Source organism: Myotis daubentonii, chromosome 8, assembly GCF_963259705.1.
Source record: "Myotis daubentonii chromosome 8, mMyoDau2.1, whole genome shotgun sequence".
Classification (NCBI taxonomy): Eukaryota; Metazoa; Chordata; class Mammalia; order Chiroptera; family Vespertilionidae; genus Myotis; species Myotis daubentonii.
This window is the reverse complement of record NC_081847.1, coordinates 57,949,782-58,093,960: the sequence shown is the minus strand read 5'-3', so window position 1 is coordinate 58,093,960 and position 144,179 is coordinate 57,949,782. Positions and strand designations below refer to the sequence as shown.

Genomic DNA, 144,179 nt, shown 5'->3' with positions numbered 1-144,179 from the left:
TCATAGCATTACTAGCCTACCTCAAGAAACAAGAAAAATCTCAAATAAACAACTTTACACTTAAAACAAGTAGAAAAAGAACAGCAAATCCCAAAATGAGAAGAAAGAAAATAATAAATACTGATCAGAGCAGAAATAAGTAAAATAGAGTCTAAAAACAAAGAAACAAACAAACAAAAAAGCACAACAATTCAATGAAAGCAAGAGCTGGTTCTTTGATAAGATAAACAAGACTGACAAAGCTTTAACTAGACTCATCAAGAAAAAAGAGAGATGACACAATTAAATAAAATGAGAAATTTAAGAGGAGAAGTAACAACTGACACCTCAGAAATACCAACAATTTTAAGTAAATATTACGAACAACTACATGCCAACAGATTGGACAATTTGGAGGATGTGGATAAATTCCTAGAGGCATACTATCTTCCAAAATAAATCAGAAAATCTTAATAGATCCGTTACATCTAATGAAATTAAAGCAGTAATTAAAAAACACACACAATAGTTTCCATAAATCTTGTTAGCCTCCCCATTACATTCCAGATTCATTACCCAGGACAGAAGACTATATTTTCTGACTGGCTAAGGTTGTTCTATATATAGCAAATTTTGTGTGTCTCACAACTGTGGTAGCCATTTTAAGGAAGAGAGAAAATTAGGTGAAGAAAGTAGCTTTTAGGAGTAAACCGGTGGCTGGCAACTTTGATCAAAGTATAATCACTGTATGGGATTTATCTTTTGCTACCATTAGGGAGCTATACCTTTAAGGTGACATATGCTAATGAGAGGGTCAGGGAAAGATCTCACTTAGCAAGAATGTGATTAATTTGCCTTCTGAATTTATGAGACATTGCAGTCAAGAAAATTCTAAAATAGCAATAGGGTGATTATAAGTGACTGAGTAAACAATGTAATAACTGTGGGTGAAATTTAATCTCTGCATAGGCCATGAACCCAAAAATGGTGAATGCCATTGCCATAAAAGCTACATCAAGTAAGGGAGAGAAAAAGAGATCATTTGGGCCAGAAAAACATCATTTCCATTCCCTCAATGTATATGTCTTAAATTTCTAATATGTAGGCAGCTTTTCAGATACTGTGATATGTACAATCAAACTTTGATTTTCTTATTTATGAAATTAAAAATAATTCAGTGAAGATAAAAATGGCTGCTAATGTATCTTATCCTTTATCAAAAACTTCAAGAAAATAATAGCTATTATTTATTGAACATCTATTTCATGTGTAGAACTTTACATACATAATTTTACTTATGTAACTATATCTATAATGGCATTAAAAGATGGCTATTGACTCTGTATTTGAGATATTTGAGAAAATAAAGCTCAGAACATTTAGATAGCTTGTACAAAGTCGTATAATTTGTTCTAGAGCTGGAATTTGAATTTGAGTGCACTTTGTTTTTCTAAACGTTTGTTTTTCTAGGCAAAGTCCAGAATCTGTGTTGTAAATATGGCTCTAGGAGTCTATTTTAAGTATATATTGGCATTGACTGTATGAGACTCAACTTGTGATGAAACATGCCACCCAACATGATGGAATCAGTATGTATACCAGCAGGCCGAGTCTGTTTTATAAGCCATATGACTTAGGCTTAGTGGCTGAATAGACTCAGGAGAGACTGGGCAATGCAGTATATGAATCAAAACAATATCCTTCGAAGTAAGAATACTTATAAATGTCCTTTGTGGTCTGCACTCTACAACGAAATAGTTCTTTCTGATGGAGCTGGTGATGTGGCCAGAGTAGGTTTCTTGTGCAGCCTTGGACCTGTGATTCACCACTAGGTGGCACTGACTCTGTAGAGCTAGGATAAGCCTGAGGTAAGCTCCACTGGATAAACTGATTGGCTCCTTTTCTGGATATGAGTGAGCACCACTTTCCTTATATATGCCCTCAGATATAAAATTATCTCAAGTGTTTGATTCTAAACCATACTTAGGACCATTACTACTTATATTCTGTTCCAAGTCTGCATCACTTCTTTCCCTGACTAGTTGCCTGAGTGACACTCTTTAATTGGGCGTGCCAGAGCTTGGGTAGACTGTGCAGGAAAATGTTAGCATATTGACGTAGTCCCTAGGTTTCCTCTGATACTGTGATGCCCGCAGATACAGTGACTCATTCTCCGTTCGGAATAAAGTACATCTGCAGTAACTAGCTCCTTGGTAGGTCCATGTGAATGAGAATTGATTCTCCCACTGAATATAACTGAATCTCAGAATAAAACTCTATCCCATTATTGCTCACACAAATTCATTTATTAATATTGCATCTAGATGAAACAATGTTTCTAAGCGAATTTTGTTTTAGTGAAACAAAGGGAGCACTTATATGAAGCAAACTTTCTTTTTTGTGTCCAAATATCTTACATAGAGAGAGCTTGAAAGCGAAGAGAATTTTTATCAACATGGGAACATAATATCTCAGACTAGATGTCAAAGCAAAGTTTTAATTTTTCATGGGGAGCCATGTGTTTGTTAAAACCCTTCAAATACAAATCAGATTGATGGAAATTACATTTGCAAGGCAGAAACCAAAGACCAATTATAAACAGAATATAAAATTTACCATTATGAAAGACTAGATTATATTCTCAGTACTCTTCCAGCATAAAATAGGAATATGGTTGAAAATATATTTAATTAGTAAAACATTTAATGAAAACTTACTATTTTTCTAGTAAATACTATACTCATATATGGTGTAGGACTGGTGAATAAATAATCTATACTAATAAAAGGGTAATATGCTAATTAAACCAGATAGACCGGATGTCTTCCGAACATCCTTCCGGACGTCTTTCTGGACAAAGCCACTGTGGTGGGGCTGAGGCAGAGGTAGTTAGGGGCAATAAGGTTGGCAGGGGAGAGCAGTTAGGAGCGATCAGTCAGGCAGGCAGAGGCGGTTAGGGGCAATCATGCCGGCAGGCAAGGCAGTTAGGGGTGATCAGGCAGGAATGCAGAGTGGTTAGGGGCAATCAGGCAGGCAGGCAGGTGAGCAGTGAGGAGCCAGTGGTCCCAGATTGCAAGAGGGATGTCCCCTGAGGGGTCCTGGATTGCATAGGATGCAGGCTGGGCTAAGGGACCCCCCCACCCCCCACCTCCATGCATGAATTTCGTGCACCTGGCCTCTAGTCTCATTATAAAGGTAAGATACTATAGGAAACAAAAGTAATTATGCATCCAAATTTTTCAGACCTTGATCATGGCATTTCATAGAATACTATAGGTAGCAATTCACCTCATGTTAACCTTGCACCCCCTGAGTTTCTCTTCCTTGGCTTCCTTGCTAGAGTCTTCTGACTTCTTGAGAGCTGACCACTGCTACCTTTAATTGTTGCATGAAGACCATTGACATTCAAAGTGATTATTGAAATACTTGGATTAATACTTACCATGTTTGTAACTGTTTTCTATTTGTTCCCTTGTTCTTTGTACCTATTTTTGTTCCTTTTTCTGCTTCTTCTGGTTTCAATTCAGTATTTTACATTATTTAATTGTCTCTCAATTTGATATTTTTAGAATATCAGTTATACTTCTTTTCTTTTACTTTTTTCATTGCTTGCCCTAGAGTTTGCAATAAACATTTACAATAAATCCAAATTCACTGTCTAATAACACCTTCTGCACACTGAGCCCCCACACCTTAATGTACCCTTTTTCAAAGTTTTGCCTTGAACAATGCTGGTGACCCTACAATGACCCTAATTCAGATGTCTTCAAAAAGGGCTTGTAGAGAAACTTTGGGATAAATTTTTTTCCTCCTGATGGAGATCTAAGTTTAGAGTTCTAGAGGGATTATCAAGGCTATTACATTGTAAGTATCTTTTCACAGCATTGCAAAAAAATGGAGACTATTAAGTTTTAGAAAATCTGCAAATCATATTTCCATCTGAGGTTTACAAGACTTTTTAGCATATAAAAGGCTCCCGGAAGTGCTGTAATAATAAAACCTAGTGTTTACCACTTATTTTAACACCACAATGTAAAATACTTACTGAATGACATTTGGGAACTTGACAACCTAGACCAGTGGTCGGCAAACTGCGGCCCCTTGAGTGTGGCTCTTCCACAAAATTCCACGTGCGGGTGCGCATGTACAGTGCGATTGCAACTTCGTGGCCACAATCAAGGGGCCAAAGAGCCGCATGTGGCTCGCGAGCCGCAGTTTGCCGACCACTGACCTAGACAATGAATTAACCGGAGAACTGACCCTGGTGGTCCCAGGTGTCTTTAAATTGCTGGAATATAAGTTTTTGTCCTTGAATTACCATGTACTACCTCACCAGGCTGTGCATGAGCCTGTCTTGCTTCAGAATGGTGGGCAGAGCTCCCTCTCTGCTCCAGAGGTTGCCCCGGTGCCATAAGAGAAGAGGGCTCTGCTCTGTCTGCAAGCAGTCCCAGCCACCGGCTTATCTGGGTGGGAAGTCAGCCAGTCTTTCTTCTCTTTCCTGGAGGAATGCCATGGGAGGTGACCAAATAATGGGCTGCTGACAGTTTTCTCTTTTATGAAAAATTTGTCTTGTTTCTGGCACAAACAAATTAAAATCTAAGGCAATCATCCCCATAGGAAATAATCATACATGTGCAAAGCATGTTTATAATTTACTATCTTTATCTGTCTCTTACTGATTTAATAATGCTTATTGTAGTGCTCTAATTTTTTTAATGCTTTACAATGTTTTAGGAAATACAAAAATTAAATCTCCCATAATTTCACAACTGGGGACAATTACTACTAACAAATGTAGTGCAGTTCCTTACTAAATGCATGTACTGTTAAACATTTGCCTCACACCGTGTAATTTCCCATTTTGCAAATTTCACTTAACATATCATTAATATTTTCCCAGATCATTCAGTGGATTTTGAAATTATTGATTTTAATGGCCACATCATACTTCATTCTAATTTCTTTAAAATTTATTCTGTTTTTAGGCATTTAAGTGATTTCCATTACTATTAAAAACCTGATGTAAACACCCATATAAAGAAATAATTGTTTGATGATTTTTAGGATGGATTCCAACACAGAAAAAAATTGCTGTGTCAAAGGTTATGAATTATTTTTGATATATAAATTTATAGATTTCTAAAATGTCTTAAAAACCACCCCCCCACACACACATACACACTACCTCTATGACTGCTCTACACCCTACAATAGCATTTTCTCAGTCAGTCGGCAAATACTAAGTAGCTAATGCATATCTGTCTGCTGGTACCAGTTTGACATCACATGACCTGGGGCACCCGAATAGCCTTCAACCTGCTGAAAAGCATCAGAATGGTAGCCACACCACCTGCCCTGCACCCCTGCCCCTGGGAGTCAATTCACTCCAGGCTCTGACTCAGCCATCATCATATTTGTTACCTGAAACCTCTGCCCTGGACTGGAGCACCCAACAACATGGCGCTCCTGCCCCACTTCTCTTGTGTGGAGGCCCAGAGCAGCCCTGAGGATGGACCGCCCCACCCATGACACAGGACTGAGGGAGCGGAGACTGGGGCCAGACAGTTGACTCCTGATTCAGCTACACTGAGAAAGCTGCATTGAACAAAACAGGCAAGGTCTCTGCCCTAACAGAGCCTGGAGCCTCTTTGGGCAGTATATATTAAATAAAGGTACATATTAAACACAAAATAAAATAAAGGGTAATGAAGATATGATTAGAAAGTTAAGGGGTTATTAAAGTTGTTGTTTTTTGCCAAATTACTACACCAAAAATATCAACCCATTATTTTAAAAAATTTTATTACATTTACAGATAATTGGTTGCACATATATTTTAAATTCCCTGATTTTTCTGTTAGATCCTTTAACCAGTTTCTATGAATGAATAGATTTTTGACTAAAATTGTTTGTAGATTAATTACATTACCCTTTGCCACATGAATGCTGAATTATATTTTGGTTTTTTAATTTATCTTTTGATTACTACATTTGCAGTTATTATAATTGGCTTTAATTTTATATGTTCAAATATATTAATTAACTATTTCAACCTTCCCCCCATTATTACCCCATGCTTAATAAGTCCTTATTTATTTCATAATAACTTAAATTATATTTCACATCTATGATTTCCCAAACAGTTCTTTGTAGTAAATAGTTCTTTTTGAAAAAGTATGGTAATCTATGACCAATTTTTTAAAGAAGCTAATGTTGAGAGCTCATTCTGTGTTTTATTTTACTTCTATCAACAACCGTATGCAGTAGGTGTTATTATTATCTGTATGTTACACATAATAAAAATAAGCACAGACAGATTAAGAATTTGGCTCAGGACCAGGTAGTACTGAGGCCAGTTTTACTAGTTAACTCTTGCAGGTTTTCTCCAGATTTTACTGCAGTACGTTGCTATTGGCCATCTTCTCTCCTACCACCCCACTTCCCCCACCTCTACCCCTGATTTGTTTAATTGTGTGTCTGGGAGATTTTTTTAATCTGCTTTTTAAAAAATTCTAATATCTCAAGATGATGTGATTTGATGGATGTTTTTCATTCATTAATCTAAGCAAACATTTAAATTTGAAATTTTCCCTTCTTCAATTTTAAAACATTTTTTTCATTACTTCACTTAAAATTGCATTATCTCCATTTTGTCTGTTTTCTCTTTGTGAGGCTGCTGGACTTTCTGGAGAAATGATTAATTTTAAAAATACATATTTTTTCCTGTCATCACCTCCTTTGTTTTTTTCTTTCTAGTTTTAGGAGAATTGTTTTGAAAAATCTTCTAATACCTTCTACTGATGTTTTAAAATTTTGGGGTATCATCATTTTAATTTCAAAGTGATTTTTTTAAAAGTTACCATATCCCATTTTCATTTCATAAATGTGCTATTCATTCTTATCAAACTAAGCATATTAATAATAGTTTTATAAATTTTGCCTTGGCTCTCTTGAGTCATTTTGCTTTAAGTTATTTTTTTCCCTGTTTATTTTAGGCTTAGGCCTTGATATTGGAGGTTTTTCTGAAATGTCTTGTGACACTTGCCTTTAAGTTCTGTGACACACTGCCTTTCAATGAGGCACTGAAGGTCCCGTGGGAGATCCGGGGCCATGGCAGGACTTTTCAATCGATAAACAGTATCATAAAGTGATCTAGCGGAGCAACCTCTTGTCTTAGGGGAACTCAAATGTCAGGAGATCTCCAAAGTGAGAAACTTTTCTTCTAAACCAGTCTTTTCAGAAAATAACCTTTTGCTGTCTTGCTTTGGTGACTGGAAGAGCATATTCGTGATGAACCGCTTTCTTGGAGCAGGGATGAGGGACATCCTGGGAGTCTCATAACGCCCATGCACATTTCAGTGAGCCCCTGTATCTTCAGTGAGCCTCGCCCCCGCATTCTAAGCATCTTGAGGTCAGTTCCTCCGGAGAACAGACATCTTCTATCTGCTGCGGGGAGGCGGGGGATGGGGGTGGTGGTGAAAGAGAGTCACCTGGCTGCCCGCTTGATGAGAGCTAAGGTTCATCTTCTGTAGACAATAGGCCCTCACTCAGGTAAATCCAAGACTTAGCAGACCTTACCTGCTGCTGATGTATCTGGATTCCAAGCTGTCCCAGGGCCTTCTGGAGTGAATCCGGGCTTTATTCTTTTCCCTCTCTGTATTTTTTTTTTAATTTATGTTCTGAACCATGAAGGCCTTGGCCCCTGAATTCAGAGGAATCTCTACTTATTGTTGTGTGTGCTAGTTGCTAAGGCAACCTCACCCACTGTATTAATCACTCATTGACTGGGCTAAAAAAAATTTCTTAAGTAAAATTTAGATGTTATAAACTGGTAAGAATTAGCATTGAAATACTTTATGGTTGACTAGAAAGAACGACACTGAAAAAATGAAGATCGATACAAGAAAGACACAAATGATGAAAAACTATTTTATTTTATTTATTTATTTATTTATTTTACTCTCTATAGCAGTGGTTCTCAACCTTCCTAATGCCGCGATCCTTTAATACAGTTCCTCATGTTGTGGTGACCCCCAACCATAAAATTATTTTCATTGCTACTTCATAACTGTAATTTTGCTACTGTTATGAATCGTAATGTAAATATCTGATATGCAGGATGTATTTTCAATCGCTTCTCAGCCTTTTGGCTAAGATCAAGTGTAGGATGTATTTTCATTTTTACAAGTTGAACATAATTAAAGCATAGTGATTAATCACAAAACAATATGTAATTATATATGTGTTTTCCGATGGTCTTAGGCGACCCCTGTGAAAGGGTCGTTCAACCCCCAAAGGGGTCGTGACCCACAGATTGAGAACCGCTGCTCTATAGCATCTCTTCATAGCTGGGTGTATAGCTGACTTATCACATTGCAAATTGGTCAAACGTTCCAAGTCCATTTTCCTTGTTTGTTTGTTTGTTTTTCCCCAGGCATGTTCTAAATCAGTCATTAAGACTATTAAAATCCTGAGTTTGCCCTGACCAGTCCCTGAACAAGTTTCTTAGATGCAGTCAACATATCTATCAGCACACCCAGACATCTCATAAGGTAACTCATTCACAAATTACCTTCAAAAACATTTTAAGTGTCTGTGTTTTAAAGCTTTGCAGACTTAAAAATGGTAAATAATAGCATTTATCTGACATTACATTGTGTTAGTTTCATATACGTTACAGGGAACATTGGTTTTGAGAGTCATGAAGTTGCATACAAATTATACTAGCACCTAGAAGCCTTACGAAGATGCAGAAATGATTATTTCTGGACTTCAGTTTGCTTCAACGTGGCAAATGGGGATAATAAGAATTTGCACTGTGCACTGAATTTCTTACTCTATGACCAGCACACTCCCATACATTCTCTGTCTTCTTCAGAAAGACAGAATGTATAAATGTAAAGCTAATCATGTCCTTCTAACAACCCTCTCGCCCCCCCCCCCCCCGCCCACACACACACTCCCTCCACCTCCTTGCTGTAACTGGATGTAAGCCATTCTCTGAGAATACTTGCTACCAAGTAGAAGGTATTGATTTTCACACATTCTTTAAAACTGACACCTGCATAGTGGAGTGAGCGGCTTCCTCCTTGCCAGACTACTATATCATTACCTCCTCACCTTACCCTTATAGAAGCCCTTAATACTTTGAGGTCTACCTATGCCATTAGCATTTAAAATTTTGCTCTCATTACCACTGGCTTTTACTGGCCTTTTTGTCAATTCTTTTCCTTTGTTGATGTCTTTAGGACCTGGGTGACAATCTCCTCATCACACCTTTCCTGACAGGACTTTAAGCAATTTTAATATTTAAAGGTGTAGTTCTCTAATATCCTGACTTCTCAACTTCTCAAGCCCTTGATCTTACTCCAACCCAATTCTGATTAATGTCTCAGAATGCTTTTAATTATTCTTGGGGCTCAGCCAGAAAAGATACTTTTGTTTGGGGAAACAGGGATGAAAGCCAGTGACAGTCACTGCTTTCTGCCAAAATTGTATATGTTAAATGCAGAAGAATATTCCAAAGTTAAACGTTATTTCAAATCAAGATTACTTTGCTCAGCTACAACTATTCTATTTTTGAAATGTCTTCCAATCTGTGAGCAAGATCAAGAACTATGTGAGCAAAAATACATTAACCTGTGAAATGAAAAAAAAAGTGTATTTCTGTGGAAAGAAAACATTTTGTGAAGCTTTTAAAAAGTCATATTTATCTCTTGAATTTCTCATGGAATAAAACTGTATAGACTAATCTGACTTTTAAACAAAAATATGCACATTCTCGCCCTCGCTGGTTTGGCCCAGCAGATAGAGTGTCGGCCTGTGGACTGAAGGGTCTCAGGTTTGATTCCAGTAAAGGGCACATGCCCGGGTTGTGGGCTTGATCCCCAGTAGGGAGCAAGCAGGAAGCAGCCGATCAATGATTCTCTCTCATCATTGATGTTTCTAACTCTCTCTCCTTCTCCCTTCCTCTCTGAAATCAATAAAAATATATATTTTTTTAAAATATGCACATTCCTTGTGAATTTCTCTGAACAGACAGAATTTAACTCCAAAATAGATACAATATTCTCTTGGTATCTGTAAATTAATGCTCTTCTCTACATCCTACAAAATCCATGTTGTATAGTAGTTTGCAAGGTGGTTACTAAAAACTACCACACAGAGCTGTTGTGATGATGAAGTGCAACCACAGATGTGAAGAGAGTTGCCGAGTTTGAATTTTGACCATGTCAGGCTAGAGTACAGAAATGATCTCTTGGGCTTAAATGACCTGAGGAGATCATAGAGGGCCACCTCTCAAACATTGCTCCTCAAGAATCTGACAGTTTGACATTCCACCTTCAAAATGTATCCTGAATACAACTCCTTTTGCTCACTTCCACCATAGTTACCCTGTGCAGGCTGACACATCTTTTTTAAAAAAATATATATTTTATTGATTTTTTACAGAGAGGAAGGGAGAGGGCTAGAGAGTTAGAAACATCAATGAGAGAGAAACATCCATCAGCTGCCTCAGCTGCCTCATCCCCCTACTGGGGATGTGCCCCCAACCAAGGTACATACCCTTAACTGGAATCGAACCTAGGACCCTTCGGTCTGGAGGCCAAGGCTCTATCCACTGAGCCAAACTGGTTAGGGCTGAACAGGTCTTTTCTCTTGACCCCTAAAGGTCTATTTTCCAGAGAGTAGCCCTAGTGATCTATTTATAAATGTAAATCTAATCATGGCCTTTCTGCTAACACCCCCCACCCCAACTCCACACACCCCTCAAAAATCCCCTGGTGGAATTCCACCACACTACAGAAAAAATTCAAGCTCTTTATCATGACTGACAAGGTCTTATACCTTATCAGGCCTCTGGCCATCTCTCTCTCCTCAGCCCCTGCCATTTGCCACACCTGACATTTTACTATAAACTAGAGGCCTGGTGCATGGATTTGTGCACCAGTGGGTTCCCTCTGTATGGCCTGTGAGGATCGGGCCCAAACTAGCAGTCCAACATCCCCCAAGGAATGTAGTAGTGCACAAAGTGGCAGGCAGCCGGAGAGGTACCTGAGTCTGGGCCTGGCGCCATGCCACTCCTGTTCATCCCAGCCCCGCTGCTCCTGCCACCACTCGGTAGGCTCGCTGCCACTCCACTGTGGTCTCCGTGCCCATCCTAGGTTGATACTGGCACGCCCATGACCAAGAAGTGGTTGCGGGCTCGCGCCCAGTCAATCCTGATGCCAGTCCCAATCCCGGTCCTGGTACAGATGGGGGAGGGGTGCACAGGGGCAGTGTCCACGGGAGAGGCTCTGGCTGCCGCAGCTGCGTTCACCAGCCATGAGCCTGGTGTCTGGCGTCCATTGGTCAGCTGAGTGGCACTCCCACTGTGGGAACACACTGACCACCAGGGGGCAGCTCCTGCATTGTGTGTCTGCCCCATGGTCAGTGCGCATCATAGCAATGGTCGAATGGTCACTTAGGCTTTTATATATATAGAATAGATGTCTTGGCTTATCACCTCTCTTATCCACTAGAATGTAAAATCTATTGGTACACAGAGCTATTGTCTGTTTTGATCACTGCTATAAACCTGTGGCTTAAAAATGTGCATGGCACACAGAAAGCACTCAAATATATTTGTTGAATGAATGAATGAACGAACGAATGAACGTGTTTCTTGGGTCTATTTACTTCACTGCACATCAACCATATTCTCTCATGGTTACATCCTAGGTCAGTGATGGCGAACCTTTTGAGCTCGGTGTGTCAGCATTTTGAAAAACCCTAACTTAACTCCGGTGCCGTGTCACATATAGAAATTTTTTGATATTTGCAACCATAGTAAAACAAAGACTTATATTTTTGATATTTATTTTATATATTTAAATGCCATTTAACAGAGAAAAATCAACCAAAAAAATGAGTTCACGTGTCACCTCTGAGATGTGTGTCATAGGTTCGCCATCACTGTCCTAGGTCTAGCTATCCCCAGAAACAATATTATCTTAAAACTGCTTGTTTTGTCACGTAGTGTCATGGAAAATAGTTCAATTTTTTTTAGACTCTAACCCACTGGCCCTGCCATGTACACTGGACCTCAAATCCTCTTAATCAAGCTTCAATGAAAAGGTTCATCAACCTGCAAACCATTAATGCTTCCATTACACTCTCCCCCAAAAATTATAAGCTGAGATATAAACTCTTACCTTCTTTGTGTCTGCACTCATGCAATGAAGTTTTTACAAGAATTTTGAAACTTGCCAGATTGATCTCATTACAAATTCACAATCTTGAACTGCAAATGGGTTCTTAACACTTCCTGACAAACCTATTCTGTTTATTCAAACATAGTACTTTCCTACTCTGTGCACCAAACATTGCACACCTTCTTCCTTCTTTTCAAATCTCCTGCCCTCCTTAATCCCCATACCACTTTTAGTTAATGCCTTTACATCATATTCCACTGAAATATTGAAGGCCTCATAAAAATATATGCTATATATTCTCACGGCCAAATCTATAAATCTAACCTGAACCTATTCCCATCTTCTCCTTCCTCATCTTTCAAAGGAGAAATGTCCAGGGAAAGATCAATAACATCATATATCACCTTTTCCAGGGCTTTACTTTTTTGTTTATCTTCTCTCTTGCATTACCATTCTGCTTCTATTGGATCACTGCCATAAATATAGAAACCCACTCCAGAATTTCTCATCCTATATAATAAAAGCCTAATATGCAAATCGACTGAACAGCGGAATGACTGGTCCACGCACTGATCACCAGGGGGCAGATTCTCAATGCAGGAGCTTCCCCCAGCCCGCAGGCCCCAGGCCAGCCAAGATGGGTGGGTGGGCCCCTGATCGCCCTGGCAGTCACCCCACAGAGGGAGGCGACTGGCGATGGGGGCGGGGCCAGTGAGTGGGTGGCACCAGGCTGGCCAAGTCTGGTGCCAGTGAGGGGCCATCCTGATTGCCCTGCTGGTCACCCCACAGATCGGCCCTGATCCGAGGCCAGGCCTAGGGACCCTACCCATGCTTGAATTTCATGCACTGAGCCTCTAGTGCAGGGGTGGGCAACCCCTGGCACGTGTGCCAAACATGGCACGCCAGTAACTTTTGCTGACATGCAAAACCCTCTCTTATAATCTTCCATTTACAATGGTGAATCTTTGCTCTCAGTGATGAATTTTGTTAAGTCTTGTAATAGGACTAGCCTGACGGATGAAAGTAGTAGCTCGTGCATATCTCTGAAGGTCACGAAATATAAACCTGATGTAAAATCTCTGTCATCAGTGATGCAGCAGCAAAAGTCCCACTGATAATATCAAACAGAGTCATACAGTTTTCTGTCAGACTATCAGTGTACATGTATACTTTAAAAAATAAATGTATTTTTCATCATCATATACTGTGTTTTTGTCGCTCAAATGAATTTTATTATTTCTTCAAGGTTCTTCACATATGTACACCTTAAAAGATATCAAGTAGGCGTAACATGTTCTCAAAAAATTAGGGTTGGCACGCAGAAGAATTTTGAGTCAGAGATTTTGCTGGTTTTGGAACGCACTCACAAAAAGGTTGCCCACCCCTGCTCTAGTGTATAAATATTGCTTCCTTGACTCCACGTCCTTTTCTAGCTACTGCATCATTTCTCTACTTTACTGAAGTTTTAGGAGCATTTTCAACAAACCCAGTTTTTACGGTCTCACTTCCCAGTCACTCTCCCACATGCTCCAATTAGAATTTAGTTCTCATCAATCAATTAAAGTAGTTCCTATCAAAATCACATCTAATATGCTACTACTAATTCATATGGATGTTTTTGATTACTCAGCTTGTTAAATCCTCTTATCCATTCTTTCATACTTCCCTCTTGTCTCTTGTATTTTGTGAAATTTTCTCTTTTCATTTTTCACCTGGCCACTTTTCGGTTTTTCAACCTCTTCTTTCACTTACTCTTCTCTTAATACGGGAACTCTAAGTACTGAAACCTTTCAAGAGCCATCCTGTGCCTTTCATTGTTTTCTTTTAAAAAGTTTACTTCTTACTGTGGCTTTTTAAAGTGCTGTCTATATGCTCATAATTAAAACTTTGTAACTCTAGCCCAGACCTCCCTATAAAGTGCTGGGCTTTACTATTAATTGCTTACTTGGTATCTGCAACTGACAGGCTTATCAAACTTAACACATTTAAAAATAAGAGCTAAATCTCCTCTTTGCTAATCCACCCTATAAATGGCCACATTATCTACCCCTACTGTTATTCAAGCCAAAACTTCTGGAATCATCTTTCAATTTATTCTTTTCCTTACTCACCATAACCAATCAAGTACTGCCAACTTCACTCCTAATATTTATCTAGACTCTCTTTATGTTTGCCCCTCTTCATTACTATCACTCTAGCCCAGCTATAATATTTTTTCCCAGCACAACTCACAGCTTTTGGTCTTCCTGTTTCCATTTATGCTCCACCTGGTCTATTCTCCATACAATAGCCAAAGTGATTCTTTCAAAATGCAGCTAGCATCATATTGTTCCTTCTCTAAAAAAATAACCTTCTATAGTGTTCCACTGTGTTTATAATTTTGTCCAGCTTGGCTTACCATCTTCATCATACATTAACCACATCTGCGCTCACTATGCTCTTGTCACATCTGGACTTTCTTCTGTTTCTTGAAAAACTATGCTCATTCTCATTTTAGGATATTTTCATTTGTTGTCTCTCTGCCAGGAATACTTAATTTCAAATTATAACATGGTTGTTTGCTCTTGTCATTCAGATCTCAACTCAAATATCAAGCCTTTAGAGATATTCCAGGACAACCTAAATTTTTTCAGTATGGATTCTTGGGAGTTTGTGAGCCCAACATCAGGGTAAACATGTGCTTTTTAAAAATATACATAATTTATTTTAAATGCATATAAGCATAACCAATGGACACAAGACACTGGAGGGTAGGGGAGGCCAAGAGAAGGTCAAAGGGGGTGGGAAAGGAGACATGTGTACTACTCTTTGTAATACTTTAAGCAATAAAACAAAAATTTTTAAAAAAGTATATATAAATTAAAGTTCAATTTCTGGCTTATAGTATATATTTTGTGCCTAGTATAACAGAAACAAAAACACACTCAAGTAGTTGAAAACTCCAGTTCTAAAATAATTCAGGTTATAATTGCTACTTGTTTGACCAGTGAAACATAATTGAATCTTCACAACATGATTGTAATAAAAAGATACACACAAGTTCACATAATCAATGAGGTTGAGCTTCCAGATGACCACATTTAAGAAATATTGATGGGAAAGGGTACCAGGTTCCACTGAATTTCCATCAACATTAAGCAAGTGCAAATTAGATGTCCTTTTTTGTCATTCTTTTGAGCAGCTTGTTTTTACTTGCATTAAAAGTCACCATCGATTGCCTGAAGAACCATGGTAGATGGATAAATTAGTTTCAGCCTGATGTTATTTTATGTATAAACAGACTAATTGGTAAAACATCAGGCATTATAAATTGTGCATAGTGTAGTATACTAACTTAACTCCTTTTTAAATGATCAGTGAGAACACCAAACCAATATGAAAATATGGAAAATAAGAACTACAATAACAATTACAAAGTAACAGTGAACTCAGTTATTCCAACCCCATTTAACAAACAAGACTGGTTGAAGGGAGGATGGGAAGCGAAATAACTTCATATAAAAATTGTTTTCAGACACAAAATAAATTCTCAATAAAGATTTCACTAACTGAGAGACTGATTGCAGAAGAACCCTATGTAAGCTATATTATGTGGAGCCAGTCCAGACAGGAATGTTGTAAAATACACTCAGAGACTTGTCATGTCCCTTATTATTTGGCCAGTGAGGGTAAGAGAGTTTTATTGAATTCCTTGATCTTCCATATTTGAGTCATCCTTCTAAAGAAGCATTAAAAATATTACGTGTTACTAATTCAAAAAACACATATTAAATCCACAATATAATTTCACTTATATGTGGTATCTAAAGAAGAAAATAAGCAAACAACACAAAACCAGAATTATAGACACAGAGAGTGTACTGGTGGTTGCCAGAGGGAAGGGCGGTTGGGGACTGGGTAAAAGAGGTAAAGGATTAGGAGTGCAAATTAGTAGTTACCAAATAGTCATGGGAATGTAAAGTACAGTTTAAGGAATATACTCAATAATCCTGCAATAAGTATGTATGAACTGGAAATCCTGTGGGGAACACTGTAAAGTATACGATTATCTAACTATACTCTGGTGCATACCTAAAAAATATGATATTGGTAAATGGGACACAGTACTATCCTGGTACTATGGTAAGATTCTATTTATGTAAAAAAAAAAAAAAGACCAAAAGGTAAATTGGTTTTAATATACATTTAATACTAAACAGAATACTTATGTAAATTCATAGAAGGATACTAGAGGGTTGTATTCAATTAGTGTGGTTATATCTGGGAAAAGAATGGGGGAAAAGAAACTTCCACATTTTCCTCTATAATAAAATTATATTCATGTATTATACGTGTTAACTAAAAAGTAATAACAAATAAGTCTATCAACATTTTTTCAAAATAAAACTAAACTAGATCTGCAATGTGAGACAGAATATTAAACCAGAATAAAAACTTAGCTTTGAGCGTTGAGACATGAGCCACATAACTGCTCAGTCTCAGTATTGTGGTATGTTGAATAATGTCCACCGACCGATGTCAGAACCCTCATCCTGGAAACCTGTAAATATGTTGCCTTATATATAGAAGGGACTTTGCAGATCTCAAGATGGGTTACTAGTAAGATGGAGGATGCTACACTTCTGGCTTTCAAGATGAAGAAAGTGACCACCAGCTAAAAAATGTAGTCAGCTTCTAAAAGGTAAAAAAGGCAAGGAAATGGTCTCTCCCCTGGAGTCTCCAAAAGCAATCAGCCCTGAGGACACCTGGAATTTAGCCCCATCAGACTCAATTTAGACTCAGTTCAGAACTTAAAGAATACATTTTTTGTTGTTCTAAGCCACTAAACTTGTGGTCATTTGTTACAATAGTGTTAGGAAATAAATACAGCTACTCAGCCTGTAAATTGAGAAATTTAAATTGGATTATCAATATTAAAAGTAATTTCAGTAATAATTGAAATAGCAAATATTTAAGTACTCAATATATGTTAGAAATTATACTAAGGGCTTTACATAAATATCTCATGCAATCCTCATTACAGCCCTATATATAGGCACTATTTATGTTCTCTGCTTCATACGCGAGAAGCCAAAACATAGAGAAATTTAGTAACTTCCTAGTCAAAAACAAAGCCAAGAAGCAAACCGAGATCTGGTTGACCCACAGCCTTCATATGGTGGTGACCACCTGAACCACTTTTGCTATCTAGTTGTGTTAAGGTTACCATGCTCATTCTTCTATAAGGCTTTTGATTTTAAATCAATTTTCATACAAATGTGTTATATTTGTTACAGATAATTAAACTATATGTTCCCTGTGGACATATTGAAATGTACATACTAGTATATAGTGAGGTAGAGAAATGAAGCTAGGAAACCAATAGATGCCTTATAATCTAACAACGAGACAGGCTTTTATTTTATGTGATTATATATAATACTAGAGGCCTGATGCACAAAATTCATGCAAGGGTAGGCCTTCCCTCCCCCAGCTGCTGGCTTTGTAGCCTCGGCTTTGTGACCCGGCTTCACGGCCCTGCACCCTCCCGCACCTGCCTTGATCTGGCACTGCCCAAGTCCACTGCCACACACCCCCAGTTCCCCGGTTCTGCAGAGCCCCCCAATCGCTTGCCCTGCAGAGGGTGGCATGGGCCTCCCTCTGCGGGCCAATCGTGGGGCAATGGTGGCCACCCACCACCACCAATCACATCGCACCTGCCTTGGCTGGCCTGGTGCCAATGCATGCCATAGCGTGGTCGTCCAGACGGTCATTCTGCTATTCAGCCATTTGGTTGACTTGCATATCACACTTTTATTATTATAGATGTGTATTTGTGTGAAAAGATACAGTTTCAGAGATGGATACAGAAATGTAGAGAAGTCACATGGTCATTCTCTTGCTTGGGGCATGGAACATGGATTATGTGATTTGATGACACACATGGTGGTCTGGCTGGGGACCACCTGGTTCACTGTACAGTGTGCATTAGGACAGGGCACAGCTGACTTGTTTTTGAAGCAGTTTTGGTCTTATGCTGGGGCATTGGGGAAACAGGTTACAAAGGTATTGAGTAGCTTCTACAAAGCTGAAAAAGGCAATGATAAGAGTGAAGTTCTGGAGCCTCTGAACACCACTGCTTTGATCTGTTTTACATGTGGTTCCACATAAAATTTCTTCTGTTGGTGGAGGAAGGACAGAGTTGCTGTGCAAGTTTTGGGGTGAATGTTGTAGAGTTTCTCTGAGAGAATACTGGAAGCTCTGACTCCAGAGCCCACTCCAGGAGGAACAGCTCTCAGAGTAACCGTATGGTCAGTCCTATGGTTTAACTGGATATCAGTACTTCTGATAAAGACGCTCTACCAAGGCTCAGGGATCCCAGTATTAAGGCTCCTATGGACTGAAGGATCACCTTCCAGTCTACCATTTGTTGGGGTCCCATTCTGGGCTGACTCAAGAATGGCTCCAGAGTCAAGCAGGTAAGACCAGTTGGTGTTGCCTCCCTTATCTCTTTATATTCACCACCTTTCTCTCAACAGCCATAGTGATGGCAGTTTCCTAATGAAATAGGGGAGAGTCAGATGAACAGTTCTCTTGAGTCACAAAAAAAGTGTTGGTTTTGTGTTAATTAGCCGTTAGTAAGTGAGCAGCCTTTTGTTCAACTGGGAGCTGAAATTCTCAATAAACATGAGCTAGAGCAACAATCAACTCTCCATGTTAAATCAGTAAACAGCCTTGTCAGAAAGAGAAGTTGGTGACATCTGGTTGCCAGGAATAAATAAAATCTCCCATCTGGTGAAAGGCTTTTGAGATCCCACTTCCTATTCAGACTGTCACTATAACTGCAGCTGGATGACAATACCCTGAGTATTACAAGCAACCTGCCTAGATCAGTTCAGTGAAGCAGCAGCATTCAATTGCACTGATTAAAAATGGATATTTTCTTGCTATGCTGAGATTTAATAATCTTTATTTCACAAAGTTATGGCTTACCATAGGCCAGCTTGACAAGTAAACATATTCTAGGTATGGACGAGACATAATCAACTGTGTCTTTCTAAAACAGAGTCGATCTTACCTATTCACTATCTGCTTTTCCATGAAATGATAGTGGGAATTTTGCTGTTAAACAAAAACTCTTCCTAAATTTCAAATACAGTATGAAAGCTCTCAAAACAAAAATGTTTAAGAAAAAAAGTGACATTTTTTCTAATGCCGTTATTTAATTAATTAATATATATTTTACCTGCTTTTACTCTAATGACCAGCTTCTCTCTGATATAACAGTGAACCTTGTCTAAGCACTAGCTTAGAAGATCCCACTAGAGTTGCTGGAAAATAGCACCCCCTCCCAATAAATGGAAACTTGCAGGTGTGACCTTTGATTGAATCAAAGATTAATTAACTTTGAGGAACAGTGACACTAATTGGTGACACACTACATTTTATTATTTTTCTAGGAGTGATATATTGAAAAGTAAACAGATTTAAATAGCTGAGCAATAGCTAAATACATGCAACTACAAAAATATTTCCATATATATTTAATTAAATTGACCTTAAGCCATCCTGTAATGTTTATTTCAACAAATAGCTCACGGTGTGATCACTTCTGGTATATTTGTATGACTTCAAGCATATTTTAGGTATAATCAGCATTCAAAACATCATTAAACTTTACTGTTTGTGTATCATTAGTGTCTATAAAATGTATTACAGAGGGCAAATGATAGCAAAGAGATACATTTCATTTATGTGGTTCCCATTTCACATTGCCAATTACCAATAGACTATATGAATTATTTATCATCTTATGTTGGCTTCATATCAAATATATATATATACACAAAACATGAAAGTGTCATTCTTTTATTTTCTCTTTAGTTGGAAAATGCCAACAAAATTTTCATGTAAATGCAAAGCAAAACAGATAGAAGGAAATCTGTTTCAAAAGGAGATTATTTAATTAGAACAATTTCACAAAATAATAGAGGGCATTTCAATCGAAATGTTAAAGATTCTATAATTCTATATGTAATTAACTGAATGAAATTTAGGGTTTGGATGTTTACAGGAGCTGCTTGTTTCATTTTAATATATAATTTTAACAAATCAGTATAAACAGATGGAGATAAAATGAGCTGAAACTAATTTTGGATGAAATATTTTTAATGGACAAGGAAGTAAATTTATAATAGGAAGTGAAAATGACACTCTCTTCCATTCCTTTAACCTGACTTTAAGATCGACCTTATTACCAGGTAGAAATGTACCTCTCACACATTTTATCTTCTTTAAACATTCTTTTCTGAATTCATCACTTTATTGTAAATTAGAAAGTGACTACAATTATTTTACTGTCAGTTGTTCATACAATGTAAAAGATTTTCAAATAAAAAGGAAGAAAACAGCATTTGAACTTCTATCTCTCACTGATAATCCAGCCTGAGTTGTCCTTGCCGTTTTTCATTAAACTTCTCCCTGGTTTCCTCATTGATTCTTGTCAAAGCAAAATTTAGTATATATAAGTTACAAGGGGAAATTTTAAAAAAATATATTAATTCCTTGGTTCTACTTCCAGATATTCTGATTTAGTAAGTTTTGAGTGGCACGCAGGAACCTGAGTTTTTCTAATAAGAATGAAAATAGAAATAGCTCATACATTGAGAAACACTGGAATAAAAGAGATAGATGATAGATAGATGGATAGATAGATAGATGCAACTTTGAATTAATCCAAATTATGTCCTAGCAAGCTTGCATTAACTCTTGAAAAATAAAGGAAATACTGCATCTAATTAACTTACTTGCTTTTTGCTGTTTCATGAATATTTATGTTTATGTCTTTTTTCCACTTTGGGAAGTTTAACCACATTTCTTCTTTAGTTCCACATTCTTTCTCGTCTCCCTTTGGCATACTAATCATATAAACGTCAAATATTTTGTTCTTATTCAAAGGTCTCTAGGTCCTATTTATCTTTTTAAGTCTATTTCTCTCTGTTGTTAAGATTAAGGAAACTCTATTGATCTGTCAATTCCATGATTCTAACTTCTGTAATCTCAACTTTACTATTAAGCCTATCCAGCGAGCTTTCTTTTTATTTCAGTTATTGTATTTTACAGTCCTATAATATCTATTTGGTTTCTTTATAACATCTATTTCTTCACTGGGGTTTTACTATTCGTCTTTTCTTTAAAAAGATTTTGTAATTACTGATTGAAACAATTTTACCAAGACTGCTTTAGAAATCTTTATCAGAATGTTCCAACATCCGATTCATCTTGATATTGATGCTGTCTTTTCTCATTTAAGTTCTGATTTTCTTGATTTTTGACATGACCAGTGATTTTTTAATATACCTTGACACTTTAGATGTTACATTAAGAGACTCTTGATCCCATTTACATCCTCTATTGTAGGAGGCAGTTTCCCTCCTTAGGTTTAACATATAATTCTGGTCTACTTTTGTGGTTGTAGTCCAAAAACAATTTAGTTTTCGGAGCCCTTGCTATTTTTTCTGGTTTTGATTGAACACCTGCTGGATTCCTACTGGTACTGTCTGTGGAGGTGGAAGGATTTTCCTTAAGTTATTATGAGGTTTCAGGTGGGGTATGCTGGATCAGCAGGAGCAACAGTATTTCCTGTGTCCTGATATCTCGCTGAGTTCTGGTAGGATTCCCACTCTCCTGTCTGTATTGTGCGTTAGGGGGAAGAAGTGCCTACCGGACTCCACCCGCTACTTTTGGGTGAGAGCCAGGAGCCCCAGCGTCTGAGTAGCACACTGGTCCTAAGTAGTGGATCTGGAGGCCCTGGATCTGGTTTATTTTCTGCCACTGGATAAAGGGCTTGGAAGCCCCAGGCTTGCTGGTGCTGCTGCTGATGACAGCTTGGACTACTGCTGCCAGTACATGTGGGATAAAGGGGTCAGTTCACAGAAGTGGGTTCCCACTGTTGCCACTGCTGTAGGCCATTGTCATTGGGTATCAGGGCTCCTTCTGAATTCATCCAGGGTTTTCCTTTCCAAACCTTTTAGCCAGAGAAAGCAGGCCTTGTTTTTTGTTTTGTCGTTGTTTTGTTTTGTTTTCTAGACCTCTTGGATGTTCTGGTTTGCAGGCCTCTCTGCTGCCCAGGATCAAGCACTTAAGAAATAAAAAGAAAATTGAGGGAACTCATCAAGATGTTGTGATACTACTATGTTATTCTTCAAGTCCACCTTTCAGAATAAATGATAATCTATTGAGTTATATACAGGATATTTAATTGTGTGTTGAGGGAAGAAGGAGAAAATGAGTATTCACCATCTTACCCCAGAACTGAGATTCCTCCCTCATTTTTTAATATAAAATCAGTCAACAATCAAATATATCTCTAGTTCCATCTCTTTCCTTTCTCATTTTCTACTTTCAAATATTTCAATGTAGTTTATATTTTAGTTGTGCTCTTGTGCAAATCCAGGCCCCTGTTGGTTTCTTCTGTTAACTATTTCATCAAATTAAGCATTGTAGTGACTATTTTAGGATCCAAATAACATTTATTTTTGAGCAAATATTTGGCAATAAATATATTTGATTAACTATGACACAATTTCAAATACTAATGAATTATTCTTTTACTTATTGCAATAATTATACATTTCGGCACCTGTAATTTCCTTAATTTAAGTTCCCTCCTTTATGTTAATAGACTTAAATTTGAAATAAAGCATTAGTTAAGATTTCCAATATGGTGTTGAATAGTAGTGGTGAAATGGGACAGCTGTGCCTTGTTTCTGATCTTAGTGGAAAAGCATTGAATTTCTCACCATAAAGTATTATATTGGCTTTAGTGTTTTTGTAGATATTCTCTATGAAGCTGAGGAGTTCCTCCTAGATGTTTTATCTCTTTTTATTGTCAAAAGGATCTGTTTCTACATTAAATTAGAAAATCATCCTTATTATAAATCATAATTACTAAGATATTTTAAATCAAATATCCTGGATTTGGAAACAAGTGCTGTATTTTAATCACATGATATTTAATGTAATATTACCCTAAATTTAATGGTAAATACTACGAAGCCTCTTAGAGTTTCTTATTAAATAAATAAGAGAGGACCAGCTATAATTAATGTAGTTATTATTTATCTTCTCACAGCTTGCTGCTCCACTGGTGGCAAGTTTTGTGGGGATCCTTAGAGTTAGGGGGAAAAAAAGAAAAACATACGTGCTCCAGAGAAGGGAGGGCATGGGCATGTTCCAAGGAGGGCACGCGCTGTGTTCGTTGTCAAGTTTCCATATATTTCCTTGAGTTTGGGAAAGACTAGGCTTTCTTTCAAACTATCCAATCTCCTTCCTGGCTTTTCCCACGGGTGTGTTGTGCCCTTCTCCTATTCAACCTATTTTCCCAGATTTTTCCCTGGCTAGTGTCTTCCTCCTTTTATGGTTGCCATCTTGGCTCCTCCTGCTTCATCATTTGGCTTCTACTGTGCACTTAGTAAAATAAAATTTCTCACTGTTTTCTCCCTTGCCTCATTAAAGATGCCAGCTACTCTCTAGGGTGGCTGTTCCATTAACTCCCACCTCTCGTTAATACCTAACTAACTGCCTACTCTAACACATTCACTGAATTAATGATGAGCAAGCAGTAGGAAATGAGTATTACCTCCATTAAGCACATATACTTATTTTGCTATATTTTTCAAACATATCAGCCAGTAAAATTAAATATTAAATGTTGAAAAGAAGAGAACATAAAGTTAAAAGTTAATTTGCCAAATAGTGTTAATGATACAGTTACTGTAGACAGTCAGGGAGCATCCCCCATTGGCCAAGAAATGTATGTTATTTTACCATTTTTATAAGTGAGAAACTTAAAAGGTAGTTAGTCAACCATATAAAAATTGGTAGAGGAAAGAGTCAAACTAATCTTTTTTGTTTTTGTTTGTTTTGTTTTCTTTTCTTTTTATCTTATTGCTATTTAAATTTAGAAACCCAAAAGTAGATGCTAAAAGAATAAGAAGTATGTTTGTGACTCTCCACAAAATACTTGTTCCTCTAATATGGGAAGTCTTCCTGAATTAAAATTAAGAGAGGCCAAGCCAGGAATGTGAATTATTGGGTAGTATTTTGGCTTATAGAATGGTGAGCAGGGAAATACAGATAAGAGAATACAATCCAAAAGAGTTAGGGGATTAAACAAGTGAGTCAGAGCAAAAGGATCAATAAGAAGAGATGAGGAAAATTTAGAAAAAGGGACTTGAAATCATACAAATTAATAGTTACTTTGGGAACAGTTGCTGAAATAAAATTTGAACTGCAATAATTTTCTCTTTAAGCACTCTTATTTGGAACCAGTACATGGCTATTACCCATTTGATAGAATCAGTAGACAACACCACTAGAGACATTGTATTGATTTATGACCTAGGAAAACAAAACAAGAACCATTATGTCCCTGATAAGACAAGAAGCACTCTGCCAGTTTGCCTTGATTGTACACTCTCCAAGGTTGTTTCCACTTCATCCATGAATTCCATAATGAGTGGAATAAATATTACTTCTTGCTTTTCTTCTGAGGGTTGAATAAAGGAATCTGGCTAGTAACTCATTGGAGCAAACAGCTTTGTTATTTACATTCTGTTTAGTGACTCATAGGGTCATTAAGTTGCAAGGACAGAAGAAAATCTGCAACTGAAATCATACATTCTGGTTATTTAACATGAAAATACTTAAAAATGTCCTAGGATTCCAATAAACAGTTCCCAGTCTCTGAGATCATATATATTCTAGCCTAACTTTAAGACACAGAGGACCTGAATTTTGTTAACTGGTGCTAATTTTTCCAATTTTTAGAAGCAAATTCAATTTATTATTGGTATTCCAAGTTGTTCCCATCCCTGGATTCCAATAAGGAATCAAGAAATTTCATTTTTCCAACCTATTTCATATATTGTGTTATCAAGATGAATATCATAAATGTATCTACCCTAAAGTGAAGTGTAAATGATTAATAAGGTTAAAAGTGTAGTGTAATAATTTCCAGGAGCATTTCTATTTTAAAATAACTGAAAATGTTAACATGGAATAATTATCTATACTAATAAAAGGGTAATATGCTAATTAGACCAGGAGACTTTCCAGGAGACCTTCCGGACATCCTTCCAGACAAAGCCATGGTGGTGGGGCCAAGGCAGAGGTGGTTAGGGGCGATCCGGCCAGGAGGGGAGGGCAGTTGGGGGTGATCAGGCTGGTGGAAGGGGCAGTTGGGGGTGAGCAGGCCAGTAGGGGGGCTGTTGGGGGTGAGCAGGCTGGTGGGGGGGAGCAGTTGGGAGTGATCAGGCCAGCGGGGGGGCAGTTGGGGGCAAGCAGGCTGGCAGGTGGGGGCAGTTGGGGGTGAGAAGGCCGGTGGGGGGGTGGAGTTGGGGGCAAGCAGGCCGCAGACAGAGTGGTTAGGAGCAATCAAGCAGGCAGGCAGATGAGCGGTTAGGATCCAGTGGTTCCGGATTGTGAGAGGGCCCAAACTGGCAGTCAGACATCCCCCAAGGGGTCCCAGATTGGAGAGGATGCAGGCCGGGCTGAGGGACACGCCCCCCCTCCTGTGCACGAATTTTGTGCACTGGGCCACTAGTCTAATAATATGAATCAATGTCAAAATGTAACCTCAAATCAATCATCAAATTCTGGAGGTGTTCTTGGGGCATTAATGTTTTTCCATGGTCTTTAAAACTGATACCTTTGTAATTAACCTAATTATTAATAACAGGAAAGGAGTAAAGAGGCCAAAAAGTATAGACATGTCATTTGGGCAGCATCACCAAGAAGCTAAATCTTTGCACTCCCCAGAGAGCCACTGGTCCATTCCCCACTGGGGGAAATGACTGGACAAGGGGGAGAATAGATGCATGTGCTATAAAGTTGGGGTGACATTGGGAAGGTACTTGTCTATAACTAACACCTGGGAACAGGTCATTGGCCAGGATGGGCATGGCCACTGCAAGTGCAAGGAAATTTGGGATACTTAATTCCCTACGTAAAGAAGTTGGCTCTCCTGGCAGGTTGTGCTAGTCTCCTGCTTGCAGGGCTCTCTCACTCCAGCTTTCTGGTATTCACTCAAATAGCCCACGGCCTTGTGGACCCTCCCACACACACAATGGACTAATGGACTGCAACTAGCCTGATGCTGAAAGGGACCCAGCTGAAACATGGAACAGAAACTCTGGACACTGAATTTGCTTTTAGCTTTACTGAAACCCCAGCTACACTTATGGGAATGGAACTTTGGAAAGTCAGGGAACTGATCCTATAGTGAGAAACTCAGAAAAAAATTCTTTTCCTTGGGGTATCATAAGGACCCCACCATTAGCACAGTGGGAAAGAGGACCTATGAACCAGGAGATCACAGTTCCATTCCTGGTCAGGGCACATGCCCTAGTTGCTAGCTCGATCCCCAGTATGGGGCGTGCAGGAGGCAGCTGATCAATGATTCATCATTAATGTTTCTATCTCTTTCTCCCTCTCCCTTCCTCTCTGAAATCAATAAAAGTATATATATTTTTAAAAAACCTAAAGGAACTGAATCAAAGTATTTGTTTCTAAATTCCGCCAGGAATGTCAGTGAGAATTAGATACCAATAAAATTGTTTCCTTTTATTTTGCAAAAACAGAATCAAGTAAATTAAAGTTTAGAGATAGCTGAAGAAAAAACAGATGTCCTCTTTATGTATGCATAACAATAAATCATTAAAAATAATCATGCTATTTTGAATAAGCACAATAAAACTTCTTTCAATCCATTCAGTTCAGTTTAAGTAATTTTTATTCTGCTCAATCTTGAGCCAGAAGTCTCCATTCATTAAGTGTGTCTGCTTTAGGACTGAAAGGAACCCTGGAATCCTAACGTGATCTACTGATACAATCAGAAAGCTCTTTGAATGATGTCGCTTGGAGGTCAGCACTCATGCATGTATGGTGCAGAATAGCTAGTACATGAAGCTCTGAATTTGTGCACCTTTGTTAAAGACAAAAAAAATCTAGCTTGTGACTTATGGCAGAGCCTTCAGCAAGCATCAGAGGGAAAGAGAAACCCATTTGAGAGTGAATGACTGCAGTTATTTTATTCAGTAAACAACAATATCAGAATGGAGGAAATTAAAGTTTCTAATTGGGATACAAGATATGGCTATTTCATAAGGGTTTGAACAATAGTTTCCCTTAGGGTAAAAACTAAAAATAGCAAAGTCATTGCCAAATCTCTATGGCCTTTCCAAAAAGCATGCAATCACAAATATTTATATTAATAATATTTTATGCAGAGATAAGTTTAATTTATAGCTGGCTTGGAAAAGTTCTTCCTTTATCTCTTATTTCTGAGGATGCCTGGATATCCAGTGTTTTGTTTTGTTTTTCATCTTAGGCAAGATAAAAGCAGTGGAACTTTTGATATCCAGTTTAAGGCTCCAAACTCCCTGGCAACCCAACTTAGCTTCTTTATTGATAATTTACAGCTAGCCTAAAAGGTTTGATAAGTCTTGCTTAACTACCTAAAAAGTCACGCAAGCCCTGGCGTCCTATGTAGCTTGGTTGGTTGGAGCTTTGGCCTGTGTCCCTCAATGTGGCCAGTTCAATCCCATGTCAGGACACAAGTTCAATCCCATGTCAGGACACAAGTTCAATCCCCTGTAGGGGCACATGAGGGAGGCAACCCATGGATGATCCTCTCTCACATAGGTGTTTCTCTCTCTCTCTCTCTCTCTCTCTCTCTCTCTCTCTCTCTCTCTCTCTCAAGTAAAAAAAAAAAGCATATAAAAAAGTCACCCAAGAGCTTTTTCAGTGATGTCTCCTAAAACCAAGACTGCTCACACAGATCTTGGGAGGCAGGCCAGAGATTCAGCCGGCCCTGTGTGCTCAACAAGGGCCCTGGGGAATTCGAGAGGCCAAATGTCCCTGGGACTTCTGATACCGCCCTGCATTCTTTCTCTCTCTCTACACTGCTGCACCATAGCCTTTGTTTTTAAATGGAAACCTCTTATGAGGGTATTCACGCATTTTTAAATATTCAAATTGAAGAAAATAATACACTTTGTATAAGATCTTATCTACACAAATTTAGTTTATAGTAGGCTGAATGAACATCTTGAGAATTGACAACTTTTCACATACGCATATTATAATAGTGTTGAACTCATTATGAAATGTGGAGCATACCCAGAATACATATTATTTCTAGAATCCTGCTTTTAGAAAATGAAATCTGTATGATTTTCCAGGAAACTTTTGATAAATCTCAAAGATATTTTCAGGCATAAAGACATAACTTTTTCTGATTTTAGGGACCAGACCTGGGAATTCAAAAGAGTGATGGAGCAAAAGAAAAAGAGAGAGAGAGGACTTGTGGGCATGGAGAGTAGGATGGAGAAGGTAGAGGAGGGTACAGGGGGATGAATGGTGATAGACAAAGACTTGAGTTGGGGTGGTGAACACACAAAACAGTGTGAAAATGATGTGTTGTGGAATTGTGCTCCTGAAACCTGTATAATTATATTAACCAGTATCACCCCAATAAATTCAATAAAAAGAAAAAAAAAGAAACAAAAAACAAACAACAATAACAAAAAAGAATTACTAAATGAGACAATTACTTAATTAAAATAGGATCAATATTAATAATCTATTTAATTAAAGTGTTATTTAAACAAAACATAGACAACCATTATGTGATTGTAAGGAATATTAGTCCTCACAACCAAGTTACCTTTGAAAAAATAATCAAAAGATTTAAAAGTTAATTTTATGCAGAAAAAACAATTTTGGTGAAATATGAAATATTTGTTATTAAACCAAAGAAAATTAAATTCCCTCCTTTTATATCCCTTAAAACTTGGAACAAATAACTTTGTCCTCACTATGATCTTTCATATTCTAGAAAAATTTGGCTATTTAATTAGGACAAACTTATTCTCTGATTCTCTGAAAAATAAAATCTTATCAACCTACCTGAGAATATGGCTATATCTTGTCAATAGTGATTTTGGACTCAAACATGAAGGCTAACTAAAGTTTAAGTCATTGTAACATACTTGAAAAAGTAACTAAAAAGACAGTATTGAAAACTTTCATACACAAGCATTTAGAGACTAGCAAAACTCACACATATCACTTTACAAAAATGAATACATGTTCCAAATACTCATATATAGAAAAGAGTAAACATGTATAAAACTATTATATTTAGCAATTAATGTTTTTATATTCAGAAATAGAACTTAGAAACTAAGTATCAAATGCTTAGCCATTAACTAATTCAATTTACTATTATTTCAAGAATTTAAGATAGCTACAGGTTTTGGAAATGACATTCTAACTGATACATAAAAAATTTAATTACTTTGCTTTTTAAAAGTTGTCCAAGTAACCACTTGATTTAGTTGGATATAAATGTTTACTTTATATATTTTAAAATATTATATGGTTACTATTAAACTTATCAGTAATGGTGTAAGTGATTGAAGGTATTTCAATGAACAAGTTTCTTTATGAGAAAATATGATCTGTCCTGGCCAATGTTGCTAAGTGGTTAGAGAATTGGCCCACAAACAGAAAGGTCAAGAGTTTGATTCCCAGTCAAGGGCACGAATCGGGTTCCAGGTTCCATCCCTGGCCCGGTTGGGGTGTGTGCGGGAGGCATCCAATCTACATGTCTCTCTCACATTGATGTTTTTTTTCTCTCTCTCTATCTCCCCTTCCACGCTCTCTAAAAACTCAAAGGAAAAAATAGCCTCTGGTGAGTATTACCAAAAATTTAAAAATAAAAATAAACAAATCTTACTTTAAAAGTAATAAAATGTATTCTTATTTAGTATCTTATATTGATAGAAATCAAGGAAAATACCTAAGTATAATTTTCACCAAAATTATTAAACTACATTAATTTGCTCATAAATTCACCTGATGTTAATTACCTTGGATTCTCATATTAAAATATTCCTGAGCTGGTGGATTCTGTAAGAGAATTTTAAATCTAAAATATATAAATTATTAGAAATAGCCAGTGGTACTGGCCAGAGGCTGTTGTCCAGAGCTGTAGGAATCTCAAAGCTCAACAGGGCCTTCCAAATAGCCTCAGTTAGAGGCCTAAGGTCCTCCCTGACAGAAGCTGGCTCAATTTAATCACCAGGCAACGTGGCAGTTTCCTTTTCCCAGAGCAAGCAGTCTGAGAGAGCAGAAAGCATGCTCAATATAGAAGCCGTAATCTTTTTTTATAACCTAATCTGAGAAGTGACATGCTACCACATCTAACATAAGCCAGTGGCCACCCAGCCCAACCTCACACAGTGTATGAGAGAACTACAAAGAAGTGTGAATACCAGGAGGAGGGATGATTGGGGTCACCTTGGAGCTAGGTACCGAGGAAGGAAAACATCTCATACTCGCTGGGTGAGAGGTCAGGACTTCTTAATTACAGACACACAGAGACAGGTACAGATGCATAGGGCACTTTTAAATTTAGTTCTACAAATTCAAACTTAGAATAAAATGAACATGGAAACTGAAATCAGTCTGGATTCCAAGGAGCTGCTCTGAATAAAATTTTTAATTTATCAAAGATCACAAATAGAACAACAGGCAAACAAAAGGACCAACTATTATCTCTCACCAAAAGGAGAATTGATCCTGATGATCCATCTAACAGAGATTACCAAATAATTGGGAAAAAACAAAATTCTTAATCACTGTTACCAACAATAGAAAATTGGCCATGCATAAGCCAGTGCCCAAAGTAAAGACTAAAATCAGTAGGGAGGGAGTAACAATCACAGAGAGTTGCTAAGTTAAAGTTGTGTCACTGTTACCGAAATGCAGGTTCCACTGCTTGCCACAAGTAAAGTTAAACCCGTTAGTCAGGTGCTGGTGCAAAAGGAAAGAGGTTTCTTCAGGTTCCCCAACCTGGGAGATTGTGGACTCCAGTTCAAATACCATCTCCCCTTCCTGCTCAAGCCCCAGGTTCTTACAGAAAAGCCGGGGTCGGGTGGGGGGGGGGGGTTCTAGCCAATTATCTTGGTAACTTTTGGCATGCTCAGGCCCTGTCCATGCACCTTTCCAGCTTTTGGCGTGCTCAGTGTGAGAATCTCCCCCTGCCACCATGTTGGCCAATGGGGGAGACTCCCCGTTCCCTGATAGTCTGTTGTTATCAGAGTCAGTGGGGAGAGGAGGACTGTAGAACCCCTCTCAGGAAACCTGGAGATGCCCCATCCCTCAGCCCACCTCCGGAAGCTGGACATGACCTGAATATCCCTGGTTGTAGATTTGGGGCACCCCTGGGTCCCATTGTGCTCTGCACAGCCCTCACAAGGCCCACTCCTTCGAATTGGCCAATCAGCCTGCACTTGCCCTGCCCCAGCAGTCTGTGCTCGATTGATTATAGTAACATTGCTATGTGCCATTTTCCAGGACCAAGATTAAGCCATCCATGAGGAATATTCTCAAGAAATGTAGCTTTATTACCTCTTAAGCAGATTAGTCTACTTGAGCATCTCAAAAACATCTTCTAAAACTGCTTAATTTTTTTAAAGTTTAAAAACATGACTCATAAAAATATAAAATGAACGCATCGCAGATTTGATTCAACTAGGCATTTATATGAAATTTAATACAGGAAAGTTAGGATAAAGTTGCTGCATTAGAGACAAAACTGATTAATGTCTACAGGGAAATAAACTGCTCCCTTTGATTTGTACATATTTGTCTAGTTCCTGTTAGGACTAACAATAGAAAATCCTGAGAAAGCTTTGTGGCAATTAGTATAGGGTTCAGTGGAAATAACATTGTAAAAGGGTAACTCAAATGACTTATGGGTCAGAGCGATATTTAGTTATGCTTAAGCAAGAAGTCTGACATAAATTTTTACCCTATAAAGCTTCCTTTAAACTCTCACATTCTATGCTGGTATTATTAATATCAGGGATATTGAGCTTACTTTTAAGAATGACAAGAAAACCATCAAAGATAAAGGAAATAATAGCTGTTACATTTTTTAAATTGTAAAACATTATCACATGAGTTGAAAGGGATATATGATGTTGATACCATGTAATGCTAAATTTTCTCAACCAATGAATAAAGCCTGAGAAATAAATAGGCAAGTTCAATAGATCTCAAAGGTAAAGGCAGTAGGATGAATTTATAAATAACCAGAAATATTTTTCCCTGCAAGAATGCTGAGTATATGGTAAGTGCCAAAAGAAATAAAAAGCCACCCTAAATAAAAAGCCACTCCCAAGCTGAGAGCAAGCCAGTAAAGGGCCAACCTCATAATCCAGTGCATGAAAGACCCTAAAAAGTAAAAAAAATTCTGTTAATTTTGCAAGAATTTTAAAAACATGCAATACTTGACTATTGAGTCAGGGGCACTGACCTCTTTTACCTTAGATTATACAAACAAAAACAAACACAGCCAACACAATAGCTGTCTAGTGTGAATGAATAAAAATTAAACCTATTTTTTGTCAAATTGGCAAAAAATATAATACATTTTTTGTTTGCCACACAATTTTAGTAGATTGTGTGCCATGAGATGAAAAAGCTTGAAAAACACTGGTCTAATGGAAAACACCTGTGCCTCACAACCTCTTATTTCCATACCAGACCTTCCCTTTAAACTTCAATGTCGCTTATATCTTCTCTTGAATGACTTCTCTTGAAAAGTAACAAAACCAATTCTTCATCTAGTCTTCATATCTTGTCTTTATAATTAACATAAGTTAATTATACTATTGTCCATTCCATTATGCATTTTAGAAACCTAAAACTTACCTTTGATATTTTCCTCTAATTCACTTCCTTATACACCTATCAGCAATGTCCTAACGCTATTATGTTTTATCCGCTTTTTAAATCCTTCCGTTTACCATCTACACCACCACCTTAGTCAAAGCTAATGACAGGAGTTACCTTAATAGCCTCCTAACTGGTCTACTAATATTTACTCAGCTCCCACTTCCATTTATACTCCATTCTATTACCAGTGTTTACTTTTTGAAACATATATATGGCCATGTCACCACCTCATTCCCTGCTATTAAGATTATTTCTTGGTAGATCAGTGGTTGCTGGGGACACAGAATTATAGTTGCATATGGGAGCTGGAGATTGCCTGGAAGGTGTCACAAGAGGACTTTCAGAGTCATTATATTGAATAAATACTAGTTATTTTGTATATGATAACAGTATTGTGCTTATGTAGGAAAATCTCTAATGCTAGAAATATGTATGCTTCAAGTGTCGTGATGTCATGTCTGTAAATTATGAGAGAAAGAGTGTGCAAGATGCATATATTGAGCCCAGCCGGTGTGGCTCAATGGTTGAGCATCGATGTATGAACTAGGAGGTCACAGTTCGATTCCTGGTCAGGGTCAGAGCACATGCCTGGGTTGCAGACTCCATCCCCAGTGCAAGGGCATGCAGGATAAAGCTGATCAGTGATTCTCTCTCATCACTGAGGTTTCTATCTCTCTCTCTTCTTTCCTCTCTGAAATCAATAAAAATATATTAAAAATATATTACATTTTTTAAAGGTGCATATATTGATATAGAGAACAGGGTAAAGCAAGTATCTTAAATGTTAATAATTAATCAATCTATTTGAAGTGCATATGGGTTTTTATTACCCAGTTATTTCATTATTTCTATAGATGTAAAAGTTTAAAAAGATAAAACATTTATATGGTACATTAAATAAATCCTAAGTGACTTTGAAAATTATTTTTAAGTTTGTTAGAAAATATTTCCTTTGTAACACAGGTCAGAATATTTTGATGGTTTAAATATTATTACTTTTTTCTCTTATTATGTCCAGAAATATCATTTCTTAATCTTTTAAAGCCTTTTTTTATTTTTAACTAAGCTATACTTTAGAAATGTTACTAACTAAATTGTAAGAAATATAAAATTAAGCTGAAATAGACAATTATAAAATTTATGTTCAGTTTTAAGCAGATTTAGCAAAATTATATGACACAGAATAAGAACATATTTCCCCATCGGGGAAAAAAAAGAGAGAGAGAGAGAGAGAACATTTGGCAAAGTAGAGCCCAGTCAGGGAGCTCAATGGTAAGAGTATATGCTTCCCTCCAACAAGTCTAACTTGAGGAAGCCATGTTGTATTTTTATTTAAGAAACAAGGTGTATATGACAGCTTATATTTACTATCTAAAATAACATATATAAGTGTAAAGACATGAATTATACATAAAAGTGTTGCAAATACATTCTTCTTTTAGCTAGAAAATAATTCAGGAAAGCTGGGGAACTGTACCCCTCTGTTACCTATTCTAAGAATTATTGCACCCTTTGTTTTAAAAACCCATGTGAAAAAAAGCACCCACTGTTCCTCACTCTGATTCCTCTACCATCAGTAGCCAAATTTTATGAGTAAATAGATATTTAAAAAAGTAAATAGTGCAAAAATTCATTTTGTATAAAGCTTAAAATTCAACCTAGAAGCAGGGAACACAATTTGATATTGTGCAAGTTATCTCATTCTGTGATTAGATTTTCCAGGGGGCAATAAATATTTTTTGTATTGAAATTTCTTTTGATTCATTTTGGCACCAAAAAAGAAAAATGTATCTCCCATGATAAAAAAAAACTGCAAAAAATAAGAACCAGCTTATTTTAACATAATAAATAATACCTACTAAAATGCATAGGTTCTCTTCTGCCCATTCCTCTACTCCAGGCAGTGGATACCATACTTTAACAGACAGCAAGAGGGAAGAAATAGATTTCAAAAAGAAGAAGAAATACAACAAGGACAAAATATACAAATAGAATTAAGTTAGAGAAATATTCCATGCACAAGATAAATTGAAGAAAATACAATGTAAAAAAATTGAGTTCATTTGATGAATTTGTTCTCAGTAAATTGGCAGTATTACACAAAACTATAAAAGAGCATTTTGAAATAATGGTTAAATTTAAAGCTAACACACTGAAATGCTGGTATTTTTTATTGCATAAATGTGAATACAACAAAATAATCATATTTTTACCATTCATTCGAATACTCATTTCTACCATATTTTTGTTTCTTGTTAACTATCAATACAAATTGAGAGATTTTTTGGAAGTATAATATATCTTATCATGCCAAAAAAAGTAAACTGTTTGGCGACATCAAAAGAACGCCAATAATTTACATTCTTCATGTATAAGGAAGATGATCTACAGTCAGAAATACCTTTAAAATGTAATAATTCCACCTTACAGTCAGCTGCCAGCAGGGTGGAGAATGAATAAGGTGAACAATGATTTGTGATATACTGTAATTTGAATGAGAAAACTAAAAATCCACACAGGAGCTGAAAAACAAAGGAAAACATTCTGAAATATATGGCTGAGACAAATTATTATGCACCATAGTCTTTGATTAGCATCTTTAAGAATGTGTATATATAGCTTGGGCTTCCTTGGAAAAGTTTTCCTTCCTATTATTAGAAAATCCAGCAATGAGAACAGAAAAGCTTAATTAAGAATTATTCATACAAAGTTTTAAATGTCATCCCTGGTTCATTCTGTGACTATCCATCTGAAATATCAGAATTATAATATTATGCCTGTTGAACAGAACTTATATTAGCTATTTTGGTTAAAGAATGATATTATTAACTAAAAAAAAAATGATTGATGTCCTGAAAGCAATAGTGATGAAATTAAGAGATGACATAAATATTAAGAAATGCAAATCATATTACCCATAATCTTTTTAAGTTAAATTTATGTGGTGCATTTAAGAAGTGTCCATTTAAAAATGACTCTATAATAATTATCAGAGTAGCTTAGCATTGCTTATATCAATAGAATAATTCTATTATGACTCATAAAATTCTATTATGACTCAGAAATAGTTATCACCTGCTGAAGTATTTTCACATAAGAACTATCATACAAATACCAGGTCATACAATTACAATTGAATGAAAGACACACATGTTAATGTTTTATATGGAACATAAGAAAATGCCATATATATATATAATCAAATAAAGGGAATTAATTTCCTTGTAGGTTATAAAAGGAAAGTGCACATTTAAACATATGTCATCAAGAATTTAAATCCTAATGATATTATAAGAGCTTCTTCAGTTTCATTTTCATTTAAACATCTACCAATGACTTTTTTTTTTTTTTTGTCAGATTGACATTTGAGGCCAAAATCAACATTCTACAAATATATAAGCTTTAACTTTTGAAGTAATGTTTGAGACACTGCCACCTTGTGATTATTTGAAGAAAGTTCAATTCTTTGGGGAAATGTATGTAGAGCTGAGAACTCAGGAACACATTTACTTTTTATTTTTTTAATCTTTATTGTTGAGAGTATTACAGATGTCTCCCTTTCTCCCCGTCCCCCGATTATCCCCCTCCACCCAGTTCCCGCCCTGCCCCAGGCCTTCACTACCCTATTGTCTGTGTCCATAGGTAATGGATACATTAAGATCTTTGGTTAATCTCTTCCCACACCCCCCTCATCCCTTTCAGAAAGGGGAGAACCACATTTACTTGGATGTGGACAAGATTGTTGGGTAGAAACTAGTGCTGACTCATTTAGGAAGAAGCAAGCTGGTAAATGGTAGGTCAGAGTAGAACAGTGAACTTCAAATTCTGCCTCACTTACATTAGGACCTTGGGAAACTTAGCATCTCAAGTCTCAGTTGACTTTTCCCTGAAGTTGAAATAATTATATGATTACTTCAAAGGGTTCTCTTAAGAAATGAACATGATAAGGACATATTGTTGATCAGAATATGTGGCATATCACAAACCCTGTTAGTAACCATACCATTATTTTGAAAAGTCAGTTTACAAGTGATTTCATGAGCAAGGTAAATTTTATTTTCTATCAAATATTGCTGATTGTTTATTGTTTGTTTGGCAAAAGAAAAAATAAAAGGGTTTACAGTGGGATAAGTGACATTTATAGTTTTGTTTCAAAATGGAAAGAATATATGAAAATTCTAGGTTTGAATTTTATTTCTATTATTTAAGAGTGTAACCATAAGACAAGAAGAAGGAATAAAAGGCACCCAAAATGGAAAGGAAGAAGTAAAACTGTCATTATTTGCAGATGACCTGATACTGTATGTAGAGAACCCTAAAGATTTCACACAAAAAACCTACTAGAACTGATAAATGAATTCAGTAAAGTAGCAGAATAAGAAATTAATCTCCACCCATAATGAACTATGAGGAAAATTAAGTAAACAGTCCCATTTACAATTGCATCCAAAAAATAAAATACCTAGGAATAAATTTAACCAAGGAGGTAAATGACCTACACTCAGAAGATGATAAGACACTGAAGAAATTGAAGAAGATACAAATAAATGAAACCATATAACATGCTCATGGGTAGATGACATTGACATCAGTTTAATGTCTCTACTACCCGAGCAATCTATAGATTTGACACAATTCCTATCAAAACACCAATGGCATTTTTCACAGAACTAGAACAAATAATCCAAAAAAGTATGGAACCACAAAATATCTCTAAGAGCTATAGCAATCTTGAGAAAGAAAAATAAAATTGGAGGTATCACCCTACCTGATATCAAACTACAGTACAAAACCACAATAACCAAAACAGCATGGCACTGGCATAAAAACAGACATATAGATCAATAGAACAGAATAGAGAGCCCAGAAATCAACACACGCCCATATGTTCAATTAATATTTGACAAATGAGGCAAGAAGATACAATAGGGTAAAACAATCTATTCAATAAATGGTATTAGGAAAATTGAAAAGATACTAAATAAATATAAATAAATAAATAAATAAAACAAATTAGATGCCGTCTTACACTATGTACAAGAATAAACTAAAAATGGATTAAAGACTTAAATGTAAGACCCCAAAGCATAAAACTCCTGGAAGAAAATATAGGCAGTAAAACTTGTGACATTTCTCTTAACAATATTTTTTCTGATATACCTCTTTAGGCAAGAGAAACAAAAGAATAAATAAACAAATGAGGCTATGTCAAACTAGAAAGATTTTGCATACCAAAGGAAACCATCTATAAAACAAAACGACAACTTACTGAGTGGAGGAAGGTATTTGCCAAAGATACATCCGATAAGAGATTAATGTCTAAAATTTATAAAGAATGCATACAATCTGACACCAAAAAAACCCAATCAATTAAAAAATGGGCAGAGGATCTTTATAGACACTTCTTCAAATAGAATATACAGATGAGTAATAGAAATATGAAAAGATGTTCAATAACAATAATCATCAGACAAATGCAAATTAAAACTACAATGAGATATCACCTCACACCTGTCACAATGACTATCTGCCGGGGTCCAACCCCAGCGGGTCCAGGGGTCCCCAAAGGTGTGGACGGAGTCGGCGAAGAAGGAATGGCACGGAGGCAGCGTTCAGTTGATCAGCAGCCTAGCCAGGATCTCCAGTCAGGATCTCCAGCCAAGTTCTGGTCTGGATCTCCAGAGAGGCTCTGCTTCGGATCTCCAGCGAGGTTCTGTAGCCATGTTCCCTCGCTAGGTTCTCCAGCCAGGTTCTGTCCAGGCTCTCCAGTCAGGTTCAGTGTCCAGGTTCCAGTCAGGTTCTCCTGCCAATCTCTGTAGTCAGGTTCAGTCCAGGATCCCTTGCCATGTTCTCCCGCTAGGCTCTGTCTCTAGGCTCTGAGGCCAGTCCCTCTCCAGGATCCTCCAGCATGCTCTCTCCAGCGAAGTTCTTCTGTCTCCAGGCTCCGTGTAGGTTCTGTCTTCTTGATTCTGTTCTAAGTTCTGAGTGTTTCTGTCTTGTTACAACTGTATTTATACCAGTTGATTCAATCCTATCAATCTCTATTACAAAGGTTAGGGCGTTTCTTATCTCCAGAAAAGATTATGTAGTTTAAGCATGATTGTTCGTAGTTAAAGGGATTAATTACCCGCCTGGCACTTAGTTGAGGGGTTTTATTCCCTCCCTAACTTCAGGGGAAAATCCCTACCTGGGGATTCAACCTTTCTCGGAGAGGTGACCTTGGTTAAAACACAGCGCCAAGAAGGTGAGCAAACATATTAAGAACCGTATGCCATATATGCCAGGTCCCTTGAAACAGCAAGGATGGACCAGCTCCCGGCAACTATCATCAATAAATCAACAAACAACAAGTGTAGGAAAGGATGTGGAGGATAAAGAACTTTTGTGCACTGTAGGTGGGAATGTAGACTGATCCAGCCACTATGGAAAACAGTATAGAGGGCCCTCAAAAAATTAAAAATGGAACTGGTTTATGACCCAGTGATTCCATTTCTGGGTATATATCCAAAGAAACCCAAAATAATATTTGGATAGAATATATGCACCCTATGTATATTTATAATAACCAACATATGGAAGTAACCCAAGTGTCCAACAATAAACAACTGGTTAAAGAAAAAGTGGTACATATATATAATGGAATATTATCTGTCCATAAAAAGAATGAAATCTTACTATTTGTGACAGCATGGATAAAAGAACAAAATAAATGTATGAGCAAAATAGAAACAGACTCACAGATACAGAGATCAGACTGATGGTTGCCAGAGGGGAGAGGGATTGTAGGGCTGAGTGAAAAGATGAAAGGATTGAGAAGTACAAGCTGGTAGTCAAAAAAGCAGTCATAGGGATGAAAAAGGACAGCTAGAAATATAGTCAATAATACTGTAATAACTATGGACTATGCCAGGTGAGTACTTGAAATATCAGCTGTACCATTTTGAAAAGTATATGAGTTTCTAAACACAGCCGAATCTAAAACAAAATGATTTTGAATGTAAAAAAAACACAAACAAAGGGGAATCTGTAATACTTTCAACAATGAAGATAAAATACACACACACAAACACACACACACACACACACACACACACACAAACACACACACTAGAGGCCCGGTGCATGAAAATTCATGTACTCAGTGGGGTGGAGGGGGGAGTGTCCCTCAGTCTGACCTGCACCCTCTCACAGTCCAGGACCCCTCAGGGGATGTCTATGTGCCAGCTTAGGCCTGCTCCCTGGGGTATTGGGCCTAAACTGGCGGTCAGACATCCCTCTGGCAGTCCGGGAGCCCTCAGGGGATGTCTGACTGACAGCTTAGGCCTGCTCCTTTAAGCCCGCAGATGGACATCCTTAGTGCTGTGAGTGTCTGCCCCTGGTGGTCAGTGCACATCATAGCAACAGGTTGTTCCCAGTCATTCTGCCATTAGGGTCAATTTGCATATTACCCTTCTATTATATAGGATATAATTTTTTAAAATATAGAGGTTATGTCATTATATCAAAAGAAATAGTGCAATCATAATTTAGTGCTGAGTAAACTTACTGTGTATTTTCCACTAAATTAGCAGCTAATTATATATAAATTATACTCTTTTTATACATTGAGCACATAATTATAGTGCCTAGTACATTCAAAAATATTTATGTAAGAGCTGAACAGCATATTGCCAACATCCTAGATGTTATTTAATTGGTATTAAGTACTTATTATAATTCAGTATTTAAAATAGGTAGTTATTTAAAAATAAAATAAAACAGCTCCAAATTAGTAAAGGAACCATGAATACAACTAACTAGAATACAAGTCAGAAATATATGAAAAATGCAATAGATTTATAAATAAAAGGAGAAACAATTCTGACTAGAGAGGAAAAGTTTGCAAAGAAGGTAAAATAGAAACACAATAAATAGGGAAGCACTCCATTTTCTCCAAGATGCTTTCCTCTTGTATCCACTAGCAATTTTAATGGTTCATTTGACAAAAAAAAAATTGAGCTGAGGAAAGTATATTTGCGTAAAATGAATTAATGAGTTATTAAAAAATCAGTACAGCCTGGCTGGCGTTGCTCAGTGGTTGAGTGTTGACCTATGAACCAGAAAGTCACAGTTCGATGCCCTGGTCAAGGCACATGACTGGGTTGCAGGCTCAATGTCCAGTAGGGGGTGTGCAGGAGGCAGACAATCAATGATTGATTCTCTCTCATCATTGATGTTTCTATCTTTCTCCCTCTCTCTGAAATCAGTAAAAATATATTTAAAAAAAAATCAGTACAGATAAAATTACATCTGAATGGATTCCCAATTCCAAAACAGTCTCCTTAAAATAAAAATTTAAAAAAACTACATGGAACTTTTTCACCATAAACTTGTGCCACATTCCTAAACTTTTAAAAATAAATTATTTATATCTTAGATGGTCAGGAGAAAATCCATTTTTATCAAAGAGCAGGGCAGCCGCTTTTGCATCATCATGCTTCGCAGCATAAAAAAGGCAAAGGGCAACTGCAAACATCCTCTTTTTCTACCATATTTATGAAGTGGCTAGTGCCCCAAGTCTACAAATCTGCCCATGAATGAATTTTGATAGTGGAGAGATGATGGCAGACAAAGGAGACAGATGAGGAAAGAGACTACAAATGTCAGTGAAAGTCCTACAATAGCCAAAAATTATCAAGTAGCTGTCAGAGTACCTCTTGATTGATGTTATTAAAACCTAGTTTGGTCAATAAAGATTGTTTCAAAGTGACAATGTGGCTCCCAATTCTACTCTTAGACTTGATGTACTGTAAATCATATTTAAGTTGAACTTTACTAATTTTTCAGACATTCTGTGCTATACAGTGCAAAATTGCTCCTGAAAGAGAGACACCAACAAGAAGCATCCTAAGTAGCATTTTTTTTAGCAGTGCCTGCCACAGGCAAAGGCAAGCAGGGAGAAAATAATCCATTATATACTCTATAAAACATCTTTTTGTCAATAATTCAAATTAGTAATCAATAAAATATGGTCAATTCAGTAGAAAACACATTTAGGAAGTATATCCAGTATTGTTTTATGTATATATATTGTTATGGGAACTAAAAATATAAATTATGCTAGCCTTTAATGAAGAAAAATAAAATATAATGAAATAGAAGGCAACCCAAGAGGACAATATGAAGAAAACAAAGAGAAAATGATAGCTAAGGCTTTTCCATACATTACTGAGAAGGCCATGCTCTAAGGAGCAACAGATTGAACGATGAAGGGAGATAAGATTCATGATTATTCATCTAAAGATTTTTATTGAGTGCCTAATTTATGACAGGCAGGCAATGTTGTTGGACTCAAAGATACAGTAGGGAACACATCACCTAGAAGCTTATATTCTAATGAGAATAGAGTAAAAATTAAAAGACCATTTTACAAAATGAGAAGCATTAAGGTGATGTGACTGACTGTAAGGTTGGGACAGGGTTGGGGGCTACTTATATTGTAGAATCAGGGAAGACATTTTTAAGAAGTTGACGTTATTTGAGTTGAGACCTTGACCATAGTTGGAACAGGATGTGTGAAGACCTGAGGGAAGATAGTTTCAAATAGAATGAAAAGCTACCCATGTAAAGCCATTGCTGCAGCATCTCAATAATATGGAAATGAACTTATGTGTTGTGGGATTGGGTCTAGAAGGAAAGTTAGTTCAGATCTTCAAGGCTAAGGGGCTTGGCTTTTATTCAAAGTAAAAAAAAAAAAGTGCCCTGTAATGTTTTAAGAAAGGGAGTGAAAAGATCAGATTAAAAAGATTGAACAGAAGTGTGGAAATGGATTATGGAGGGTCCAAAATGACAAGCTAAAAGATTTAGTACTTGTGGATAATGAGCATTGAAAGGAAGAACAAGTGGTTCGACATGTGTCATCTTAAGATGGGATACAGAGATAGAGCAAGAAAACTATATTTTAATCAGCCTCTTATTTGGTCTAGGTGCACCTATGGTAATGAGGACCTTTATTATTTGACCACAGGCTAAACTTAAGTGTCAGCCTAACCTTAAGTATCTAATATTGAGCTTATATCTCTTTGTAGATTTTGCTCTTACGAGATATGTAGTTATATTCACTCTAATATCATCAGTGCTTAGTATTATGCTTCCATCATAGAAAGATCTAAGAAAATGTTTGCTGGATGAATGAGTTGAAACAGACAAGTGTCGGGAAATAAAGTTTGACAACAGCAGGAAGAAGCAAGTTATTTTTTCCTCATCTGACATTAACATTTTTGTATGTTTGTATGTATGGTGAGTAGATTTTCTCTGGCCAATAATCCGATATAATAAAAGCATAATATGCAAATCGACTGAGCAGCCAAACAGCAGACGACCATCCAGACGACCATCCACAGCCACGCTATGATACCCACTGGCGCCAGGCCAGCCAAGGCGGGTGCAATGAGGTTGGTCAGGAGCCTGGCCATTGCCCCATGATTGCCCACAGAGGGAGGCCCAGGCCACCAACCAGCAGGCTGCAGCGGCTGAGCGGGGCCTCCCTCTGCGAGGGCAGCCCAAGTCCTTGGTGCCAGAGGGAAGTCGGTGCTGGCAGCTGGGGGAAGGAAGGCCTACTTTGCATGAATTTCATGCATCTGGCCTCTAGTCAATAATATTATTGGTTAGGCTGTAGGATAATTATCTGGGAGCATGTAACTCTTATATTAACCTTATTGTTAATCATGAGAAGAAAAATGTATCATGAAACCCTAATACCTACATGATATATGACAAGCTCTTTAAAACATATGCATATAAGCAGGCAGCCTTTTTTACTTTCATTTACTTATAGAAGACATTGTAGAGCATAGACAATGCTTCAACAATACTTACAAATACTAAATAATATTAAATAATTATTATAAATTGTTTGGGATAATCTTGTTAAATAATAAACAATGGATTATACAGTTAATGTGGAAAACTAAAGAATATTATCCCTTTCCACTGTGAATAGGATTATTGTGCTTAGCAGATTTATGATGCCTCAAGAGATTCCTTCCCTGGGATATACATATATATCATCCTTTTAGTTTGGGCTGGACCTGTGAATATTATGGGATATATCGCCCTTGATTTTGTTACATTTTATGGCAAAGCTGAAGGAATTTTGAAAATGTAATTAAGATCCACGAGCAGTTGATTTGGAGTTAGTATAAAGGGTGTTATTGTGGTTGCACCTGACCCAATTCAAGTGAGCTTTTAAAAGAGCATCTACAGGCCAGAAATGGAAGAAGCAGCAGGATGTTGTTGCCCTTGAAGAAGAAAATCGCTACTTGTTCTGGATAGGGTCACACGGCAGGGAATGATGGGCACCATTTTGGAGCTGAGGGCCTCAGTCCTACAACCATAAGAAAATGAATACTACCAGGAGCCAGTGTCTGGGGAGGACGTCCTCAAGACTCAGGTGATACTGCAGCCTCACCCTACACTTAGACTGCAGTCCTGTGAGAACATGAGAATGACCCAAAAGCTGTCCCAAAAGTTATAATCCAAAGAAAATATATATTGCTTTAATCAGCTACATCTGTGATTGGTTATTCAGCCATAGAACACAAATGCATTTATAGTTTTGAGTGATGTCAGTTTGGGACAGAAGAACAAGCAACATCGAACTCTGAAACATGCCCTTTCAGCAAGAGCTACAAGGATGCTCTCCCTACATAACTAGAGTTGGAAGAGATCAAACAATATTAGAAATCCTGTTGTTTAACCTGATCATTATATTTTTGCAGAAACTAAATCTTAAAGAGATTAAATAACTTGCCTTCAGGTTACATAATTATGATCCAGAAACTAGGAGCAGACTTTAGTGGCAGATGCCACCATGGATTTGGAGGCGTAGGCAGTAGAACCAAGTGGAAGGGTAACTGGCACCTGGAATGAACACTGAAGTTGCTAAAATTTAGAATAGAATTAATCCTCCAAAAAACTTGTGACAATATGTTAGAGCCCATTTCTGGAAAGACTGCAACATATTCAAGGGACAAAACAATAGTTTAAAGCATCAAGGAACGAGACACTGATCTTTTTACCAGAACCACAATATAAACTGTGAGCTTATTCATAGAACAACGTCTGACTGCTGGAACCATAGCATAAATTCAGTGAAAGGTACTAAATGTTGAGTTATAATGAGCCAATGGGCTTTGAGTGGGATTTTGGGAATCCTCATGCCTAGGACCAGAGTGAGATAGGACTGCACAAATCAGATGAGAGGTCTTCGCCATAAGATTAAGAAACTCCATGACAGAGTGATCCAGTGCACATTTTATCCTCTAATGTATCCTCTGACAGGAAACATAGTGGCCTGCATTTGAGGGAATAACAATTTTAAATTAATTACTATTTTTATTCTTCTTGTCTACTTATCTTTGGAATTTGTGTCTTTTTATTAAAAAGGAAGAAGGTCATCTATGGGCGACGACTTATCTAGGCAACAGTAATTGGAATACAGTGTACTTTCCAGCGTCCATGATGTTCTTTTCCCAGAACACTGACTGTTCATGACTCGCATCTCTGGGGTACCCCCTTTGATCGCATTGGGCATAAGACTAAGGAGATCTCCAGTTACATTGGAGGCTAAAATAAAGCCTTGTTTTCATCTATAATTTGCAAAGGGATTTTTGTTCATAGGGCCTCTAGGAAGGGGGTGAAGTTTGCCTGGAGTTCTAAATTGCCTTCATATATAAAGATTCCTCTTGTCCATTCAAGAATTGTAGCATTTTTGACACACTTTTAATAATTCCAAAGGAACAATGATAATAGGTACTAAATTCTTACTACCTTAGTATCTGGTGTAACCTGAAGTATAACCTGGATAAAACTTCCATTGTGTACTCCCCTCACACTTGTTTTGGGATTGCCCTGACCCAATCATTGACAAAGCATTTTTTTCATATTAATTACCTCTAGGACTATTGTTACACATTTTGTAATTATTTCCTTGATCAATAGAAGTGCTTCAGTTTTCTTCCTATCTTTTTTTGTTTGTTTGTTTCTACATGGAACAAACTAAATGCTTAATAAATATTCATTAAATAAATGCATAAGTAAAAAATGGATGAGATATAAATACAATTTATAGGGCCCACACAATTTCATAGGTAGGAATGGTTCTTAGTTGCAATTAGGCATGGGGTTTAACATGCCAAATCCTTCCACTATGTTTGGGGCTCCTAACCACCTGGCAAAGAATATGCAAGACAATTACTGTATGTATTCTATTTTGCATGACTTCTCACAAACAACCTTTTACATAAAACAGGCAAAAAATAAATAAATAAATAAATAAATAAATAAATAAATAAATATGTCATTCTCTAATGGAAATTCAGTGATAGTGACACTTTAGTCCATTTATTTATTTTTTCAGATGTATCTAGTATTATATATTACTAGGGGCCCAGTGCACAAATTCACGGACCTTGAATGGAACTGGGCTGCGAGGCTGCAGTGGGCACAGGGGCGGGTCTGGAACCATCCTCCATGCCCCCACCTGGCCTCTCCCACTGCAGACCCCGGTCCCCTGTCTGCCAGCAGCCCTGCTCCTGCTGCTCCCACACGCTGACAGCGCTGGCCCTCCTCACACCCAGTGATAGTGCAGAGCAATTGGGGCCGGCGCCAGCAGCAGATGTGAGCAGGCCTGGCTCCATCAGCAGGTGTGAGCTGCCCTGATCGCCCCTCAGGAGCAGGGGGAGGTGGAGAAGCCCTGAGGGGCAATCAGCACTGGGTGCTGGCAGCAGGTGCAAGCTCCGGGCGGGACCGCGGCACACAGGAGCAAAGAATTTTCAGTAACCACCAGAAGCTCGCCCCGATGACAGTGACCAGCACCCCACCTTGGTCTGGCACCCCCACTCGCCTTCTCCACCATCCCGCCATGGCCAACACCTGCTATGTTCTGCACTCTGCCACCTGCTGCCCACACCCACCATGTTCCACACCCTCCCCCTGATGGTTAGTGCACATCATAGCAACCAGTTGTTCCGCTGTTCGGTCTTTTGCATATTAGCCTTATATTATATAGGATTTCTCTAACAATGATTAGTCCCTAAAAATTTCTCAGTTCAAAAGAGATTTTCATCAGGCTTTTATTCTCTACTAGTGTCCCAGTGCACAGATCCATGAAGAAATATTTTAATATCACTATTCGTTCTTTCTCTATAATAGAAGTGTCAAGCAAATTCACAATCGACAATGACAGATTGAAACACACATGTGCTTTGTGTGTTTGAAACATTGGTGCCAGTGAGAGCTTTATATGTATCGTGCATGCGCGAGACAATGTTTATTTTTAAATTGCTAGTGCACGTTATATGTGCCGGCTGGTCGGTCGGTTGAATGGTTGGACAGACGGACAGTCAGTCACTTAACCTTTTAGATTCTTAGGTTTCAAACATCTGGAGCCGTTCTTTTATCACTGGTTTGGAGACTATTTTATTCAGAGATGTTATCATGAGAATGAGTTCAAGGTCCTTTGTAGATGTCTCATCCTTGTCACCAGAATGATGTTCCTATGATTAACAGCCCTGTTTCCAAAGATCAAATTCCCTTTCTAATGCCCCAGTTTCCATACATGAGATTTCCTACATGATGAAATTCATCTTTAGTTCCTCTGAGCATAAGACACATACTTGAGTCTTCTCTCTCTGACATTTTTTCTAAGAAGAGTAGATCTTCTCTAGACTGTCATTGTCCAGATTTCATTTTCCTGCCCCATAAATATAAGCTATATAACTACAGACCACCCTGAGACATCAATAGTGGGCTAGAATGATGAAAGAAGCAAACTGTGGCTAAAACTAACTAACCAAATAGTGATTTAGGTTCACAACTTAGTACATCCCCTGCTCCATGCCCTACCATGTTTATGGTCATTGTTCACCAACTTGATTCCTAAACAGCAGAAAAACATTTTTTATAGGGAGTTCATCATTTTCCAACCCCTAGGAAAAGTAACTGGGTAAATGGTCAAGACCTAGTTAGCACAGTTTGTCTTCAAATTTCAGAACAGGGCTGTAGACTCAGCATAGAACTGGAGAATAAATAAGGAATAAATGTAGGACCCCAGTTAAACTGACTTTGATTAAACCCCCTGGATAAGAACAGCTTGATGGGTGCATTACCAAGAACCTTGGGAGCTAACACAGGGCAGCCAAGAGCCACACAAGAAAAACAGAGTAACCACCCCCAGCACACACACACACGCACACACACACGCGCGCGCACACACACACACACACGCACGCACACACACACACGCACACACACACACGCACACACACACACGCACACACACACACACACGCGCACACACACACCAAAAAGTTGTGATGGGTAGACTATTTGTCATAATTTAGTTCTTTCAAACCAGGCGCTGCAAAGTCAGAACTCAAACCTATTTTCCTGACCCACAAAATGTTTTTTTTAATCATTTTAAACAATAAGCAGGTGCAAAAAGTGGAAGCTAACACATTTATTGTACATATATTGGAAAATATAGTTCTATACTGGCCACTCTTTTGAGTACCAAGTACACAAAGACAGGAAAACCAAAGTTCCTTCTCTAAAATTTACAAGCTTAAAGAGATAATAAAAAGAAAACAATAGCAATACAGTGTGGTAGTACATGCAAAAAGTATTATGTGAGCCCAAAGGGAAAAGATATATACATACACATTTGAACAAAGGCAGTGATACTTGAAGGATTATGCAGAATTCAGTAAAAGAAAAATGTAGGCATTTATTCTTTTAGAAACATAGTAAGCTTATACTAGAAGGAAATTTTCTTAGGTTGATATAAATATCTACTAAAAAACTATAGCAAAGATTATCCTTTAGTGAAACCCAAGAATTTAGGATGTTCATTATTACAACACTACAATATTTTTCTAGAGGACATAAGAAATAAGACATAAAACTATAGAATTTATGAGGAAAAAAATCCTCATCATTAGATTATGTAATTTTCATATTAAAAAACTATTAGTATTAAGGCAAATCAATCAGTAAATTGGCCAAAAGCACATAGATAAGTGATAAATTTAAAGTTTGGGCAAAGTTGAATTTAAGAGTCAGGAGAAAGGAAAGAATCTGGAAAGCCTCCATGCTTTATATCTTAGAAATGGTGTAAACCTTTAAAAAGTTACCAGATCAAGGATACATTTGGGGTGGCTGTAAGGTTGAACTTGAAGAGAATGAGTCTGATATTTTTAGTACAATTTCTCCAAGGTGATTAAGGCATTCAAGCAGAGATCCCATTTATGTATAGATACGGATAGATTAGGCTCAAATCTTGGTGGCTTATCTCAAATCAGATTTAATTCTCACTTACAAAATCTAGTGCAAATTGCAAAGGTAGAGACCTCTCTCATCTTGCAGCTATGCTATCTGCAAGAGAAGAAGGAACTGACACGTGATATGACATGTTTATAAGGACAAGGTGTATAATGTATCTTATATCACTCTAATCCATAATTTGTTGACCAGCACTCAGTCATATGACCCAACTTAACTGTAAGAAAGGTTAGAAAATGTAGTCTTTCCAAATTCATAGGGGGAGTAAACAGTACAATAACACGGATCAGCTTCCCTGCCAAAAGAGGACTGACAGAAATGTAAGTGTGAGTTTAGGGATGAGATTTTCATTGAGTTTATTTCCTGGGTCCTTAGTGAAGTTCTAAAATGAGAACTCCCATTTCTTCACAATGAAAGTAAGTGTAATAATATCTATATTTTATAAGGCTGTTATAGTAAAACTAAATTATTACAGTATATAAAACAAATCAAACAAATAAGTTTTATATGACATTTACTCTGGAAATGGCAGTAGATGCAGAAGGGGCTACAACTACTCTCTGCTCTTGTTTGGTACTTGCTTCCTGTGCAGTAAAATGAAAGGGTATCTATGTGTTTGTATGCATGCGTTGTAATTAGTTATCTTTTCACAACTGAGAACAGCAAGCAGTACCAGACAATTTTCTCTTGCATTTCATTTTGCCCAGAGGTTAGCAAACTTTTTCTGTAAAAAGCTGGATAGCATATCCATTAGGCTATATATGGGCTATAAGGTCACCATTGATCACTATCATGATTGCTATGTTCTGCTATTGTAGCAAGAAAGCAGCCACTGCCAATACAAATGGGTGTGGATGTGTTCCTATAAAACTATGAAACATAGGTGGCATGCTGAAGACCACTGATTTATCCAAAAAGCCCCTTCTGCATCCATTAAATAGGACTTAGATATTAGAATTTTATAGTGGGGATGTGGTGCTCAGAGGCATGTTCTTAACCCCTCAATGCCCTTATTGCTTAGCCTCTAAAACAATCAATATCTATAAGTAGTACTAGGTGAGTGAGTATAAAAGCTTTCTCTTGCTCTAGAATAGACTCTGAGGTACATGAATAAACATATAGACACTAGTGAAATATTTTTTTAATCGGAATTCTTCATGGATGTGATTAAAGGGTAAAGAATTAGAAAACATTATATATCGTCCTTGCCAGTTTGGCTCAGTGGATAGAGCTTCAGCCAGCAGACCAAAGGATCCCGGGTTTGATTCCAGTCAAGGGCACGTATTTGGTTGCAGGCTCTTTCCTGGCCCAGGCCTTGGTCAGGGCTCCTGCAGGAGGCAACCAATCCATGTGTTTCTCCCACATCGATGTTTCTCTTTGTCTTTCCATTTCTCTTCTACTCTCCCTAAAAATCAATAGAAAAATATCCTTGGGTAAGGATTAACAGCCACAACAAAAACTCAAACAAATGAAAAAAGAAAACATTATCTATCTATCTATATATATATATATATATATATATATATATATATATATATATCCCTAATATGCAAATAGACCAAACAGCAGAACAATCGAACAACCGAACAACCGGTCGCTATGATGTGCACTGACCACCTGGGGCGCGCGCAGAACATGGCAGGCATTGGCAGAAGGCGGCAGAGCGTGGAACACAGCAGGCATCGGCCGCAGCGGGATGGTGGAGCAGGTAGGTGAGGGCACCAGACCAAGGTGTGGCTCTGGTTGCTGTCATGGGGCAAGCCTCTGGTGGTTACTGAGAATTCTTTGCTCCCACACGCTGCAGTCCCACCAGGTGCTTGCAACTGACACTGGAGCTGTCACTTGGCACCGGCCCCAATAATTCGGTGCCAGCTGTGGGTGTGAGCGGTGGCTGCCAGCCCCTGTTGCCCCTCAGGGCTTCTCCACCTCCCTCTGCTCCTGAGGGATGATCGGGGCCAGCAGCTGCCTCTTTCACCCACTGCTGGCGCCGGCCCCAATTGCTCCGCGCCGTCAGCGGGTGTGAGTGGGGCTGGCGCCAGCAGTGTGTAGGAGTGGCAGCGGTGGGATCAGGGCTGCTGGCAGACAGGGGATGGGGTTGGGGGTGGCCGCAGCGGGAGGGGCCGGGCAGGGGTGCATAAGATGGGCTGAGACCTGCCCCTGTGCCCACAGCAGCCTTGCAGCCCACAGTTCCTTTCAAGGTGCACAAATTCATGCACTGGGCCCCTAGTATATCCATAAAACTAAAGCAATGGGAGCTGAGAAGCTAGAAATGTGAAGCCCTTGAGTGATGCTCATGAAAATCAATCAATCATGAAATTATCCATTCTTAATACTATGATTTTTAGTTGAGAAATCCTGTGTACTAATACCCTTTCTTTGGCAAAGGAACACAGTAATAAACCAATAAAACAATACCATTTGCAACTTCTGATGCTCAGAAACTTATGAACAGATTGGTTGTCAAAAGATGTGCATATTTTTCTTCAGCCTGTAAAACACCCAACTATCAAAATATTTATTTATGAAGGGACGTCATATCTACCATAGCTGTTATTAATGTTTTTCTTTCCGCTTTCATATTTTATATGGTGCATTTACACAATCCTCTGTTGCTTTTAGAATGATATAGTAGTTTTCAAAATAATAAATTTTCTACCAGTTACAATATATAAGTAAGAACATAAAACTTGCCCTTGGCAGAAGAGAAAAAAATGAGTATTGCTGTGCGATGCCTTTATTATCTTTACAACAGCTGCTAAAGGAAGGCCTTTCTCCAAAGACAACTTTACTGGTCTGGGAAAAATGTTTCTATGAGTATAGTGGCTGTATTATGTGCTTGTACTTTCTAGCAGGTTAACACAATTGAAACTAATTATTCCGTTGGGCCAGAGGCCATTAATAGTAAAAAGACAATCTGTGAGAGTGGAGAAACCCCTTTACACCTCTTTGCCCATAAGTTGCTAAGTGATGTCAGCTTAGTTACCCTGATCATACTAAGACAATTTTATCTTAAGTGACTTTATACCTCTTTAGCATTATCAATAATACAATTGAATACCTGGGACTGAAGTTTTGCATATACGCTCTCATTTTCTAACTTTTGATTGTTCTCTCTCTCATGGAACTAGCTGCCTGTTGGTCTTGTACTCAACCACTTGGCAACTGGAGGTGTGGAATCTCACTTGCTAATTACATTTGCTGTGGTTCCAAACCAGGCATGTGCCAATGAGGCACCTGCAAACTTTATTTAATGGGCATATTATGAATTTAGAAACCTCCTTATTCTCATCTACATTGTAATGTTCTTACAAAAGTTAAGTAGGAAATTTTCCTATAACCCAGTTTATAAAGACATCGTATTCTTAATTTTAATGTAAAATCTCTGTTGTTGTGGCCCTACATTTGTTATAATTAATGTGTTATTGAAAATCTGTTATTTATAGCTATGAATCCAATCCCTTAAACAGCCTGACTAAAAATTGAAGAAAGAATCATGAACTTAGACCAATGTCTCCAGAATTTCCTTGGTCCACATCTGATTTCTGCTTGTCTCATTATCACCAATGCATTTTTAGAAAAAATATCTTTGGCATTGTACATAGTAGATTTTTTGATTAATTTAATCAATAAATATTTATTGAATGATTTCTGTATGCCTTCTATTATGCTTACTGTTTTGAATATCATGGTAAAGAAGATAGACAGAATTTCCTTTCTCTTTGTTAACTCTCTATTAATAAAGAGACTAATAAATAATTGCAATAAAATGGGAAAACCTTTATATAAGGCAAAATCATGGAATCTCAGGGGCACATAAGAAAGGCACCAAAATTAGCCTGAGGAAGTCAGAAAAGGATTCCAGGAGAGGTATTGTCCAACTTGAGATTTAAAAGATGATAAAGAATTAGCAAGCTCAATTTTGTTAAAGATTAATTTATTTATTGAATCCAATTCTCTGTTCTTCATTCTAGAAATATATTGACCATTTTAATGTCTTTTTTGATATTAAAAATAGGAGAGATTTAAGATATAAATATGACTAAACCTAAAAATGTTTAGACTCATATGAGCAGAAGATCAAAAATTGTTCACTATTTTTGTCCAAGAAAATGAAGAAGTCTTTTTACTTATTTGCCATAATGAGAAAATGTCCAAGTAAGCACTTGATATTTCTTCTCCTTCTGAACACAAAATCAATTTTAAAAAGATTAAGTAAGAATGATAAAAAAGAAATTAATTTAACAGGCTTATTCTATAAACCATGTTGTTATGAAAAGTCTGATCAGCATTAAATTACTTTTCAAAAAATACAGTATCTTATATTTTAATTTAAAAACACATTTGAAGAAAAGATCACTTCTAAAACTCAACCTGTGGAGAAGAAAACATATTTTATTTCTTTGTGAACTATATGCATATATTTTTTTCTCTACCAAATTAAGTAATTCATTTATTTTCTTTCACAGCATTCCCATTTTATTGGCCAGAAAAGGGTTGAAATGTGAGAGAAAACAATTCTCAGAGAAATTCTTGGAATTGAATAAGCAGTAGCTTATTCACTCCAGCTAAGGGAAGTTTAGAAATTTGACAGAATTATTTTATTCACGACAAAAATAAACACCCAATATAAGGGAATAACTTGATATAATAACAGTAGTTTCATTGAAACAATTATACAATACTTACGTGAGAAAAGCAAAAACCAAACTACAATTTAAAAAACTGAAAGGAGATGAATATTATATATTGAAACTGTGGAAAATGGCTGTATTTATCCTAATCAATGGTATTTGATCAATCCCAAGTGCATTTTTTGCACGATGCAGTATGATAAATTTGTGAGTTCTATTTCACATGTGGTGCTAACTTAGTCATTTAAATAATTATGTGATAAGTATTATCCTCAATTTTTTAATCTATTATTTTAGAGTGAGGAAGGGAGAGAGAAAGAGAGAGAGAAACATTGATGTGAGAGAGAAATCAATTGGGTGCCTGCCCGCACATGCTGACCAGGGATCAAATCCGCAACCTGGCTATGTGCCCTGGCTGGCAATCAAACCCACCATTGTGGTGTATGGCGCGATGCTCTAACAAACTGAGCCACTGGGCCAGGGCCCCCATTTTATAATTAGGGTAACAGTGATACCGAGATAACTTGCTCTGTTTTAAAAGAGTTATTATCTCTGATAGGATTCAATCTGATTTCTAAGGTATTTTGATACAGTGATTTCTAAATCCAAAGTCTTTTCCATTTTCCCTAACATATATGCAGTAAAACAATGGAAGAGACTATTGAATTCATAATAATGTTTTAAATAATATTTTTCTATGAAGCACCTCTTTCTGAAAGTATTTCCTGTCAATTACCAAAAGTAGTATGTGTTTCATATTTTGTCAGGTGTATGGGAGCTCCTAGGGATGGCTAAATTACATAAGTCCCACCATCACATTAAGTATATAATTGATTTAAATCACTAAATAACATATATACATATTATAAGGTAGTTCTATTGTAGAAAATGAAAATTCCTGGGTCATCTCACTTTGAATGAGTTGCTCACCTCATCACATTAGCTTAATACACTATCCACAATATTCTGTATGTTAAACATAAGGATGTATTACTCCTATGAGTCAGAAATTAATAGATTCCCCACTGGCCTGAAATTCTACCAGTTTCACTAATGTCCTTCCTCCCTCTATAATCCTACAAATGATGCATATTCATCAGGATCAGTTGCAAACCCCTTTCTCATATATACAGCCCTTGCTTGAGTAAAACTCACATGTAATTTTGGACACTGACAGAAAACTACCTTCAATCCACACTAAAGATCTACTATATCTTTGACAACTTCTATGAATCACAGGAGATTTACTTGTTGCTGGCTGCCTAGCCTTATATTTCAACCTTAGAAACCAAATTACCAAAATGTGGGTGACAGGAGAAAGCAGTTCATTTTATTTCCCTAAAGTACTCACTCTCCATATTTTATATTTGCTTCTACTCCTCCCAGATATCTCCACCCTCAAGCATTTCTTCTTCCTCACAGCATCATTTTAATTTCTTTGGAGGCTCATTTTATTTCTCAGATGCCTTTCTTCTTGCTTCTCCTCATATTGGTATATATTTTTTAAAACAAAGCAGTCTTTTCACACAAACACATGTACATATATAATACAGCAAACTTTGGCTAAGTGAGATTAATGGCAAATAGAGATGGCAAGAAAGATTCAGGAAACTTGAAGATAAAATAAAGTCATTCAATCTAAAGAACACAGAGAAAATATTTTTGTAATAAAGTAAGTTTGGGAAGCAAGTGTGGCAATATCAAGTTGTCTAATGTACATGCAATTTAAAAGTGCTTGAAGGAAATGAGAGAATGGTGCGGAAATGAGAGAATGGTGCAGAAACAATATTTCAAACAGATTGGTGAGAATATTTCCTCCGAATATGAGGAAAATATTAATTTTTAGAATCAATAATCTGAGTTCATTACAAGGAGGATAAATATGAAAAACTATTGATAGGCACATGATAGTAAAACTGCTGACAAACAAAGATAAATTAAAAACTTTAAAAGCAGCCAGAGATAAACAATATGTTACATATAGGGAAAGAATGATTTAAATACACAATGACTCCTGATCAGAAACTATGAAGTCCAGATGACAATGGAAAAATAAAGTCCAGAAAAAATAAAACAAAACCTTTAAACCTCAAATTGTATCCTCAGTAAGAATGCTATTTAACAATAAAATCTAAATAAAGATTTTCAAATAAAGGAATACTAAGGAAATCTGTTATCAGTAGATCTGGATTAAAAGTAATACTAAAGGAAGTTCTTCAAGTTAAAGGAAATTTTTCAAATAGAATGCATAGAAAATGCTAAATTTCTTGAAACTATATATAGCTGTTTAGCAAATATAAGATTGCCTCATGAGTCTTATAATATATGTAAATAAAATATGTGACAATAATACTATAATCAAATGCAGACAATACATTGCAAGATTCCCTCATTTTATGTGAAAAGATACAATAACAAGTCTAACTATACTGTAAAAGGTTATAACATATATTTTATGTCCCAAATGAAACAACCTAAATATCATATACAGGGATATAATTAACAATTCAATAGATAAATTATAATATACATGTTTAAATAGTTCAAATTATTCTGAGACATTAAGAAAGAATTTAGGGGGAAAACAGAAAGCAAAAAATAGACTAGTAGACCTAAATCCAAGCATTTCAATAATTACATTGAATTGTAATGCACTAAATAGTGAAAATAAAAGGCAGATTTTTTTTTTTTTTTCAGGATGAAAGGGCCAGAATCTATGCTACCTCTGAGAGACATATTTTGAACATGAAGGCAAATGGGAAAAAAAAAGCACATAGTACACAAACAGTACACTAAAGGAGTAGCATTGTAGTATTGACTATATTAGAGTCAGGTAAAAGAGATTTCAAAACAAAGAGTATTGACAGAGACAAATGAGGACATTTCATAATAAAAAATGGTCAATTTATCAGTAAAATATAAAAATCATGAAGGCATTTTCAAAAAGAAACTGTAAATTTGTAAGCTCTTACCCTATTTGAAAGCAAGTTAACTTGTCAGTTTCATAGGTAACAGCAGAAAACATAAGACTTTTGGTTCAGAGACAAATGAAAGTTATTACTCACAAGGAGCCAGAGTGACATTTTGTGCCATTTTCCTCAGCAACAATCCCACTAACTGCTGTGATGAAGGCCAACTGTAGTCCAGGCAATGAGATGAATTATAGGAGAGAAACTCCAAGATTAGGCACCTCTGGTCTTTAATGCTCATCCTGCCCTCCAGAGAATGATATTATCTTTATTACATTTAATGTGAGTAAATCTGGTCCAGAGAGGGGAAGAAGATATCCCTATCTTTACTATTCTGTAATATAAATAAACTAGAGGCCCGGTATGCAAAATTCATGCACAGGTAGGGTCCCTAGGCCTGGCTGGTGATCAGGGCCGATGGGGCCTTCCAGCTGCTGGCTGGGCCTTCCTTCATTCCGCGCCGCCCCCTGGTGGTCAGCGCACATCATAGCAAGCGACCGCCGATATACTCTGGGAGGGATATATATTCTGGAATGTAAGAGAATGTAAGAGACATCCCTATCTTCTTTCCAATGTTGTCTGTTTATGAGCCTTTTTTTTAAAAGATAATCTGGAGCATATTGGCTGGTAATGGCTAAATGTGCAGAAATAAAAGAAACCCAGGAAGAATTGTCTACCAACAAATTAACTCTAATTTTCTACAGTCTTAGCTTCTAGTAAATTTTCCCATATTCATACTTTTCTGCTAGCCACTCTGATTAATCTGAATAACAAAGCCTGAGATTATTACACCCATTATATTTGTTTTATGCAGCATTTAATTAAAGCTACTATCAATATGATTTCAGGTGGCAGTGAGAATGTATAAGTGGGCAGGTGCAGCTCAGACTCAGGTTGTTCAAGGGTAACTGTATATATACATACATGTAGAATATGCTAACATAAAGGAAATGGCTTACACAAAGGAATTCTTTAAAATTATATTTTTAAGAGTGAAAATCTCTATTTTAAATAATATTAATAATGTACATATTTATACATCCTATATGATAAAAAGCCAATATGCAAATTGTCCCCATGGGTGGGAGTTTGACCAACTGGGAGTTAGATGTGCGCTGACCACCAGGGGGTGGCATGGAATATGGTGGGCACTGGTGACGCAGTGCTGGCAGTGGGAGGCAGTGATTTAGAGTTTTGATGAGTAGCTACTATAATACATTGCTAATTGGTTAAAATAGAAGATTTCAAAAATTTGAAATATTTTGCAAGATAGGCAAATATTTTTATCTTATCACTTATGTAAATATATTGAAATAATTGACTTTATCAACATTTTTTAATATAATAAGACTCTTGTCTAAATGTAAAATAGACTCTGACAATTTTCATTTTTGATGTTAAGAAACTTACTGATTGATATACAAGTTCATCAAAAGTATACCAGCATTGTCATATCAATTTTATTATAAATTCATAATTTAATTTTTTATTTGGAAAAAAGCAATGAATTATTAACCTTAACTAAAGTTAGATTTATTGTTAGTGTTTATGTATCTCCAGCTCTATTCGAATACAATTACACATGACACAAAGGAAAAGATTGTCTTTTAATTCTTCCTCATTGATTATTTAAATAACAAATCTGGTAATTTCCTCATAAATAATACATTTTTTAGGCATTTTTAATTTAATCATGGGTAAATATAAAATGTAAATAAAAAGAGGATAATCACATATCATTAAGTTATTTTATAGTGTTTGAATTGCATATTCTTAACAAAATGAGTATTATTTAATTGTTGGTCAAATGTCTGATGGGAGTTAAAAATATTTTTAAAAATAATTATAATTCACTTCTTATTTGATTTACTATTCTTGCTTATCTGAGGAGCTCTAAGAAACTTAATCCACAATACACTTATATAATTTTAGACTAATATCTGTATTATATTAAATGTGTCAATATTAAGACACTTTATTATTCAGTTCACAGGATAGTAATATTTTATGAGAAATTCACACAGCATGGTTCTTAGCCTCACTATCTACTTGATCTTCCCAGTGATATTAATATTTTGTAATAAAGTGGAATTTCTAACACTGAGAGAAATCATATTATCTAGCTAATCCTTAGGACATGTATCAGAGCCAGCTTCTGAAAAGTATGAGCTTTTGATTTCTAACATAAAAGATCAGAGAATTTAAGCTACTAATGAAAATGGTGACTAACACCTATTCTGTGTTAGGGCATCAAATGAACTATTCCTAGCGTTAGAAAAGGAAACCTTCAGGATGGTGTAAGGGCCAAGTTTTGTAAGGGGAAGTTGAGAGTCCATTTAGCACCCCCTTCAGGCTGCCTGAAGTTGCAACATTCACAGAAACTGCAATTTGAGAAGGACTCACTGCCAAAGGAGAACCTGGAAGAATAAGGGAAGAATATTCTTGACTAATAGTCATTCAGTTTACGAATATGTTCTTTACTGATAGCCTTTCTCCAAAATGAGCTCCTTTCCATGTATCTCCTTCATCTTTTTAAAGACTCAACATTTGAAGTGAAAGAAAAATAACAAAAGAAACTACCCCCATGTGACCTTGGGCTCCAGCACAACTAAGCTCCGAAAGTGCTACCTGTAGCTCAAGGGAGAATAGGGACTTAGCCCTGCAGTAGGCTAGAAAGCCTTTAGAAGGATTATCAGTGATAATGTCTATACAAATATGAACACAGATTGCTGCAGCTTAATATATTCTTGGTCAAAATGGCACTTGTTACAGGAGTTAGCTCGGTATGAGAGGAAAGTGATGTAAGCAGCGGTAGAAACCTCAACATTGTTGCAGGTATCCCTCCGCCTCCCCAATCACAAAGAAAATGCAGTTATCTGTGGCCACCTAAATTCTGCCAAATTCTTCTCTCACTCTTTTTACAGCTAAAGGAAGCTAATCTATTGTAATTGCATCTCAGATGACTTAGGAAGGGAAACAAGAGCCAGGCTGCAGCCAGGAGCTGGTGATGAGATCACACAAGAGAAACCAAATGACAAGAAAATATATGATGCTCATGCAAAGCAATGCAGAAGAACAATAAATAAACCAGACTGTTATGGTGCACCATAAAGTATATAGGCTTTAGATTTAAATTCATTATATATCTATGCAAAACTCATGTGTTATGTTGTCCTGGGTTATGCATGCATGACCTTTAACTTCAGTAAGAAGAAAAAAAATGGAGTTCCTTTTCCAGAAGATGCTTGTGTTGTTGCTGTCTGCTTACAGGGAGAGAGTAGAACAGGGGGAAGAAGGAGGAAGAATATGTGAGGAAATTTTTGCAATTGGAGATGAGGAGTCCAAAGAGACCTGAATGAAGGGGAGTGACCTTCAATCAAAAACCTATTCCTTATGCCCTAACCAGTTTGGTTCAGTGGATAGATCGGACTGCGGACTGAAGGGTCCCAGGTTCGATTCCGGTGAAGGGCATGTACCTTGGTTGCGGGCACATCCTCAGTAGGGAGTGTGCAGGAGGCAGCTGATTGATGTTTCTCTCTCATCGATGTTTCTAACTCTCTATCCCTCTCCCTTCCTCTCTCTAAAAAAATCAATAAAATATATTTTTAAAAAACCTATTCCTTAGAAACAACAAAACATTACTAGTATACAAGTGGCCTTTTCTGTTTTTTTTTCCTCCCCCTCCCAGCCCCCCCGCCACACCCTCTTTTGGTAGACTTAAATCTCCATCTCTCTCACTGTTTTACCTTTCTTGATGCCCACTGAGCCTAACACTGGGCCACATCCACACAGGTAGAGGACTGGTTATACACAATGAGAGATGAGGATCATGTTTAGTTTCAGGAGAAGTCATCATTTTGTAGGCTTTACCTAAAAACAATGAGCCTGTGTCTGTTACAGTCATCATCATCCAATCACATCTGATACATACTCTCCTTTTATAAAGTTCTCTTCCCTAAAGCCTCCTGGTGTCATGATTTAATTCAACTGTTCCCTTTGCTAAACATAGTAACTTCCTTTCAAGTTGAAAACACATCTCTGTGGCATAGAACATCTCCTCCCAAAGCTCTTGAAATAGGAGAGAAGAAAAACACAGGCCTGCTGCCACATTACTGAGGAAACCACGTGTTTCCTAAGTCCAGAGGAGAATGAAAATTTATCTGGTGAGCTTTGACAGTCTCCGTTACCTGCTATATTTTAAGGTGGAAAGAACACAAGTAGTAGCTTAACCTAAACCTCTGTTATGATTAGAAATTACCTGCGCGGAAACACTGAAGTTTCTCTGGACTCAAGGTCCTCATATTTCAAATGGGGACAGACTGCAGGGTTGATTACAATTTACAATGTAACATGGTGAATACTCAGGGGTGATGGTGATTATCTTTATTTTCTTTTGTATTATTTAATAATTCTTCTTGATTGCAGTTCTATGTTTCTTCTACTCAATGATTTTCAGGTATGTGTGTGTGACGTGTCCCTCCACCCTGGTGTACCACCCACCAGCACTCCGTACACACCTTTTAAAAAAAAATTAGTATTCAGAGAAAAGTGAACAGACTCATTTAGCAAGCACAATAATTCACATTCTATGCAAATAGGGGAGTAAAGGCCATGGGAAGGATAAAGGAGGGGATTACAATCTATCTATCATGAGCAATACAAAACAGTTGTATTTAAAATACTATGTTAAAATAACAAAATACTACATCTGCTACTTATTGTCAGGAAGATCTAGCTATATTATTTTAACAAATACATAAGTATCTTATCTTTATAGAGTAAATATCTACATTTTTATTTTTAAAAGTATCAGAAAAGTACACTGTATGTACTGCTATTGATATTAATCAAGGTTATTCAGCCCTAGCTGGTTTGGCTCAGTGGATAGAGCATCGACCTGTGGACTGAAGGGTCCCAGGTTCAATTCTGGTCAAGGGCACATGCCTGGGTTGCAGGTTTAATCCCCAGTAGGGGGAGTATAGAAGACAACCAATCAAATAGTCTCTCTCATCATTGATGTTTCTATCTCTCTCTTCCTCTCCCTTCCTCTCTGAAATCAATAAAAATATATTTTTAAAAAGATTATTGGCTCATTTTTTGGCTACTGGAAAATAATTTTCAAGTAATATTCAACTACTTTCCAAGATGAATCAAATTCTCCAGTTAAGTAAATTGAGATTCTTATCTTAGCCTTGCTGCTTTGTAATTGTATAGGCTTTGCATCTGAATAAAGATATAGTATCAAATAGAATCATTAATTTCAGTTTGGGAAAAGCAAAAGCTAAAATTTATTTGGTCTTATTTTTTAAAGCTTTCTTTTATTGACTTACTAAATACCTATTTGCTTACTATGTGTTTGTATAAAATATTTTTCTTTACATATATAGTTCTCCAACAACGTTCGTTGTTATTTTTCTTTCAGTCTGGACAGGTTGTATAATTTTTACTCCTCCATGAAGTGGACTGGGATCATCCCACTCAGAAATCCATGATTTATTACTGACTGAAGCAGCCTAGTTTGGTAAGTTCACAAGCTGGTTCTCTTTAATACCCTATTGTGCATGCCATCTGGGCCTGCTGTTTTCAGTGCATTCCAGTTTTTCAAATATCTCCTCACCGGTTAGGTGGTGTTTTTTTATTATTATTAAGATATGCTACTATTTTTGTAATCTCTCTATTAACCTGTGATAATTATTTTTCTATTTTTTCATAAGATATAGAATAAAAAATATGAGGTTAAACCGGTATCCTGGACATTTTCAAGAGTTATCATTAATTTCACTGAGCCATGTTTGGGGGACTAGTTTATTTCCCACTAGGGAACTACATCTTTTTTTATTTTTTTTATTGCTTAAAGTATTACAAAGGGTATTACATATGTATCCTTTTTTCCCCCCTCCCTTGACAGTCCCCTAGTCTCCCCTATCCCCCAGTGTCTTATGTCCATTGGTTATGCTTATATGCATGCATACAAGTCCTTAGGTTATCTCTTACCCCCCTACCTCCTGCCCCCCAACCCTCCCCGGCCTTCCCGCTGCAGTTTGACAATCTGTTTGAGGCAGCTCTGCCTCTTTATCTATTATTGTTCAAAAGTTTATAATGGTCTCTATTATCCATGAATGAGTGAGATCATGTGGTATTTTTCCTTCATTGACTGGCTTATTTCACTTAGCATAATGCTCTCCAGTTCCATCCATGACGTTGCAAATGGTAAGAGTTCCTTCCTTTTTACAGCAGCATAGTATTCCATCGTGTAGATGTACCACAGTTTTCTAATCCATTCATCTACTGATGGGCACTTAGGCTGTTCCCAGATCTTAGCTATGGTGAATTGTGCTTCTATGAACATAGGGGTGCACATAACCGTTCTGATTGGTGTTTCTGGTTTCTTGGGATATATTCCTAGAAGTGGGATCACAGGGTCAAATGGGAGTTCCACTTTTAGTTTTTTGAGGAAACTCCATACTGTCTTCCATAGTGGCTGTAGGATTAGCTGTCCCTGGCCTCCTGAAGTGTATCCCAATGAGCAAGGGTATTCAGAAGTAGGAGTATAATGCGTTACCTTCACACATACCCTATATGACTTGAAAGAAATGTGTTAAAGGATTTTGTTTCCCTCTAATAAAAAGTAGAAGATGAATGACTCTGAAATAGGCTGTGGGAGGATAAATGGAGATATAAAAATATTTAAGATGAGTAATATTAAAACAGAAAACAGTATTTAGTGCTGTGTAGGCAAATAAAAAGAGACATCAATAATTAATTTACTTAATATTGTTTGGTTTAATAACAAAAATATCAAAACATCAAATCAAAGTAGTATTTTTTAAATCCAAAAAAAATCCAATTATTTTCAGTTTACACCGAAAATAATTAATAGGCCAAAGGAGGGACATTTATGAATTGCATGGATGATTAAATAGGCATAATATTTCCTGTTTGCTCTCCCATTCAAAATCAAGAACATTTTTTATCTTCCTTCAAGAGGCAAGGGAAAGAGTGGTAGATAATATTATAAAACAAAGGAGGAAACAAAAACAAAACAGATTAAAGTCAGTTATTAAATTTATATCAAGCAAAGCCCTTAAAGTGATCTCACTTCCCCATTTGCTATTATAAAATTTATATAGCATATCTTATTCTGACAGTCCAGCAAATGAACAAAAATACCATTAGTTTAGTAGAAGAAAACCCTAAAGAAGTGCATAACAGCATTTTCCTACATGAATTTGATAGGGTTCAGGGTCTTAACATTCTAGGAAAAGCCAAAGAACACAGTGAATTCCCTTAATTAACAGAAAAATGACTCCAGGGTATCTGAATGAAATAGTCTTACTAATAGCAGCAATCTTATCCTCAGTGTTTCTACATCTACAATGTTCAAATTTGCCTTGTTTTACAATTACGTTTTGGCTCTGCATTTTCTGGGTCTTTTACCCGTAAACTCCCTATTCTCTTACCACAGTAATACTATTTTTAGAATTTAAAAAAAAAATCCACCGTAGGACAGACTTTCCATATTTATTTGATGATTTTCTATTTACTAGAGAAGCTGCATCTTACAGAGGAAGGAGTCTGATTTAAATTATGGTTGAATATGATTTGCAATTAGCTTCAACTTGGGAAATTTTTTATATTTTCTGAAATTTTTTCCACATGTAATGTTGCTATAAAAGTTAAAAATAGTACATTCAAATTGCTGTGTGTAATGCTGGTATAAGACAAATAGCATCATTATATTTTATTGCATTTCTAATAATAAGATTAAAAACTCATAATTTGGAACTATTAGGTCTAGGTAAAGTTATGAAATCTTAACATTTCTAATATATCACAATAAAATATTTATATACATATATATTATCTCAATTGTCCCTCACACAAAATCTATAAGGTAGACAGAACAGTTGTTAAGTCATTTTAAAGATGAAGAAACAGGGGTTGTCTTAGGGCACTGAACATGTACATTATATTGTTGGGAACAGTAGACAACTGGAGGGTTTGTTCCTCTCTCCTAAAATCTTCATCATTTCAGTTGATGGCAACTTTATCCTCTCATGTAGCTGAGACTAAAATCATTGGAATAATTCTTTATTCCCCTCTATCACACTATCATATCTCACATTTCCACAAACAAGAAATTTTTTTATTTATCTTCAAGATATATCCAGATTTCTACTAATTCTTACCACTACCACTGGTCATCTTTTTTCTGAATTTCTCCCAAATATCCACTAATACTATCCTGTACTGCCCAGCCATAGTCAGAGTGACTCTTTAATAACATCAGAAAGATCATATGACTTTTCTCTCAAAATCTTTCAATGACTCTTGCTTTTCCTTAGGAAAATAGACCAGTTTTTACAATGGTCTATAAGGCTTTATATTTCCTGACCCCAGTTAATGCTTTTCTCTCCCACTCATTTTTTTTTTTTCCACTCCAATCCCACACCAATTAAACTCCTTCCTGAGGGCTCATGTGAGTTCCTCCTGGAATGCTCTCTCATCAGATAGTCATAGGGTCAACATCCCAACTTCTTCAAGCCTTTGCTAAAATGTCACTTTCTCGCCCAGCTGGCGTGGCTAAGTGGTTGAGTATCGATCTATGAACCAGGAGATTATGATTCAATTTCTGATCAGGGCACATGCCTAGGTTGCTACAGGTCAAGTTAAAATGGTTCAAGGGTCACCTAGAAAAAGAAATTCCAGAAAATAGAAAAAAAAATTCAAAGTGAGCTTCAATCTTAGCCTAAAAAGAAATAATTATAGCTTATATTTCTTAATCAGTATCTGCCATGATGATGAAAATAGCAAAGTGTTGATCATGAACTTTGGGCATGAGATAATTAAGTGATAACTTTCTTCTTCATCTATTAGGCAAGAAATGTTGAATAATAGAAAATTCATACTTATATAGTATATATAAAATATGTATATATATATATAAAATATATCTAATTTATGCTAATAGACAGAGTGGGGTAAAAGCAAGTTAACAGTTGTTCACATAGAAAATAGCACAATAATTAATAAATAATACAATAATAAACTCTGTTTTGCATACTAAAAACTATAAACTACTTTTACTCCACCATATACATAATTGTACACACATTTATATAATTATATATTACATGTACTAAATATATATTGTGTGTATATATACATATACATATATAGTATGTAATATATATAGCATGTAATTTGAGAATATATGTATACTGTTTTCTCCAAAAAAGTAAAATGCAGTGACATATTTGACAGGGAGTTGACAGTTTAATATTCACAGTTTGCTTTGAGGCTCCAAAAGACTAACCTTAGTGAGCTTATTTTACTTAGAGATAAATAGTATTTGTTTAATATATATTCTGTAATTCTCTCGTGTTTATTTGACACAATATTGCATAATATATATTCTGAAATTCTTTCATGTGTTTATTTGACACAATATTATCTACTACTTTTGAGATTAGAAGCCATAACAAAATAATAAATATTTCCACGAACAATGCAGCAGTTATTAGTTTTCAGATGATGCTAGAGACTTTCAGAGAGCTAGATCACCTGAGGTATCCCTTCTTTAGCATGATTAAGTTTTACATTGATTTCAAGATAAAGAATAGGACACTTCTGTAAATTCATTTTGTAGACAATTTTTAAGTTCCTGATCTCAAAGGGATTTTATTCTTTCAAACTGAGAGTACAATAGATTAAGCAATGTTAGAAATGCAGGAAAATCTATTATTATGCAAATTACTCAGTTTTATTTATTTAATTCCCTAAAGGTCAATCTCTTGGTTCAGAAGTTTAAATTCCATGACCAATCTACTGATGGGCTTTAATAAAGATTTATCTTATTTTTCTGAGAAATTATTTTTATTTACTAGGTCTCCTATTTGGAGGGAATGGAAGAAACATGTTTTGTTTATCTGGAAATTATATGACAGCATTATAAAATTTCAACCAACCTTCACATAATAAGTAAAATTTTAAACTCTAAATAACTAGAAATTATTATTCCAGTACGAAAATGTCACACACCCCCAAACAAATTATACGATTCAGTAATTCTGTACAGCAACATTCTATAAGACAACTCATAATCACTAAAGTGTACATTTGAACCTTTGGAAATAATTACAAATCTTGAAACTATCAATTTTAAATGATAAATTAATAATACTTCCAAAATATTTTAAAAACGTTTTAAGTTTTGCTATCTCTCTGCTCTATATCAAAATTCTTAGCTACATAACATATAAGAAAAAAATCATTAAATCAGGGGGAAATACAAATGCTCCTAAATGATGTAGATATGGTACTTTACACATATCAGATGATTGTACAATGCTCTTCCATCAATATAAGAATTCCAGTTATCAGGCAACTATCATGTTGACCCTTTAAATTTCCAAGAATCAATTATTCTATTATAAATCTATCTTACTAAATGGACTTTACTAAATGTTTTAAGGGAAGTTTCAAATAACTCAATTTTGTTGGCTTTTCAAGTGCTAATGGAAATATTATACTCCCCTGAGTCAGTCTTTCTGGCTGCCCCACTTCCTTCATTTCTGGTCCCTGTGCCACCCCTTTGCCTGTTCATTCTGATTTCTTCAGTAACCTTGATTATTACCTCTAGCATCCCCTACCTACCACCACAAACTGAGCCCCGGATGTTTAACTACATGGGTTAAAATCTGTGTGGGTTTTTTGTGTGAACTAATGGACACAAAAACCCAGACCATTGTTTTATAGTGTTCCTCCAAACCCCATTATCCCTTAAGACTTTAGCTGGGTTTCATAAAGAGTTTATAATGTGCCAGGAAGTAAATAAGTGATTTATGTGCATTAGTCCTCACAAGAAACCCATCAGATAAGAGACATTATTGAGGCAATTTAAGGTTAAGAAGGCTAAGTACTTTGGGCTAATCAGGAGTGAAATTTGAACTCAAACAACAACATATCATAGTCTATGCCAGTGGTTCTCAACCTTCCTAATGCCGCGACTCTTTAATACAGCTCCTCATGTTGTGGTGACCCCCAATTTCATTGTTACAAATTGAACATAATTAAAGCATAGTGATTAATCACAAAAATGATATGTAGTTATATATGTGTTTTCTGATGGTCTTAGGTGACCCCTATGAAAGGGTCGTTCGACCCCCAAAGGGGTCGCGACCCACAGGTTGAGAACCCCTGGTCTATGCATTTAACTACATATATATATATAAAAGCCTAAGCAACCATTATGACTGGTCGACCGAACAACCGGTCACTATGACACGCACTGACCAACAGAGGACAGACGCTCAACACAGGATCTGCTCCCTGGTGGTCAGTGTGCTCCCACTGCCAACCTCCTGCAGCTGGCCAACCTCCCACAGTCCCTCCCCCCAGACTGGGCGAGACGCCCCAATTGGCCCCGATTGCCAGCCAGGCTGAGGGACCCTACCCATGCACAAATTTGTGCACTAGGCCTCTAGTATCTATATAATAAAAACCCAGTGGTTGTAACACTGTAACGACCAAAGACCAGTTGCTATGACACTCACTGCGGCCAGCGAACCCAGCCCCTCCCCCAGCCCCACCCCAGATCAGCCTCTTCCACCTTGATTGAGGGTGGGGCGGCTAGCCGAGGCCAGCCCAGCACCCCAGAGGGGACCTCCACCACGATCAGGGGTGTGGCCAGCCTGCAAACTGCCGGCGGCCCCTCACCCAGGCCAGGGCGGTGCTGGGTGCCAGGTGTGTGTGGCGCAGTCTTTTAAAAATAAAGAAAGATCCGCTGGCACTCTGAGGCACCTCTTGGCACTGGCCGCCCCGCTCCCACCCCAACCCCACACAGAACCCCAGGCGGAGTGGCTCAGGTGGGTGTGGGCCGCGTGGCCCCAGGCCCCATGGGGGTGGAGAGGGTCACACCGCAGCTGGTGTGCGATGCCAGTTAACGTTGCTGGGGAGGCTGGTGGAGCAGCCTGTTTATGCCAGGACCCAGGTGCGAGGCCGCACACTTACGGTGGGCATGTGCTGGGAGCGCAGCACAGGCATCATATGGACGTTTGTGCATGAAAAGGTGTGCACACACCTTTGTGTGCATAAATACATCTGTTTCTCAGAAGTGTACCTGGAAAGGTGTTTTACCTGTAATGGGCAGTTTTCAAAATGTAACCCAGAACCAGGGACCTGTAGCGAAAACACGCACACAAGAAAAGGTTTTTGATACTAAACACAAAGCTGTCATTGAAGTGTTTATGCCCAAATGTACTGTGAATCAAACATATGGTGATATTTATCATCTGGTGGGTCTGTTTGAAAGGTTTGGTCCATCAGTTCTCATTTCACAAAAATAAAATAATGTAACTAAGTGCTTACTAAATATATACTTCTAAGGCAAAGTAGTTCACCCACTCTGTGTACTTCTTGCAGGAGCATAGCACATCAAGGCTGTTTATAAAGTATAACTTGTATGATGTGACAATACAGTTGAGGAAGGGGGTGTGGCCGGTTGTTTTAAAAATTAGGCACCTCACAGTTTTTAAGACAAACGTGTTAACCTAAAATCTTCAGAAGGCAGGGTCAGGGGTCTTTTAAGACCTTTGTACAGGCCTAAGACATAAAAAAGCAGCTATCTTTTTAGGATGTGGCCTGAAAGAAACTTGCTATTTTCAGTTATTACTGTCTTCAAAGTAAAATAACATTTTTGCAGCCTTTTTATGTGAAGGGTTTTTTTTTTTCATACTTTCATTACAATATTTGAAATAGATGTTGTCGTTATTTTAAAGCAATAGTTTTTCCTCTCAATATCAGAGACCTAAATTTTCACACACGCCCCAACAATGTTTATTTGAAGTAACTTACACATCTGGACTCCGGGCAGCCTAATAAGCTCAGTGATTAGACAGGTGCTTTTATAGCCAAGGTCAAAGGCTCTTTCCCCTGATTAGCCCTAGAGGGGGGAGCAGCCAGAGGTTCTCCTGACCAGCATAGGGGAAGGGGGGAGGGGCAGGAAAACCAGTAGAGGAAAAGGAGTGGAATTGGAAACTCCCTCCCAACAGCCCTTAAGAGAGTTCAAATGCTGTGAGCAGCTGCGGGCGGGTGGGCGGGGCGGCGGACTAAGGTGTGATTTTATGCACTGGGCCTCTAGTACTATATAATTCTCTCATTAAAAGAAGGAAAGGTTCTATGTTCTAATAAACTGGTTAAGACTGTATAATGTAGTCCTGGCAGGAGATTAACAGTGCTCCTTGGTATTTTTAAGGCATGTAAGCACTTTCTAGGCTCTGCGAAGCCCTGTGGTTTACTTTTGTGATGGACTGCATAAGGTCTCCCTCTTTGCAGGAGCACTTATCTTCCCTGCCCTCTTCAAGTCAGGCTGGGCCGTGAACTTGATTTGACTAATGAAATGTAAGCAGAAGTGATATGTGTCACTTTCGGACAGAGGTAGTAAGAGCCAGTGGGTGCTACCCATGCTCTTTTCTACCTCTGTCACAGCGATATCCACTGTTCCACACAGTGGCCTCTCTGTCCCACTGATTCCCACAGGAAGGGCAAAAGCAGTGACAGACAAGAGACTGCAGCTGACCCACAGTAGGCTTTTGTGAGTAAGAAATAAATCTTAGTTTTCTGAAGTCATTAAGATTTACTGGTTGTTACTGGGCTTTTCTTATTTGATTTTTTACCAAATTTATTTTACCTTGGGTCCTGTTTTTCAACTATTGATATCTAGATTCTGGTATGACACAAAAAATGTCAGAAACGTTCTCTCACATAATAGTATTAAAAGATGAAAAGGGAAATGTTTTGGAAACAATATGAAAGCTGTGTTCTTGCCACATGGTAACTGAAGCCTGAGGAAACAATGCTTAAGAGTGACAGTTCTTTCTATTGTGTTTTCTCCAGCAACAACTTTACAAAGGTACCTACACATAGTACAGCTCTTCCCAAGAGGCTGTTTCACTCAAATATATTAATTTGTTTATTCAATAATTATTTTGTGAATGCTCACTGGAGGGTAACAGCATCAGTTACCCACTCTCAATCCACCATGTGTTTATGTTTCTAAATTCCCTATGATAATGTAGAAAACTCAGACTTTCCAATCTGAGTAAAACAAGCTTTATGTATTTTATTAATCTTATTGTGATGACTTTTTTGAGAGGTCAACTTGACTAGATATATTTTCCAATTATTCACCAAAATGCTTGTCTGGGTGTGGCATCAATTTTGCAGATGTATTTAGAGTCCCTAATCAGTTGACCCTAAGCAAGGGGGATTATTCTGAAATACTGGGTGGGCCAGGCTTAATCAGTTGAAAGACTTTAAAGGTAGGGCTGTGGTTTACTGGAGATAAAGAATAAATTTTGCTTTCGCCTTTGTCCATGATTTAAATGCCACACATTATTCTGCAACTTATTTTACTCAACATAATTTTTTAAATGTATACATATTGACATATGTATAAATTTCTAAATTTCTCCCTTTGATGATCTTCTAGTAGATGAATATACTAAAAATAATTTATTCTCCTGTTTATGGACTTTTATGTTTTTCATTATTATTGCCTTTAGATAAAAACTCCCATAGCATTTTTATACTTATCTCCATATGAACATGCATAAGAGTTACTGTAGAGTATATATATCTACAAATAGAAAGTTTCTTCAGCTTTTACTAGATATCATTTAATCACTATACTTTGTTGTTTAACAAGTTCACAATTCCACCAGCAGAGGGTAAGTGATGTCCGTACTTCTGATCCTCATCAATACTCAGCACTGTCAGACTTTGTAACCTTGATCAAGTTGATGAATATGCACCAAAATCTCGTACGCTACAGGTAGGAATGCAGACTGGTGCCACCACTATGGAAAACAGTACGGAGTTTCCTCAAAAAATTAAATATGGAGCTTCCATTTGACCCAGTAATCCCACTTCTAGGAATATATTTTAAGAATCCCAAAACACCAATCAGAAAGAATATATGCATCCCTATGTTCATAGCAGCATTATTTACAACAGCTAAGATCTAGAAACAGCCCAAGACCATCAGTAGATGAGTGGATAAAAAGTTGTAATACATTTGCTCTATGGAACACTATGCAGCTATAAAAAGGATTCTAACCCTTTGATACAGTATGAATGGACCTGGAGATTATTATGTTAAGCGAAATAAGCCAGTCAGAAAAAGACAAATATCACATGATCTCACTTATATATGAAATCTAAGGAACAAAATAAATTTACAAACAAGATAGAAGCACAGATATGGAAGCATGAAACAGATTGACAGTTCTCAGAGGGAAGGTAGAAAGGAGGGTGGGAAATGATTAACCAAAGAACTTATAAGCACATATCTATAGCCCATGGACACAGACAATAAACAGGTGAAGGCCTGGGGTGGGGTGGGAGATGAGTAGAGGGGGACAAAGGGGTAAAAATGAGGAACATATGTAATATTCTCATTAATAAAATATTTTTAAAATCTCATTTTAAGCCCTGACCGGTTTGGCTCAGTGGATAGAGCGTCGGCCTGCAGACTCAAGGGTCCCAGGTTCGATTCCGGTCAAGGGCATGTGCCTTGGTTACGGGCACATCCCCAGTACGGGGTGTGCTGATCGATGTTTCTGTCTCCTTGATGTTCCTAACTCTCTATCCCTCTCCCTTCCTCTCTGTAATAAATCAATAAAATATATATTTTTTTAAAAAAAACATTTTTATGAAGAAGTTGCTCATTTCAATGTACTCAAAATCATTACTGGTTTCTTTTTTAATTTATTTTTATTGTTAAGCATATCATAGATGTCCCCCATTTAAATGAATAAAATAAAAAATATCATCAGATATATATGGAACTGCCAAAGACCCCAAATACCCAAAGCTTACTGAGGGGGGAAAGAACAGAATCAGAGGTATCACACTCCCTGACTTCAAATTATTCTATGAAGTGATAATAATAATAATAATAAATAATAATAAAAGTATTGTATTGGCAGAAACACAGAAAAACAGATGAGTGGAACAGAATTGAGAGCCTAGAAGTAAACCCTCATGTATATGGGAAAATAATTTTTGACGAAGGAGCCAAAAACATACAATAAAGAAAAGAAACCCTCTTCAAAAAGAGGTGCTAGGAAAATTAGTAGGTCACACAAAAGAATGAAACTAGACTTCTATTTGTCACCATACACAAAAATTATCATAGAAGAAAATGTAAGTACTAAACTTATGGACCTTGGTCTTAGGATTTTTTTATTTTTTTTAAATATATTTTATTGATTTTTACAGAGAAGAAGGGAGAAGGATAGAGAGCCAGAAACATTGATGAAAGAGAAACATCAATCAGCTGCCTCCTGCACAATCCCCACTGGGGATATGCCCGCAACCAGGGTACATGCCCTTGACAGGAATCGAACCTGGGACCCTTGAGTCCGCAGGCTGACGCTCTATCCACTGAGCCAAACCCGTCCGGGTGAGAGGATTTTTTTAATTTGACTCCAAAGGCAAGGGAAGTAAAGGCAAAAATATGTGACTAAGACTATATTTAAAAAAAAAAAAAAAACTGCCAACAAAACAAAAAGTCAACCCATCGAATGGGAGAAGATATTTGCAAACAACAACTCTGAGAAGGGGTTAATATCCAAAATAAATAAAGAACTCATACAACTCAACAACAACAAAATAAACAATACAATTAAAAAATGGGCAGATGACCTGAACAGACACTTCTCCCATGAAGACATACAAATGGCCAACAGATATATGAAAAGACACTCAACTTCACTAGGTATTAGGGAAATGTGAATCAAAACTACAATGAGATAAGATGTCATATTAGAATGGCTATTATCAACAAGACAAGTAATAACCAGTGCTGGAGAGGCTGTAGAGTAAAAAGGAACCCTCATTCACTGCTGGTGGGAATGTAAACGGGTACGTCCTAACAGTTCCTCAAAAAATTAATAGAGTCACCATATGACCTAGCAACCCCTCTTCTGGATATCTACTTGAAAAATTTAAAGACATTTATTCATAAAGATATATGTACCCCTATGTTCATTTCAGCATTATTCAGAGTGGCCAAGACATGGAAACACCAAAGTGTTCTTTAATAGAGGATTGGATAAAGATGTGGTACATATATACAATGGAACACTACTCAGCCATAAGAAAACAATGGCGACAACACGGATGGATCTTGAGACTATCATGCTAAGTGAAATATGTCAGATGGAAAAACTCAAGAACCACATGATTTTATTCATATGTAGGATGTAAAACTGAAGGCAACAAATGAACAGACAAGACAAATAAAAACTCATAGAAACAGACATAGTATGGTAGTTGCTAGAAGAAAGGGGGTAGTGGAGAGATAGTAAGGGGTAGATGAAGTCAAATATATGGTGATGGAAGATATTTGATTGTGGGTGGTAAGCTCAAAATGCAATATAAATGATGCATTATAGAATTATACACTTGAAACCTATATAATTTTATTAACCAATGTGACCCCAACACATTGAATATATTTTTTAAATTGGCCAAAAACATTATCTGTTGCTTTCAAACTAACTAATTTACTCTAAAAGCGCATTATGACTTTATCTGAATAATAAACTTTAGGCAGAAAGATATTTCCACAATAACACAAAAATCCTGCTTATTTTCTGAACAAATTTATCACTCTTAAAAAATAGAGATCAGATAGCAAATATAACCCATGGATGAGGGTAACAGCATATTTTTATTTATCCTATATAATAAAAGCCCAGGAACCGAACAGCAGAATGACCAGTCAACCAGTCGCTATGACGTGAACTGACCACCAGGGGGCAGACACTCAATGCAGGAGCTGCCTCCTCGTGGTCAGTGCATTTCAACAGGGGGAGCAACGCTCAGAGGGCAGGTCCACAGCCTCTAGGCCAGTGGTTCTCAACTTTCCTAATGCCGCGACCCTTTAATACAGTTCCTCATGCTGTGGTGACCCCCAATCACAAAATTATTTTCGTTGCTACTTCATAACTGTAATTTTGCTACTGTTATGAATCATAATGTAAATATCTGATATGCAGGATGTATTGTCATTGTTACAAATTGAACATAATTAAAGCATAGTGATTAATCACAAAACAATATGTAATTATATATGTGTTTTCCAATGGTCTTAGGCGACCCCTATGAAATGGTCGTTCGACCCCCAAAGGGGTCGCAACCCACAGGTTGGCGACCCACAGGTTGAGAACCGCTGCTCTAGGCTGAGCAGGATGAGCGGCGCTCCCATAGCAGGCCGATCCCTGAAGGCCACACCCCCCACCAGTGCATGAATCCTGTGAACTGGGCCTCTACTATATTATATAAACCCATATGTAATCCAAAAGGACAAGTATATCTGGTAAGTATTTGAAAAATGAATACTATTAATTACTAAATATAGTGTTAACTGGAGACATTTTCACATTACTTCTCATTAACATGAAACTTTCTGCAGGTTTCTTTGAGTCCTTGCCTTTTGTGAAGCTGACTTTGCGCAAGGAAGATAAATACAATTAAAAGAAAATAGAACCTAATAAAAGATTCCAGAGTTATAATTCTAAAGTCATTTCTCAAAATTAGCCAAACTAAAATCACTTACAAAATGATGAGAATAACTGCAAGAAGTATAAAAATATCTCAAAGGCTTAAGAGGACCAGGCTGCTTCATTTGGTAGGATTTGCCCTTAGTCATTCAGCCTTGAGAATAATGGTTGTTCTTGGAATCTCTCAAGGGTCAAGAGATAAAAACCAAAATAGTTTTCTTTCTTCCTTTCTGAGAAGGCTAAAAAAAAACACACTAAAGAGGTGCAAGCCATTCATTTAAAGTTTCATCCTACTAAAAAGTTCATCTGGCAAACTACAGGCGAGGTTTTTAAATAGTGGTGCTCACAGTCTTGCTATCTACTGCTCAGTGAAACTGAAGATTTATGTCTTTTTTCCTGTTACAACAAAATCAGTGCTATGATAACTGATTCCATGAAAATGAACTTCTCTGATACCAACTCCAAGACATGTATGCAGCATCTATGAACCTAGCAATGAATATATTACTTGCATGTGTGTGAAAACATACATTTAGCCATGATCCTAATTCAGGATTTAATATAAAGCAGAATATAGCAAGAAGTCTCAAAGTATACTACTCAGATTTGACCTTGCACTTAATTTCTTTTCAGATTTGTTTCTCTTGACGCATGTGCCTAAAGTCCTGATAAACATGAGAGTATGAAGAAGGAATTTTAGAAATTGAGGGGTAGAAACCAACCATACCTATCCTGAAGATTTACTTTGCCAAACAAAGCTCAAGCTGAAATGTACTCCTGACAGAAATCCATATTGCCTCTTCCTATCTTTGCTTATTGTCTTTACTGTACCTGTTTGAGTTTAGAATTGAGAGGAGTCCTGAATGCCAAGTTAGAAATTGGTAGGAAAAATTGATGAATTCAGGAGAAATTTCGATAAGTCTGGGGGGAAAAAAGAAACATATGGACCTGCATTAAGTGGATTTTGCAAGTTACTGACAACCTACTGTTGCTTATCGGCTGGGGAGGGAGTTTCAATTCTATACCTTCCAGAACTGGAGCTTTAGATTATGAATTGCCGAGGTAATTCATAGATATTTATTGCCTCTTTTGTTCACTTATCCATTCACTGAGCAAAAAGGCACTTAGCATCTCGCTGTGGTACACATTGGAAAGAGACACAGCACAGCCCTCATTCTCAAAGATCGGCACTTTCAATGGAGAGCATCAACAAGCAGTAAGAATGCACTGGCAGAAGAGGGACACTGATTCATACAAGAGGAAAAAGCAGAAGCTACTCATCAGGAGAAGGCATGAGAGCTGGCAGAGGCAAAGTCAAAAGGCTGGAGGAGCAAATGAAGGGACAAGGGTGGGGAGTGAAACATTCAGAGAAGTCAAGTTCAAATTGGCTGGAGCCCAGGTGTTGCAGTAGTGCATGGACAGGAGACAGGAGTCAAGAAGGAAGGACAGGGTCTGGGGTGCATGTCAACTTGGAAGTTTTTTACCACAATAAGGAGATGGGGTTGAGGTGTAGCCAAACTCATGGAACTCAATAAAGCTCTTATCGTTTGTTTTAAGTTGTTTTCCTCCTTCAGGAAAAGAAGAAATAATAATCTGGACTTGAAATAAAGACTGCAAATAATAGAATACAACCCACAACCCACAGCCTAACTCCCAATTAGAAGAAGTTATTAGAAGAAGTTATTAGGAGGTTCCAAGGAAAGTTATGAATATGAGGGAAAATCAGGAATAAAGTAAAGTCATAATAGAGATGGCGATGTAATAAGTGAAATTTAATAATTAAAGGGAAAATTTTTGTTTGTACTTACTGTTTCTTATATAATTGGATTCTAGAGGGCATAGTGGAAAGAGATGAAATAGAAAATTAGAAGAAATGAGTCATAAAAGAGGAAATACAAAGTAATAGAACAAACATGAAACATACTAGAAGACAGGGCTTACTGAGGTGGAGGGACAACACTCAAGAATAACACCAGGGAAGGCATCTGTTATTCCAGAAGTTCAAAGTTAAGTTCTCCTCATGTTAAATGAAGGTTATAGGCACCTGGCTGGTTCCACAACGGCCAGGGCAGGAGTTCCTAAAGCAGCTTCTGAAAATGGGCAGCATCCATGGGTAGAGCCATTTCTTCATGTCTGAGGGTTGTTTGGTGCCATGGAAGTTCTAGGGATCAAGGGGAAACACTACCTTTCTTATGGAAATGTCAGCACCCTTCCTGAGGCTCCTTTGCACTGTGCTATAATACCTCTCCTAAGTGGCTCCTAATCTAATTGTAATTAAAACCATCGATGGCCCTGTTGAGTAGTTCAGTTGGTTAGAGCATCATCCCCATATGTCAGCATTGCGGGTTCAATCCCCCAACAGAGCATATACAAGAACAAACCAATGGGTGCCTAAATAAGTGAAACAACATTTCTCTCTCCCTCCCTCCCTTCCTCTCTCTCTAAAATTAATCAATCAGTACAAATAGTAATTTTTTTTAAAAAAATTGATGTGTTTAATGCTTTAATTGGTTGTCCAAGTAGATTTTGTTTGTGTGTGTTCTGGAGTAATACATCCATAAGAAGGAACCTTCCTCTTGTTGCTTTCATTTCATTTTGATTTTCTTGTTAGAAGTTCCTTTGCCAAAAGAATGCTCACCTTACAGCAGAACTTGGAATTCTGTAGGAATATTTGATCATAGATAATGCCTAATGGATGACATCTAATATCCTCTTATAACTGGAATATTTGCTATTTATAAATAGAGTGGGGGGAAAAGAACAATATTAACAAAGATAAGAAATAGTCTTATTACTAGTACCCAAATCACTTTATCTGTTATTAATCTTTAGTCAGAGCAGGCAGTTGACATAAAGTAAAAAAGATTGTCTTGACAAGACCTCTTAATTTAGTAACAGTCTTTTAATTAAAATGAGTAATTGCTGGGTATATGTTGTTTCTAAGTGGTAGGAAATGATTTTAATGTGCGGCATTAACTATTTAGGAATCCAAAGGCAACTGGAAAGAAAAAGGAGAAACTGGCCAATGTGATATCCTCGGTTGCATTCTCTTTCTTTGCAAATTCTCTATCTTTCCACAATATGCACTCGAGCAAATTTTTAATCTCCACTGGGGAAAGGAAAGCCATTATAATTTTTTTAAAAACCTTTACTACCAGTTTTTTGGTGCTCCTGTTTTAGGGTCTTCAAAACAAAAACACATATTAGATTGTTGGTCTAGATATATTAAATATATTTTTCATTTTTATCTTACAGTCCACATTTCAAAATAGTTTTACAGCCCCCGGTGGTACTTCAGGGCTGAGTACTCGGCATATGTATAAGTCATTTCTAAAACAGTAGGTGCAGATATATCTAAGGAAAGAAGCATCTGTCCATTATTTCCTTCCTCGGGGTGGAGTACAATGGGCTCTGCAATCAAATAAAACTGTACTGGGATAGCATAAAGTGAAATATTTTTACAATAACTAGGAGAGTAGATATGTGTTATTTTTTAAAGAAAAGAGAAACCGCCCATCTTCATTGGCAACATGAAGCTGTGATACTGACATTCATCATTCGTCCTGTTACTCTCAGGAGTCGCTCCCTATCCTTATGAACAGGGTGGGTAGTGACAACTCCACCCCTTTGTGATGGCGTCACTGCCTGGCCCAGAGAGCATGCGTAACTCCAACTACTGTTTTGGAATAACTCCAGAATAAACTGGACTTTTGAGAGACATCTCTTCAAAGTAAGAGAAGAGTGGCTTCCCTCAACCCTGAAATCTTACTAGTATGATCCTAACTTTGTCAAAAACACACCTACTGGCCAGAATGTTGTTACTGTTGGAGAGTTAGTGGGAAGGGAACTCCAGTTTCATTCTCTGCAGGGAGCAAAGGAAGACCATCTCCTTGCTAGCCTGATGCTTGTCCAACCAGTACATTTGGGGTAAAGTACCTGTTCTTGTGAGTCTTAGGGTGTTGTATCTTGTTCTTTCTCATGCTGTTAACTTCTTAGAACTTTAAAGACCAGGGCTCATCTGTGCTTCCAATACCCCTTTCATTGTTAATGGAAGTGTAAGCTAATTCAAATTGTTGGAGAATTTAAAGTATGCATCTTCTTAATAGTCATGAAAATATTATTGTAGTGTCAAAATTTGTATATAACCCAAATGTCTATTCATAGGAAATGTGTTGAATAAACTTAGGTATTTTCGCATGATGTAATTCTCTGCAGCCACAAAAAAAGAATGAGAATGGTTTCTATAAACTGATATGATTACCAGAATATGTCAAAAGGTAAAAACAAATATATATTTAGTATATGAATATTGTGCTGTAAAGTAAAAAGAAGGAAAGAAAATGGAAAAAAAATCTATAAACTAATGAAAATGATATTTTTGGGGAGGAAGGGAACAGAGGATTAAAATGCAAAAAAAGTGTACCACATTTTTAAGTAGTTAAAATTTTGAAACATAGCAATGTTTTATAATATTTTACATATTGAAAAATTAAATCAAAAGGAGAAAAACACTCTAAACTATACATAAGAAATAAATGAACTTAACTCCATTACAAATTTATAATATTGACTATGAAGAGAAAATAATTAAAGAGAAAGCTTTTGAATACAGTATTGAATGTACTGTTCCAAGGAAAGAAAGAAATCCGCAGAGAGCTTAAACTTAACTTAGTAAGCTTATCATTGGTGGAAATATTAGTAGCGTAATTCTAAAATTATTGCTTATGTATGTATATTTTTAAAGTAGGCTAAAGCTAATATGCAAATATAATAATATCACTACAGTCAAAGATTTGCACGGTAAGTAAGAGATTAAACCATAAAACTTTAAAACCAGTGGTAAGGAAACACTGTAATATTATACTTGGAAATATCTGTGTGCATTCATGACATATTACAAAATGTATATTTCCTAAGCCTTTATCCATTGAAAGGGCCTAGAAGAAATGACACTTCAGTAACAAAGAGCACACGACACCCAGAATGATTTTCTAAATATAATTTTTCATTAAAAGATCTAGAGCTCCTTGGAAAAGCTGATTCCAGGTATGGTACAAAGAAAGTAGGAGCACTGGGAGAGCTTGTAGTTCCAAAAAGCAAGGGATTGCTCAGTGATTAATGGGGTCATGGTAAAAGGGCACAGGGCCAGCTTTCAGGAGCTGCCAGCAGCCAAAATAAATAACAACTGTAAGGGGTATAATATAACAATAACAATATATTGTACGTCTATAGTGATACTTTATTTTTAAAGGAAGAGGAGAGAAAAGAGGAAAGAGAATGCTAGCTAATGTAAGGAGGCAGACAGGATTAGAAAATTAACATTCCTTAGTGTAATACTGGTTTAGATAAGGATCACCAATGGATGCTAAACCCCAGGGCAATAGAATTTTGGAAAATAGGTTATCATAATGGCAAAGTATCGCATCATAGATAGATCACTACTTACCAAGGGGAAAATATATGTTTGCAATTGAAAGGTCTAACAGTCATCATTTTAATCCAAGTAAACAAACAGTGTAAGGTCACCAGTAGTAGGATTAACTAGCATTATGTATCTTCTGATATAAAACATAAAGAAGTATATATTGCTTATGTGGCATTATTGTAAGAAGTGTTTATCCAGTATTGAATCATGATGAACTATCAATTTTAGAATGTGAGACATTCCATGAGTGGACTGGCTTATGCTCTTTAAATATGCAAGGCCATTAAAAAAAAACAGACAAAAAAGTAATTCAATTGTGAAGTTTAATTGGATCTTGGATGGAAAATAAATTTTACAAAAGAATTCAGGAAAAATAATTGAAAATTTTTAATATGGACTCTACATATTCTTTGACCCAGCAATTCCACTCTGAGAGATTTATTCTAGAGATATAGTCACATAATTAAATAGGGAAAAAAAGAAGTTAGCTTAAAAGTCAATCAAAATGAGAGTTGTTCAATGTGGGTATTATTATGTAGTCATTGAAAAAAATAAGAAATTAATTTATACTAAAATAGCAAACTGTCTCAAATAAATATATTGTCAAGCAATAATAAAAGCAAGCTCTAGGACATTATTGTGCTTTGATATTATTTTTGTTTTAAAACAATCTTCACAAATATTGAAAAAATTAAAAGACTATATTATAAACAGTAATATTTTACATGTAAATATTTCAGGTCAATTATAGAATTCAATCCTACTACAAAGAAGTTATAATTACTTTATATCTACCACTCTTGCATGCAGGAGGCAACCGATTGACATTTAACCCTCACATTGATGTTTCTCTCTCTCTCTCTCTCTCTCTCTCTCTCTCTCTCTCTCTCTCTCATCAATAAAAGCATGTCCTCAGGTGAGTATTTAAATATATATCCTAAAACTATGAAATTACTGGAAAAAATAGGAGAAAGTCTCTATGACTTTAGTTAAGGCAAATATTTTACAGATATCACTTCAAAAGTACATTTGTTAAATGTGCATTACTGTATCTTTGTTATAAAAATAATTTTTTTTCCAAAATAGACTTTACACTGAAAAAGATGCCCAAGCTCTTCTCCCAGGGTGCTTAAACTGTTCTGTGGTAAAATTCCACACACACACACACACACACACACACACACACACACACAAATCCAGTGGATTAGCTTAACAGGTCCATGAATTCCTCAAAATTGTTTCCAACTTTATTTGCCTCAAGATTGGGAACCATCACATATGTAATACCTTAATTAATAAAGAAAATTAAAAAAATAAAATAAAATAAAAAGATTGGGAACCATGAGTCATTTCTCCCCACTTATGTTTTTATTGTTTCCAACAAACTTTTCTAACACAAGAAACTGGCATCAAAGACAGATGTTAAGGAAAAAAGTTATTTCTATAAGCAGGGGAGAGTCAAGACAGTGGAAATGGAGAGGGCAGAAAAACATTCAAAACACAATGATACAAATTCAACAACTGCTAATAGAAAATTTAAAGAAAACTAAAATATAATAAAAGTAATCTTATCCTCCTTTCTCATCAATCCCTTACACTGTTAATGCTGCTTCTAGTCAATGCAGGTTTGATAGCCTGGCATTTCCCTATTTGTTAACTACTTCTTGGGTACTCCATCTATTTTTACTTCCTTTCCCTTAGTTTCCTTTACTAAGAATATTTTTTTAAGTTATTATACCTGGCACCTTTTGGAGGCTCTTTTCTTCCCATCCAACTGTCTTCTGTCACCATTTACCTTTATCTATAAAACAGAGGTGTGGATTGGGACCATGCATATTGGAATCATCTGAGGTGCTAGTTAGGAATGCCAATTCTAATCTCAGATTCCTCTATCGCCAATCATGAAAATATAACATTTGAAAGAAACCCCTGCCCATGAGAGTTAGACACTAAAACACTGGAGACCATTGCATCAGTGTCAGCATGAGGACTATCCTCATTTCCCTTAGAAGAATAGTTGTTTTTAATTATTTCCCCTTTCTTTTTTAGTAAATATATCAATGCAGATTAACCAATTTTAACTGCTTGTCTATAGTTCTTTGTACACAAACTAGAGGCACAATGCAGGCCCTCGAAGCCCCGGCTGCCTCGGCCCTCATGGCCCCATCCCCAACCCACTGGTCGTTCTGGAAGTTCGTTCTGAAAGGTCATTCCGGAAGGTCACTGCAGAAGGTCGTTCCACCATCGGGTCTAATTAGCATGTTAGCTCTTTATTATATAGGATGATGTACATCTCTTAAAATTTAACCAAGTTTATATTAGCTAACTCAATGTATATTACAAAATTTATAATTACTCTTTTATCTCTGAGTCATTGGTACTATTGCATCTATTTAATGCACTGAGAAGAAAATAAAGAAAGCTAAACAGTAAGTAATAAAATGTAGAACCAGAGGCTTTCACAGGGCTCTTATTTTCTTTTACTTCATTGGTTAACTTTATAAGGGCAATTTGTTACAGCTATCATATATACCATGAAGTAAGAATGAAAAATCAGTTGCACAAAATTGAGCATTATAACTCTGAAGGTGGATGGCCATAGGAATATTTATCACGCACATAGCAAAACAAAACAACACCTATGATGATATTCTCTTTTTCTCTCAAAATCTAAATGCTGGTGAACCCTGGAATAAGCAACTTATCATATACATTAACCAAGAGCAACTGATGGGCCATTAGGTGAGAACAGTACCTGCTTTAGCATTACCTTTTAAGACAGTTGTTAATTTGTGCTAACATTGTTTAAGGATTTAAAAGGCTGCCACTGACTAGGAATAACTAAAGCAGAAAAGTTTGCTTTTGTTGCCTTTCTATGTATTAGTGAAAGCTGTTTTGGGTGGGACAAATTTTTATTTTCTCAGGCCATATTACATTTTGAACTATGTCCTTTTTACAACAAACAATCATAAACTTATGAAGAGAACTTTGTAAATATTAATGATGGCAAATCTCGGAGGTATTGTTGGTTCAGTTCCAGACCACCACAATAAAACGAATAGAACAATAAAGCAAGTCACACACATTTTTTGGCTTTTCAGTGCATATAAAAGTTATGTTTACATGCCCTAACCGGTTTGGCTCAGTGAATACAGTGTCGGCCTGCGGACTCAAGGGTCCCAGATTCGATTCCAGTCAAGGGCATGTACCTTGGTTGCGGGCACATCCCCAGTAGGGGGTGTGCAGGAGGCAGCTGATCGATGTTTCTCTCTCATCTATGTTTCTAACTCTCAATCCCTCTCCCTTCCTCTCTGTAAAAAAGTCAATAAAATATATTTAAAAAGAAAAAAAATGAAAGTTATGTTTACACTATACTGCAGTCTAGTAAGTGTGCAATAGCATTACATCTAAAAATCAATGTACATACCTTAATTTAAAGATACTTTATTGTTAATAAAGCTAACCATCATCTGGGTCTTCGGCAAGTCACAATCTTTTTGCTGGTGAAGTGTCTTGCCTCCAATGTATGAAAAACACAACATCTGTGAAGCACAATAAAGCAAAACACAATAAAATGAGGTAAGCCTGTAAACACTTTACTTCATGCTGGTATATGGGTGTTGACATGAATAAACAGAAGTGGGTTGACTGGAATGCTACAATATTAGGAATTATCAATGTTGAGAAATGACCTCTTAAATTTTGATGTGGAGATTTCCGCTAAGCCTTTACCTTATTTTTATTATAATGTGGCTTCCTTGTATACAGCATTCTAAATTATTTATTAATTGAAGTTGAGCCTAACCACAGCATCATTAATAATTAATTCTCCTTTTGGATCTGTGTGCATTCATGTGATTAAATGTCTGTGCTTTTGCTTAGGGAACCCACAATCTGCTATTTTGCATTGATTAGAAGGAATGAACAAAGAGCAAGCACCCATTACGGAATTCTCAAAGGATATTTTCAGTAACATTTTCCTGAGTGTATCTAACCTCTTATACACCATTATGTGGGAAGAGAAAAACAAACTATTCTACCTACAGTTGGCTGCATCTGAAACACAGAATTTATAGTTGGGTAGAGTTCTCTGTCTACCACTGCAATGTTATTCATATGATACTTATTTTCTTCCCAGGATCAGAAAGATGTGTGTATATGAGTGTCCTCATAAATAGGAAGAGAAACTAAAACAACTTGAAGATCTAGTCTGTATGGAATCTTCAGTTTTACCCTAACTCACTTGACAGGTTAGATTATACTTTAAGAACAAACCATTCCCAAAGTATGGATGCCTAACATAAGAAAGGTTTTTCATTCAGAGCTCATGGCTCATGCCTCATCAGATTGGCAGAGGCTCTCTCTGCTCTGAGCTGTCTCTCAGAGATGGATCCGAAGGAGGGTTCTCCCCTTGAACTATGCTAACCAGAAAAAAAGAGGCGCGCTCTGTCTCAACACCAAGAAAAAGGAGGCTGCAGGTCATATGTTGGTTTTCATTAGCTTAGCCTCAAAGTGACACTCTGCTTCTGCTCACAGTTCATGGCCATCACCAGTCACATGCGTGGAAATGGAGGGGGAAATGAAATACTAGGTGAGTATTTGAAACAGCATTTATAGTTAAGTAGAGCTCAGTCTATGGCCCAGTTTACCCTTCTAGGCACCAAATATTCTTTTATTCGCCTCTTCCAACAAAAGGACCACATTTAACAGCCTCCCAAGGAAAACCACATAAAAATCCAGCTTGTTGCGGACTTAGCTTAAAGTCAAAGGTCTGTGGGTTACATGCAATCATCTCTCTATTAGCACATACAGACCCAGAGAAGTGAAAAACAGGAAACGCACAGTAGTGACTTTTGTACCAATTCCAAAATCCCACTGAATTCGCATTTTTGGGAGGGCACCCTCAGCGGGGGTGGGAAATGATCCTTGGTTACTTTATCTTGACTTACCTGGTTCACACCTGAATTGGGCATTGGGGAATATAGCTTTCAGTGTGGCTATGCAACTTTCTGAGCCCGATTCCTGTCCATAGAATATTAGTAGCCTGTAGTCATCTTCGTTACTCTTCCCCAATGTTCACTGCCCTTCCAACCAAAGGAATCATACAACTCACTCTGTTGGTCTCTGGGTTTATCATTGTTTTAGCCAAGATCACATGAGAAGTGGCATGTGTTACATCTAGGGTAGGTCCTGCCCTCCTGCTCTCTTGGCCCTCTGCCACTTGGATTTACAATGTACCAGAGAGTGGTTGTTTCCGATGGAACCCAGAGTAAAGACAGCCTGGAGCAGAGCCACAGCCCACCGTGATGATCACATGGTACAAAGGAGAAATAAGCCACTAGCATTTTGCAGTTGTTTGCTGCCACAGTGTAACTTAACCTAACCTAAAACTGATATATAATCTTAGTTCAGTGGTTTCTCTGGCAATATACTTGTTTCAGAAATTTAATAGAGTTTCTTATCTAGTCCACTCCAGTTAGCCTGAGGGGCCAGTAAATGCATCTAACATTCTCTTTGAGACATAATTCTCATCTATGAAATATTTCTTTGCTTTCTCAGCCCTATAACTCTCACTTTGTTTAAACTTAATGTTGGCGTATTGAGTTCCTTTGGCTTCAGTTTTAAAAAAAAAGAAATAAAAGAAAAGAATTCTGGGCTCCAGTCCTTAGTTTAATTTTGCCTGTAAGCATTTTAATTAGTTGAAAGGTTGTACTGAGTAGGTTTCTCAAAAAGGCTTTCTCAGCTTATTATTATTGGGTGTCAAAGCAATTGACTTTTTCAACATGAAAGGCCTAAATGTCTTCCTTCCCTTTCATTAAGCTTCAAATGCACAATTTCTTTGCTGAAATCACCTGTTTCTTCTAATACCTTGTGAAATAAAACCAAAAAGCAACCAGCACACACTACTAATGCTCTATCTTCCCAGAGAGCTGCATCATGTATGCTATAGCATGTGTTTCCCAAATTATCACAGGTTCCAGTTTTACAAAATAGTTCACCTCTGGAAAAAAAAAAAAAGATTGTTTCTGTAAATCTAAAACAGTCATAAAAATTAAAAAGCTTATTTTAAAAATAAATTGCTACCTTTCTAGATTAATAGCCATTTCCTCGGTGGCCACCAAATCCACTGCCATATTCTTGAAGATTTTGGCTTGTTTGTTATAGCAGCATATCTTTCCTGGTGCCAGTTTCTGTATTAGTCAGGACAGACTGGGTGATGCTGGTATAACCAATAGCCTTCAAATCTCTGCAGCTTCAAGTACCAAATGGTGTTTTGCAGTCACAGCAAGTCCCTTGCAAATGGGTAGAGGCTCTGCTCTAAACAACCCAATGGAAACCCACTCTCTAGGATTTGTACTAGTTGCAATGGCCACAACCCTCTACAAAATGCCAGCCTGAAACTGACACAGAGCATGCCTCCCATAATTTTTGGCCAGAACTGGACTCCATGACTCCACCTCATTGTAAAGAGACTAACAAAATGTTGAGGAGCAAATGGAATGTTTGGTATTACTCTGCAAAAATAATGTAATACACCAAACAAATGAAAAAGAAGCAAGTGACTGTACATACAAACACAATGACAGGAAGAAGAAAAAAAAACTTATTATAATAATAACCAGGCACACAAATTATGGAATAAATAATCAGATTTCTGACATGCCTGTTTGCATGACAGCAAAATAACAGAGTCATTTCTGAGATATTCAGACGATTACTGCCTAATCTGCATGTTTTATCTCTTCCTTGCTCATCTTTACCCTCTTGGTAGTTACTATAATTTCCTGGTAGTTACCATCTAATAGAAGAGATGAAACTGAAACTGGGCCATTTTATGTCTTATAGTTGCTCTGGCAAAAGATACTAACAAGTACCACTACCATAAATTATTTACACAAGTTACAATCTTTATCAATTGTGTTTGTTATTGATTACCCCAACCAAAATATTTTGAGTGAAAGGGATGGTTTAAGTACACAGACACAACTCATTTGGTTTTATTTTTCCTAACTTAAAAAATATGTTTTAAAAATGTTATAAAAGGATTAAGGAAATGACTGAGGTCACATTAAGAAGCAGCGTGTTTAACCCAGGCTGCTTGACTCCCACATGTAAGCTCTTCTCCACGGTGCTGTCTGAAAGATACCCTCCCTTTCCTCTCAAGGGTTACTAACAGTAAATTTTCTACACTGAGACAAATACATAAAGAAATTCAGAGACTGTAGGAAAGCATTATGTCATACTCAGTTGAGATGGTTTCTTATTAATCAGGAAAGAGCAAGAGTAATGGTGTAAAATATTGAATAATAAAAATTGCCTAGCTGGTCAAAAATATTTGCTTGAAGGTGAAAAGTCAGGCCAAGATGTTTTGGGCCTCCAGAATACTGAATCAGTTATTCATCTTTAAGAATAACATAGATTAAAAGTATGCAGAAAAAAGTACAATGAGTAATATTCAATCCTATCTAATAAAAGAGAAAAATGGTAATTGGCGTACAACGATACCCTTTTCATTGGCTAATCAGGGCTATATGCAAATTAACTGCCAACTATGATTGACAGTTAACTGCCAACAAGATGGCGGTTAACTGCCAACAAGATGGTGGTTAATTTGCATATGTAGGCACAATGCAGGGAGGCGAAAGGGAAAGCAGGAAGAAGCCCCCTGCCACTGACAGTGATCGGAAACCCAGGGGGGAGCTAAGAGCTGGGGGGCAGGGCAAAGGCAGCCCTGGGGCCGCCTTTGCCCTGCCCCCCAGCCATGATCAGAGAATCAGGCGCCTTTTCCGCCCTGGCCAGTGATAGCAGGAAGTAGGGGTGGAGCCAGCGATGGGAGCTGGACACGGTCGAAGCTGGCAGTCCCGGGAGCTAGGGGTCCCTTGCCTGGGCCTAAAGCTGAGCCCACGATCGCGGGGCCACTGCAGCTGCGGGTCCCCGCTGCCCGGGCCGGACGCCTAGGCCAGAGGTGTTAGGCCTGGGCAGGGGCGGAGCCTGCAACCGCGGGGAGCTGGGGGTCCCCTGCCCAGGCCTGACACCTCTGCCGGAGGCCTCAGGCCTGGTCAGGGGGCCGATCCGGTGATTGGTGATCGGAGGGTGATGAGGGTCAACTCCTCTGGCCGAGGCATCAGGCCTGGGTGGGGGGCGGAGCCGGGGATTGGGGGGATATGATGGTCCCCTTGCCCAGGCCTGAAGCCTGGGTCAGAGGCGTCAGGCTTGGGCGGGGGGTGGAGCAAGCGATCAGAGGGAGATGGGGGTCCCCTGCCCAGGCATGATTCCTGGGCCAGAGGCCTCAGGCCTGGGCGGGGGCCAGAGCCAGTGATCGGGGGGAGATGGGGGTCCCCTGTCCAAGCCTGACACCTCTGGCGGAGGTGTCAGGCCTGGGCAAGGGGCCGATCAGGCGATCGGAGGGTGATGGGGGTCTACGCCTCTGGCCGAGGCATCAGACCTGGGCAAGGGGCCGATCCTGCGATTGGAGGGTGATGGGGGTCAACGCCTGAGGGCTCCCAGTATGTGAGAGGGGGCAGGCTGGGCTGAGGGACACTCCCCTCCCCCACACACACCCAGTGCACGAATTTCGTGCACCGGGCCCCTAGTTTAGTATAAATGGCTAGTATACTAGTACATACTCTGATATACAACATAAACATTTCCATTTATTTCTGTGCCCTTCAAAAGTCCTAATAATATATGTACATAATTAGATGTGTTATGTTAAAATAGGCCATGGAAGTTTGGTCTCATAACCTGATGGAAGAAGTAGAAGATACAAAAGAAATGAAATCAGAAGAATAAGTTAACAGAACTAGAAGCAATGTTACATTTCATTTCACAGTATGGCCTGAGTTTTCATTTCATTTTGTTTTTACTTTTGTAGCCTTTTAAGACCATTTGTTAATTTCCATGCCATTGACAAGCAAAATTCACAGATAACATTTTATAAAAATCTTTTGACCTGTTAAATACAGTGTAAGCAGTAATAAAAGGTAAAGTGGTCAAAGCAATGATAAAACATAAAGTGATAAAGACAAAAGGCATAAGAAAATGAATAGGTGAATTAATAAATGCAGAGTGAAAATAGATTCTCTACCTTCACAGCCACTACTCCTCAACTGTATGAAAACCAGGCAGTGCTCTCTATTTCTATAAATATGTGACTTTGACCCCAAACACTAATGTAGTTCCATAGTGGGCAAGACAGCTGCCCAACTGAAAAAAAAATGGCTATTGGGCATTTCTTATGACCCCTCTAAACATTTTCAAAAATAACATTTGCTCCACAAAATTGGCATCCTCCACTCACATTTACCAGAGCTTCCTTTAGAGCAGTGGTTCTCAACCTTGGCTGCACATTAGAATCACATGGGAATCTTTTTAAAATCCTGATTTCTGGGCCTCATCCTCGGAAATTCTGTTTCTTTGTTATTAATGTTGTGGCCCCACCCATAACAAAACAAACAGAATTTCCAGTTGAGAACCACTGCATTAGAGAGTCATTTATTGATTAGGTATGAATTAGGTTAGTCTTATTTGATAATTAACAGGGTCATTTGTCAATTTCCCACAGTCCAGATTAAATTTAAATTTAATTTTGGATTGATATTGGACATTTGATGTCCCCTAAGGAAATAGTATTGCTTTTTAAAATTAATTTATATACTTTTGGCTGTCGACAGTTACTTGAAATGACCCACACATTATTAGAAATACACTTAGATTTTTGCTATAGTGTTTCAACCAGATAATGGTCACAGTCAATCAAACTAATCCTTAATATCAAGTTAAGCACTCTGAATATATCTTAGGTATTTTTCATCATATGTATGTGAAATAATTAGCCATGATTATATGTAGTACTAGTAGTAAAAAATGAAAATATTTGAAGATAAACAACATGTAATCATGTAATTAGACATGGCATAAATTTAAATATATTTAATTCATAAGGAAAGCTCTAGTCAAGGAGCCTTGTTGTCTAACTCAAAGATCTGGCCACTAAACTGTGTTGATTTTTCTTTTAAGTGGCTAACTACAAATGACACAACATTGTTCTATGGTTAGAATATCAGTACCATATGACCCAAAGTAGCTAATGGCATTAGTCTGTGTATTTATTTGAGGTACTCTGGATCTTAGTAAATGGTTAGCCTGTATCATCTCTGTGCTTTGAAAATAATCTGGACTCTTTTCCTCCTTTACCGTCCATACAGCATAAGGTTTCTTTCTCTTCTTGAAAGTTGTTACTACCAACATTTTCCTTTAGGATTCTATATTTCTCATAAGCCTAGTAATAGAAATACTAGAGGACTGGTACACGAAATTTGTGCATGGAGGTGGGGGGTCTCTCAGCCCAGCCTGCACCCTCTCACAACCAGAGACCCCTAGGGGGATTTCCGACTGCCACGTTAGGCCCGATCTCGCAGACCATCCCTGGCAGTCGGACATCCCTCTTACAATCCAGGACTGTTGGCTCCTAACTGCTTGCCTGCCTGACTGCCTGATCACCCCCAACCACTCACCTGCCTTGCCTGATCGCCCCTAATCACTCGCCTGCCTGCCTTATCACCCCTAACCATCTCTGCCTCTGCCTTGGCCCCCGCAGCTGTGGCTTTGTCTGGAATGATGTCCGGAATGATGTCCAGAAGGTCGTTCGGCTAATTACACTAATTAGCATATTACACTTTTATTATTATAGATAGCTTTTTCAGCTTACCTATCTCTTGCTCTTTTTTAAAAAATAAAATAAAACAATCAAATATATGGACCTATTGACTTTAAGAATTTTGATGATGATTTTAGAAACTAGAAAATAAGGGCTCCGGTGTACAAAAACAACAAATATGGGAAACTAAAATGATTGCTGAATTTTATGTATTTTAATAGTAATTCCAAACCATAAAAATAATCTATAGTCCTCACTTTCTACTAGGATTGCAAATGGGCAATTTGATAATTTTCATCCCTTCATTTTTGCTCCTGAGCACAGTGCTTAATAACTATCAGGGTATTTTCTGGTCCTACCTTAAGGAGGGACCTAATTTTCCATGAGCATTCCTCATCTCAATATGCAGAAACAAAATAAGCCATGGGTTTCCTTTCTCTGTGTTTCAAGGAAATAATTTACATTCATAAAATAACATGGATTTAGTTATTCCCATCCCCAAATTCTACCCCTCTTAGGAATGCCATTTTCTCACAGGGACATATTAGAATAAGAGCTTGCTTTAAAGTTCTCTTGGTTATTGTTAGAGTCGGTTCTATGTGAAAAATGTCACCTCAGCTACAGTAGCATTCTACTTCATAATATTTTTATAGCTACATTACAATTCTAATTTTGAATTTGTATAACAAATAAATATTTTACTGCAAGGATGCAATCCTTTTACATTTTTGCAACTTAATCATGAGTGCATTCTGAAAACATGAAAGATTTATAGAAGTAACATATATTCTTTAGAATATGTCTGAATTGTTCTACTCTTACCACAATTGAAACAAAAATTAGGGAACAAACAACAACAACAAACAAAACAAAACAGAACAAAAAAATATTTAAAAATTAGGGAACAGATATTATTTGCCCTCTAGGTGGCATCTAACTATTACTAAAATCAAAGGTTTCCTATGATGTTTTGGAAGATTGAGAGCCAGCTCCTATCTTCACTCCAATTGCCTAAGCGCTTCTCCTAGTTGCCCCATCTTTAAGGAGGTTCATAGACATGACAGCCACAAAATCTCCTAGTACTGGTGCTTTGGTGTGAATATTTGTGCCCTCCCCCCCCCCCAACCCCCAATTCATATGCTGAAACCTAATGCCCAATGTGATGGTATTAGGAGACAGGGCTTTTGAGGAGTGACTAGGTCAGGAAAGTGGAGCCCTCATGAATGGGATTTGGGCCCTTATAAAAGAGACCCTACAAAGCTCCTCAATCCCTTTCTCCCCCATGTGTGGTTACAGCTAGAAGATGCTAGCTATGAGGAAGCAGACCCTCACCATATTAAATTATGCAGAGTACATAACAAGAGCTAGCAAAAGAAGAGATGAATGACTGACAGGTGAACAGCACCTGGCAAGCTTTACCACTGAAATCTCAAGTTTGCCTGTTCAGAAACTCAACAGTATCTTTCATTCAGAAATAGTCAATTTTAGTTAATGTCTCCTCAAGTCACAAAAGACAATTAGCAGAGAGCCAGACAGTGGATGAGATGCTAATATAATGCCCCAAGGAGTGCTAGGCTGACTGGGATAAAGGGTCCAGTCAAGTCAGGTTGGGGCAACAAGTAATAGTTGTGTTGAATGGATAAGCAACAGGAAATACTGAGTCACTGAGACAAAGTCAAGATAGACAAATTATGAACAAAAAAATGTTGACATCTAGAGTAGGTAAAATATAAGTGGCAAGCATTAAACCAGATTCAATTAGGTTAGGGAATTTCCAGGGAAAGCTAAAACTGAAAGGGGCATTTGAAGGCCCCTATGTAACGTTAAATAGATAAGATGTGGCTTTATCTCAGTAATTTTGAAGGCCTAAATATACTTTGTCTATCAATGCATCTTGCCTGCCTTGAGGCAGCCATTTTATAGTCATGTCACTGCTAACATATGAGTCCTGTGTTAGTTTCCTGTTGCTGCTGTAACAAATTACAATGAATTTTGCGAATTAAAACAGCACAAGGTTTTTGTTTGTTTTTATCTCACAGTTCTGGAGGTCAGATTGACAGGCTTCTTTGCTCTGGGTTTCATACAGCTGAAACCAGGGTATTGGGTCCTGGGAAGAATCATTTTCAAGCTCACTCAGCTTGCTGGTAGAATACAGTTCCTTGCTGTAGTGGGATTAAAGTCCCTTTTTTCTTCCTGGCTGTCAGTCGGAACCCACCCTTAGCTTCTCAGGACCTCCCTCCGTACCTCACACATGGCTCCTACACCTCAGAGCCAGAAACAGAGTGTGGAATCCTTCTCATGCATAGAATCTCTCTGACAACCCTTTTCCCATCTGACTTCCCTCTCTCTCTGCTCCTCTTCTTCCCCACCTCTCTGACTCCAATCAGAGAAAGTTCAGTGCTAGAAGGACTGGCTCATGTCCTTAGAATGGGCAAAACCAAATAATCCAGGATTTATCTTTATTTTAGATCCTTCACCTTAATTACATCTGCAAAGTCTCTTTGCCGTGTAGTGTAACATATCCACAGGTCCAGGAATTAGGGTGTCTACTTTAGTCTGCCTACCGCAATGCACATACTTTAATTATTCTGCTGCCCAGATTATTCATTTTATAACTTTTACTGCTGAGTATTCCTGAGAAGCCCAGAGCTATCCTGTTTCTTAGGAGATACTAAAAATCAGAGGTTTGCTGAACATAAGAATATATTATTAAACTATACATAAGAGTTGGATAGTGTTCAGGAGTATTATCAGTGAGCTATAGCAGACTGAAGAAATAACCTTCATATGCAGATGCTCCTCAATTTATGGTGGGATTACATCCCAATAAACCCATGGTAAGGTGAAAATATCATGAATCAGCGCTGCATTTAATACACCGAACCTACCAAATAGCATAGTGTAGCCTAGGCTACCTTACATGTGACCAGAACACTTACATAGCATACTCTTGAGCAAAACCACCTTCCTGCCACTGCATCACAAGAAAGTATTGTACCCCATATTGCTTGCCCAGGAAAAGATCAAAATTCAAAATTTTTGAGATACAATTTCTGTTGAATTCATATCACTTTTGCAGCATCATAAAGTTGATAAATTGTGAATTGAGCTATCATAAGGTGAGGACCTTCTGTAGTATGAATTTATTCCTGTGACAGCTTTTGAATACCACTGGTAGGTAGCCTGTCGGGGCAAACATGGATATTTGTACAGGTATGCCCTACACAAATTCTCCACTGAGGGGCTGGAATCCAGTCAGCACTCTACCTCCCAAGCTCTGTGTCCTGGAAGTGCCCAAAAAAAGCTACATAAATTCACTGAAGCCCGGGAACTTTCTCCCCTCGATAGTATTGGTGATAATCTGACACCTTCTTAGTGTCCAGCTCTCTTCTCAGACTTAGGATGCCCATGCCCCTCTCTTCATTCTTGTAATTCAGTTATTGCCTTCCTCATTTCCTCATGCAGTCACAAATTATATCAAACCCCCAGAGAGAGCTTTCTTTTTTCATTGATTGCATTTATGTTAGCTTTTTCCTGATACCATCTAAGTAAACAGTGTCACTTTATCAGTAATATTTCTTCACACCACAACTCAGGGCAGACTCCTTCTGGGAAGACTTTTCACAGCAGTTAATTCCTTCCATTCTGTGTGAGTTTCTGTAAAGCTCGATCAAAGAGGAGGGTTATTCCTGGTCAAAATACCTTATTCTTTTCCTTTCTGGACTTTTACCTACTGTATGCAACAGTCCAGCTAAGTCTCTATGTATTGCTATTACTGTAATTTTAGTTCTCCAGTGTTTATTCATATAATCCAGGCATTTATGGATAAGCTCACCTCAGTTCCTGAATATTAGGATGTGTTATTTTTAAATAATTTAAATGCAAATGAAATTAGTAATTACTTTTCAGTATTGGCTGTTTTAATATTTTTATATTGTTAATTTTAGTAGGCTATAAAAATCCTTCTGTTCAATTTTTGCAAAAATTTAAAAGATTAAACATATTTTGGAAACACTAAGGAAAAAAGATTGACACAATTTTACTTAGCAATTTTGAGATCTGGGTCTTTGAGAGTTTAACTGGCATAAAAAATTAATAATTAATTTTTATTACTTTCCATACCTAAGCTGGTATTTCCCATACACTAGAACCTTCCCCCACCTGCACATCTGTTTCTATCATTCCTTCTTCCCAAATGTATAGTCTTCACTACTGTTCCTTAAAGCTCTACTTTCTATGTCTAGAGCTATTAAGATAAAATTTTCTTCAAGATCTAGCTCCAATGCCACTTTTCTCATGAAGTTTTTCTCACCCACTCCACCTCTCATCCCTGTGGATTTCTTTAACTTTTATAGTATTGGTTCTCTCATTCTTCTACTATTGATCAAAGAGGACCTTTCGTCACAATTTTTTTTCTGAGCGTATGGTATCTCGGTTTCTCTAAATAATAGATTGAAATACTTGCAAGTACTTATTGGTAGTTACAAAACAGTCATGATAATATAAAGTACAGCATAGAGAATATAGTCAATAATATCGTAATAACTACGTATGGTGCCAGGTGGCTACTTGAAGCATTGGGGAACATTTTGTAAAGTACCTGATTATCTAAGCACCATGTTGTACACCTGAAACTAATACAAAATAATAGTGAATGTAAGCTATAATTGAAAATTAAATTTAAAAAAAATAATAATAGAATCAAGGACTTAGGGAGAGAGAAAAGAAATACCTGCAGTATTTTTTCATGATTATGTGAAAGATTTAAGAAACTGTATTGTTGATATTATTGACAGACCTATATAAGTACATGAATTTCAGTGGCAGGTTTTAATCCAACTGCATGGAAAATTTACCTTAGTTTAGGTTATACGTTCTTAGGCATTGTACTATCTAATTGATCATTTGTCCGTACAATGGTCAGATATTGCCATGTACTTTATAGGAGTACAATGAACATTTACAAGGAAATAATAATTAAAATACATTTTTTAGTCTTAAAATAAAATTTCAAAAGGAAGAAAATGATATTCCAATATTATATTGCTATTAATAGAATAATATTAAATTTTTATATTATTGTACTTAAATGTCAGGGGTGATACCATACTACCACTACCATTAAAAATAAAAAATAGCAAATGCTGATATGGTGCATACAATGTGCTGGGCACTGTACTAAATGCTTTTTATATATTAACTCATTCAAATCTCACAACCGTCCTAGGATGTCATTATATTTCTTATCCTAATTTTAAGAAGAGAAAACTAAGGCAAGATATAGTTAGGTTGATTGCCAGAGGTCATACAGCTAACAAGCAGTAGAGCCAGTAGTTGAAGCCAGGCAGCCTGTTTCCAGAGACCATGTTTTTAATCACCAGGATATACACTAAGTGGAAACACTTTTTCTTTAATTAATGGAAAATCTCCAGCAGTCTGGAACCATGGACTAGACCAGCATTTAAAAACAAGTTGTCATGTTGATAATTAATTCTGAATTGCTGGAAACTTCACATACACAAAGAATCCTGAGGTCAAATACTTTGGAAAATTCCATATAAAATACTTTTTTATAGACTCTGTGATGAACAGAATATAACTTGAGAAATTAATATATGGCCTAATTCTGGCTGTTCTCATTTTCTCATTTACTTCCTAAGAAGTTATTAACAGAGAGAGAGAGAGAGAGAGAGAGTTCTAGCCAAGAGCTATTGCATTCGATTCTTGGTTGGGTGCTCAATCAATAAATTCAATTACAGCAATAGATTTCTGATTTAAAACTTATAGAATTTAAAACTTAAGTAAATTCATCTCACCATAAGTTTATCTATAATCCACATTCTATAAGCAGTTATTATAGTAAAAGAAATAACTAATGTAATTGTTCCATTGTTATCCCATTAATTCCAGTTATTTCAAAATTCCATTATTCTTTACATTTCTTATTAGTTCATTATAGTATACATTTCTAATCAGGAGCTTATCATATACTATGATTGAGCCTATTTAAAGAGAAACTTTGTAAGAGTCAGTATTAACTAAAACTACTACTTTAATCTATACAGCCCATTTATTGTTAGTGTTATACATTTGTTATATGTCTAATCCCTGTAAGAAAATGTTGTGATGCAATTTTCAGTCAGTCTAGTCTTTGATATTCAGAAATAATTAGCATGAGAGAGAGGAAGTGGAACATTGCACATATCTATATTCGATTTTTTTTCTTCTAAAAGCACATAACACTTTGTAAACATCAGAAATGCCACATTAAAAGTGAACCAGCAATTCCTTTCGTTTTAAGGAAATGGAAAAGTTTATTAGCAAAAGCAATCAAAGAACTATTATTGCCCTACTTGTGTGTCCATTTTGCTCACCACTTGTGGTTGAATCTCATTTCTCCAGGCAGTGAATACAATTTGTTCAGTGCTTTTCCATTGCCTCACAAAAGATTTAGGAGAATATTTTATCAATATTATTGGCAGACCCTTATACATAATTCCCTATATACTGCTTATAGACTCCAACCTGGATTGGTAAATGATCACTTTTGGTCTAGAAAGCTATAGCCATTAAAACGTATGAGATAAAAAGTGATAAACTAATTTAATATGGAAGAGGGCTATTGTGCTTCAAGTGCAACATTTATAAAAGTACTTTTAAAGTCTATTTTACTGGAGTAAATGTCACAACTTTTAGACACAATTTCTCATTCTTACTGCCTGTAGGTTTTATTTTCTTTGACTGGAAGTTTATTCAAAGAAAAAAATAACTATTTTTATCATTCAACATCAACTGAGCATTGGTTTCTGCTTCCTCACAGGTGCATGTGTACACAGGTAGAAATAGCTCCAATCTTTTTGTGATTCTTACAAGAACAGGGGCAAGAAACTTCAGAAGATCCACTGGCATCCAGTGGCTGGAGAAATAAAAATTATGGGTTTATTGTTAAGTCAAGAGTTTGCTATAGGCTTGAGGGCAGTTTTTGTGGTATAGAGCTCACTTGTCTAAAGGAAGAGTCCAAAGAAGATTTCAAACAATCATGTAACAGGCAATAAAGCATGGGGAGGGGGTAAGCTGCTGGAAATTACATAGAGAGCCCACCATCTGACATATTGTCTGCAAATAGTGAGGTATTGTCTCAAAAGCATACCTCATATCAAGAAGACTAAAAGAGAGAAAATCAGTTATTGTGCATAACAGATGTAGGGGACTCAAATTTTATCCTTTCCTCCCTCCCTCCCAACCTTAATTTGACCAGATAATACTAAGTACCTATTATGTATCAAGTCATAACAACAAATAAGACAAGACCTTGGCCTCAATCTTTTCATATATATATATATATATATATATATATATATATATATATAGTCTTATCCTATAGCCCAGCATCCTTCCCATCAGAGTGTAAGATGCTTTAGGACAAAAGCATGTCTTTTTATTGTAACCACCCTTCATGTGTATACAATACCCCCAAGTAGTATGTTACCAACACATGTTTGTCTAATTTGGTGGCATCTCTAAATACCTAGCCTCCCAACTTAGAAATGTCAATTAACTAAACTTTCCATATCCATTCACATTGAATCAATAAACTGATCTCATCAATTTTACTTCCAAATTAGCACTAAACCATCTCCTCGATTCTATTTTGTTCTGACGTTTCACTTTTTCACATCAAATCATTTAATTATGGACTAGCTAGCATTTGTACTAGCCCATTGTTTATCTCCAATTCATCTTTTTCACCATCCTGCAAGTTCATCATCTAAACTACAGAAACAATAATTTTAAGTCCTGTTTTAAACTTTAATAGTCCCCATATACTATATGATAAAAACTCAATCTTTTTTCAAATATATAAGGTTCTCATTTTCTTATCCTTGTATTCTTTTTTATTTAAATATTTTAATTTAGTTGGATATAGAAATATGAATAGGCATAGACTAAAGATCAAAGTTTATGAAATATTATAAACAAACTATTGTGTCTTTAGAAACCATTTCTCCTCTGGGAAAATGTTTTACTTCTCCATAAAGATCTATAAATGTGTGTGTAAGTAAAACATTAAAATGTGCAGAATTTTTATTTATTCACTTATTTATTAATTTATAATTGTCCTGACAGTTGCATTAATATGATTCACAACAATACACAGCAGTGAACTTATTCATTGTCTTTGGGATTTAGAAAAAAATAAAACATATTATTCTAAAACTAAAGGCCCAGTCACGAATTCATGCACTGGGGGTCCCTCAACGTGGCCTGTGGGATCAGGCTGAAACCAACTCTCCAATATCCCCTGAGGGGTCCCAGATTGTGAGAGGGTGCAGGCCAGGCTGAAGGACCCCACTGGTGCATGATCAGGGCTGGGGAGGAACACAGGAGGTTGGCCAGCCAGGAAGGGACTGTGGGAGGGCTTCAGAGCATTCCAGCCTGTCTCGCTCAGTCCTGATCTGCTGGACACCAGCAGCAAGCTAACCTACCAGTCTGAGTATCTGCCCCCTGGTAGTCAGTGCACGTCATAGTGACTGGTCAACTGGTTGACTGTCTGGCCCTTGGTTGTCAGTGTACTTCATAGCGATGGGTCAACCAGTCCACTGCCTGCCCCCTGGTGGTCAGTGCACATCATAGCAAGCGATAGAGCAGCCTTAGATTATCATTAGCATATTACGCTTTGATTGGTTGAACAGCCAACTGGATGACTGGACACAGCATATTAGGCTTTTATTATATAGGATAAAGAAAACAATCTTCATAACTATTACATAGATGGAGGAGGGTTAATTTCTTTTGGAATTTCATTTAAGAGAACTTGGTTTTTTTTTTAATTTTTTTCATTGATTAAGTAATTACATATGTGTCCTTATCCCCACATTACCTCTCATCCCCCCAACTCATGCCCTCACTCCCCTGTTGTCTATGTCCATTGGTTAGGCCTATATGCTTGCATATAAGTCCTTTGGTTGATCTCTCCCCCTTACCCCCACCCTCCCCTACCCTCCCTCAGAGGTTTGACGGTCTGATCGATGCTTCTCTGTCTCTGGATCTGTTTTTGTTCATCAGTTTATGTTGTTCATTATATTCCATAAATGAGTGAGATCATGTGATATTTATCTTTCTCTAACTGGCTTATTTCACGTAGCATAATGCTCTCCAGTTCCATGCATGCTGTTGGAAATAGTAAGAACTCCTTCTTTTTTACTGCAGAGTAGTATTCCATTGTATAAATTTACCACGGTTTTTTAATCCACTCATCTGCTGATGGGCACTTAGGCTGCTTCCAAATCTTAGCTATGGTGAATTGTGCCACTATGAACACAGGGGCACATATATCCTTTCTAATTGGTGTTTTTAGTTTCTTGGGATATATTCCTAGAAGTGGGATCACTGGGTCAAATGGGAGTTCCATTTTTAGTTTTTTGAGGAAACTCCATACTGTTCTCCACAGTGGCTATAACAGTCTGCATTCCCACCAGCAGTGCATGAGGGTTCCTTTTTCTCCAAATCTTGGCCAGCACTTGTTGTTTGTTGATTTGTTCATGATAGCCATTCTGACAGGTGTGAGATGGTACGCATTGTTTTGATTTGCATCTCTCTGATGATTAGTAACTTTGAACATGTTTTCATATGTCTTTTGGCCTTTCTTCTGTCTTCTTTTGAAAAGTATCTATTTATGTCCGTTGCCCATTTTTTAATTGGATTGTTTATCTTCCTTTTATTAAATTGTATGAGTTCCCTGTAAATGTTGCAGATTAAACCCTTATGATAACATTGGTGAATATGTTCTCCCATGCAATGGGCTTTCTTGTTGTTTTGTTGATGGGTTCTTTTGCTGTGCAGAAGCTTTTTATTTTGATGTAGTCCCATTTGTTTATTTTCTCTTTCGTTTCCATTGCCCTAGGAGCAGTATCAGGGAAGAAATTGCTTTGGCATAGGTCTGAGATTTTGCTGCCTGTGGATTCCTCTAGTATTTTTATGGTTTCCCGTCTTATGTTTAAGCCCGTTATCTATTTTGAGTTTATTTTTGTGTATGGTGTAAGTTGGTGGTCTAGTTTCATTTTCTTGCATGTATCTGTCCAATTTTCCCAACACCATTTATTGAAGAGACTGTCTTGACTCCATTGTATGTTCATGCCTCCTTTGTCAAATATTAACTGAGCATAATGGTTTAGGTCAATTTCTGGGTTCTCTATTCTATTCCATTGATCTATGTGTCTGTTCTTGTGCCAGTACCAGGCTGTCTTGAGAACAGTGGCTTTCAGCTTGATATCTGGTATTGAGATCCCACTTACTTTGTTCTTCTTTCTCAGGGTTGCTGCAGCTATTTGGGGTCTTTTTTTATTCCAGATGAATTTTTTGAAAGTTTGCTCTAGGTCTGTGAAATATGCTATTGGTACTTTAATGGGGAGTGCATTGAATTTATAGATTGCTTTGGGTATTATGGACATCTTGATGATGTTGATTCTACCAATCCATGAACACAACAAGGTATGTTCTTCCATCTGTTTATGTCTTCCTCTATCTCTCTTTTTCAGTGTCCTGCAGTTTTCTGCATATAGGTCTTTTACCTCGCTAGTCAAGTTTATTCCTAGGTATCTTAATTTTTTTGGTACGATGGTAAATGGGATTGCTTTTTTAGTCTCTCTTTCTGTAAGTTCATTATTGGTGTATAGAAATGCCATAGATTTCTTGGCATTAATTTTGTATCCTGTTACATTGCTGAGTTCATTTATTAAGTCTAATAATTTCTTGATGGAGTCTTTAGTGTTTTCTATATACAGTATCATGTCATCTGTGAATAAGGACAGTTTTACTTCTTCTTTTCCAATTTGGATGCCTTTTATTTCTTCTTCTTGTCTGATCGCAATGGCTAATACTTTCAGTACTATGTCAAACAGGAGTGGTGACAGTGGGCGTCCCTGTCTTATTCAAGAGAACTTGGTTTTTATTAAATAGTTTGACAGAAGTAGGTATCCTATATAATAAAAGCCTAATATGCTAAGTGTCCGGCCAGCTGTCAGCCATTCAACCAATTAAAGTGTAATATGCTAATGATATACTAAGGCAACTCAACCACTCACTATGATGTGCACTGACCACCAGGGTGCAGACGCTCCGACCTCTAGGTCAGCTTGATGCTGGGGTCTGGCCAATTGGGACTGAGCGAGACCAGCCAGACATGCCCCGGAGTCCTCCTATGGTCCCTCCCCAACTGGCCAACCTCCTGTGTCTCTCCCCAGCCCCGATTGTGAACCGGTGGGTTCCCTCGGCCTGGCCTGTAGCCTCTCCCAATCTGGGATCCTTCAGGGGATGTCACAGAGCCAGTTTTGGTCCAATGCTGCAGGCCAAGCCGAGGGACCCTACTGGTGCACCAATTAGTGCACTGGGCCTCTAGTTATCTAAATAAAATAGGAGTTTCTTAAAGTGCAGAAATGTGTAAAACATATGCCAGGGAGAGCAAACAATGGGTCCAGCTGAAATACTGGGTACATGGAGGAGAAGGAAATAAAAATTTTTCTGCAGGAGAATTGGTTTTAAAAGATACAGTTGTTTGTTCATGATATTTTAGCTTATTCCTAATCATATTTCTATAACCAATTAAAATTAAAACATTTCAACCAAAAGAATAAAAGGATAACAAAAGGGGAACATTGTATATTTGAAAAGATTTGAGATTTGTGTGTTGGAGGTAAGAAGAGTCCTGAGAAACAGGCTATGTAAAATCTTGACTATTCAGCTGGGGAAGTTGAAATATTTTGGCTAGGCACCATCAAAGACTCTTGAGTGATGTGATTAAAGTGTTTTAAAGAGAATACTGAATCTTGAATATAGGGAAGAATTGCTTGAAGTGGGTAGAATTTGTGGAAGAAAAAATCCAAAATTAGAAGCATACTGAAATATAATAGTAAAGGTTATTTTTGACAATAATTAAAATGGAATTGACTCAACCACTACCTTTTGAGCAGGGTGGCTTAATGGAAAATAGAGCAAATAATGATTAGGCCTGAAGCCCAGAAAACAAAAGACAGCCATATATGCCAATTAGAGTGAACTCTTCAGTCCAATTGTTATCATTCAGTAGAAATGTGATTTTAGTGGGTTTATTCCTCCCAGAGCTGTGTGCATCAGTGTGACTTGGCGTCTGATATCCTTCACCTTTTATGCTCCATAAACGCATATCTTCTCAAAGAAACACTTGCTTTTTATTTGCAGTATAGTGGCTGTCACATTAATTTTCAATTCAAAGGGTTATCTTTTGTTATGTAGCTATTATTCACTTTCAATGCACGTAAATAAAGTCATTGCTGGTGGGTGTATAACTTGAAAGTGGAGGTCACCAGTAAATTTCTACCATTCTAACAATCATTCAAGAAAGAACTAATTGGGCTCAACGACTCAGATTCTGTAAATCCTTTTGTCACAGTAACTCTATTACCACAGATAGCTTAACATAGTTTAATAGCACAACATGGCTTATTTGTTAGCATTTTCACTACAGAAAAACAAAAACAAAAAACCACGAGAGCTTGAATTTCAAATTATATAGAACTTGGTAAATTTTTATTAAAAAGTCCATTTAGTACAGGCCAATATCCCTCATGAACATAGATGCCAAAATCCTCAACAAAATTGTAGCAAATCGGATCCAGCAGTACATTAGAAAGATCATACACCATGACCAAGTAGGATTTATCCCAGGGATGCAAGGATGGTACAATATCTGCAAATCAATAAACGTGATACATCACATAAACAAATTGAGAGAAAAAAACCACATAGTCATATCAATTGATGCAGAAAAAGCATTTGACAAAATCCAACACCCATTTTTGATAAAAACTCTCAGCAAGGTGGGAATAGAAGGATCATACCTCAACATAATAAAAGCCATATATGACAAACCCACAGCAAACATCATACTCAATGGGCAAAAATTAAAACTATTTCCCTTAAGAACACAAACAAGACAGGGATGCCCACTCTCACCACTCCTGCTTGACATAGTACTGGAAGTATTAGCCATTGCGATCAGACAAGAAGAAGAAATAAAAGGCATCCAAATTGGAAAAGAAGAAGTAAAACTGTCCTTATTCGCAGATGAAATGATATTGTACATAAAAAACCCTAAAGACGCCATCAAAAAACTATTAGACTTAATAAATGAATTCGGCAATGTAGCAGGATACAAAATTAATGCCAAGAAATCTATGGCATTTCTATACACCAATAATGAACTTACAGAAAGGGAGACTAAAAAAGAAATCCCATTTACCATCACATCAAAAATATTAAGATACCCAGGAATAAACCTAACTAAAGAGGTAAAAGACATCTACTCAGAAAACTTCAGGACATTGAAAAAAGAGATAGAGGAAGACATAAACAGATGTTCATGGATTGGTAGAAGCAACATCATTAAAATGTCCATAATACCCAAAGCAATCTATAAAATCAACCCACTTCCCATTAAAATGCCAACAGCATATTTCACAGACCTAGAGCAAACTTTCAAAAAATTCATCTGGAATAAAAAAAGAACCCGAATAGCTGCAGCAACCCTGAGAAAGAAGAACAAAGTAAGTGGGATCTCAATACCAGATATCAAGCTGTATTACAAAGCCACGGTTCTCAAAACTGCCTGGTACTGGCACAAAAACAGATATATAGATCAATGGGATAGAATAGAGAATCCAGAAATCGACCCGAACCAATATGCTCAATTAATATTTGACAAAGGAGGCATGAACATACAATGGAGTCAAGACAGTCTCTTCAATAAATGGTGTTGGGAAAATTGGACAGATACATGCAAGAAAATGAAACTAGACCACCAACTTACACCATACACAAAAATAAACTCAAAATGGATAAAGGACTTAAACATAAGATGGGAAACCATAAAAACACTAGAGGAATCCAAAGGCAACAAAATCTCAGACGTATACCAAAGCAATTTCTTCACCGATACAGCTCCTAGGGCATTGGAAACTAAAGAGAAAATAAACAAATGGGACTACATCAAAATAAAAGGCTTCTGCACAGCAAAAGAAACCATCAACAAAACAATAAGAAAGCCCACTGCATGGGAGAACATATTTGCCAATGTTATCACCGATAAGGGTTTAATCTCCAATATTTATAGGGAACTCATACACTTAACAAAAGGAAGATAAACAATCCAATCAAAAAATGGGCAAAGGACCTAAATAGACACTTTTCAAAAGAGGACATTCAGAAAGCCAAGAGACATATGAAAACATGCTCAAAGTCACTAATCATCCGAGAGATGCAAATCAAAACAATAATGAGGTATCCTCTCATACTTGTCAGACTGGCTATCATGAACAAATCAACAAACAACAAGTGCTGGAGAGGATGTGGAGAAAAAGGAACACTTGTGCACTGCTGGTGGGAATGCAGACTGGTACAGCCACTATGGAAGACAGTATGGAGTTTCCTCAAAAAACTAAAAATGGAACCCCCATTTGACCCAGTGATCCCACTTCTAGGACTATATCCCAAGAAAACAGAAACACCAATCAGAAAGGATATATGCACCCCTGTGTTCATAGCAGCACAATTTACCATAGTGAAGAACTGAAAACAGCCTAAGTGCCCATTAGCAGATGAGTGGATTAAAAAACTGTGGTACATCTACACAATGGAATACTATGCTGCTGTAAAAAAGAAGGAATTCTTACCATTTACAACAGCATGGATGGAACTGGAGAGCATTATGCTAAGTGAAATAAGCCAGTCAATGAAAGAAAAATACCACATGATCTCACTCATTTATGGATAATAAAGACCATTATAAACTGATGAACAAAAATAGATACAGAGGCAGAGCAGCATCAAACAGACTGTAAAACTACAGTGGGAAGGCTTGGAGGGTTGGGGGGCCTGAGGGGGGAGGTAAGAGATCAACCGAAGGACTTTTATTCATGCATATAAGCATAACCAATGGACATAAGACACTGGGGGATAGGGGAGGCTGGGAAAATGTTAAGGGGGGGTGGGGGGGAAGGAGACATATGTAATACTCTTTGTAATACTTTAAGCAATAAAACAGAATTTTAAAATAAATAAATAAATAATAAATGTAAAAAAAGTCCATTTAGTTGACAAAAATTAATTATACTACCTTTGCAAAATGTGTAAAAAAAATGAAACAAATTGAGGTTTATAAAGTAGTAAAAAACTCTGTAGAAAACAATCCTTAATGTTTGGTTTTAAATTACTTTGATAAATCCTAGCTAATAAAAGAGAAACATGGTAATTAGCCATACATCCGCTACCCTTCCCATTGGCTAATCAGGGTGATATGCAAATTAACTGCCAGCCAAGATGGCGGCCGGCAGCCAGGCTACTGACACGAACAGGAGGCTTGCTTGCTTCAGTGATGGAGGACTCCAACGTTCCCGCCTGCTGCTGCTGGGCTCTGAGCTGCTAAGAAACATTGTTCCAAATATAGAAGCTAAACAAAAGCCCAGAAACCTGTTTTCAGTCAGCTGGGATCTCAGAGCTGGAGTCGCAACAAAGTTTCAAATACAGAAAGTAAACAAAGCCAGAAACTTGCTTTCAGCAGTTAGGTCTCACAGCTAAAGCCAGCTCTCAGTTCCAGTGACAGCCATAAATCCAAGAATAAAAAAAAAAAAAAAAAAGGAAAAAAGGAGCGGTTGGGAGCTTCTGCCACCCGCCAGCCTAAAAACAGCCCTCAGCCCCTCACCCAGACTGGCCAGGCACCCCGGTGGGGACCCCCACCCTGAAGGGTGTGTGACCAGCTGCAAACAGCCATCAGCCCCTCACCCAGGCTGGCCAGGCACCCAAGCGGGACCCCCACCCTGATCCAGGACACCCTTCAGGGCAAACCAGCCAGCCCCAACCCGTGCACTAGGCCTCTATCCTATATATTAAAAGGGTAATATGCCTCCCAGCACCGGGATCAGCGGAGCCGCGAGGCCTCCACACCCCTGGAGCAGCGTGACAGGGGGCAGCGCCCAAACCCCGATTGCCCTGCGGCTCTGTGTGTGACAGGGCAGCGCCACAACCTCCCTATCCGCCCTGCTCTGTTCGTGACAGGGGAAGGCGCCCCAACCCCCTGATCAGCCCTGCTCTGTGCCTGATAGGGGGGAGCCCCCATCCCCCTGAGCACTCTGCGGCTCTGTGTGTGACAGGGTGCAGCACCCCAACCCCCTGATCGGCCCTGCTCTGTGTGTGACAGGGTGCGGCCCCCCAACCCCCCCATAGGCCCTGCTCTGTGTGTGACAGGGTGGAGCTGCAACCTCCCCATTGGCCCTGCCCTGGGTGTGACAGTGGGGAGTGCCCCAACCACCTTATCAGCCCCGCTCTGTGGGTGACGGGGCGGCACCCCAACCTCCCCATCCGCCCTGCCTTGAGTGTGACAGGGGGCGGCGCCCCAACCCCCCAATTGGTCCTACACTGAGTGTGACTGAGGGTGGCATCACAACCTCCTGATCAGCCCTGCTCTGTGCATGACGGGGGGAGCTCCCCAACCTCCTGATCGGCCCTGCTCTGTGTGTGACAGGGTATAGAGCCCCAACCCCCCCTGATGGGCCCTGCTCTGTGCGTGACAGAGGGCAGGACCCCAACCCCCTGATCGCCGGCTCTGTATGTGACAGGGGTGGCACCACAACCCCCTGATGCGCCCTGCTCTGTGAGTGACAGGGGGTGGCGCCGCAACCTCCCCATCGACACTGCCTTGAGTGTGACAGGGGGCGGCGCCCCAACTCCCCAATCGGCACTGCTCTGAGCCCAACCAGGGGTTGCGTGGCAGGCACCTAGGGATTGGGCCTGCCCTCTGCCACCTGGGAGTGGGCCTAAGCCAACAGGTCATTATCTCCCGAGGGGTCCCAGACTGTTAGAGGGCACAAGTGGGGCTGAGGGACAGCGCCGCCCCCCCCAGCCAGTGCACAAATTTTTGTGCACCGGGCCTCTAGTCTATATATATAAAAGCTTAAGCAAGTGTTATGACCAGACAACTCGATGACCAGATGACCGGATGACCGGCTAGTAGCTATTATTCGCACTGACCACCAGGGGGCAGATGCTCAACACAAGAGATGCCCCCTGGTGGTCAGTGCACTCCCACAACCAACCTCCCACAGCCGGCCAACCTCCCATGGTCCTTCCCTCCGCTGGCCACCCCGATCGGCCCAGATCAGGACTAGGCAAGATGACCCCAATCAGCCCCGATTGCCAGCCAGGCAGAGGGACTCCACCCATGCATGAATTCGTGTACTGGGCCTCCTGTGTGAATATAAAAAGACAAATATAACATGATCTCGCTTATATGTGGAATCTAATGAACATAATAAACTGATGAACAAAACAGGCCCAGAGGAATGGATGCGTGGAACAGATATATCTTGGGTAGGGGGAGGGGGAATGGGGGAAAGATGGGGGGAAACTGGAAGAGAGTAACCAATGAACTTACATACATATATGCATAACCAATAGACATAGCCAAAAGTGTAATGAAGGCCTGGGGTGGGGGGGCAGGGGCTAGGAGGAGGGGTGATAATAGGGGGCAGAATTGGGGGACATCTGTATTACTATCAACAATTAAAAAAGAAGATACAGTATTTTAATATTTAAAGAATAATAAAGTCAAGGATATGCAATCTTTAAAAAGTTATTTCTTGAACATAGGGTGCAGACATTCTTTTGAATTCGTGTTTCTGGTTTCTTTGGATAAATTTCTATAAGTGGATTTCTTTAATCACTGAAAAACATCAGTTGGATGGATGGGAAGAAACAATGTAAATCAGCTATCAATTCTTTAAAAAATGGAAGTATATTCAATATGTCATGATAAATATACAACTCAAAATTATATTGCATATGGCATATAGTAGAGATTCAATAAATGTATGTAAAGTGAATAGAGGAATGTGCCCTAGAAAATATTAGAAAAAGAGAACTGATATTAAGAGCTAGTACTTGGGAAAAAATAAAATAAACAGAGTCTAATACAGAAAACAGAAACAAATTTAATTGACAAAATCATACATAAAAATGAGAGTTTAACATATTTTATATTTTTAATTACAATAAAATATTATTTAAATGATATGCTAAATGCCATTCAAATTAGAAATTCCAGCCTGGCCAGATGTGTCCTTCTCACATCGATGTTTCTCTCTCTCTCTCTCTCTCTCTCTCTCTCTCTCTCTCTCTCTCTCTCCTCTCTCTCTATTCTCTCTTTCTCCTTCTCCCTCTCTGCCCACCCTTCCACTCTCTCTAAAAATCAGTGGAGCCCTAGATGGCTTGGCTCAGTGGATAGAGTGTCAACCTGCGGACTGAAGGGTCCAGGGTTCAATTCCAGTTAAGAGCACATGCCCGGGTTGCGGGCTCGATCCCCAATGGGGGTCATGCAGGAGGCAGCTGATCAATAATTCTCTCTCATCATTACTGTTTCAATTTCTCTCTCCCTCTCTCTTCTTCTCTAAAATCATTAAAAATGTTTTTTTTAAAAAAAATCAGTGGAAAAAAATAATATACTCAGGCAAAGCTTAACAAAAAAATAATTATTTAATTAAAATAAAAATCCCAAATCACCTGGGTATCATAAATAACTTGTCCTGCCATGTCAAAAATGACTTCTCAACTTTTACCTCCCATTCAGCCAAAACTCAAGAATTTTTATTAAAGATTACCAAGAAGCAAAAATAAATTTTACTTTATTCTATCTGTAGAATTTATATTTATATTATTCTTATGGCTATCATCAATTTTGGCTTGAAAAAATAAAAGAACAATTAAAAAAAAGTTTCACTAGATATTGTTTTTGTGGAATAGGTAAATTTCAGAGGAATAAAATATATTATATGCTACATGCATATAATGGTTAAGAATACTTCTTACGGAGAAGTCTATAACTTGTAACTGATTCTTGTAAAGGTTATGATTCATAAAGGGTAAAAACCATCGTTCTTTAGTTGCAACATTAAAGGTCTTTAGAAAGAATTTCTCTAACAAATGAAACACATTAAAGAATTCAAACAGCCCTGGCCAGTTTGGCTCAGTGGATAGAGCGTCGGCCTGTGGACTCAGGGGTCCCGGGTCCAATTCCGGCCAAGGGCATGTACCCTGGTTGCAGGCACATCCCCAGTAGGGAGTGTGCAGGAGGCAGCTGATTGATGTTTCTCTCTCATCAATGTTTAACTCTCTATCCCTCTCCCTTCCTCACTGTAAAAAATCAATAAAATATATTTAAAAATAAAAAAGTTAAAAAAAAAAGAATTCAAACAAAATTTTAAGTTAGGAAATCATTTTCAACAATTGTTCCATTCACAACCATGTGCATATTTAAAGAATCGTTTGATACAACTTCCAATTTTTGAGGCTTCTCCAGAAATTCCTTAAGCACAATTGATATGGCACAATAGCATAGTTCAATGTGCTTTTGATAAACCACACAACATTCCCATTGTTAAGCCTTTGTTTTATTTAAAATGTCTGGAACATTTGCCAGTAATTTAAATCGACAGTTTAACAGCTTGTGAAGAACTGACAGACTTGGAAGAATTTTAGAATTCTAACTCTTCATCATTAATCCTCACTAACACAATGTCCAAAGACATTTGTGACAATATATAGTAAAAACTCTACTAATTCACCTTAAACTTTGCTGCCACACCACTCAGCATTATATTTCTTCCATCAGTGCTAATTTAATACAATATTTTATTAAAATCAAAATCAGTTTTTGCAGTGAACTCATTTTTAAGTCTTTGTGAGTTGGTTCAAAGCATCTTTTTAACACCAATTAAATTTAAAAATTCTATTAGAAAATAGCCTTTAGTATATTATGAAGGCATCTTATATAAGTTTCATGATCAGTTATGTTATTATTAAGCTAAGGAAACATTGACAACAATCACCAAATTTTGCAACATTTAGATCCTGATATTCCAATGATTGACATGAATTTTCATACATTTATAAGAATCAATTATAAGCTCATAAATTAAAATGTGTCATTTCATTTAGAATAATCTCTGATTTCCAACATGGAAAACCTGATAGATGCATAATCATAGAAGTAATAAATTTTTCCTGCCATCTACAATGTATGTGTGTGTGTGTGTGTGTGTGTGTGTGTGTGTGTGTGTGTATATATATATATATATATATATATATATATATATATATATTTAATGATGAATTCCATATACATTCTAAAACCTTCTACCTGTTTTAGTAAATTGCCAATTTCTATTTAAAGTTTTATCATGAATTTAGCATTCTCTCCATGACATTAATACATATAACATTTTTGTAATATTCCACCCCTTAACCCTTCTCTACCATATAATTTTAATTTATCATAAATATATATATATATTTGGTGGCAGAAAATTCAGCATTACTAAGGGAATTTCACCTTTCCTATAATATTAGATATTACTTTTAGAAGTTTATACATTTGGAGTTATAACAATTTAACTTTTGGTACCTTAAAGCTCAATTTTGTGTTATATAGTTTATTATTTCTTAGCATTTCATAATGTGAAGAGTCCTTGATAAAAAGCTTTCCTGTATGCATCATCCTGTATGTCTCTATTGGCGCCTATGATAATTTCAGTTGTGCAACATTAAGTCTCAATTGATTCCATCAATTGACTCAATTAGTGAAGTCTTAAATATTTGCTAATAATCTTAATATTTGTTTGATATTATTTTCAAATTATTATAATACCAAGAAATAAATCATAATAAAACACAGCATAAATATTCAACTATTAAAGAACAGTAAAAAGTATATATGTATTATTGACATTTGGTAGAATACCAGTCAGGTAGAGTGGCACTATTAAAGTAACATGTTCAACAGCACATACCAAATACCATCACTTTGCTGATATTTTGTTGATATTTCCAACATTGAATTTCAATTCTAAATTTGATGATAAGGTTCAATGAAAATTTATAAATTTCAAACTCTAGCTGAATAAATAAAACAATGATTTATATCCTGACATTTGCATATACCTTTGAAAACTCTGTTATTTTTAAGAAAAGATCAAATAAAAGATTTTGCCTTCTGGAAAGTTGGGAAGAATTATAACTCACACCACCATCCTCATTATCTCTAATTATCATGTTTTGCCTTTAGCCCTAGGGAGAAGAAAGGTTATTCTCAGCTCTCTTCAAAATGTCAACAGTAGCTAAGAATATAGCAAATAAACCTTCCTGTTTTTTTCACTAATTGAATTTCTACATGAGTCAACATATTAGTTCTATAGCTAATCTAAATATAGCCTCATAATAAAGATCTTAAATTTTATATCTGGTGCTTATATAAAATGAAAATAATTTCCTCATTTTTCATTTTTATTGAATTTATTGTGGTGACATTGGTTAATAAAGATAGTTTCTAATCTCTTCTAAAATCTCGAAAGAAAAAAGATACATGCCAAATACTTTGGAATGACATATATCTGAGGAAAGAGTCTAAAATAGACTGAGTGCCTACATGGCCACGTCACACACAAATGAACACAAAGACGCACAATTAACTTCAAGGGGCCTACAATCTAGTTTCTCTCCTGAGCTGAACAAATTTTGTTCCAACATTATCAGAAAATGGGTACATACAATAAATAATTATAAGAAATATCTGAAATCACCAAAAATAGTGGAGACCCAAGAATGAAACAAAAGGTTATCTATATGATTGAATAGGGGAAAACAGGAGACCAAATAAATTAAAATGGTGAAATTAGCAATAATGCCAAGGAAATTTCTAAAACAGGGTTTGTAAATAGTATAGAGTGGGTGACTTTTGCATCATTTGTTAAATACTTGTCTTAACCATTTTAACCAAACAGCAGATGAGAACAAGATAAAAATACTGTATAATATTTCACACAAAATTAAGAAAAGCTATTACCTAGAAATGTTCATCTTTTTTTATAATTCTTTACTAGAGGCCTGGTGCACAAAATTCATGCATGGGGGGTGGGGGGTGGCCCTCAGCCCAGTCTGCACCCTCTCGCAATCCAGGACCTCTCAGGGGATGTCTGATTACTGGGTTAGGCCCAATCTTGCAGAATTGGGCCCAAACTGGCAGTCGGACATCCCTCTTGCAATCCGGGACCACTGGTTCCTAACCTCTGGACTGCCTGCTTGCCTCATTGCCTCTAACTACTCACCTGGCTGCCTGATTGCCCCTAACTGCTTGCCTGCCTCCCTGATCACCCCAAAATGCCTCTGCCTGCCTGCCTGATCACCCCTAACCACTCGCCTGCCTGCCTGATCACCCCTAACTGCTTGCCTGCCTCCCTGATCACCCCAAAATGCCTCTGCCTGCCTGCCTGCCTGCCTGATCACCCCTAACCACTCGCCTGCCTGCCTGATCACCCCTAACTGCTTGCCTGCCTGCCTGATCATCCCTAACCACCTCTGCCTCTGCCCCCACCACTGAGGCTTCATCCAGAAGGATGTCCAGAATGACATCTGGAAAGTTGTTTGGCTGTCTGGTCTAATTAGCATATTACACTTTTATTATTATTGATTGTTGAAAATATTACATATGTCCCCTTTTTTCCCCGTGGACCCCCCCCACCCACTCCCCACCCCCTCCACCTCAGGCCTTCAGCACCCTATTGTCTGTGTCCATGGGTTCTGCATATATGCAGACAAGGTCTTTGGTTGATTACCTCCCACATACCCACCCTTCCCTGCCTTCCCTCTGAGATTCCTTATTTTGTTCCATTCTTCCATGTCTCTGGATCCACTCCGTTCATCAGTTTATTTTGTTCATTAGATTCCTCATATGAGTGAAATCAAGTCATACTTGTCTTTCTCTGACTGACTTATTTTACTTAGCATGATACTCTCCAGGTCCCTCCATGTATCCAAAAGGGTAAGAGATTCTCCTTTTTTTATTGCTGAATAGTATTCCATGGTATAAATGTACCACCGCTTTTTTATCCACTCATCTATTAATGGGCACTTGGGTTGTTTCCAGATCTTAGCTATTGTCAATTGTGCTGCTATGAACAAAGGAGTGCATACATTCATCTTTTAACTCAGAGTTAGCAAGCTATTAGCAATTATTTTCTATTTATCAGATGAATTAAGTCATATAACCTCTCTTTACCCATTCATTTTAGCATTCACAAAAGAGAAATATCTTTAAGGTTTTAATAAGTGCAAGAAAGGCAGTCTTCCTAGGGAGAGACTAAAAAGTTTCTGAAATATACACTACTGAATTCCCTTATTCCACTGGTGAGTTGAAAAAGTTTGGTTGATTTAATTTCAAAGCAAAAAATAATATTTTTTCTGTGTCTTACTACTCAAATTGCGATCCACAGAGCAGCAACATTAGCATCCTCTAGGAGCTCGTCAGAAATGCGGGTTCTCAGGCCCCTCCCCAGACCTACTGTATCCAAATTGGCCTTTTAACAAGGTAGGATCCTGAGTTTTTCATACGTACATTCAGGTGACGAAGTACTGCTCTAAATAGGTTTCCAAAAATGATTTATAAATGGTCCAATATATCCTTTGTCCTTCATGAAAACATTGTAAAGAGTTGACAGTGTTAAAAATAAAATATTTGGCTTAAAAACACACACACACAATACATTTTACATTTCTATATTATTCTCAAGTGAATGTATTCAGAATGTAAATCAACATAGCAAATAATGAACATCACTTTTTTCTTATCTTTTGTTATCCAGAAAAAATTGAGCTACTATAATTGAAGACTTGAGGAGGGTCTCAGTGTGTTAAATTTGAAAGGGAACCCGGGTGATGGCTCTAAGAATATCTGGCTAACTCCTCCCAAGCTGCTCTGCACCTGCCTTTGTATTTCCACTCTGAAGAGTAATAGCACAGTCTCATCGTGAGCACTTAAATAGCTGTGTGAAGTAGACCTGCACTGAAGGTGTTTCCATGATTATATTGTTTTATTTACCACTTGTGGAACATGAGAAAGAGAGAGAGAAGGAGGAGAGAAGGGAGAGGGAGAGGGGGAGAGAGAGAGAGAGAGAGAGAGAGAGAGAGAGAGAGAGAGAGAGAGAGAGAGAGAGAGAGTTGTTAATTATGTGCAGAGGTAAAAAGACAAAAATATTGTATTTCAATCATCAAACTTGCTAAGAGACTAGATCAGTGGTTCTCAACCTTCCTAATGCCGTGACCTTTTAATACAGTTCCTCATGTTGTGGTGACCCCCAATTTCATTGTTACAAATTGAACATAATTAAAGCATAGTAATCAATCACAAAAAGAATAGGTAATTATATATGTGTTTTCCGATGGTCATAGGCGACCCCTGTGAAAGGGTCGTTCAACTCCCAAAGGGGTCACGACCCACAAGACTAGATGAAAGGATAATTATTTAATAAAACGTGCTAATTATCACTAGAATAGCAATCATGTTACTGTTCATAAGTGTATCAAATTAACAGTATACACCTTAAATTTACAGAATATTGTGTTATATATTTTTTAATAAAAATTACACTTATGGCGTTTACAAAGACATATATGACTAATTACAAAATAAAAACAGAAAAGGAGATTTGGACATTGAATATTATTGTTTAATATATTTGAAAATTAATGAAGAATGAGTGCGATGCCACTGTATGGTTTGATAGCATCCATCACTGTCTTAAACTTATTTATTTACTTGTGTGCTGGTTTATCATTTACCCCACCCATTAGAATGAAAGCTCTATTATAGCAATGGCTTTGATTTATAAACCACTGTATTAATTGTGCTGAAAGAGTGCGTGTCACCTAACCGGTGTTCAAGTGCAAGCTAAATGAAAGAAAAAATCTAAAGCACAGGCTCTCAAACCAATTCAGATAGTAGGGTACCTAGAAATTATGCTTTGATATACTTTGAAAAATATTGTAACATTAAAATAAAATTGGGTAAAATTCATACAATCTGGAATTGTAAATATAGAATAGGTAATATCTGCTAATTTTGTTTTTCTAAAAATGTGTACATCTATAATTACTCCATTTTAGTTGAAGCTTACAGTACAGCGATGTTAAAAATATGTGAGTTCTAACTCCAGTTCTAACTCTTCCACTCAAAATATCATACCTGATAAAGTGTGGAGTAATAACCAAGTACCTCATACATAAAATTTGTACTTTATTTTTTAATTTAAATTTTATTTTTCAGTTAAAGTTGACATTCAGTATTATCCTGTATTAGTTTCAGGTGTACAACATAGTGGTTACACAATCATATACTTTACAAAGTGTTCCCCCTAGTATTTCCAGTACCCACCTGGCACCATATATAGTTATTGCCAATATTATTGACTATATTTCCTATGTTGTACTTTACATCCCCATGGTATTTTCTACTTCTTAATCCCTTCATCTTTCCATCCAATCCCCAACCAATATCTGTACTTAAATTGTTTATGGCTTTGGATTATAATAATTGCAGGTCATTTAAACTCATAGGGCATCAGCATCTCAATTTGTCTTATGCAATGTTAGAACCATTAAAAATAGAATTTTAAAAACTCAACAGAAGTTAAAGATGGCAAAAATCTATTTATCAAATAATGCTGTTATTATTATCTAAATGCTATCATCATTTGACCCTAAAATCTAGAGACCAAATCAACAACACTGTCTGTACCTCCAAATATCAGGGCATCATACTATGTCAGCAATAGCATAAGTTTAGAAATAACTAGAGAAGTAAATTTTAGGGGAAAAAAATAAACTCTGAACAGTAGTTTGAGAAATAAGGGAAGTACAGCAATTTAACAGTGCTCAAGGTTTGCCTTTATTATTTTTTTTTTCAGAGAGGAAGGGGGAGAGAAAGGGAGAGATAGAAATATCAATGAGAGAGAAACATCAACTGACTGCCTCTTGCATGCCCCCTACCCTGGGATCGAGCCCACAACCCGGGCATGTGCCCTGAACAGGAATCGAACTGTGACCTGGTTCATAGGTCCATGCTCAACCACTGAGCCATGCCTGTCGGGATGCCTTTAAGTTTTGAAATAAAAGGAATATATACTCAACTGCCTCAAAACATTGTCTCCAGAATGCTTTACCTCTTTTATTAACAAAACCTTTATCTCTAAAAGCACACCTGTAGCTAGCTACGAACATTACACTGTGATCTCCTTGAAGGCAGATATAGCATCTTTGTTAGCATATATCTGATGCAAAGCTTAGTAACTGTCCGCAGAGTAAACATGGCCATACTGAAAGTGCTTACCACAAATTGTTATTTGAAATATGCTGCACCAGTGTTGGTCTTAAACCATTAAAATGACAGTAATCACTAGGTACATCCAAAGCCTTTCTTGAGGCTGCCTAGCACATTTAGAAGAGGCAGAAAGTTCACTGTCCTTTCACATATTGGAAACACTGCTAGAAATGTTCAATTCAATTCACTAAAGATTTGCTATGCTACTGCTGTGTCTTTTCAGTATATTAAGTGCTATAAGAAAATAAAAGAAGCAAATGTCATGATTCTTGCCCTTAAGAGGGACGTGTCCATTTCTATGCCCATATCTATGTACCATTACAATTATTTTCCACAGCAAGGCACTGCAGAATTCTTATGAGGTGACTCAAGTAATAAAAAGGGCAGTTCTCATAACTGCTAGGTCTGAACAAACACGAGACTATAAAGGATCTAGGGGAGTCATAATACTAGGTAGGTGAAGGAAGGAAGAAATCAAGAAGTTAAGTAGCACTGTAACTAAAATAATAGCTAAAAAAGGAACTATCTTATAGGAGAATACAACAATGGGGGGGGGGGAACTGCCTGAAAAAAAGATTATCTGTATCTTATGGACAGTGGTCTAAATTTTTTTCTTTCCTTCTGATTATCTAATGTCAATTTAGAACATATCAGATAAGAAGAGATAAAGGTAGGAATTGTGAAAAATTGTGGTGCTGCCTGTGACTGATGAGCCAGAAACTTACACAATAAACAAGGATCTGCAGAAGCCAAAACATCTGCTCCCAATCCTAATTTTGTTGAATAGTTTGATTAAAGAGAGAAGGGTTTTCATCTAAATTAATATCTACCATTTGCATTTTAATGGAACCTTTTGGAGATGTAGTATCCAAAATATTTCAGCTATTTCCACAGGGAAATAAATAGGAGCTCAATTCATTTTCAAAATTCTAAGTCAAGTGAAAATAAGAAACCATTCTCATAAGACTGAATGCAGTAAGCTTGTTAAATAAATCAATTAAATAGAAAATAAATATTTTAAATGAGAGATTCTTGACATCTTAAATTATTTTACCCTAACCGAGGGGGGGGGGGGGGGAATGGAACCAGATTTACAAACAAATCAGGCAGTTCAAATGTCTTCAAATGAAGCTTAGTTACATCTCAAGTGGTAACTGATTGGCAGGCTTCTGTCTAATCCACAAAATTATATTCTAAAAGCCGGGGCAGCTGGATCCCTGTTGGTGATCTATAGTTGCCAATCTGCCACTTTACTTTTTTTTATTTTGGGGAATGCTCATGACGAAGAGCATTTTTTCTTGTTGACACAACTTCAGATTTACTTAATTGAAGAAATACAAAAGATTTTAAGAGGTATGTTCATCTGAGAGTTAAGCTATTTCTCTTTCATGTTCATAAACATCTGTTTAAAAGCAATTGGCCTGTTAACTGGTAATTTTCATTGGATAAGAAAATATAGTAATACTAGAGGCCCGGTGCATGAATTTGTGGCCGGCGATTGGGGCTGATCAGGGCCTGCCAGCTGGGGGGAAGGACCTCTGGAGGTTGGCTGGCCTGCCACGAGAGGTTGGCTGTGGGAGCACACTGACCACTAGGGGGCAGCTCCTGAGTTGAGCGTCTGCCCCTGGTGGCCAGTGCATGTCATAGAGACTAGTCGCTTAGGCTTTTATAGAGAGAGATAGTAATAATTATAAGATTCTATATGAAGACCAAGTATTTTAAAAACTAGCGTCATATGTCCTCACTGTGTTTTTTATATGGGAGGTAAGAAAGAAAGGAAGGAATATAGTTTTGACTTTTCCACTAATTGTGCAATCAATTCATGCAGTAGTCAAATAATCCTCTCCAGTTTTTTCAGTCAACCAGGTACAGGCTCATGGAAACTGTAAACAGAAAAGAGATCTACATATAAGATACCTTGTTAGATCAAGGTGCATATGCCTTCTATAGTGATAAACAAAATCTATATTTCTGTTGATACTTTCCACCTGGCCAACATCTTCCTCCTCTTGAAATTTTAATGCCAATTCAAATATATGGGAGGGTGGGAAGGAGAAAGAGAGAGAGAGAGGAAGAGAGAGAGAGGAAGTCTACTTAGATTGATATGGAACCCTGAGGTCATAGATTTATTATTTATAAAAGCATAAATCCTGAAAAGCAATTTAATCTTTTTTTTCAGGTAAGAGAACTGAAATGCAGATGGTTTTTTTAGCTAGAAGAACTACAAACTCCAGAAGGGAGCAAAGTGGAACCCTTTGGCTAGACAATTCATTAGATACTGCAGGTGGTGCTCTTAGTCACACTTGCCACTTGAACTCCATTATTGTCATCATTTTCTGAAGGTTTAAAATGAAGAGAGCCCAGTTTCTAGTGAGTCTTAAAATTTTGGCTTGAAACCAAACCTGAACAAGAGGAAGGAGAGGGGCTCGTCTAATGATTGTGAAGGCAAGTGAGTCACAAAAGAACAGAATGAATGGGAGCAAAAAGTTTTCATTTTTTTGTGACTCTTTTTTCCTCTCTCCTAAAGACAGTGATGGTTTATTGCTTATTCTCTAGTAGGTTGTGGAACTCAGCACACTATCAAAGCAATGTATTGCTTTGGCATGTCTACACTGGGCACCTGGCTCTGCTGATAAGGTCAGCAGTTATCATTGGAAAATTCACAGAGGGTGGGAGGTGACATATACAGGACTCTAACAATAATGTAGAGCATAAATATTTGAGAATTCTTCAAAGTTCCATTGGAAAGAGAGTGAACACAATGTTCTATGACCAGGATATGAGAAAACAGTATATGTAATTGGAAAAGACCAAAAGTATCTTCTGTTTACAAACTCAGAGTCAAGTTATTGGTGAAGCTATTGTAGACATATTTTTTAATATATTTTATTGATTTTTTCACAGAGAGGAAGGGAGAGAGATAGTTAGAAACATCGATGCAAGAGAAACATCAATCAGCTGCCTCCTGCTTACCTCCTACTGGGGATGTGTCCGCAACCATGGTACATGCCCTTGACTGGAATCAAACCTGGGACCCTTCAGTCTGCAAGCCAATGCTCTATCCACTGAGCCAAACGAGTTAGGGCCAGACATATTTTAAATACTGATGCAATTTCAGTGAGATCTCTAACTTTTAATAGTCCCAAACAGGGAGATGAATCAGACTAATCAGATGAGATGACCAAGCATCTGTCACTAATCCAAAGGTTAGGTTTCTGCACACTTTCCTGCAATTTTCTTGCAAAGGCAGCACCGCTAGCTTTGTTACAACTCAGGAGGAACAAATTGTGCCTACCCTTAACTTGAGGCAGTTAATGTCTTGGCTAGAAAAATAACAAGATGGTTGACATTCCATTGATTATTTTTATAGCATTCAGAACCATAGCACATATGCTTGTTAGCCTAATGACCACCACAAATGCTGTGAGGATGTGGGAGGCTGGCAATATATCAAGACTATATACACCCTGCTATGAAGCCACAGAGAAAATGGACGCAAGGCACAGCAAAAAGGAAACATGCAAAATAAGTCTGACAAAGGAAAGAAAAGTGTCTAGTGTGGTCTGAGATGAAAGGGGTTAAAAAGGACAGGAGCACACTAGGAATCTACTATGACTGGTCATTGGTAAACTAAAGACAACCTCAGAAAGGTTCAGCTTCCTACTCAGAAAGAAATAATTCTTTTAAAGTAACATTATAAAATGGTTTTACTTTCTACCTGATTTCCCCCATGCTGGCTACAGAAAGTTTACATGATCATGATAAAGATCCCACCACCCCAGCTATTAGTATGCAGAAGACAGAATAGCTTTCAGATTTCATGAAGACAGATTCCAATAGAAGAACTAGCTGAGACAGAACCAAGATGGCAGCATAGGTAACTGCCTTTACTTTCTGCCTCCCACAACCACATCAAAATTACAACTAAAATACAGAACAACTATCACCCAGAACCGTGGGAAAGCTGGCTGAGTGGAAGTACTACAACTAGAGAGATAAAGAAGAAAGCGCATTAAGACTGGTAGGAAGTGCAGAGGCACAGAACAGGCTGGTCTGGCACCCGGGCGCGCTGCTTTTTTAATCGGGAGGGAGATGGCCTCTGTGGAGGCCACCTGGAGGAGTGAGGGATCCCAGCTCCACACCAGCCCCCCAGCCCAGGATCCCAGAGCTGGGGAAAGAAGTCCCAATGGGCCGGGGGACTACAGACTGTAAAAACAAGTGCGGATTGGGGCTGAGTGACACACAGGCTGCTGGAGACCCAGCTGCTCCTCTTAAAATCCACGAACTGAATTTACAAGCTCCCACTTCCTCTGAGCTCCAGTGCCGGGCAAGGCTCTGGAGGACCCAGACACATACGGGGAGAAACTTGACTGTCTGGCATTGGGGCAGGAACTCAGGGGTGGCTTTCTTCCAGATGGAGGTGCTCACAGCTGTCATTGTTCCTATGCTGGGACCTCCCCGGTGCAGAACTAACTGGCAGCCATTTCTGTTTGCTCCACCCTGATGATTCTCTGAGACCCCACCCTACCCAATTTACAACCTCACCCAACCTGTATGCAGTGACTTTGTAAGCTGCCGCTGGGTCAGGGAGCCCCAAAACTATTAATAAAAACCCCAAAACCGGCACCAGCACCAGCCTGCCTTGCTTCACAGTTGGGCCTCATCTGGGCACTTCCAAACCTGATACAAAGAGGAGGAATCTGCAGATCTCTCTGGAGCTCCTGCTGGGTGGCCCCAGGCAGTGGCTGACTTTGCACCTCCCTGGAGACCCAAGAGCCAGTGTACCCAGTGGTCAGTGTGAGACCATATCAGATTACAACTCTACACATCCATAATTGACACATTCAAGGGGCAGACTCAGTGAGCACCAAAGCCCCACTGAAGCAAGTCCTACTCCACAGGGGTGTCTCCTGCACAGCAGCTCTCCCACTATAGTTGCAGCTAGTCCCCACAAACAATTGGCCTGGAGGTTAATTCCTCCCAGTGACGCCTACAGCAATCAAGGCTCAACTACAACAAGACTGTGCACAACCCACAAAGGGATGCACCAAGAGTGTCCACCTCAGGTGATTGGGGAGGCTGAGCCCCTGGGCCCTATAGGATACCTACTACACAAGACCACTCTATCAACTCAAAGAGACTTAGCAGCTACCCAATACATAGAAACAAACACAGGGAAGCAGCCAAAATGTGGAGACAAAGAAAGATGTCACAAATGAAAGAAATGGAAAAAAGCAGACTACTGAATATAGAGTTCAAAACCATGGCTATGAGGTTACTCAAGAATCTTCTAGAAACCTCCGAGGAACTTAGTGAGACTTTCAAGGATCTTAGTGAGAATGCAAAAAAAAAAAAAAAAAAGGACCAGTCAGAAATTAAGTATACACTGATTGAAATAAAGATTAATATATAGGGATTCAATAGTAGATTAGAGGATACCAAGAATCAAATCAATGATTTGAAATACAAGGAAGCAAAAAGAAAAAAAGAATAAAAAATATGAAGATAGTGTAAGGAGCCTCTGGGACAATTTCAAATATACCAACATCCTAATTATGGGGGTGCTAGAAGAAGAGAGAGAGCAAGATACTGAAAACCTATTTGAAGAAATAATGACAGAAAACTTCCCCTCCCTGGTGAAAGAAATAAACTTACAAGTCCAGGAAGTACAGAGAACCCCAAATAAGAAGAATCCAAAGAGAACCACACCAAGACACATCATAATTAAAATGCCAAGGGCAAAAGACAGAGAATCTTAATAGCAGCAAGAGAAAAACAGTTGTTTACCTACAAGGGAGTGCCCATACAACTGTCAGCTGACTTCTGAACAGAAACTATGCAGGCCAGAAGGGAGTGGCAAGAAATATTCAAAGTGATGAATAGCAAGAACCTACAACCAAGATTACTCTACCCAGAAAGCTATCAGTTAGAATTGAAGGTCTGATAAAGAGCTTCACAGACAAGAAAAAGCTAAAGGAGTTCATCACCACCAAACAAGTATTATATGAAATGCTGAAGGGTGTTCTTAAGAAGAGGAAGAAGAAGAAAAAGGTAAAGATTAAAAAAATATGAAAAACAAAGTGACAACAAATACATATCTATCGACAAGTGAATCTAATGAATAAAATGAATAAAATATCAAATGAATAAAATATTGGATGAACAGAATAAACTGGCGAATGGAATAGAATCACGGCCATGGAAATGGAACAGATGGATCATTCTCAGAGGAAAGGGGGAGTGGGGGATGCAGGAAGAGATTAGACAAAGATATTGTATGCATGTATGCATTACCTATGGACACAGACAATAGGGTGGCAAGGGCCTGGGGTGAGGTAGGAACTGGGTGGAGGGGACCTATGGGAGGAAAAAGAGGGACATCTGTAATAATCTCAACAATAAAGATTAATTTAAAAAAAAAGAACTAACTAAAAATTCCTGAACTCAAATTGTGAAAGGGCAGGTAAGTATTCAGCTTTCTGAATAATTACCTTGATTTCTACTAAAAACTTCAGAAGACATAGAGTGAAGTTCCTATATTAATTTTAATTGTTTTCACTTTCTTCTCACCAAGAAACTCATAAAAAAACTTATCAGTACCAAACTATTCTAGGACTCAGAATGCACCATGCCCATTATTATTTAATAATAGTGTTTCCCAAAGCATTGTCCGTGGAACAGTTGTCCTTTTCAGTACCCAAAATAAAAAGATTTCATTTTTAAATAATGTCAATGCTTAAACTCACATAAAGACTAAGAATGACCATGAGGAGACTGTAAGTGCTGAAAAGTCCTGCAGTTTAAAATAAAAGTTTTCACCAGAACCGCACCCCCCCCCAAAAAAAATAAATAAATACAAAAACCCCACAACTGCAGACCATTATCTCTATGAATATAAATGCAAAATCCTCAACAAAATCTAGCAAAATGTAAAAAGGATTATACACCACAATGAAGTGGGATTTATCCAAGAAATGCAAGGTTGGTTTAACATCTGAAAACAATTAATATAATATTATGTTCCATTTACATGAAATGTCCAAAATAGGCAGATCTATGGAGACAGAATGTAGATTTGTGGCTATCTAGGGATGTTGTGGAAAGAGGAAGAATATCAGGTGTGAGGGAGTGACTGCTTTGAGGCATTGGGTTCCTTTATTGGGTGGTAAAAATGTTCTAATATTGATTATGGTGATGCTTGTACAATTCTGGTGAATATACTAAAAACCACTAACTTGTACACTTTAAATAAGTGATTATATTGTATGTTAATTATAACTCAGTAAAGGTGTTAACAAAATATATTTTCACACACTTTATATATATGTATAATATTAATAGAGTAATAATTTTGGCAAGTTCAGTTTTTGCTATTGCAAATACTACCACTTTTTGTCTGAAATTTCAACCTTATTCTCTACCCCTTTTTGTCTTAAAAACGTATACTTCTTTACAAAAATAAGCTAAAATGTCACCACACTGCAATGCCTCCCAGGATTTCCTATCATAAAAGGAAATATCTTTCAAACATTTTGACCATGACCCACACATGAGCTCTGAATGGATGGATGAATAGACAGAAAAGTGAAACAGTTTTTTTACAAAACAAAGACTTAATCCTTACCACATTTAGTTTTTCTTCTATTGTATTTTATTCTACTATAGTGTAGTCTATTTCATTTTTTTATATTTTTCATCACTTGTTAAAGTAACTTTATGACTCCCTAATGAGTGGCAGTTTGAAAAATACTGTCCCAGATAAATGGATTGTATATTGTACATTTAATATAAGTATCCCTTTATATGTCAGTTTACAATGGTAAATATTCTTATTTTGAATTGCTATTATAATATGATATTGTAGTCATTGTCTTATTTTTCATTCATCTGCTTTTCTGAATGTTAGAATTCTGCTATTCTTTTCTGAGTATTCTATTCCTGTGCTACACAGGGAAGTCATTACTGCTTGCAGAAAAGACTCAATCTCTTACTTAAAAAATGATGCTTAGTCCAAGTGCCATTCTGTATTAACAAAAAAAAATTGTTCTTCCCTCCAACATGCTCTAAAAAAGTTATGGTTGACTATTTTATTAACTATTCTGATAGTGGCTTTGGAGCTGTAACTCTGCCTTACCTTCCCTATTCTGAGTTTTATATGAGCTACACCAGCCCCTTTGTGTCCTGCTCCATGATCTCATTTTAATATGAGCAGACTGGAAACAGTGAAAACAATTTTATCCTAAGCAAAGATATGGCATTAATTGCATTTTTCCTGTTTTTATATCCACTCATCATTGTCATTATTATACTTTCTGTGTCCATTGTAAAACAATATATCCAGACTTTAGATAAATAATTTGTATGTGGAGGGATTAATAAAAAGTATGTATTAATTTCTGGCAATCACATATTTCTTTGATACAGAACAATATTGAACATAGTTACTTCTAAGTTTATCCTACATATGGAAAAGGAATTTATTTCTCTGGAAACCTCAGTTAGGAAATATGTGTATATGGAAAGAGAGTTTCAAAGGGCCAGAGTACACTTATGCCTGGTAAGTCACATATTCTGGATATCAGGAATTCTCTCCTTCAGGAATAATTTCAAAGAAGTTGTGCATAGAGGCACACCTTGCAAAATTAACATTAGGCATAAAGCTTTAGATGAGTGGCCTTTGTTTAAATTCAAGTTCTGATCTGAATAGCCATCTTCTCTCTGCAAATATTGACACCCGCCCCTTGTATTTCTATACAGCTAATTTCTAGATAGATATAGCCTTGCTGTATTTCCTCAGACTAACATTTCATGTCTCAGAGTTTCATATACTCATACATAAGCATGCATATGCCTCCTTTAGTAGGTGACATACCTTGAAAAATGTCTGCAAACATCCTATATTCATTCTACATCCTTGGAATGGTCCTGAAAACCACAAATCTTAAGGTCACTCTATTGGCTTTTGTGTGTGCTGCAGGTTTCTCATAAGTTACTAACTTCTAGGGACATGAAATCTAGCTGTGGAGGTAAAATAATGAATATTAACCAATAAAGAAACAAGAACAAAAAATTATGATACATACCATAAGTGCTACAGGAATTTAGAGAAGGTAAAACGTACTGAGACTTCTTCTGATAATTAAAAACTGTCACACATGACCAGGAAGGATTATCTGGAGGGATGCAGTATATGAGAAGAGGCAGAAAAGGAAGTATATTCCAAATAAATAAATACATTAAGGAGGTTGTGGGTTATAGTGAAATGGATCTAATGGGTTTGACTTCAAGTCTTGAATCTGTCCTTTCTACCTATGTTTTCTTAAACAAATTAATTAATGTGACTGAGTAAATAGTATTGTTACCTCTATAATGAGATAAAGTACCAGCAGTGCTTGGTAATTAGTAGGCAATCAATACAAGTTTATTGCCTTCCTTTTCCAAAGAGGATAAATAAAAGTGTAGTTGTAAGCAAGAAACAATTGTTATTTCATGAATATGGGGTAGTAAAGAAGTGTGTCTTTTTCTTAAGTGGTCGGTGCAACCATGAATTCCATACATATAACAGGTAACACTGAAACAACAATGACAGTATTTTAAAATTGCAAATACCACATATGTTTATATTCCAACGAAATGATATGCATCAGGATAGCATCTATTGCCCATTTGCTTCTTTTTATTCATGGTGTCTCATTACTTGTGGGAAGGAGATATGTAGGCATAATAAAATTACCAGGCTACTGTTATGAAAGGCAATTGGTCTTAAAAAGTAGATTCACCACTGTTAAGAATGCAACAATTCATAATATACCGGAATTGCTAAAAGGTCACACTAAGCTGCAGGGAAGAAAGGTAAAACAAAAAATAAAAGAGGGAGAAAATTCAACGTGAAAAGATTACTGGATTAATGAGGCCATTTGAAAGATGGATAAAGAATGTTGGCATTTTCTTGAGGATTTGGAGTATGTTCCTGGTTGCCAAAAGTAATATAGTGGCCGCAGTGGTATAGAATGGGATTCTTTCCAATTGATATTTAAATTAAGGGTAGAGTTTCCTAAAATTACACCAAGAGGTCAAATGGAAATAGTATGGATGACCAAACTTGGGATTCCCATGCTACTGCTGGCCTTTTTCTTCCTCAGATCGCCTACCACGGAATCACTATGTTGATGATTTCTGCCTTTTATAGCAAATATGAAACTTCTCTGTCCAAATATCTATGTGTAAACAAGCTCTGTATTGACAATGAATACTACGACTCGACTGAGATAGGCAATGTAGTACTCATGGGATTCAGAGTATGGATCCTCTGGCATGGTCTATCTTTCTTTGTTCCCTGAACACAGCAATGCTCTCATGATTTCGTAAAGCAGTCTGTCAATGAAATTGCATCTGAGACTACATTGATTTCACACACATTTGCAGAGTGCCCACTACCTGCCAAGTAGGTGCCATAAGCGATAGTATTAAAAAAAAATACAACCCCCCTTTGTCCTCAAAGCACTTACAACACAGAAACATGTATATTTAATGGAACAATAAATAAAATGCTGTGAAAGCTGAGAAGAAGAATTAACAAAACCTGAATGCTTAAGAAAGTTTGCATGGCATTTAATTAATAGTACATATTAGTACACACACACACACACACACACACACACACACACACACACAAATGAGCTATCCTAAACACTGTGAGCTTAGTTTGATCACCAGGTGTCCAAGAACTGTTAATGAACATTGTGCCAATTTTACCGATCATTCATAAGATCGCTTCAATTCTAACTTCAACTTAAAGAGAGTGTAAATTGCTTCTCACCAAGATGTTGATGAGCATGACCTTAAAAAATAAAATCATCCCTATTTGCATCACTCCTACATGAAACACTAAGACCATAAATGTACCAACAGAATCTAGGGTAGCCATGAAAGTAAATGGCACCTGGAAAAGCAGACTGTGCCTTCATAGAAGTTACTCCAGTTATACAATAGCCCTAACCTAACTGCTCTGAATGTGCATGATAGCTCCCAGCACACAATAAACAGAGCCACTGGGTTGTACATCTAAAACCAATAAAAATAATATTGAAGGTAAACTTTTTTAAAAAATTCATTATTCTTTCTCAGCACCATAGACAGATGATTCCCATGTGGTGACGTGAGCATGATAAAATAAAATGAAAAGTCGAGGACATTTCAGGTATCAGAATTAAACTAATGCAGGCAGGCCATTAGAACCCCATTCCCTGTGACAGGAAAATAATTAGAATCATGGTAGATCCTCATATTGACATCCATGACATCCTCCCTTGATTTGTGCCTGAAATCTTGTCCTCCATGGACTATATCTCATGGTCCCATTGTTGTCTGACTTCATGTTGAGTTCACCCAATGGGAGATGCCAGCCAAAAGTCAGAGGGCAGAGGAGAAAGAGATGGGATTTATTTCCTTCTTTCACTCCCTGGCTATTCATAGCTTAGATGCGTGTGTGTGTGTGTGTGTGTGTGTGTGTGTGTGTGTGTGTGTGTGTGTGTGTGGTGTGTAATGTTATGAGGCTGTTGGGAAATTTAGGCTTTCTTTTGTCCTACTTAGTGTCTCCAATGTCGAACTTACCTCTAAGTAGAAGTGATAAGCAAACTGTGCCCATATGGCCATGTTTTATGATAGAAGTCACAAAATAAGAATAGGGTGTTGTCTTTCTGCTCAAAAAGTTTATATTCTAGCAAATATGCCTACAATAAAGCCAATATCAACGACAGCCATGATAGACCCATGGGAACTTCTCCACAGGGCTTTTACAGTTAATTAACTCCTTTAGGTGACTGAAATTATTAGCAAATGACTATGCTATGCTTTTTATTGCTATGCTTTTTAAGTGGGTATTGTTTTAGCAAGGTGAAGAGCTACTTAAAAGACTTTGAAGAGGAATAAGTCATATAAGACTAGCATGACATTGGAGTAAAAAGCAAAAATTAGACAGGGAGAAGAGTCAAATATGATGATAACCAGATGAGGAGTGTAATCAAGGTCAGATATTATGATATGCAATATATGACCTCACATTTGAAGCAAAGGCACTTATTAGAGCTAAAGTCTAGATCTCTTTGATTATCTCTTATCATCAAAGACATATACACATAATAAAAAGATTTGGCCTAACATGTAACATTTTTATAATTTCTTCTTATTTTAATCACTAAGGAATTTGGTAAAATATGAAAATGAATATTTGAAAAAATATATAAGCATCAAGCCTTAGGGAGTTATTTTATGACTAGTACTTAGTGTTAGAAAAATCACTTGGTGTTTAATGATGATGATGATATAATAATAGTAATGTGTAATATACATGCCACTTTCTATATGCCAGAAATTTTGATATGATTATTTTAGTCAATACTCAAAATTACACTATATAAGGTAAGGACTTCTATTATTCTTATGTTAGAGAGGCAACCAAATATAGAGCAATTAAGTAACTCACCCAAGATTATAGTGCTAACCCCAAGAACTTGGATTTGGACCCGTATATGTCTCATCCAGAACCTTGCGCTCTAATCTCAAATAAATAGTTTAGCCATTCTATGCTATATCTGCATTGTGCCTAGAAAAGAATTGTTATTCCATGATAGCAGACTCTCCCATAAGTCCTCAAGAAGAATTTCTGGAATCATGTCTGCACAAAGTCTTAGAAAGAAGGTGTCATGCATGATATATTCTTCTGTTCTATTTCTGCCCTTAGCCCGTCACTAATTATTCACTTTTACCTATGCATAATAAATCACTTTGATATATTTTACAAAACTGAAACCCAATGCCTAGTAAAAATAAGATTTATTTTCTAGTTTGCTTTCTTGTAGAAAAACTCCTTAAAGAAAAAGCAATGGAAAACAACATACACAATAATACCAGACGGTTCCATTGAATTTCTAATATTTTCTGAGTCACAGACAACAATGTTTCAGCACTGACTAAAAAAAAAGTAAAATTACACTAGACTCTAAATAATTCACACAGTAACTTTTAGCTTTTTATCACAATGTGTGAATTTTACATGAAAAAGTAAAATTATTAGAAATAACAGTCATCAAATTTTAGAAATTAATGATAAAGACAAATTTTAAAACACCATTGATTTTCATAAACTTGAAAATGAAGGTAAAATATTCTAAGCCATACACTGATGCCTTCAAGTTGCTTTTTGTTCATCAGTGAAAACAAGGATATATATCATTTTATATATCATAAATAAATATGTGTATATATATATATATATATGAAATTGTTGGGTTGATTTTGTGTTTTTAGGACAAGAATTTCTGGTAACTGATATTTATTTTTTTTAGAAAGTTATCTAAAAGAGAACTTTAACAAAGACCTACCCAGTAGTTTGCTCTACTTCTCAGTTCTAATCACCCCTACCCAATAGTCAACAATAAAATCTACATTTGCTATTTTACCCAGTCTCTATGTTAATAAGATGCAAACCAAATGGTCTATATAATAAATAGTCCCTCTATGTAAGCCCATAAAACACTGGAACTACTAAGCTGCATCTATAGTTAATGAAAAAAGGGAGGATTTAACCCTTAGAATACTCATACTGATAGGAGGCCACTGCAACAATCTATTTTTCGATTGTCTGTCCAATCTACCTTACTTGCTTTCTTCTTGTATTCATTTCTCAGCAGCACCTCAAATTTCTGCTAAGAGTCTACTTCCATCCCCTTTTTACATTATAGCCTCCTCTTTGTGCCCACCACTTCAAGACTTTATCTACTTTCCATGCATCTCAGAACAATTCAGAGAACCAATGAAATTTATTAGTTTGATCCCCACTTCACCATCTATTCCAGGCAACATGTTCACTCTGTTTCAAATTCCATGTTCCAACAATACCTTAGTCTTGACTGGCTCAATCTCTAGGAAGAGGAATACTCCTATTTTTCCATTAATTGCTATTAACTCTTCCTTTGTACTTTCAACTAATCTTCCTAATACCTGTCAGTAGATGCCAACACCAAAAGTCAGGGCCTTGAACCCTATGACACTATACTGGCAGACATAAGTAATCCTGACTTCTTTTTCTAATGTTTGTCTTCCTAATTTGCCTAATTATCCCTAAAGAGTTCTGGAAATACCCTACTTCTCTATGTCTTCTTAAACGCTATTGGCTAAACATTTGGTGACTTGACATTTCTTTTAAATAAAATTTCTATTATACTAGCATCTCAACAAAAAAATGCTCATCTTCAATGAAGCCATGTCCTGAGTGCCTAATAGCTTCTACTTTTTGAATATGTTTGTGAAGCATTGACTTTTTTTAGTTAAAATGATCAATAATTCATAGAACAGATTATTTTAAAAGACCTTCATTCCCATCAAAACAAGATATTACCAGTGAAACAGCAACACCAAATATATTGTTTTTAAAGCCATTGAAGAACTATGGACACAAAGGAATCTAAAAGAAAGAAACTTCAAAAGGATGGGCTTTTCCAAGTGAGCAAAAACAAAGGATGTTTGCATACCAAGGGCCAGTTAGTGAAGCCTTGCCAAAAATAGAAAGCTTTTGCTCAGAGGTAGAGAAATAGCTAAACTTTTGAAAAACTTATGAGTTCACATTTCAAATTAGAATATAGAGGAACCTTGATGCAAAGACATCTTGAAATCTTATAGACATGTACTCACACAGTTTCACAGTCTGAATATTTATAGTCTCACAGTCTCAATGTCTCACAGGCAGGGAGTCTCGAAATCTCATATTATCCAAGTCTTCAGCCTCACAGTTTCATTCTTAAGCCTTCAGGTGATGTAACAATGATAAAATCTGTCAGACTTGACACCCAACTTTTTCTGTTTGGTCCCAGAGCCCTACTAAAAGTGCCAGGCAATGTGTAATCAGTTCCATGAAGCTGATCTTGCTTAGCAGCCCTTTGTTCTTATCTTTTATAGTAGCAATATTGTCATACACCTACCTGACTATTGTTCAACATCCCACAAAAGAAACTCTGAGATAAATAAATATACCCCAAGTTAGCATCTTGGGGCCGGCTTCCACATCCCCGCATTTCCAGGTACTCAGTGGAAATCCTCTGATTTGCATCTAGGTATCGTGGGCGTTTCCTAGAGCCTCCATGATCAGATAATGGAGTGTAGCTGAATGGTCTGGTCTCATTGGTTTTTCTGTTTTGTTTTGTTTTTGTTTTGTTTGTTAATTTCTTTATTGATTAAGTTATTACATATGTGTCCTTATTCCCCCATTACCTCCATACTCATGCCCTACTCATGCCCTCACCTCCCTTGCCGGGGTCCAACCCCAGCAGGTCCAGGGGTCCCCAAAGGTGTGGACGGAGTCGGCAAAGAAGGAATGACACGGAGACAGTGGTCAGTTGATCAGCAGCCTTGCCAGGATCTCTAGCCACAATCTCCAGCCAAGTTCTTTGTCCATGTTCTCTTGCTAGGTTCTCCAGCCAGGTTCTCCAGGTTCTCCAGCCAAGTTCTGGTCTGGATCTCCAGAGAGGTTCTGCTTCGGATCTCCAGCGAGGTTCTGTAGCCATGTTCCCTCGCTAGGTTCTCCAGCCAGGTTCTGTCTGAGATCTCCAGCCATGTTCGGTCACCAGGTTCTAGTCAGGTTCTCTTGCCATATTTCTGTAGTCAGGTTCAGTCCAGGATCTTTTGCCATGTTCTCTCCAGCGAAGTTCTGTCTGTAGGTTCTGTGTAGGTTCTGTCTTCTGAGTTCTGACTTCTAAGTTCTGTCTTTTTCTGTCTTGTTACATCTGCATTTATACCAGTTGATTCAATCCTATCAATCTCTATTACAAAGGTTAGGGTGTTTCTTATCTCCATTCTAGGGAGTAAAGATTATGTAGCTTAAGCATGATTGTTCGTAGTTAAAGTGATTAATTACCCGCCTGGCACTTAGTTGAGGGGTTTTATTCCCTCCCTAACTTCAGGGGAAAATCCCTACCTGGGGATTCAACCTTTCTCGGAGAGGTGACCTTGGTTAAAACACAGCGCCAAGAAGGTGAGCAAACATATTAAGAACCGTATGCCATATATGCCAGGTCCCTTGAAACAGCAAGGATGGACCAGCTCCCGGCACTCCCTGTTGTCTGTGTCCATTGGTTAGGATTATATGCATGCATACAAGTCCTTTGGTTGATCACTCCCCCTGACCCCCTCCCTCCCCTACCTTCTTTTGCAGCCTGAAATATTTTCAGTGGCCCTCGGATTTGAGTTAGTATAAAGTTTTCTTATCACTAATCAGTTGTTTGTCATAGGACTACTTAACACTTGACATTGAACCTCATAGATGGCAGAGAACATGGGCTGCAAAACTGATGGCTTGCCTCAGAACACATCACTCATTAGTTTCACTCCCATGAAGTCTCAATCAAGTTTGATATCACAGGAGCTCAGGAAGGGGGACTACTTATAGAAGTCCTTGGAAAGCCTATCTCCTCCAATTTTTCTCCCCATACCCATAAACCCCTTTATGACTTCCTAATTAAAATATTGACTCTGAGGTGAAGATTGTACAATTTGTTCTTTCCTGAAAGTGCTCAATGGTGAAGAATCATATTCAGTTTGTATTTATCAAATCAGATCCATAATACACTTGTGATATCAGCATCAAAAGGAACACCTTGTTCACAAAGCTACACTGCTAATAAGCAATTGATTTGTTTTTCAATCTTGTGAAAAGAAAACCTATTCCTGGAAATGTTCCAATTACGCAGCTCAATCTTTTAAACACCCTTGGCAAATGGCTTCCTCTATCATTCTCATTTGAATGAGATTCCCATTTTTCATCCAAACAAAATACTCAATAAGAAACCCTCCTTTTAATATCACAGGAGAAAACAATAAAATCCTTGGCTACCACTTTAACACATATCATTAACTATCTAATATGTTTCATCAAGTTGTTGTGCAGCGCTAACTGCAATGACTTTATTGGTTCCTAAATTGCAGATTTCTCACTCTTTCTGCCATTCATCATTACCCTTTGTCACCTTATTTGTTCTAGCCAATTTAACTCATCGATTTTCATTGTAAAGGCTGCAATACTGCCAGCAATTTGGGACTTTCACAAGTTAGGCTAATACATGTTAAGTGGTATAACTGTCAGCTTTATAGTTGAAACTATAAGTTACAACCTTTTTATTCTAGGTGTGTCTGTTAAGGAAGCAGCTACATGAGCAAACTAAAATAAGAATGGGCACAAAAAAGGTTTGAGATCCATACGTTCTAAATATATTGGCACTCCAGAAGTGTGCTATTATATTTGAAGGACTTGAAGACATGGATTTAATTTTAATATTACATCAGTGTTCTATCAAAATTTTTTGAGAACCTGCAAAGGGCTATATCTCTTCCCCAAAAGTAGTTTACAAATTAGTGGTGCTTATTACTAAATATGATTTTTAAATGTGTTTAAGTAGAGGTATATATATCCCATGCTACCAGTTAAATCACAAACCACATTAGGATTGAGAGACTTACATTATATTCTTGAGTATTGGTCATTAGTTCTCACACAGTCTAAAAAAATCAATACCAAGATGCTATAAAATCATAGAATTTTCTGAAATCCAAAACTCACCACAGCTAAAAAGGAACCCAAATATCTAGTCCAGAATTGACAATGAAGTTCATAGATGAGAGAGAGAGAGAAAGAGAGAGAGAGAGAGAGAGAGAGAGAGAGAGAGAGAGAGAGAGAGAGAGAGAGAGACTAAAAAAGGAAAGTACTACTTTTTCTCTTAAAACTACTCAAAAAAAATCAAAAATCACTGGGTTTGCTTAGCAAATTTTAATAACATCTTCCTCACTATAGCTTTATTTATAGCAAATATTTCACTCTGTTTTCCTGACTTATGGAAATAACATTTAAGATAAAATACCTTGAAACTAATAATGGCACCTTGCTTATGCTTCTTGGAATAACAGAGGACTGTTCTAAACAGAGACTAAAAGAGAACATTGGTTTTCTGGATTATTTATTTAAAGAATTTCTTTTAGATACATTAACTTTGATGATTATTTTCCTTGCAGTGGAAATGGAAATATTTCATAATAACAGAGAAGTCCCTTGAAGATTTTTCAAAGTTTCACGTTTCCAGAAACTGTTAGGAATTCACAAATGAAAAAAGTTAAAGGGCAATATATTGTCACATTGTAATTGCTACCACTTCCTTTGTATTGACTAATTATTACTCTGCCACATAAATAATCCCTGAGGAGGACCACAATTTAACCAATAAAATTTGGAAGGAAAAAGTAAAAATAAAATAAAATTTGAAAAGAATTTGTGAACTTAAAATTAGTATGATATTAGAAAACTATTTAATCCATCTGCATACTTCATAAAAATAACTATATTGACACTATCAGTAATCATTTATTAAAATGTAGGCTCCTTAAGGCTCATTCATCTTTTTTATTTCCAATACTTATCATGGCATGAGGCACATATTTCACACTCAAAAATTTCATTGAACAAATTGATTTAAAGGGATGAAATGGACTTCAGAGAAAACATTCTCCTCTTACACAAGATGCTAAGAATTAGTAATATGATGAAATTAATTTACTCAAAACACAAGTATTGAATGAGTCTGGCACAGATGTAGGTACAAAGGACACAGCAGTGAACAAATCATGTAAAAACCTTTGTCCTTATGAAGCTTACATTCTAGTTGGGAAGGAGACAAAAGGTAAATGTTTGCTCATGTCAACATTCAGCAGAATTGGTAGAACCTTGTGAATGACTGTGATTGTTTTTCCGATTCAATGTTTATTCATCCAGTTATGTATTCCTCCAGCCAAGTAATTATTGTGCTTGCTGTGTGTTAGACACTGTGCAACAATGTAGATATTCTCAGCGGAAAAGAGACAGACCCTACCCTTATAAAGGTCAGAGAAAATGATTACAATAACGCATTTTATCTGCCATAATAAATCCATACACAAGATACTGAAGAAGCCTGGGGAAATCAAGGAAGATTTAAAGAGGTAGTTTGTTTTAAGTGTAGGTTTACAGAGAAGTAGAAAGGAAGTGGAGCTAAGGAGTGATTGGGGAAGCCTGCAAACACAGGGAATGATGGATACTAAAAGCCAGAGTCCTAAGAGAAGGCAACTGGGATATAAAAGAGATTCAGAGGAGAAAACAGCAAAACTTAGGCTACGTCCTGGTACTCCCACTCAAAAGTTGGGCAAGTTACTACCACTCTAAAACTCAGTTCCCTCTTCTGCAAAACGGATTATACCCATTCACAGAAAGATTAAATAAAATACAATATTTCTAGTTTCAAGCATAGTACTAAAATATGGTAAGTACTCAATATATGTCAATTCTTTTATCTTTTCCTCATAAAACTAAAAATATAATTGAAGCATTTTTTTCTCAAAATGGCATTCCATCTTACTATCCCATAGTATTTTTGAGAATAGTTTTTTAAAAAGTAATATTTAAAAGGGGTGGAGATTACAGATACCTGAGATGTGGAATAGCAGGATGTAGTGATCAACTACATTGGAAAAAATGACAGAGTGGTGTGGGCTAGAAGGTCCTCAAAGTTGGCTGCTTAGAAATGTGGATTGGTGATAGAAAATATAGTCAGTTGATTTAGAAGGTTGACATTATGAAATCAATCCTGGAAAAGCTGATTTTTAAGTCCCTGTGAGATATAGATGTAGATTCAACACAAATGTTACCAATAGATATTTGGAGTGCAATAAAAGATAAATAGATTGTTCAATCATTCAATGAAAATAAAAGTCTAAGGCATAGATAGCATTTTCTAGGGAATAGATTCCAAATGCCTTACTCCCAACTGTCACAGGTGGAAAGATATTCTCCTTATGCCAATTATGTTGAATTCTGTGAGCCTAGTTGGATGCACTGTAAATTGGAAGCACTGATTTAATAACTAGAGGCCCGATGTACAAAAATTTGTGCACTCAGGGGGGAATGGGCAGTCCCTCAGCCTGGCCTGTGCTCTCTCGCACTCTGGGACCCCTCAGGGGATGACCACCTGCTGGCTTAGGCCTGCTCCCCGGGGGATTGGGCCTAACATGGCAATCAGACATCCCTCTGGCAGCCCGGCAGCCCTCAGGGGATGTCCACTTGCCAGCAGGGAGCAGGCCTAAACTGCAGTCGGACATCCTTAGCGCTGTTGAGGAGGCAGGAGAGGCTCCTACCACCACCGCTGTATTGGCAGCCATCAGCCTGGCTTGTGGCTGAGCAGAGCTCCTCCCATGTGAGAGCACACTGACCACCAGAGGGCAGCTCCTACATTGAGCAACTGCCCCCTGGTGGTCAGTGTGTGTCATAGTGACCAGTCATTCCCTGTCTTTCTGCTGTTAGGGTCAGTTTGTGTACTACCCTTTTACTATATAGGATAGAGGCCTGGTGCACGGGTGGGGGCCGGCTGGTTTGCCCTGAAGGGTGTCCTGGATCAAGGTGGGGGTCCCGCTTGGGTGCCTGGGCAGCCTGGAGGAGGGGATGATGGCTGTTTGCAGCTCGTCACACTCCCTTCAGGGTGGGGGTCCCCACTGGGGTGCCTGGCCAGTCTGGATGAGGGACTGAGGGCCATTTTTAGGCTGGTGGGTGACTGAAGCTCCCAACCTCTCCTTTTTTTCTTTTTTTTTTTATTCTGGGATTTATTTACCTTCTATGGCTGTCACTGGAGCTGAGAGCCGGCTTTAGCTCTGAGGCTCGGCTCCAGCTCTGAGGCCTTAGCTGCTGAAAGCAGGTATCTGGGCTTTGTTTAGCTTCTATAATTGAAACTCTGTTGCAGCTCCAGCTCTGAGGCCTGGCTGGCTGAAAGCAGGTTTCTGGGGTTTGTTTAGCTTCTATAATTGCAACAATGTTTCTTAGAGTGCAGCTCAGAGCCGGGTGGTGGCAGGCAGAGAACCTTTGCTTCCTCCATCACTAGAGCAAGCAAGCCTCCTGTTTGCTTCAGCTGCCTGGCTGCCGGATGCCATCTTGGTTGGCAGTTAATTTGCATATCACCCTGATTAGCCAATGGAAAGGGTAGCGAAGTTACAGTTAATTACCATGTTTGTCTATTATTAGATAGGATGTGGGTTAAATTTACTGGTTAAAGGGAAACTCACAGCGTCCTTCAACACCATTTTTCCACACCCATGTCACCCACAGTCTATCCTCAAGGAGAAAGGCTACTATATATTTTTGCATTAAGAACATTTCCTTAACCTGTGTTTTGTAGGTCGAGGTCAGCAAGCATGTGGCTGGACCTCCTACCCTTCAGAACACTGCCAGTGCTGGACAAAAACACCAGCTCTTGTTCTCTATGCCTTCTTTCTCCTTTGATGATGCTCTCTTCTCCCATTCTGCTGATTAAGCTGAAGGCAACACCTAGAGAAAAGGAAATCAAGTAAAAAAGATCTGGACTAATGGACAAGACTACCCTTACTCAGTTCTGAGCTCTCTTCTATTTTCCATTGATGAGTGCACGCTTGATTAGAAGTCCTTTGCATAAATTGTATAAGAACAAAGGTTTCAGTTTGAGCTCAGACTGAAAGCAGGCAAAATAGATATTTTAACTGACTTTATTCTGGTACTGAGCCCTATATAACCAAAGCAAAGGTATAATTTGTAGGTGCAACCAGATTCTCTCTGGGTTGGGTAAAATGTAATTTAAATTGCTTTTTCCTCTATGGGAACTATTTGAAGGAAGAATTCAGAAGGTCCTGGGCTATGGTCCAATTCCAATAACCCATAGGTCCCTTTTCCCCAATTGAATTGTGGATTATCTGAATACAAAAGCCATCCAAATTGTCCATTCAAAATTTCACATGTGAAAATTCAGTGGATACTGCTTTTAATTTGTATATGTAGACGATGTATATAATGAGACATCATGACATCATTCCCCAAATTCAAGATATAATTAGTTTAAATGAAAGCTCAATTGAGAATATTATAATCAGATTAGTACTTTGGACTGTGTCAATTATATTAGCTTCTTCAGGTTCATGTCAAAAATAATTATCCTCAGGCAACTGGACCTTACCATGCAGAGAGTCACTTTTATGTATTGTAAATTTTAATACTAGTCCTAGGACTATAAGTTGAAGTAAAAGTGAATGTTCAGAATTTGGAAGCATACTTTGGCCTTAAAATAACAATTCAAACAATTGAACATGGCACATGATAAGCACTTCAATTTCTACTTCTTTTTCTAGTAATAATGAACAGTCTAACCCATGAGTAACCTAAAGTTATGTCAGATTATTATGTCCATATTCTATTAACACTGTCAAATATTTATTATTGCTATCTCTTTTAAATATTGGCTTTATTCTATCCCCAACTAATCCAACTTAAGAATTGGAGAACAATTGCAAGATCCAAAGTTTCATTCTAACCACTTAATAAATGAAAAATATTCCTCAAATTGGTAAGGTAAATATACAAAAATAAAGTTAAATTTTCTCCTAGGCTTTCATTGTTATTTCCAAAATAACTAACATCAAAAGAAATGTTGACCCCAATTTTATATTTAAGCTCTCATGAAATATTAGCCAGTGGGTAGAAATAATGGTCATTGCTAATTATTAATATTTACTGAGTGCCATCATTTTACAGATGAGGAAATTGAAGCACAGACAGCTTAAGTAAAGTACTGGCCGTGTGCAAACGTAGTTATTATTGTAGAGTCTGACATCTGAAGCTACCATCTAATTATTTCATTATATAACTCTTCAAAATGCCATGTAATTCATATTATTTCACATCTTTAAGAATTCTTAGTGTTTCCTTGGGAGAAAATTTTCTAAACTGCAAGGAAGCTTTTCACTGGTTTAAATAATAATGAAAACTTTGAGAAATAAAACATTGAGAAATAATTCATCTTTCAGATCATAAATGCAAGTAGCAGGCCATGAGTTTTAAAAACCCAGATCAGAAATTCTCAATATTTTGGAGGGGTCTCATGATGGTTTTACATTCTTAAAAATAAGTGAAGACCTCAAAGTGCTTTTATTTCAACAGATTATATCTATAGCTATTTAGCATATTAGAAACTACAACTGAAAAAAGTTTCAAAACCAAGACTACACAAGCACATGTTCCACGAGTTGTACAGCAATGGTATCATTACATCATGCAGCCTCTGGAAACTGCTGTATACTCATGAAGGAATGAGAATGAAAATAACATTCCAGGATTATTATGTGAAAATAGTTCTTATCTCATGGATCCTCTAAAAGGACAACACTTTGAGAACTGCTTATAGAAAAGTTGTGGTCCTTATCATGGTTATTCTCCTCAATATATACTTTAAACTTCCTATTTTTTAAAGAGATTTTACAAGATTATGTGAGTAATAGGGTTGAAGCTGATTTTCCGATTAACCTTTTGGTGATTCTTTTAAGAAACAAATGCTGAACATAGTGGCTAGTTTAGGATGAAATCTATTGGTCCACTGCCAAACTTTCAGTAACTGCACTAACACATGGAGGTACACTCAGTGACTATTCACAAAGGGGTTTAAGCAATCTTATTAAAGTGAGGTAAGGTAACACAGAATAAATACTAGTAATGATCTCTCTGGGCTATGTTTGAGTCAAAGGCCCTATAACAAGAAATGCTCATACCCAGTTCTACCCAATAAAATCAGAGATGGAAAGAACCAGGAAATCAAGCCACAATCAACCAAAAAGTTTTGAGAACCAGATGCTATGGAGGAAGAAAGTTAAAATTTAAATATAAGAATATGTCTATTCTACTTCAATTTTAAAAAGAACTATATCTAAGAGTTTTAATTATTCATAAATATGGCCAGAGAAGGCAGTTCTAGAAAAAATGAGGAGGATCTAGGCTGATGGCTACAAATAAGTTAATGTTTTCTTGTATGAATTTTAGCAGCCAGTGGGTCCTTGCAAGGATGTAACAATGACTGGCTTATCGGGAAGGGTTGGTTCCACGATGTTGACAGTGAATACTTGGCTTGGTAGAATGCTAAGGTCTCACTCTCTTATTAAACAACAAACAGCAAACAAACAAACAAACAGAAAACCTGATTCAATGAGTACTTCCTACTTTGACTAAATCACATTGCTACTGACCAAAATTATATCAAAATATCATTTTACTTCTAAACCATGTACATGAATCAGGCTTTCAGAGAACAACAAAAAAATGCTTTCATTTTAAAATTGTCCTTTTATTCTAATCATTACACACACACACACACACACACACACACACACACACACACACCACAGAATGAATAATAGGTAACATTCCAAAATCTTGGACTATTTCCATCAAGATAATTTCAGTGATCAACTCTAAAAGTCCATCATTTCTAAATTATCTCACTTAACTATATTCATTTGCTTTATATTTCTATAAATTCATCTTAAGAAAAAGAGCAATACAAAATAAAAATTAAAGGAATAGAATTGATGCTTTCCAAGTTTCATTCCCCACTTCTCATCAAAGTCATGCATATAAATGCATCTGCCTGAAACTGACATATTACCCTGTTCTTCTTCAAGCCCTCACCTTTCAGTGAATGAGCCTCTGCAGACAAGATTTATGCGACAACATGACCTTTATGAAACAGTAGAGGTGCCGCTATATTAACAATCAGCAAATCTGAAAACAGCAGCAAACATGTTGATTAGATGTCCTTCATTCCCAGATACCTCATATGACAATTCCCTAAAGTTCAGAGACAAATAATCAAGCAAAACACCACAATTTTACATTAAAGATTTTACTGCAGCCACCTGAAAGAAGCAATTCACTATGTAGCAAGTTTTGCCTTCTTCTCTTGGACTTCCCTCTAGATGAAATTAGACAACATATTTCGAAGAGGCAAAATAGGAGGGGATGGGCACTCCCCAGCTAGGGTCAGGTAGCATACTCTACATTACTGCAACCCGGGACTATTTCTGACTGAAGGGACAGTGCTTCAGAGTATCTACAGAGGGAACTCCCCCTATTTTTCGTGTGTGTAGCTGAGTTGGTTCCTAAAACTGACCTCCTTGGCCAAGATAAGGAACTACATCCTCATCTATCAAAAATGTCAAATTGCCCTGGCCCATGTTGCTAAATGGTTAGAGTGTCAGCCTTTAAACCAAATAGTCATGGGTTCAATTCCCGGTCAAGGGCACATACCTTGTTTTGGGTTCACTCTCTGATCCCAATTGGGGTGTGTGCAGGAAGCACCCATTCAATGTGTCTTTCTCACATCAACATTTCTCTCTCTCCTCCTTCCCTCCCTCCCACTCTCTTCAATGGTAAAAATATCCTTGGGTGAGGATTAACTAAAAAAAAACATGTTGAATTATGTGTCATCTAAAAAGACCCATCCAAACATCCCGAGGATTTGATAACACTTGTCCACAAGAGGACTTTCTGCATTGGATAGTTGTTTGAGTTCGGCACTCCCATATGCAAGCTTTTGCCTTGTTTTAATTCCTATTTCAAGTAGAAGCTTTCAAAACCCTAATGATTAAACAGAAAAAGTCAAATTCATCCAAAAAGTTCTGAGTTCAGAGACAGTTTCAAAAGACAAGAAATGTTTAAGTTCTATCCCCAAACTTAAAAACATGTCCCTTGTTAAAGGCAATGTAATATGTAGAATATAAGAACAGCAAATCCTCTGATGTCATTTCCTCTTTTCGGGAGGGTCCAGCAGTGCTGATACCATCCCTACTCTGAGGCTACCATTGAAAGCATGTGTGGTGGTGGTAACTTTGTTCAAGACCACTCAGAGAGGATGCCATGGGACCATGGGCAGCTCAGGCTGCCTCTGAGTATACATCTTCTTTCTTACAACTCTTGCCCTGGTGTTGATGTGTTTCAGAACTCCAGAATTCTGCTTGTTACCAAGGTAAAAGCAGATTTTCTATTCAAGTTTGTCTCTTCCTTAACAAGACAATTTTGGGATGATTTGAAAGGCAGAGATAATAATGATGGTGTTAGGGTTGCAGAAGCATCACTATAAACACTAGAAAGAAAAGGAAAAGTTGGAATTAATGTGGAAAAATATTCTATTTCTGGTGCAACTAGAGTCACTGAATGGTATTTCAGGTTTTTTTAAATGTTGCTATTCACCAAGTTTACCTCTGACAAAGACTGTGTGACTGTTTCCCATGATGTTCCAGTCTTGTAGCTGTGTAAAATAAGAGAGCTGTTTCAAAGCAGTTGTTCAGTGGATCACCATTGTCAGTAACCTACATTTAAAATCAGGTATTGAAATGATAAAGATAAATAGATAGGTGATGGTTCGTATCAATAAAAAAATACTTGATTACTACTCAAGAAGCATTAAATACTGGCTATTTCTTAGAGTTCTCTGCTTCTATGAAATATCTCACAATGAGTGAATTGCCTCAGATCCTATATAATAAAACCCTAATATGCAA

The 144,179-nt window shown here is 37.3% G+C and overlaps 1 pseudogene; it reads left to right on the top strand.

Moving 5' to 3' along the window:
• Positions 1-8,109: 8,109 nt before the first annotated feature.
• On the top strand, positions 8,110-8,235 carry LOC132240423 (U2 spliceosomal RNA; annotated as a pseudogene).
• Positions 8,236-144,179: the final 135,944 nt, after the last annotated feature.